This window comes from Drosophila subobscura, chromosome A, assembly GCF_008121235.1.
Source record: "Drosophila subobscura isolate 14011-0131.10 chromosome A, UCBerk_Dsub_1.0, whole genome shotgun sequence".
Taxonomy (NCBI): Eukaryota; Metazoa; Arthropoda; class Insecta; order Diptera; family Drosophilidae; genus Drosophila; species Drosophila subobscura.
The window spans coordinates 12363470-12495962 of record NC_048530.1 but is presented as its reverse complement, the minus strand read 5'-3'; the positions used below and the strand labels follow the sequence as shown (position 1 = coordinate 12495962).

Sequence of the window (132493 nt, the reverse complement as noted above, 5' to 3'; positions counted from 1 at the left end):
TCTCTTGCTTGTCTTCGCTCGCTCGCTGTCTTTCTCCCGGTGTGGATTATCTTTAATAAAATGTTTGCAATTTCCCTTGCTCCTGCCCTTGTCCACACATAAAAATTGTGCTCGTAATTGCATTTAAGGCCACTCTAACGAAAAGTAGTTATATCTTTAGAGATTTTTCCGCCCAAATGCAAGTTTGAATTTCATTTCCGAGAAGGAGGCTGCATGTTTATGGCATTTTTAGGCCACTCTGCTGCTCTCTCCTAACCCTTTTACCTATGTTTGTATGTATGTATGACTTTTGGCCTGGTCAAAAGTGCACCCGTGGCCATTGGATTGGAGTGGTCCTTGCATGGAGTGCAACCCACAGCTTGCATTGTTGTGCTTCGTGTTTGTGGTGCTCTCTGGCATCGACATATACTTTATGACAACACACACACACACACATTCGGGGCATGCGGTTGCTTCTATGATCAAAGGGACTCCCTCTCTCCTTCTCCTTCTCCTTCTCTCTCTCTCACACCATAGGACAAATTAAGACGGAATACCCAACAATATTCTGCAAAAATGTACAAACAAAAGGTAAACCAAACCGAATTTAATCAGCTCAAAACTTTTCGCAGGCGAAAGTTCTCTGCAGAGCAACTACTGATTAAATCCGATTCAATTTAGCTGTGAATTTCGTTTCGCAGGAACGCGGCATGCGGAATACTTGCATTAATTGCCATTTTCCATTAAAATTCCTGCAACTCCCACCCAATTAAGAGCCCTAGTTTATATTTCCTGAGAATCCGAATCAGCATTCGTTTATTGGTTGTATTCATAACAATATAATTGGGAAATTTTCTGGCCAATATAGAGGCAGAGGCTTACGCCGATTGATGGGAATGATTGTGGCACAGGAAGCCCCCTGTATGTAGGTCCAGATCCCTTAAACGTTTCAGGGAAAGGCAAACACTGACAAACAGAACATACGTTCAAATACAAAGTAAGAGCAAAGAGAAAAGAGGACAGCACAGGGGATACTGGCTGAAACAACATTGACAAATGCATATGGAAATAGTCCAAAGTCGCATATATGCAAAGGAAAATTTGCATTTTCATTGAATTTGCATTTAATGAAGCCACTGGAAATGTCTACTCGATGGGATCTATGGGGATACATTGATAAATGGCTTAAGTGAGTGCCATTGTGGCATTATGCTGTGAGTTTTGCAATTTCTTAATTAAATCGAAAGATGACCACAATTGGGATTTAATCGGAACAAAAGGTGTGCCAATAACTAAGTTAAATTTGTGTTCTTTTGTGTGCAGGCGGCAGATGATCAACTGGCAATGAATGGCATTTTAATCCTTTTATTATATTTTCATTTGTGTATTAAATACAAAACTAAGAAGAAGCTTCATGAATTTACTGAGGGAAAAGGTTTACAGTCAGAACCCCCACACTTCGGCAAAGCCCAAGGGCACATCTAATTGGCAACTGAATATCCTTCTTAGCCATTACGCGGTGCGGTACGCAAACTATCGAATTGCACTCATTAGTGCATTGAATGCAACCGCAAAACAACTGATTATTTAGCAAATTGCCATCTCAAATTAAACGAAAAATCCTCAAAGCTCATCCGAGCTGCAACAAATGCAGGCACACATGTTGCAGCGTATTGACTAACGCGTTTTTCCCTAATGGGCAAATGGGAAATGGGAAGATGCTGCATGCTGGTGGCGCGTGTGCGGCATTAACTTTTTGTGCCCCACGTGTACACTAAAAGTGCAGCATAACGCTTTCGTTTACATGATTAAGGACTTTGCAGTTGTCTTCTATGGGTTTTTTTTTCTTGCAGACAGTGGGTGGCATTTTGTAGAATTGTAAACCGAATAAAATACACGCGTAGCGAGAGAGCCCGAGCCAGCTCTTCTCATTCGTTGGATTTTGCCATGGAAAGTTTTCCCCACCAATCAAGGTTTTGCTTGCATTTTTTTTTTTTTTTTTGGTGCAAAAGTTGTTCCTTATTTGCGAGTTCTCTTTACTTTTCTCTGTACTCTCTTTTTTTGCTGTGTGTTATTTCATTTGCCTTTGGCGTTAGTCAAGCATGCTTGAGCCACAAGTTCGTCCTCAGTTTTCTTTTCATTCATTCAGCGTTTAAGGATCCCTTAGTTGGTGGCATGACACCCGCAAATCAGCGGCCAGCTGGGAAAACCACCAAACCACCGCCAAGTGTGGGGGCACAAACTTTTACGGAATTCAGGCAAAAATATGTTAATAGTTGAAGAAAGACTGGGCCATGCGTCGGGCCTGAAGCTGATGAAATATATATCCAAATATAACAACTTCTTGGGCTGAGCAACGGTTTTAACAAAAGTAATAATAATAACCAATCAATCAGTTCTGAAACGCATTTTAAGCGCTTCTCTTGTGCACCTCTTGTGCTTCGCTCTTTTATGACTGCCTTCCCTGGAGCCTCACTATTGGGAAATTAAATGCATTTTCTTTATTTGATATTAAAGGGGGAAAGGACTTTGCCCATTCGCGGGTGACTCGGGTCTTTTGCCGCTGCTAAGCTGCTTAGTGGCGACACAGAAGTCACCAGACCAGACCAGACCAGACCAGAGCATGTGGAGCGGCATGGTGGGCACAACAAAAGAAAAGTTGGACACAGGACACAGGACATGGAACGGCAGAGCGACGGCTCAGCATCCGTTTCCGTTTTCCCTCCATTCTCGTCTATCTCTGCAGAACTCTCTGAGCTTCAGTGTGCCGTCTGTCTGTTTGTCGTTGGATGCCGTCATCTTTCTTAAATATCATCAATTTTCAACACTTTTAGCAAATGCAGCAGAACAAGAGCCACTCGAAGGAGTCCCTTTTTAGCCCTATTTGCCGACCGGTTGACTTAAGCAATTGATTTATTTTCTAGGCTTGCTTCTACAATCAGAATGCAGGCAAGGAATTGATGTATGGATGGGCAGATATGCTATTGATAGGCCTGAAAGCCTGTTCATTGTCAGCAGCAGAGCCATGGCAGAGAGCTGCATGGCTTCAATGGTGCTCCAAGTGCCACTCCATCGCGCCAGTAACTCACTTAACGCTGGATTTTATGCAATGAAAATGACGAAGGACCTGCAGAAAAGAGAGAGAGAGAGGGAGTAAGGCAGAACAAGAGGCTGCCAAAGCCAACGCCTGCAGCAGTAGGGATTCCTCCATCACTTTCATGGCACAATAAAAGAGGAAGGAATGCTCTAACTCGCCAAAGAGGAGGATTTATTGACTGACTGACTGACCGGCTGTCGCTTGTGTTGTTTCGACAATTATATTTACATTTAAAAACAACTAGCTAGAATTTTCTTAGTCGATTCACATTTACTAGGAGAAAGGGTACACAGCGTTCGCCCTACATCGCCCATAGCCCCATTCTTTCTGTTTTTTTTCATGAGAGTTTTCAGTTTTTTTGTTTTCCGCATTTTTAAAAAGCCAAGTCTCCTGCGTTAACAGTTTAGACAAGCTTTGCGAAAGAGCAACAAAGGGGCACAGGAGCACAGAGGACAGGGACAAGCAAAAAAAACCCTACCTGCCCCCACTTTTGCCCCTCTCCTCGCTCTTCCACTGTGGATGCGCTGTTGCCTATTGCACTTTTAAATGATTGTCCATAAAAAAGGGAAGCGGCACATACTCGTACACGCAGGAAAAAGAAATAAAAAGAAATGCTTGTGCAATGGCCCCAGAGGTTGAGTGATTTGCATGTCAAATTGATGATAGTTTGTCCGAGATTTTCTGCTGTCTCTGACACTCTCGAGGGTTTTTTTTCCCCTCCATTAAGCTGATTTGCTTAAAAACGGGAGGGACAACTGTTCGAGAGAACATAATCGATTTACTGGTTAAATATGAAAAGGCTTTTAACTCTATTGAAATTCAAAAAGTAATTGAATAAATGCCCCAACGATTACAAAAGATTACGGGCTGTTGTTTAATTGAAAAAATAAAATAATAATGTGTTTTCTTTGGCAAAAACGGCACGCAGGAGATAGGAAACAGTGAGAATAGCCTCTGCGCACTTTTCATGGCCAATCGGGATATTTGCTTGTGCCCCCGATAACCAAATCCAATCAAGAGTTGATTGTTAATGCACACGATAGCCGATGAAAAGCAGCTACGATTCTCTCTCAAGTTTCACTTGAACTGCCAGGATAAATTTAGTTCCTCTTGCGCGTAATTAAATCCCTAATTGCCCGTTAAACTACGAGTGGAGGAGTAGTGTTCCAAAACTATGCGCTTCATAAAATGTTAAATTTCTTGTCCCAAAAAAAGCTTTTTTTCTAGCTTGCATTTTACTTTTCAGTTTTAAAAAAAAATCCCATTAGAAAGGGCACAGGACGAGCGGTGGAGGCAAGGACAAAGTTTCACAAGTTTTTGGGAGCAGACGACAACGATGCCTATCATTTACAGAGTGGAAGATTGAGAGATTGCAGGGGGGCGGTGGGTGGTGGGTGTAGGGCTGCCCAAAAAGTTGTAACAAAGTTTTAAATATTTGAATAACGATTCCCCAAGGGACAACCGCACAACGAGCCTGTACTCGCAGCGAAAAAACACGACTAAAATCCTGGCTAATTGATAGCGCAAAATGGTCAGATGTTTTTGGGGAAAGTGCACTTTGGTTTTTCCGATCCAGCCATTAATTAAATGCCAATCATCTAATGCATTCTGCGAGTACTCTTCGCTCTCAGTTGGCTGTTGGCTGTTGGCGGTTGAAGGAGGAGGCCCCAAAGGTCAGACCTTGACTTTCGTTCAGAAATCAATTAAATGTTTGCTAATCAACTGATAATGAAAACAGTTTTGACTCTGTCTCGACATTTGGTATTTGGAAATGTGTGATGTGCGGACATTGAAATGCTTTTTAAGGACATTTCAAGCAGATGGACAGTAGTGGCTCTAATTCAATAAGCCTGTCCTGTGGTTTATTCTCAGAGGAATACTCGTCCCACACACACAATACGAGTATGCTGGAATTTGAATGACAGTTTTTGGTCAAGCTTCTGGTCGTACAATTTCCCCCCTTTCCCCATGCTGATGCCAGACAACACAGTCCAAGTGCGATAAGAACCTGTCATGATAGTTATATGATGATTAATGGGATGCTTATACACATTGTAAATAATTTACGACATTTACTTGTAATGGGGCTGCACAGAACTCCCAGCGGGATATGTGAAACTACAAATAAGTATCTACTGTTTTAGGGGAATAAGCGGGGACTCGACTTTGGGAAGTGAACAACAATTTCTACTAATAATAACTCAAAATGTTTGCATTCTTTACCCCAACTGCAGCTCTGGTTCTTTATATATTCTATTATTTGAAATTATATTTATTGTTTGTTTTTTCTAGATTGAAGATTTGAAGATTTTTGCTTAGTAGCCAAGCCATTCATCTCATTCATCATTAATGTCTTGTTCGAATTTGTGAATACATAAACTCGGAGGCTTATTTGTGGCTCTGTGGATTATTTTGTCAACTGCCAGCCATTGCGTATTTTTGTATCAATATTTATTGAGAGCAAACAAACTGAACAAATTGATTATATAGCTTCCAGATACAAGTCTCACCCTGTCAGGCCCGCGTTGCCATTCTTCCCTTTACAATAAATGTTGATACATTTATTCCCCCCTTGGGCTGATAAAAAAGGACCGTTCAAAAAATTGTCCAAGCATGAAAAAAAAACCAAGAAAACTGAATGGCAAATGGGTTTGCACTGGGTTTCTGGGACTCTTTCCACTTGAGTCCATTGCTGAAATGCTGAGGAAATGCTAAATACGAGTATTTATGTAGATTTGTGTACCACAAGTGTCTGGCTCTCTGGCTCATTCATTATTAAAATTCAGATATTTATGCTGCCCATTGTTTTCCAAGGCATTATTTCATTTATTTATTGAATTTCTCATTTGACGTCAGCCTCTGCATTTTTCTCTTCCTTGTTGCCAGCTCCACCCGCCCTCACTTGTTGTCTTCGTGTTGGGTTCCTCTTTTTATTGATTACGCACATTTGAAAATCAATCAGCGGAGGAAATCGCTGGGGCACATTGACTGAAGTTTTGTTTATTTGTTCATTTTCCAGTCACTTTTTTGTTGCTGTTGCTGTTGCTGTTGCTGGTTCTTTAATGTTCCCCAATGGCGGGGCAGCAGCACTTTGGGGCCTAAATCGCCACATAATTTGCGCCATAGAGTGGTGTGTATGGGGCATGTGGCATGTCAAATGGCATGTTTTCTGGATAACAATCACTCAGATCAATGGGAAAGAACTCAAACAGCAAGCTCAATGGAACCAAAAGACTCAAGAGCTCTAGCTACTTTTCCTTTACCACATTTTCACTTTGGTAATCTTTGACCTCTCACTCTATTGAACATTTACATTTGCCTGCCACAAAAATCTTAATGTTTGCACAAATTTTGGATCATACATATATGAGTTTTGCTCCCTCTTTTGCCACTCGATTCACTAAAAAGGGCAACGCATCCTTCGAGGACCCTCTGTAGCATACATTCCCTTATGTTTGCATTTGCGGAATGCTCCAGAGAGCGAGGGAGACCGAAAGTATCCACCAAGGCACCCACCGAACCAAGCCCACACGGACCCAAGTTCGTCTCGTCTTCTAACTGCAGGCAATTTTTCTATTTTCCACATCATTAGTTTTCAATGAATATTTCTGTTTTTGTTGCTGCTGCTGTCGTTGTAGTTCTTTGTTGGGTTAAGTGTCCTGCTGGACCTGCCCTGGGCTCCCACTGCTCTGTCCCACCGGTCTCCTGACATTAAGCAAATAAACTTATAAATTGGCCAAAGAACAAAACCAAATCAAAAGAAAATCTGCCAAAACGAAAAGGAAAAGTCTGCCCTAGAAGTCGAGCTTTGTGATACCATAAAAGATCCTCAAGTGTAAGGTGTAAAAAAAGAAACATTTTCAGCCCAAAAGCTATTTTCCGAAACTTTTCTTCTCGACGCAATCTGGTACCACGAGTTAATTTAAGCCAGCAAATATATTCTGTATAATCAATAATGGTGTGATCTTCTACCATCGATTTATCATCATTCATTAGTAATAGAAAGAGACTGAGGCGACTCTCTCTCTCTCTTTCGTTGAAAGGGTATCTGAAAGAAAAGAAAAAGCAGCAGAAAAAGCAAGCCATAAATCAAAAACACTGCCCTCAAGGGGTGCCCTTGCCAAAGAAAGCTCTGGAGAGCTCTGAAGAGAGTGGGGAGTGAAGAGTGAAGTGGGGTCGCTGTCGCTCCTGCTCTTGGGAGGTGTCCTTTAGGTACCTCCGAAATGTCCCCGTGTGTGTGTGTGTGTGCCTTAGCGCCCGGAGGGGCACACTGCTAATAGAATTAGTTTGTTTTCTTATTTGACTTTCTTGTGCTGCACATTACAAAAGTCGAATATTTATCCCCCTCTTTCTGTTTCCCCTGCCACTGGAACTTCATGCACGAGCGGCGAGAAGAGGCATTGGGATCAGAGTCACTCGAAGTCACAGAATCGCATGCCCTGCGGTCACTATTTTCCCATCCATCAACAGCATCGTCAAGCAGCAGCCATAACATCGTTATTATTCTGTGTTTCTCAGCAACTTAACAGCGTTATTATTCTGTGCTCTTTAGCAGCCAAACATCATCATTATTCTGTGTGTTTTTAACACTTATTTTTGTATATATGTATGTACATCATATTGATTCTGCTCAATTATCAATATCATCATCATGAACAGAATTATCTTTAGAATCAGAATGGGCATCAGAATGGGCATCAGAGAAAATCCATCGCAAAAACGGGGCCAACAATTACGTGCAAACAGAGAAAGCAAAAAGCAATAAGTATATACATATGTATGTACATATGTACATATATATGTACGTATGTACATATGTATGTATTTGCCAAATCAAGCAAATCAAAATCAAAGAAAAATACACAGAACAGACTACAATTGGCAGTCGGGAAATGTGGCAGAGTGTCTCGCACAAACAGATACCCTCTAACAGAGAAAATGAAGAAGGTACATTGACTCGATGTATGTTCATATGTACATGCTTATGTATAATGTGTATACATATCTACAAAAAAAATGTAGGCTCCATTATAAAAATGTATAATTATTGAAAAATAGCTGGTGCGAAGGCAGATATTTTTGCTTGAGAATATTTTCTAGCTGTAGCTTGTAGCTCCTCTCGGTGCAACGAACTTACCCCAAAACGCAACAGGGTACTGGGTACACCAAACAGACATCAACAAGAGGGGGTCCGCCATCAATGCCTTTGGCTTTTTAGTGGACAAACACGATTGGAAGCGAGGTGGAGATGGAGGCGGTGGAGGCAGTGGAGGAGATAAAATGTCATGACCATTAGGTAGAGTCCGCGGAAGGACCCTGAAGGGCCCTGGAAGATTGAACTCAATGAGAAATCAGAAATGGTCGCCCCTGCAGTTGAATGAACATTTTATGTAAGAGTATTTCCGAAATGTATTTTATGCACAAATATTTTGATAAAATTTAACGACATATACTAAAAAGAAAAGGGAAAGCATTTCAAGAACATTTCCATTGCAGGGAATGGCGAGTTTTCCTTTGAAAAGCCACACACTTTCATTTGTTTCTGTTGGGTTTTTTGTGTGGCTCTGTCATCTACAGAAATCTACACGATAATCTGGGCCAATCGGGAGGGAGGAAAGCCAGCATTCGCAAAAACCACAAACACACACTTTGCAGAATTCTGATGAGGAAGGAACCATTTCTGCAAAGAGGAGATGAGAAATAAAGGCTGGGAAATGTAATTAACCGATTTACATTTGAATGCAAATAAAATGGCAGCAGAGAACGACCGCACAGGCGTAAATAACCGCACAATTGGCTCTGGCAGCTCCTTTTTACAGCATACTCGAAGTCCCATTTCCTTGACTTTGGCAAACCGCAATCTTTTCCAAAATGCCCTGCTACTACGGCCAACGAAATGAAAGCCCAATGAAGAGGAAAACCCAAACAGGAAGCAAAATGAATGAGGAAACGTAAGCGGCATGCACCTCGATACATTTCGCATTGCATTTGGCAAATTGGAAAATGTTTGACAGGCCAAAAAAAGCTGTCAACAAGCAAAAGTCCAGTTAGCTGTCGTTTCATTTACCTTCCACTCGAAGGTTATGCCAAAAGTCCTTTTCTATAGATTTATGAGATGCGTTTGCTGCCTGTCGCAATCCTTGAATCCTAGACGATGGCCACGACAGCCACTTAACAAGTTTCTACAACATTTTAGACTCAAAGCCCCCTTTGATGCCTTTTGCACCATTTAACTAATGAAATTTTCTGTAGTACAAGAAAAGGCGCTGGAAAATCGACACGAAAATACTCTTTTTTCGGAAGAGAGCAGAGTAACAGAGAAAAACAAACTCTTTAAAGATGAATTTCAGTATGCATAAACATTTTTATCCAGTCTAAAATTGTAAAAAAAGAAAAATGTCTGTTTCTCAATCCAAAAAAGAAAATTTTCACACAAAATTCAAGAGTTTCCATCTAGAAAAAAGTGAATTCTGGCGACACAAATATCCCACATTCGCTAGCGAGTTTAAGCTACTAGTTTGTTTACTCAAATAATGGTAGTGAGACAGGAGAGCGTGTTCCAGCGAATACGAATGTCCATGCAAAAACCTCTCTAAAATGTTTCACAAAAGTTGTGTGTGCCTTGTAATATTTTATTTATATTTCATTAAATAAAAAATGAGATCCGAGTTTCAGCTGCTGTTCCAACCCTCAACCCATTTGGGCCAACAAGTTGCACGAGAGTAAAGTTTGTTTTTGGGCTAAAAAGCCCCTACCACATTTCATGCTCTATTTTTCGTCTGGGACTACAAAGGAAAAAGGGTCGAGCGGCCACAGCCACAACGGCAATTATAAAATAACAAAAATGAATGAAGGCATGAAGGAGTAAAGTGAGGGGGCTTTGTGGCCAAGAGGCCATTGACACTGTCTTTGATTCGACATTCAGTTTGGAGTTCATTTGGTTAACACAGCGTTGCTCGGTTTCGATTCAGTTCTCCAAGGAACAAAAAAATCGATCAACCGCACGGCCCGGAAATCGTTAGGAGTGGAGTCCAGTTCAACGACACGCCACCGCCACCGCCAACGCCAACGCCAGCGCCAACCATTCCAAATGTGCTAAGTGAGTAAATGGTTTGAGGGTTTGATGTTTGATGTGTAAGTAAGGTTGTAAGGATGTGGTTCAAAAGTAGGTGTTCGCTTCGTTCGTAACTCGATTGCGTGCCATTTCTTGAGCACCATTTGACACCATTTGGCACTGAACCGATAAGTTGGAGCAATTTAAGCTTCAATTTGTCATCGCAACTGATAGAATGATGGCCCGATGGAATGATAGAAGTTTTGGGAAGCATCATTCATGCCAAAACACCCACACCCACACCCACACCCCGCCACGTAGAACCCCTAATTGATGGCAGCAGTGGGTGACCTCTTTAATTGTTTTCATCACCCCAAACATTTTAATGGAAATTAATTATGAACATTTTTTATGCAATTATGTAGGAGCATTGATGATTAATTTATTGTTGAAAGAATTTAATTTTCAAGACCAGTATTAGTAATCAAAGTTTGTATACTCCAGCGACTAGTTTTTCGATTGTAACATTCATTAATTTACCCCTAGATCGTACGCCCCCGAAAACTATCCAACGTTTCAAATGAAAACATCAATAGGAATGTTTTATTTGTGGTGGGAAGAAATTCAATTTGTGGGCCCTGACTCTGCCGTGCACTAGGGCTGTGTTTTCCTTTCAATGTTGTCATTAATTATTGGCTCACGTCAGCGTATTTATATTGTTACAAGGCGTTGAAATTAATTATCCAGTTTGACAACAGTACACCCCCACCCACCGTAGGCCGTATTTTTATTTCTCTATTCCCCTATCTGCCAGAGGGTGTTTTCTCTTTCTTCCTATCACCTCTGCCTTTCGCCTTTTTCTTTGGCCATTTAGCCACGACAAGTGTTCGTGTTTGCGTTTCGGTTTACGCCTTTGACCACAGTAAACTTTTATTTTTGATTAATTTATTGGTTCGTTTTCTCTGCTCTGCTCGAACCCATGCATACAGAATTTGTTTAATGATTTATGAACGCTTGGTTTACACAATCCAATATCGACTGGTTATTCCAGCAACACTTGAAGTTCTTTCTGTCGCAGGTCTGGAAATTCTAAGATTTTAAGAGGGAGTTGCAGTCAAGGAGTTCTCTTTGGTTACAATTTTCTTCTTTCCCACAATTTAAGTGCAAATTTCAAAAGGCAAAGGCCATTTGGTATTTATCTGGCAGGTGATGCGCTTCCTTCACCTAGAATGCGTATTGGATGGTTCATTAGCTATTTGTAGGTGAGGAAATGTTATCAAATTGCATGCAGAAAGCAGGCAGCAGGCAGCAGCCAGCCAGCCACTATTAGCATTTTCAGCGACTGCAATGGGACTGCAATTATTGATTTGATCAACGTGTGCGCCGTTTGCCGTCCGCATGCATTGCCATCGCAAGTGCAGCGATGCGTGTGGCTGGGTGCCTCTGAGGCGATGTGACAGCCAGACGGTGAAGACGGGATTAATTATAGACCCCCACGCGATGCAAGGCGAGTGGATGGGATGTCTTATGTTTTGCTCCTTCAAAGGATATGCAACACAAGGGGGAGAGTCTCTAGAAGTTCAAGTTGTGGTAGAATTTAATTGCAATTTATGGCCATGAAAAGTCAGAACAAACCTAGGAGAAATCGAGCAAAAGTCCAATAAAATTTGAAAATAATCTGTAAAATTCAAATCCTCTTTAAATTTGTTTCACTGATTTATGTTCATTCAGGAAACTGAAAGTTTCTCATTTTCCAGCTTCATTTCCATCCTGTAGTTTAATAGTTTTGCAATATGGTTCAACTCCCATATTTTAAACGAAAAGCAGTGCCTTTTTTTGCAAATCTGCATATTTCAATGGCAACTATTACCCCCACAAGTTGCTAATTGGCTGATGGCTTTGAATCGTTGCAAGTGCTCCAGTGGCCCAGTGCCATCAAACCATCCCATCCAGGCATCCCTACCCATTGGCTCTGGCCGTGGATGGCAACATAAAAGCCAATCACCAGCATTAATGAACGATTTCATGGGGCAGATTCCTTTTGCTGGCAATTAAAACAAAGCATCGTCATCATCGCCATCGCCAGACTTTGCATATTACAAAAACACACAAAACAAAAAATCGAAAGAAAAAAAAAGAAAAAAGGAAAAAGCTGACCGAGCTCTCTCTTCTGGTAATAAATTAAATTGAGTAGCGAAACCAATACAAAAGCATCATTTCATTTATGATACGCTAGAAGCCATTACCCACCCAATGAACCACCCACTGAACCAGCTCCACCCCACACTCAAGGCTGTTGGGGCAGCTGCTGCCTGGCTGCCTGCCTGGCTGCCTGCCTGCCATTCGCTTTGTTGGTTTTTGAGGCTTCGCTTCGTTATGTTTGGGTTCGAGATACCTCTTCAAACTGTCGATCCTTAAACTGAGATGTTATCCTTAGGCCAAAGTAGGGACTGATAGATAGAGACCGAGAGCAGTGTTTTTTAGAAAAAAACGTCTTTGCACCACACAACATTGTCAAAAAAGGAAATTTTATCAGATCATATGAAAAGCAGAGAAAAAATTGATGGAAAACCATTTTTTTTAAATAAAATGTTACAGTTAAAAAGGAATCAGGAATGAATGCACCGCAGGGTATTCCCATATTCGTTCCTTTAATTATTTCTGTTTGCTTTCCTCTCTCTCTCTCTCTCTCTCCTTCTACCCTCTGATAATTCTGTTTTTACTCCTGGTCTGCCTTCCCTTTTTCGTGGCAAGAGTGTATATGCCTTGACAGCAATTAATTCATTTAAATGCTTCACAAAGTGATATATACACGACTCCTTGCCACTTTCTCCCTCTCGCTCACACTCTCTCAGTGCTGGTTGCTCTGCGGTTTGCTTCTGCTCATTAACCGAAAAGCAGGGAATATCAGAGTGTAGGTAGGAAATGGTCTGGTAAAAGATACCTCTCATCCACGACGGGACATACGAGAGAAGCTCGTTCCCTTTTTTTTGTTTCCATTGCTAATTAGCCAACGAATGCATCATTTTTAATCGCCACTAAAAGCGTATCTCTCACACGTGTGTTCCCCCTTTTTTGCTATTCGTTCCGTTTGCTATACAAATGTCCTTGTGGAATAAATCCTTCTTCGAAAATCTTTTGAAGCTAGATTGGCATCTGCGCCAATTGACATATTATAATCGGCTTTTGCGACCCCATAAAGAACTACATTTTGCAGTCTAAAGAAAAGGATTCATCCATTTCATTGGCAGTAATCTCTGGTCAAAAGAGGGTCAAACTCTTCTCAACATTTTGTCAAACGCTAATCCATTTGTTGGCCAATTATGTGGCATTAAGTGCCTGAGTTATACTATTTTCCATTTGCCAATTATTTTACCCTTCCACGTGTTTGCATCATCTCTTAAGCACCGCATTTTTACATTTATTTCAGATGCTTTGAAAAAATTGTGCATATAAATGCTGCACGTAAGCTGATCAAATGGGGCAATTAGCGTTAAAGTGAAGATACATTCACTATTATGATTTGCATTGGCATTTGCTGGCTGCCCCCCAGTGTGCGCTGGCATTTTCCGACTTTGAGATACATTTTTATGCCAGAAATGTGTAAGCTCTTTAGAGGTTTTCTGGGTCGGCTTCACGTTTTGCCAATATGGCATACAATTTTAAATTTGTCTCAAATATCTAGTTAAATTCTGAACTTCTTTAGTGAGATACATCAAATTTTATAGCCTTTATCCATGCAAGTAACTTTTACCGTCATTTTAAAACAAGCAAATCCTCGGCTGATTCAGCAAAAACCCCAATCGATACTTTGATATTTGAAAATATTATTTTTATTGCAAAAATAAAATATTTATGGGTTTCAGATGTACATCTCTTTTTTTGATGGCACTTTTAAGGCAGTAAAAAGTCCGAAAAAAGCATGAGAAAAAGTCAACCGAAAGAAATGCTAATGGTTTTCCCCCAACACGACTCAAAGGTAGGTCCCTTTTCTGGGGGGGTCTAATTTATTAATTAACCCCTGTGTCAGAGCAATGCAGTGAAGGATACCTTCCCCTCGATGATGGATGATGGATGATGGATGCTGGGAGCAAGAGCCAAAAAATCAAGTTAAAAGTTAACCGACCGCAACAGGTGCACACCAAACGTACCGCTCAAGGGGCAAACCCCGAAAATGTGGAAGGGCTGTTGCCATAATGGACAAATTAGTGGGACTTTCCTCCTGCTACTTTTTTCGTGGGCAGAATTTTCCGCCCAGAACACGAGGAATGAGCAAAAGTCAACAATAATACAAAAAAAAAAAAAAGGAAAACTGAAATTCCACAAAAGCTTTCACGACGCGCACGGCAAAGGACCTTAAAAATAAAACGCCATGACTTTGAGAGCCTTTTCCTTTTGTTATGTTTTGTTTTTTCATTTTTGTTTGCTCATGTGATATGCGAAAATGCTCTCTTTTGTGGGAAAACAGCGGAAAATTTGCACTTGCACGAAAGCGAAATCAATTTGTATGTGCATTTTCTACACTACACTTTTCTTTTGGCTTGAAATTGAATATTTCTCATACATGTTCACAGTTAAACAATAATTAGCCATAATGGAACATATTACTAACAATTATAAACGCTAATAACATCCAATTTAATAACCATTTTCCATTGTCATCACATTTTTAATGATAGTTTTAGCGCCAAAGGGACAATACATTTTAAGCCCTTTAACCCTTTCAATTTACATTCAGATGGCATTATTGTTATACTTAGTAGTATTATGGAGTAAAATCTCATTATTTGACATGCTAAACAATGAGCATTAAAAGTGGACTTCTGTAGTTACAAAGCAGTTTTTTATATCCAACTGAATGCATCATTTATGTGAATGAAAACATGTGCAAATGTGACACAATGTGAGGTAAGGTAAATGTATTACTTATTCCACTTGTAGGGGAAGAAAGCTGCAGATTATAGCTATTGAACTATTAAAAGATAAGAAAAGACTCGAAAGCATTTTAATGGGTTACATGTACATTGGAGTTTGGCAATGCTTAAACCCACCAAAAAGCCAGAAGAGCATTCCGAATTCGAGGCTTGACATCCGCTCAAAAAATCCCCGTCCGTCGCATCTTTGTTTGTATTTCTTTTGTGGGCGGAATTCTTGTGGCATTTTTAGTTGTTTGTTTAGTTTTTTTTTTGTTTGCTGTTTTTTTATTTACAGTTAATTTTTATGTTGCCTGTTTCTCGTTTTTATACCCGGTACTCGAAGAGTAAATAGGGTATATTGTATTTGTGCACATAACGGTTGTATGTAACGCACAGAAGGAAACGTCTCCGACCCCATAAAGTATATATATTCTTGATCAGCATCAATAGCCGAGTCGATTGAGCCATGTCTGTCTGTCCGTCCGTCTGTCCGTCTGTCCGTCCGTCTTGTTGAGCGCCTGGATCTCAGAGACCATAAAAGCTAGAGCCACCAAATTTTGCATCCAGACTTCTGTATGCTCACACTGTTACAAGTGTATTTCAAAAATCAGCCACGCCCTCTTCCGCCCCCGCAAAAGGGCGAAAACCTCCCAAAGCTACAATTTTAAAGATAAAAGAAAACTAAAAACGCCATTCCGTAGGGAATGACCATATCTATCTGATCACCAAATTGGGATCCGATTGGATCATTATTATGGCCACAATGAAGAAATTAAGTTGCAGTGGCTAAACCCACCCTGTCTAGCAGCTTTTGTTGCTTTTACACATTCTCTCATTCACACTCTGCTTCGCGCAGTGGCAGAGGCCTCTTCCCCTGACACGTCTCTGACTCATCCTCTGCCACGACTCTGCCGCTGCCTCTGCCCTGACTCTGCAGTGTGTGTCTCTAGGGGAGGGTGGCGAGCTAAAGGAGCGTGTTGGCGTGAGTAGTGTTGTTGATGTAGATGACAGATGAAGAGAAAATGTAAAATTTGACAAATAACCGCTAAGGTGCAGATGTAGTACTGAGTACCGGGTATAAGAGTTGTGACGCGGCTTAAGACGCGTCTCACAACGTTCCTCCTCGTTGTGACTGTTTTCTCAGTTTTTCGCAGTTTTTTCTGAACTTTTCTTTCATTTTTTGTTCCGCTTTTGATGTTTGTATTTTCCGGCGTAGCACCTTTTTCGTTTTTGTAATTAAAAAAAACTTTTGCCTGCCGCTTGTTGCGTTTGTCGTCGCTCTTCGACTTTTGGCATGCCACACAGCTTTAAGCAGCAGCAAAAAGAAACCACAAAAAACCAAAGAAGAGATCTTTAAGAACTGGGAAAATATTTGCACTGACAGATGGAGAGAGAGAGACAGAGAGAGTGCTCTTCTGGCAAAAAGTTGGCAATGCGAAAATTTTCATTTTCATTCCGAAAAAGAAAAGCAGAAACCTCTGCGAAACTTGCGCTACACTCACACACACACACACACACATGCACGCCCGCATACTCAGGGAATTTTCAATGCAATTCTCCTTGGCATACCCTGAGGCGCCATCGCCATCCCACCCACATGCGTGTGTAGTCGAGTTACGCGCGTCAGACAAAAGTTATTAAAAAGTCTGACTGTTGAGGAGCGTGGAAAAAAGTGGCAGACAAGGAAGGCAGGAGAGGGCAGCAAAAACGAAAAAGAAAAACCCAGAAGTAAGATTCTGCCGTCGAGGGTAGCGAGGAGTAATACCAAAGCGTTCCGTGTACATATTTCCCCAAGGAAATTGTACTCCAAACAAACTTTTACAGCACCATAACGCTTTGGGATGACACGAAAATTAGCATAACTGTATATTGCGGTGTTGCCAACTTGTTGCCAAATCAATGGCAGCACTGTCCAGAATTTTTCAGTGTTTCATTTCAAGAAAATAAGTTGGAAAAATAGCAGAAGCTGCTATTTGCCCACTTGCCTGGACTCACAACTTACCAGCTAGTTTAGTATAGGAAATTCCCGAATGATTCTATATCCTGTGTTCAAGGTACAAAAACATTTAATTAATCCAATAAAGACGCTGCCAAGTTAATTGAAACTTTACCAAGAGAAACTCTGCCGCTGCTTTGCTGCCAACTTGTTTTCAGCATCTGAAACAAGCTCCTATCAAAATCTCATTCTCTTTAGAAAAAAAGCTAAACTTTCTTTACACAAAAAACAAACTAGATTTACGCAATTAAGAGACTGCCATTACAATAAAGAAGTTGTCGTCTGCACCACGCACGAGGCAGGCCCTCGGAGTGCACACCACGAGTGTATAACCGAGTGTATTAAATATAATTAAAATGGTCAGTGGCAAAGTGGCAGGACTCGGACTCGTACTCAGACTAGAGTCAGGAGAACATGTCTAAAGTGAGAGAGTAGCATTAATTATTTGTCGAGTTTCTCACTTGCCCTGCCATCCCACCCATCCCGCACAAGAATTAAATGTAATTTAATGAAAACTCGCTCTCTGTCTTGCTCACGGATGGTGCTGCCAACTGGCTCTTAATATCGCCCATGGCCCATGGACACAAAAACTTGTCGTGCGGCTAATTTTATTTGTGAAAGCATCACAGTGCCACTGGAGCTGGGCTGTGTGCTTTGTGGTAGCAGGGAAATTACTGGATTGGCAGGCTGTCAGGGCTGTCAGTATACAAAAATGTCAATGCTGTAATTCTGTGGTGCAAATCTGTCAAACAAACTGCCATCTTCGCTCAAAACTAATAAAAAGGAACTGCAGTAAGTCCTCCGCGTCGTAGGTTCTTTTTTCCTTTACTTTTTTTTGGTGAAATCTCTGACAGGAAAGCTGCCAACTTGTTGCACAAAACGGCTAGAGCAACGGGGAGCTTGTTAAACTTGCAGCATAATACACAGAAGGAGAGCAAACTTTGGCAGCCACATAAATCACAATAATCGCATACGAAACTTGGGTGAAAAAATTGATAGAATTTTAAATTTCATTGTGCACAATTTTTTGAGATTGAAACTTATTTGTAGTCCTGCCCGTCCGCGTTCACATCATGGTCTATTTTTGTGCACAATTGTTCGGGGGCCCCAGCATTTTCTAGCAGATGCGAGCATCTGAATGAAAAATGAAAAGCGAGAGAAGGAAGAACGGATGCCGGAAAATCAGGCTAGCGGCACTTTTCGCTTTGATATGGAAATTGTGGAAAATCTAGGAGCTACTAGCTGTCTGGCCACGACACTGAAGGATTTTGCTGGAAGGGGCCAAACTTTGTTTTGTAGCAACAGCAGCAGCAGCAGATCCACCTCCATGGAAAGAGAGAGAGAGAGAGAGAGATACCAAGGAAAAGGCAAACAAGAGACCAGAAATAAAAGGAGTCAAAGCGAATTTCGATGGCGGCGGACAGATGTTTGCCAACAAAATACATATCAAAATATCGTCGCACCACAACGGACACACATTGATGCTGTTGGATCTAAATAAGCGCTTACCACTGCCTGGTCTCCTGGCTGTAGTGTTGGAGGAGTTCCTCCTCCAAGCCTTTGTTTCGTTTGCTTTTGGTCAACCAACAGCTGAATGGAACAGAGCATGGATTTCTTTTATAGGATTTACATTCCCACGACTAGAATACGTTTTCAGGCATTGAATACTCGCACATACATACATATATACATAAGACACAGAAATGCATTTTTTGATGTTCTGGCAATCATCCATTAGTTAATTTCCATTTCATGACCTGTAAGTCGTTGCACACTTGGAGTCTTTCCGTTAAGAATGCTACAATTGGTGCCAACACAAGAGACAGCCATGTGTGCTGGAATGGAGACAGCTGATGGCAGAAGAAATTAAAGTACAAATCCCTTTGGTGGCAGCAGACACAACAGACAGGCAATCAAAAACATCACAAGAAAGAAATTCTGATGTAGTTGGAAAGATGGAAGTTCACCGACTGCCACTCTCGGTCAAAATTCTACTCAAATTAAAAGACAATAAACTACTAGACGAACGAAGCAGCATCTTTTGGATGTGTCCCATATGTACATAAACGGGGATAAATGTTTCTGGCATTGATTGCCCCCTGAACGAAGTTCATTGCTCATTTGATTTGCTATTTGTGGGAATTTTGTCGGGGGATCTATCTGTGGAGAGCCAAAAGCATAAGAGTAGGGCTGTGGCGATAGCTTAGAACAAAAGTTTTGCGGTCGAAAAGCCGAAGTGAATGACTTATAAATGGCAAAAAAAAAATATACAAAGAGAAATTATGCGAAAGTGTCGGCTATTTCATGCACCCGCCAGAATTCTCTGCTAAGTCTCGTATCTCTAAGCAAAAACTATTCAATATTCCCTTTGCATTGGAAATGCCATCCATTTTCCTACTTAAATGCCTGCACGAACAGCAAATAAACAAAGAGGAAAAATGGGGGAGCAATACCAGGAACCGAGACACATGGACAAGAAGCAACAAATGAAACTAAAACTTTAAACTGTCTGTCAGAGACAGAGGAGAGAGGGAGAGAGAGAGAGAGAGCGCCATCGTATCGAGAAGGTATCGATGAATGAATGGAAGGATCGAAGGATAGATGGCTGCATTGCCGGACGATTCGGTGGGTGATTCGATGTGGCTGAAACACTAGACAAAAGCGCTTTAGGGCGATACTCTGGAGAGTATCCTTTTCGTAGGAGCGGCATGCATTCTTGTTGTGTGTGGGAGCGACGTGTCTGCCACTTGTGTGCTGGGGTCAAAACGAGACAAGTGGCAGGTCCTTTGGGTGCATGACATGCAACTGTAGCACTTGACCCTCTTTTTGTGGCCCCAAATGAACTTTTACTGAAGCAATTGCTTGGACCATCGATTGGGTGGGGCTCCCAAAAGGGTTTTATCCAGTCAAAAGGTATTTTCCAAACCTAGCAATCCATAAAATGCTCTACAAAAGGCATTCATAACGGAATGAGAATCGCTCAAGCATGACCGATTCATTCATCACCAGCGACAGCCAAGTCTCCACGCGAAAACTAATATAAATGATCAATTTTCCTGTGTTTTATGTGTTTTCGCGCGCGCATTTAATGCAAGAAGGAGAACTATTTCAAGGCTTTCCCCGAGATTTCCGTGTCACGGGTGAATGCGCTTTTTGACCTACTGCTGCCACCAGAAAACAAGGGAGAGGAATGGAGGCATGTGGCAAGTGTGTGGTGGCAAAGGCAACCAGTACGAGTGCGAGTACGAGTACAAGTGCCGGCTTAGGCACTTGACACGTGTGTTCCGAATAGAGTGAAATGAAAATGGCAGAAGGAATGGCAAATGGAAGAAACGGGACGGGGCGGGACGGGATGGGATGGGACAAAAGAGGCCATAATCAAAAACGTGCCCGAGATTTAGCTCCATTCGCTTTTGCCATCTCTTTATACGCGTTGAGAGTTCCATTCTCAATCATTGATGATTAATCAGACATCAGCTGGTGGTAAGCGTTTTGCTGTTATCCCATGCCACATGCCACCTGCCACCTGCCACATGCCACCTGCCATTCTCCCTCTCTCATCCTTTCTCTGGCACTTTGCTATGACTTCTTCTGTTGCTGTTGTTTCTCGACGGATGATGAGAATGGAGTCGGCTGTATCCAGAAGGATGCTTTGCTCCGCCGCTGCCTTGGTAGTAAATCTGTTTTGGTTGCTTCATTAAAAATTAAACAGTGCGGCAATTTGTGGAAAGAACGAAGGGGAATGTGTGCGGGGGGTAGCCCATTTGCATTAACATCAAATCAAAGCCAGAAGCAGAGCCAGAGACAGAACACGGGAGGCAAAGAGTGCGAGTGCGAGAGTGAGGGCAGACTTTAGGGCTTTTAATAAACTCAACTTTTGGGTGGGAAGAACGCGGGAAGGATGGATGCGGATTGAGCGGCAGACAAGCGACTACCCTGAAAATTTTAATAAAGTCTTTCCAGCACACACACATCGAATCTTACTACCGCCCGCCTTTGCCTTGCGGCTGTCTGGCCCCTGAATTGTATTTCATTTGCAGTGCCCGCTGCATAGTTTAGGGCGTCTTTTCAACACAGCCAAAAGACTGCGAAAAGCAAAGACACAGCCATAAAAATACTCATAAGAATACTCATCTAAAGGAACAAGTGGAAGTCGCGTGGAAGTGGCAGCTATGAATACACTCCAAGATCTAACAGAAATATGTGGTGTCGTTTACAGGATAACTCATACATTTTGTACTATTTATACCCGGTACGCGAAGAGGTAATTGGTTGAAATACATAACTGCCAGTCTGTCCATCCGCCCGTCTTGATGAACGCCTAGCTATCAGAGACTATAAGAGATGGAGCACCCAAAGTTGAAATATATTTCTGGAATCCGATTCGAACGATTCGCTCATCCATCACAGCATATTTGTAGTACCTTTCGATTGGAGGACATGCGGAGAAAAATGCTCACACAGAATTCATTGGAGCACAAGAAAAAAAAAAACACAAAAGAAAATAACAGAAAAGGAAAGCAAAGGAAATGTTCGGTAAAATGTATATGTATGTGCACAAGACACACAGAAATAGAAAATTATATATGCACATTACAGCGCAGATTTTTGGCACTTGACACACACACACAGCAGGAGGGCAGCAGCAGCATAAGGAGTGAGAGAGCATTTTCATTTTCATTTTCATTTGAGTTCTCTTTTGTTTCTTGCTGCGTAGAATCTTTATACTCATCTTCATCTACATTTCCATGTCCCATAAATAATTCCACAAGTCAAGCAGAAAGTGACAGGACGGAAAAAACTTTGGACTTGGACTTTAGGGTCATAGTTTTTTGCCCTAGCCCTCCACCGAATGACATTGCCAAAAGCAGGAAAAACCAAACCATCGCAACGGAGGCCGCTCATGAGTTGTTAACATATTGGGAAGATTTCACTTGAGTACAAACATCCAAACAGCCAAAAGGTTAATGATGCTCGAGGAGAAACCCCAAATAAGCAGGTAACACCACACATTTTTCTATGCTGTTTTGCCTTTGTTTTTTTGTTTGGGGCTGCAATGGAAATGTGCTTCAAATTGCCCCTAAAAGCAGGGGCTGTACATGGAGAGAGCTCTCTAGAACCTCCACCGTATTTGGGGGTTAGAATATTTAATGGATGCCAATATTTTAATACTCTTTTTTTTGTGTGTTTGTAAAATTTTTCTGGATATCACGAAGGGGATTTATGAGTGGGAAGCTGGGTTTACAACAGTCCTATAAAAAGCGGCTAAGTTTAATGAAACAAAAACCAGTTAGTCTGGGCACTTGAAAATAAATAAGGGCAGGTTCAACGCTACAAGAAAGTAGCACTGAAAATTTAAAGAAAAACATCTATAATTACATGTAGATTATTTCTTTATTTCCATTTATGTGGGAAACACATCTCAAATCCAAGACAAACTGGATTTGAGTCGCTTTACAATTTGGCTTTTCCAATGTGAAGCTTCAGGTAAAAGAAAGTATAAGTACATGACATAAAACAGACCATAAACCACAATTAAAAGTAGGTACAAGCCCATGAACTATGCACTGCACAAGGAGAATGAGGAAGAGCTCTCCAAATTCCGAATGATTCAAGGACATTCGAGAACTAATCATTCACAGTTTTGTTGTACAACCGAAACCTGACACTTTCGCCTTTGTTCTCTGTGTCTCAATGTCCCTCTGCTTCTCAGTTTCTCAGTTTATGTGTTCAGAGTGTGTGTGTTTGGCATGAGGCAAGCGCAAATTGCTGGAGCATGTGTCTGCGAAATTTGCGTTCACTTGAAGCATAAGAGTGCGTGCCACTTGGGGCGTGGCTGTCAAAACGGAAACAGTGAAAAGGATGAGATTGAGGGATGGAGGGGTATCCCACACGCACACCCACACACACACACACACACACACACACGGATTGCCAACTGAGTGGGCATATTTTTGGCATGATTTAACACTTAATTAGCAACATTTTTGACTTGAGTGTCGCCTCATCACGAGACTCAGTGGAAACACCAGGTCGTATGAGTAATCGTCATAAACGACACACACCCACACAGGGAATATAAGTACACTCACACCCGTCCAATTCGTACCTTCATTCGCCCACTCCCTCCGCTTTTGGTACCGTTTGCTACCGTTGTGTGGCAGATGTGTGAATTATTAAATAAATAAGCAACATGGCGGCGGACAGAAGCAGCCGACCAAATAATGAAAAAATAAAACCCAAATGTTGCATCCTCAAACCCCTTTTATTGCGAGGGTGAGTCAGGACTTTTGCTTAACTTTCGGTTAACTCTTTCGTTTGGAACCTAATCGCTTGTTGATGGTCGGTCTCATTCGTGGGCAGAGATTTGCTTTTCGGGAGGGGAGGTCTTTAATTTATGCGCCATGTTTTAGCACAAGAAGCAAGGCGCCATTGAAAAGTTTTCGAAAATGAAAGGATTCGGAAAGCGGCAACGAATAAGTGCAATTAAAAATATTTAAAATTAATTTTAAACTCATAAAACAAGGTAATAAAACTATTTGTATTCTCTGCTTTTGTTTGTAAGGTGTTCGAATCTTAAAACAACTTTTCATTCTCACCTCAAGCAACCACCAATTAGCATACAAAATAGTAAACTCCTTCAAGTTCCTGTGCCAAGATCGTTCAATTAGTAAAAAAAAAAGATGTATAATTCCACTTGCGTTTGCAAGTTTGCAATCTTCAATATATTTATGTAGTTTTCTTAAGTGATGAAGCAATCAGAATGAAATGTAAAGCTTGAGATATTGTTCATTCGGCGGCACACTTCATCCGCATTAGCATTTTGCTTGAAATTTCCATAGCAATCAGAGGCATCAGAGGATGCGCTTCTCTTCCTCCACATAGAAAATAAAAGATAAAAAGATAAATAAATGTCTGACTGTCTGTCTGTCTGGACACTTGGTCACTTTTCCGTCGTGTAATTAAATGAAGAGGAAAATGGAGACAGAAACGGAAATGGAAATGGAAAAAACATCCTAAGGAAATGCCAAAGCCATCATCACAGACGCAAACACACTCACGAGCAACAGGATGGTAAATGCAACAAAATGTGCATTTCCTTTTGGGGAGAAAACTCTCTATCTTGCACACACATGCTCTCTCTACTTTTCTACTAATTAGCCAGGAATTTCCATTTGAATTTTTGCATTTTTCCTCTTTGGGGGTAAGTCTCTTTCTATCTTTCTGAATCCCTGTCCTTCTGAATCTCTTAGAAGTTGTCTGCATATAAAAGTACATGTCTGAATTTGACTTATTTATAATAAATGTATGTATGTATGTATTCCTACTCCACTATTCTTTTGTTCTGTCTGCCTGTCTGTCTGTCTGTCTATCTGTCTGTCTGTAGCATCATCGTCATCTTTAAACCCCAGAGTGAGAGCCAGAGCTGCTGCTCGTACTGCTCCTGTTCTTGCTCCTCCTCCTACGCTTAACATACAAAATAAATAATTTCATTTGACTTGCAAATGTTGGTCTCATGCCACACGCAATGCTCAGGCAATGGCAATGGCAGGAGGAGGCTACTCACAGCCACATCCACAGCTGAGACTCTGTGTACCACTCGTTGGTCGCACCCCTCATAATGCCAGGGCTATGAAGGGCTATATCCTATAGCCTCACTACAGGAACAATAACACCAGCGATGGCAGGCAGGCAGGCAACAAGCGAAGGAAAAGGAAAACAATGCCAAGAACATTGCAAACAACAAAATGGTAGGCAACAAAACGCATATGAATGGAAAGGGATTGGGGACACAAAAGCCTTTAAAAAAAAAGGGCAGAAAATGCTGGAAAATTGAATGCTCTTCTGCGGAAAAAGCACTTCGAGGGAGCTAATTCTATGGAAAGTTCCAAGATACCTTCTGCATCTCATTCAATGTACCTTCGTTCAGGAGAAAGCTTAAGCCTTAACCGCGACTCATGAAACATAATTCGATGAAATTCTCACAAGGACTTGTAAAATAACATTTTGAAGATACCGTAGATATAGGATCACGATTCTGTCCCTTCTTTTCACGCAAGCATTGCCCTAATTTCACTATAAAACGCAAACGAATGCAAATGGAATCAAGAGGGAGAGAAAGTAAAATCAAACTAAAGCCCTGCACAAAAAAAAAACACCGCAACAAAATAATTAACAAAACAAAAAGCCACAAAAGCCATGCAAACCCAACAACAAAATGGAACGGTGCGTGGCTTAGCGGGTCTGGGCTCTTAATGCATTTTCAATACATATTCATTAAATATTAATCAACGCCCGCCACTAACCAGGGAACATGCCTCAGGTAATGTCATTTTAATTTGATATTTACATCTGTTTGTGTTTTCATTCCATAAAGATATATTTATTTTTAATGTAATTAACATACGCGACAACATTTTGCTTTACAAAGAACGAAAGTTAGAGAGAGAGAGAGAGAGAGAGAGACACGTGGAACGGATGGACTGGAAGCGGGTAGAGGGGGTAGAGAGGGTGGAAAATCGCAACAAAAATGCACTCAAGCCGCAGAGCTTTTAATTAGTTGGTGGCTACCACTGTTGCATCCTTGCAACATTCACATTTCATACAAAGCCCCGAAGGAAACGCCAGTCAGCAAGGTTTTTAATGATGTGGCACTGTCACGGTGGACGGAGTAGAAATGCAACTAAATGCTGACCACGAGATATCTTGGCCAAGGCCAGGAGAAAACACAACTGCATACTTGGATACTTGGGCAAATAATTTGCTCAAGTTGACATTTTTGCAGAGACTTCAACTATAAATTGGTGGATGGGTGCAAACGAAGATCTGTGTGCGCGAAGGATAAGGCGCTAAGAAGCAACAGCAAAGGATACTTAGATGGACAACATCCTACTAGGGTGTTTGGGAGCAATCTGGTAACTATGTATAAAGCAAAATGGCAAAGATCTACATTTTTTCCTGTGAAAGTCTCCTTAGCTGGAATCTACAGTATTTGTGCTACACTCTTGGCAAATTTCCTTCCAGGTTAGAGTTTTTTCTGTTCCTTTTTGCATTTGTCAGCGTCAACTTAGAGACATTTTCCACGCAGCTCCCTCGCTGACCCAAGTGCTGTTTGCGTTTTTCTTGGGAAATTCTTGGCTTTATCCTTCAGCTGCTGCTCATGCTGTTGCAGCGTTCCGCTGTAGCTGCGGCCACTGTTATCCCTGACTGTCATATTTGTGGCTCAAGTGCAGCACTTTGTTATTTTTAGTCATCGTCAACACCCCACCCTGTCCTGTCCTGTCCTGTCCTGTCCTGCCCGTTCCGTTCGCTTGTTTCCTCAGCCACTTTTACCAGCTGTTTATCATTCTACTTATTTGGCTTAGCACTGCTGCTGCTTGATGTTTTGCTTGATGATTTTGCACCTACTGCTTAATGTCTTTGTACTTCTTGCGAATATACTTTTATGGTTTGAGCTTTTGCAACTGATTTTTAATTTCTTCTAGCATTTCTAAGATTTTGTTGTAAGATTTATTAATTTCTTATTTTTCCATCACTTGTTCCCGTGTGTCCTGCTTCTGTATCGCCCTGCTGGCTGATGATCAAGCTTTTTCCAACACTTTTGCTTTTTTATATATTCCTTCCTTGACATTCCTGTTGCACAACTGCATATCATACTCTTTCGTAGTCTTCTTGCTTTTCAGATACTTTTGACAACTCATTTTTATCATGCAGTTTGTGGTCTAACTTTTCCCGCTCCTGTTTTCTGCCCACACTGTTTTCTTCACTGCCATCCTCATGCATTTTCGATGACTTCAATGTGGCGTTTGTGTTTATTGACAGCGAAACAAAATAAATGGTGCAGACATTTATAACAAGCAGGAACGTTCTACCTGCCCCAAACCCCAACAGCAGGAACCACAAGAACCCCATTACTAGTTCTGTCATCCACTGGCATCCATTTGCAGTTATTGCACATTCTGGCTGTCTGTCCGTTTGTCCGTTTGTCCATTTGTCTGTCTGTTTGGCTTTGGGTGTTGTGATTAACAAGTAAGCTGGTGGCACTCCAATGCCTTCTCTCCACTTGCACAGGACTGTCCTGTCGCCTCGCTGTCGTCTGTCGCCTGTCGCCTGTCGTCTAGTGTCTGTTGCAGACAATGCAGACAGGCAGCAACTTGGTTGCACAGTGTAAGTAAGCCTTGTCTTGTTATCGCTTAATTCTGTTTGCCACTGGCAATGCCAGTGCATTTGAGAGCTTGCCAAATGGCAACTTTGTTATTTGCAACCAACACAGAAACGCACAAAAAACGAATGATGCAGAGGAAGAGAGTGAAATGCGAACTGAAGGCAAAGTTTAAACAATAAACACTCTAAAAGATTGTTAACGATTTAAACTACATATTCAGGCATTGCCAGAAGTCACTTGGAAGGAGTGAGACATTGTAACTGAAGAAAGAACAGCATTGCCAGACGTACATAAATCTACAAATTCTACTCAACTATCCATCGATTTCTCACTGCATTTCCGTACCAGAGGTGCATGACCGTTTGACCTTTCGTTCATTCATTTTGATCAATCCATTCGAACATCCATCCATCCATCCATCCGTCCATCTGCCAGCCTTTCAGTTCTCTAATCGTTTTGCCAGCAGCCAAATTGCACTCACATTCCCATTCACATTCACTTGGTTTGAAAAGTTTTAATGACGCCTGCCTCGAGCTCTATTAAATTGCCCCAAAAACAGCTTTCGTGTTAAAATTCACATTAATTATCGTGTTCGGTGCAGTGCACTCTAGAGATTTGCTACTGAGAATTGGCACAAGAAACGATCATCGTCTCGTTACGTTTCGTTTCTCATTTTGTTTTTCTTTCGCGTGTGGAAATGCTGCAATGAATCGCTTGAGTGACGAATCTAATTAAACATTAGAGCAAACACTAGAGAAGAAATTTGTAATCAAGTAATTTTTTGAACATTTACTCTTAGAAAATACTGGAATAGAACTGTAAATCGTTTGGCCACAATGTTAGCCAGGTGTTTAAATGTTGTGACGCGATTAGCGTATATTTTTATATATTACACACGATCTTGCGATCCCCGAGAGAGCCACAAACTCTTGAAAGCATACTCACATAGTCGACAGATGGAGGGCGGTAGTGAAACATCTTTATTTTTAGGCAAAACAATGCAGACAGATCGCTCCGATTGCGCCTTTGAGATGATGGATGATTGATAGATGGATAGATAGATGGATGGAGGGGGCAGCAATTGGGAAATAATGAGGAAGATCGTGATGATGTGATTGGGGGTGGCCCGCCGCAAAAATGTGTCTGCACACACACGTGACGTGACGGATCAATAACAAGAAATACCAGAGCGAATGCGGCGAACGCTGTTGTTATAGCCAAAACAATATACAAAATCCATATATTATTGCTTTGCTTTCATTTGTTTTCATTGCTTTGAAATGGAATTCTAGGTACCCATAACCCAATTTGATGGAACCATAGTCAAATGGCAATGCCTTGGGGTAAAGTAAGTGCTGGGCATGTCCTGGAGTCGGAAAACTCCCAATAGAGTATCATTTCTATGTATAGTTCAACGCTTAAACGAGTTTCACAGTTTGGTCTGAAAAGAGGGTATCAATTCATATATAAAAAGAGCTTCTAGTGAAAGTTATTTCTCAACAAGAACAAGTTGGTGATGATGTGATGTCCCCGTAGTTTGGGAGTACAGTTTCTGTTGTATAACAAGTGCGCGACATTCAATCGCAGATACAGTTGTGCAACGCAAATAAACAAGAAAAAGAATCATACACGTGAGTATCCACATAACACACAAATGAATGTAGGAAGAAGCAGTCAAATGACAACTGTGGCTAAACAAAAAATACAAATTTAAGGAGGTACTCTCATATTCGATAGACTAAAAGTTCAGCAAACACACAAATATGGCCCTGCCCTGCAATTTCGTCAACTTTCAAGCGTATTTTAATTACGAAAAGTTCGAAGATAAACAATCGAAGAGTGGATAAAAGTTGTTAGGTAGGGAGACAGCATAAATCAATGCTAAAATATCCATGGATACAATTTATACTTTCTTATAATCATTAATTTGCATAGCTTTCTGCTGCAACATGTCGCATGGGTGATGCGAAGCGGTCATTGAACGATGTTCATCATTATCATCATCATCATCATCATTGTAGAGTGTGCCCCACAGCGCCCCGAAAAATGTTACACACATTATAATAAAAAACACATTTGTCATTACTTTTTCTCTTCTATTTCTTTTGGCATTGACAATGGCCATGGCCATGGCCCCCGCCGACACTCTGTTTTTCTTTCTTTCTGTCATTTTTTTTGTTTTTGTTTGCGAAGCCAAAAGTTCAGAGCAGAGCAGAACTATTTACCCCAAAAGTTGGGGCATTATTCGTGGGGCAACAGCCGCACCGCAGCAGAAGCCCCAGACAGCAGAGAAGGGCACGGGCAGCGAGCAATTCCTCTGCCCTTGCCCTTTTTCTCTCACTTTTTCTTACATTTATAATGTTTCAAAAATGCTTTTATACATTTTACCTATTTCTGTGGTCGCGCTCGATTTTTGTGGTCAAATGCGAAAAAGAGTTTTCATTTGAGAATGATTTCTCGTAGTTTTGAGTGGTTTCAAAAACAGAAAAGAAACTCTTCAAATTATAAACTTTAAAATAAAATTGTACATCCAATTACACAAAGAAATATTAATATTGAAAAACAGTTTTAATTATTATTTAATTCCTATTATTTTTATTTTAAAATAAATGGTTAAACGTTAAAACGTTTACTATTGTTGAAGATTGAAGTTGAAGTTGAAGAATAAAGAATCGTACGGATATGCTACCCATTAAAAGCGAAAAGAAAAACATTTTCTGAACCCACACAGACTAAGATTCTCGGGTAAACGGAGGAGGGAAATCCACAGAGTGCCTACAGAGTGAAGGAAAGTTCAATGTCTGGTAAATCTTTTTCGTTTTATGTGCGAGTACCAGCCCCTTTCCAGTGCTCTCTTTTGGGTGGCAAATCCCCTAAATAGTGGCTGAAGGAACGAACAGAAGAAGAAGAAGCAGTGGCAGCGGCAGTCACAGCTGTCGCACAGTTAGCGCCCATTGATAGATGGCTCCCCCCTTTCCGCACAAAGAGAGAAAAGAGAAAATGAAGGGAGAGAACAGAAACAGAAACAAATTTGTGATGACAGTAAATGGAGGATGGAGGACAGTGTTTTTGGGAGAATGGAGGATGTGGCGTTTGGTTCGGACGTGGCTGATGGGACTTCAAGTGTAAATAAGCTTTGGCTTATTTATCGGAGGAGAGTATTATGAAGAAGGAGACCGACCGACTGCCCTACAGATTTTTGAAACTCTTTGCCTCTGTCGCACTGCCAGTTTCTGCTTTTGTATTGCAGCGACGATTCGAAGTTCGGAATTCAATTTTCCAAACAGTCCTTGAAGGCTGAGTGCTGCTGCTGCAATTTGAATGGAAACTCTTGGGGTGTTGCCCAACAAATTTTATAAACAGCTCAAGACCCATCAAAGTTTAAGTGCCTCCAAAAAATGTGAGAAACAAAAAAGGGCTGAAGACGGGCTGCACAAAAAAGTAAAGCAGGGTAAACCTTGGACGGGATGGGGGTTTTCTCTTTTACGTAAAACTTGAACCAAGTTGAGTGTGAACATGCTGCAGCATCGATATGAATATTCATGTCCCCAAACAGCTTTACACTGCATTTATGCCAATTATTTTAATTATTTTCTAAAAAATCAATCATGTCATTTTCTTTCAGGGTTTCACTGGGATTCTCTGTGTGTAAAGCCCTACCTTATATCGGTGACAAGTGGCTTGTTTTTCCAGTGAAAGCCCCAGCAATTCTAATCACATATTTCCAGGAATATTTTAATTGAATGTAACTCAAACGAAACCATTTGCAAGATTCACTCTACATATGAAATGACAGTTGGAAAAAATAGCTTTTCCAAAGCTTTTCTAGAATTTCCATGGAAGACAAAGTGACTTTTACTGACATTTTTATTTCAAATTAGTTCTTAGAATATTTTGTTTCTAGATCAACCCCTTTCGAATGCAATTTTTATAAATTTACCTATTATTAGTTTTAAGATATTTTTGTAAAATTAATTTCTAAAACTTTTCTGTTATTCCCTTTTTTTTGTGGAAATTAAAATAGATTCAGTCTGCAAGAACTCCTAGAATAAAGGATTACCTAATGCAAATAGATGTGTGGTGAATGTAAATATGAATATACTCTTCCATTTCCTATTTTTAATTGTATTTAAATGACCTGCCTTACGCCAATTACATTTGAAACATTTTTAATTGAACTCTTAGTGTTATTTTAAAATATTTTGTTGCAGTTGCAGCTTAGTTTTTGAGTTTCCATCACGATTTGTACGAGTAATTGCGTGAACAAACGGAGTGCATTCAAGTTGCTGGATAATTCTCGACTAATTAGCACAGTTGCAGCCTGCCAGGAAAGCAGAGGCGTGGTCAAGGCCAGAAGATGGGGAGATGCGAAAAATGTCAGCAACAGCAAAGGCCAACTACTCTGTCTTATACTGGGCTAAGCAGTTTATATGCAAATTTTATGAGCTGTCAACGTGGCCAAGTGTCTTGTCGTATGCTTGGTGTGCTTAAGGCCCAAGAAGGGAGCTACGGACTCGGACATGAACCAACACTTTTACTTCAATTATTCATGCCATCCATCCAGCCAGCCAGCCAGCCATCCATCCCATCCAAAAGGTCAAGTGTCAGCCTTGCAATTAAGACCCCCAAATGCATGGATAACAAAGACACATGTGCATATAAATTGCTTTGAGTTAAAATCATGCAAAAATATTTCTAGACTCCAAAAGATTTTGAAAAGGAAAACAAATCTACAGATGATGCTCCATTTACCTTCTAATCCGCCACCGCTCTTTCCTCCGCTCATTTTTCGGGGGCCATCCATCATTCTTTTATGCCATTTTCATGTGGATTTTCATGCATGATAAAAATCTGTTGCTGATGGCAACAACAACGCAAAACAGAAAACACAATTTAAGGCATTTTTTCGCAGATGGAAATGTGGCTACACTTTAAAGATACTTTTCCTAAAGTTTCTGCATAAATGGATGAAGGAATGCCTCCCAAAAAATAGTGGAGACCGGTGGGCTATCATTCTTTTTGTGTATATTCCTTGTCTTAGGTCAAAAACCCAAACAAAAGAGCTGGCGAAAAGGCGAAAAGCGATAGTTCTGTCGCAGAGGTTGCGCGTGTCAATGACTCCAAAGCAAATAACAATACGAATAGTCGTTGAATGTGAAGGAACCCACCGCCAGAAGTGGTTACTGAATGGGTTTAATGTGTGGTTTTGGGGTTTGGGTATTTGTATATTGCTTTTAGCTTTCAGCAATTCTAGTTTGTTAAAATTTATTTCATTGGTTATAAGCTTTGCAGCGAAGGATATAACGACTTGAAGGAATGTTCGCAAAAGCAGAAACAATGGGAATATTCTTTTCTTTTCTATATTTCAACAACTACTTCTGGACCTTTTGCTAACTTATAATAAACATGTAAAACTTTATCGTTCAGATGGAAAGACTTTTGAGAAGATATCGATAGCTCCATTTTATTGGTTGCTTTTTCAGCCATCCCTTTCAGCAGACTTTCCAGAGGGCCCTCTCTCTATAGTTCGCAATTTGTGATCAAATAAATGTCTGTATTTGTACATTGTTTGTCAATCGTTTGTGGCGACTGGCGCGAATTGCTGGATTCACACTCTCAATAAGCAGCAGATTGCAGCCTAGAATTCCCAGTACACGCACACACGTAACAAATGCGTTATTCCCTTCGTAGGGTGAGCTCCCCTACTACCGCTATCCTGTCTCTACTTTTAGAGACTTCTTCTATGGATGTCTTTCCACCTATTTGCATTTATCATTGGCAGCCAGCAGCAGAAGCAGCAACAATGACAACACTTTTGCATGCAAATATATCAGAAACGTCTGGGCCCCCGTGGTTGGCAGTTAAGCACATGTGCCACATCGCCCTCTGTGCCTCCAACAGATATTGTCCCGTCGGTGGGGTTGGGGGTGGGGGTGCTGCCACTACCCTTGTGTGAAGCTTGCTACCTGTTTGACACAGTGGGTTGTAGTTATATGAAAATACAATCACTAATGTTATCAAAATGTTGTACAAGAAAAAACTCTACTGAATTGGCATTGATTGGCTTTTTAAGAGTCAAGTGTAAACTCGTTATGATGTAAGACAGAAACTCAAGATGAAGCAGCTCAAGATGAAGTATCTTTCAATGTAAATCTTTAGTTCTGTACCACTGTGCCGTAGGTCGTTGGTCATGCAGGGATGGGCTTCGTCGCATAAGGCGCACAAGTGCCAAATTGCTTAGGCAAACTACGTTAGTTATTACAGATGGCAGGAGCGAAGGCGCGAAGGCGCACGGGGCGCATCGTAGCAACGGAGTCAACTTTCGGTTACTTTGCCCCAAATTCGAGCTGCCTGCCCCCCGGAAGGCTCTGTGTCGGTGGGTTTTACCATGTTGTTGCCTGTTAAAGGCTCATAACTGGCGTTGCCAACAGGAAAGGAACTTCTGTTTCCTGCTTTAATGTTTGTTTCTGTGTCTGTATGTGTGTGTGGCATGACAAGAACATAAATAGACCCAAAATTAGGCCCACATTTTCGGGGGCTCCAAGCCGATTTTTGCATGTGTATGGCCGTGTGTGCATAGGTATTCCTATTCGTATTCCTATTCCTATTCCAACTGTCTACAACTGTCAGTTTTTTGTATCCTGTCCATCTGTTTGGATATCGCCCGTCAGTCGCCCCTCACTCATCCTCCTGCCAATTCTCTCCTGCTGCTGCTACTGAAAATTCTATAACATCCAGCAATCACTTAACTCTTTGCATTCCTTTATACTCTACTCGCCTTGCCATCTGCACTGACAAACACTACATCTCTTCTTCTCATTGTGTTTTTCGGGGGAAAATGAAAGAAAAGCAAGACAAAATTGTATGCCAGAGTGTTTGCAGAGGACTTCGAGTGGGTGGCTTTCGAGGATATTCATATGAAGAGCATTCACTTAATCATATTCGAAGCTCCATTTTCAGGTGGAAATACATCTTTGATTTCCAGCAAAAACGGAAAACTCTGAAGAAGGGTCTTAGGAAAATGATGGGACTATATCGAATTTTGATATGTTTTTGCTGCAGGACATCATGAAAATATGAATATTTCCTTATAAGTATTTTTCTGAATTTTCTGCCAAGTAAATGACATCACATTTTCCCCATCTCTCATTTGAATGAGAAAAAATTAACAGAATAAATAGGATGTCCCCTTTTTACGTGCAATTTATGAAATGTTTTAATTGAATCATTTTCAATTAAAAATATCTGTGTATTCAATTTTAATGCTACTTTTGGCTTTGTTTTGTATTATTTTTTTTGTTTGAACTCTTGAAACTTTTTGCGGTCACCTTTGTGTGGAGGAGCACCCCTAGCACTCGGGTAAAACTCGGTGGGAAAAATGATTTTTGTTGTTTCGGGAATTTGATGTTTCACATTTTTCGGTTTTTCCGGTTCTGCCTTTTGTTTTTGTTTGACTCCCACATGAAATATTCAATTTTCATTTCTTTTATGACGTTTTTTTATCCTCATGGTTCTTTTTGTTCGGCTTTTTCATATAAAATCCAATAAAAAAACGCATACAAATTCAACGCATACAAAAAATCAAAGAGTGGAAGGATTTGATACCGTGGGAGATGTATTTGGGATATGGTCAATCGACTGTGATAAAGCATTGGGGATTCATGTGGAAATGCATTTAAATACTCTACTGAAACTCTTCTTCATATTTCTGTGGAAACAAGTAAGTGATAGGCTTTCCAGTATATCATATCTACAATATATTTTCTTATTAAACTATATTGTGGCTTTTTTGTGAAAGTTCGGTTCGGATATCTTTAGAAATAGCAAGTTTTTGAAGCTTATTCTATGGGCATTTACCATTTTAGCTTAGCAGATTCGATGATTGTTCTTTCTTAAGCACAAATTTCGGAAATTGAAGAATAAATCTTCAGAATACCCTTTGCCAATTGTTTTCTCAAACATGCAAACAAATGTTACTTGCTAATTTTATTTTTGTAGAACTTGGCGCTGGTAGTTAAAAATGACAGCAATCGTTTTTTTAATCTGTTATTTACTTGGGGCCCCGCGTAGCGACATTGCGCGCAATCAATCATCCGACTCATAGTTGGCTTTTTTGTGAAAGGTGAGAAGGGCCTCCACATTGATAAGAGATGGCTTTGCTGGGGCCTTTGGCTAAATAAATATTATGCGTATGATGGAAAATATATCAGAGTTACAGACCAAATACCAAAATACCTGATGGCATTTTAAGTGGAAAACAATGTTGATACGCGATAGCGCTGGCGATTGATATCATCATCGATGGATATGAATTCTCTTTGGATACAATTCCTCTCAAATATATACAGTGGCTTCATTTGCACTGACAACTCGAACGAGGGTAGACCAGTTCTTCCAATTGAATTAACCGCACAAATCTTTTTAAAATCCACACTAGTTTGATCTTATCCCAAATACAACAAAATTACAATTAACTTTAAATTTTTCCCAATTTTGATTGGGCCTTAAAATTCGTATGCATTTGCTTCAAGGCTGGCCTTGAAACAACAACAAAAATCTAGAAAGGAAAACAGAAACAGGAATAACACGTATACGCCACCGCTATTGCGTTTTTCCTGTTGCTGCGTCTGAGGAAAAATCAAAGAATCAAAAGATCCGGTCACGCGCCAAAACTAGCGCTGCAGCTCGTGGAACGGAGGGAGAGCTTCCGCCGCCATTCTGCAGTTCCTTAAACGCAGCGATTAGCAAAAGGACACGTACGGAACGGAGGAGGATGCTGTTGCCCCCTCATATGTGTGTGTGAATGTGGCAACTAGTTTGGTTAACGAGGCAGGCCACGACACGCCATAAAAGGAGATCCTAAACCATAGAAAGAGTGGCTCTTGTTGCATGCATTTTTCCCCTCATTCATTCGAGGGCAGAAAATGTTAGAAACTGGAATACAAATGCTTTCAACAGCGATGGATCTTCTTCTTTTTAAATATTCTAAAATTTACTCCGCAGACTATTTATTTTCGTAAAGAAAAATGTTACTGAAACGAAATTCTTTCAAGCTCAAGCGAAAACCGTTAAAAAAAAAGTGGAAGGGTCTCCATAAATTGTATAATAATTAACAATTTAAAGCAAAAAACATGTTTGTTATACTTACGGATATTTGGTTTTTCATTTGGAAATTGATAAAAAAAATTGACAAATTGAATACTCTCAACTTTTGAAAAAACTATTTCAACATTTGCAAGAAGTTTAAAGCAAGTCACAAAATTGTTTTCTTACACAAAATCACATTATCTAATATATTTAATTAAGTCTTTCAGCAATCCTGGAACAATTGTTTGAATTGACTTTATTATCAGATGCCTAACATCACACACCACGCTCACGAAATTGGTCAACAGTTTCGATAACAGATTTTTTTTATGAAAATGCTCAAAGAGAGATCTAAATATTTACCTGTTTTTGAATCCGATCGTTTTAACGGACGCAACGCACTTTCTAGTCGTTTGAATCCAGCGAGAAAGTTGTGCACATTTTTGTACGTGAAAGAATCGAATTAGTTTTCACAGGAAACACAAAACAAAAACAACAGAAACGCAAGCGTAAAACCAAGAAAACCCAAACTTAAGCTTAAAAATAGTTCAGTACTTTTAGTTCGTTTTTGAAAATACTTTTTTTTTTGTTTTTTCCTTGGATTCGTGGATTTTATATGAGTTTGAATTTTTTTAGGCCAATTAGGAAGTTAAGTTTCAATTTTGAAAGATTTTTGAAGCACAAACACTCACAAAAAAAAAATGTTTGAAAATTTGTTGTGTGAAAAACTTTTGTATTAAGGTTTTGGAAATTTTGATGTTGAGTTGTTCAGAGTGTTTCGATGTCTGTCAAGGAGGACTGTCGGGAATGAAGTTATATGCGCAATCGAGGATGCAATCGTGTGTGTTGGATGGTGAAGCGAGAGAGAGAGAGTTCGGTTCCGTGTCGGTTCTGTTGAGTTTTTCGGTTTTGGTTTGAGTTGAGTTTTGGAGTTGAGTCTCAGTGTTTGCTTTTGTTCGCTGCTAGGGGCACAACGCGCCTTGTCCACTGTTCAAATGAAACTGAGGCCAAAGCGCAGCGATGCCAGGAATATAACGGCGCCCACACACACACACTCGTTCACGCCGGCGAGAGACGAGCGATTTACAGACCCGAAAACCGACAGCAGAGAGAAGGCCGCCTGCCGCCTCTTCGGGCTTAGGAGCCGAGGCGCGCACGCACGAGGGCCACACGATAAACACCTGTAAGCAGGCGGCCTGCCGGCCGGGCACTGTGAGCGAGAGAGCGCCATAAGCGGCGTGGGTGGGCGCGACAGAAAGGGAGATAGACTATGGCTAAAAGGCCATATCAGGCAGGCTCCTCTCTGTCTCTCTCTCTCTCTGGGTCCGACTCATCCACTCGCCCACGCGCCCTCTCTCCTCTAGCCATCTCATTTTCTCTGAGCACTCTCTGCATGCAGCTGTCCCACTCTCTGCCAGGTCTCTTTCGTCGTCGTCTGTCGGAAGCGGAAGGAAACTCAACAGTTGGCACATTATGGAAAAGGCGGCGCACGCCGGCGGTGTGGGAGAACGGCAAGCGCTACTGGTTGTTGGCGTCGTTTCTGGTTGCAAGCAAATCATTTGCTGATTGCCCAATGCCTCGGATTGCACTAAAGTACAGTTGCCAAAAGAGCATAGCGGCTAATCGATATTTATCGATACCGTGGAGCATGCGAAAAGCTATGTTTATGGCTTGGGCTATATTACTGGACTCTAACATTCATATACAAATCATTTGTTGCAAGGTGATGCTTCGGTTTGCAGCGTAGTTGTCAAAAGAAGTTGCCATAGAATGTCGAAAAATATCATTACCATGATACACGTGATTCTTATATCAAAATTTGTATGCAGAAATAGCCCGCGTACTAAAGAACTCTGGATGCCCTTCGACGACACGGATTTGTGAACACTTTATCGCCCATAATTGTTGGCTTTAGACAGATCAAAAGTTGTAATCGAAACTATTATAATCGACACGAATTATTCTAAAATTTTGTTTTGTCTTGGGATATTTATCCGTTATGTCCAGAAAATAAGTTTATGTAATAACAAAGCAACACATAAATGTAGGGTCCACAGACTAATCATTAACCTGAACAAAAACCATTAAAATCAATCAACGCGGGTGATTAAACCCTTGAGAAACATCTCAATTAATTGCAGGCCACTAATCGACAAAGCGAAACTCACTTGCTGATTAGTCACTAATCTAATCAAATATGAAGCCGTTCTTGTGGGGTGACCCACAAACATGTCTTCCTTTAGGGCAATTACCGTGTGCCACAGAGTAGGGCAAATAGAAGAGAACCTGGGAACGGACTTTACTGAATAACAAATTATTCATTCCATACGTGCACATATCCATGCACTCCAATACAAGTACATACATACATACATATGTACATATGTACATGTGACTGTGCCGTCTTTCTGTCGCGTCGCGTCACGTCGGGTAAATGCTCCCAATTGATAGGACAATAGCAATAATCTCTCCGACACGGACAAAGTGGCACACTTTTAGGCGAAACGAATCACACAAAAAGTTCTGCCCCCACCATCATTGGATGTCCTTTTGCCAGTCCCAAGGGAAACGATTCTTCATTTTCTGCCACACGAACAAAACAGAGAAAAGTGCACATAATTAGGGGCTTGTGCAGGGGAATTTGATGGTGGGCCGGAGAGGGGACTTAAAATTGGGAACATGGGAAAATAATTGTAATATATTGGAGAGTCCCACCAGCTGACAATCAAGTTTTTACCTCCAATTGGACACCGATTAAAGGTGCTTCTACTTCCGGGGAAAAACGGCCAACGAAATTATATCTAATTTCTTTGCAGCTATGTATTTCTGAAATTTTCTTGATATGCATCGGTACCATCTAATCAATATTGTCCATTTTTCGTTATACTTGAACATATTCCAGTGGGAATTGATAGGTAATTAAAGACTCATAAGATGATAGGAATTATACCGAAATGTGGTAAATATATTCCACTATTTGATATAGTCTTACTATTTTGGAATTGTATTAAAACCTATCTATAAATTATAGAAAAACTATTAAATAATCTATCGTTATGTCGTTATGTTTTAAAAACAACATTTCTTGACAATTACCCGAGCAACAAGCTTACCTAATGACCGAAAAATCACCTATTTATTCTGCCTTTGCCAGGCATCTGTGTGGCTGTTTTTAGTCTGTGTCTACTGTCCATCAATTCGCAATCAATGCCCCTAGTGTGTGGTCTATAAGATTGGCTTGTCGTTATGTCTGCAGACAAAGGCATTTTGTTCGTTTCGTTCTGTCGAATGTCAGCAGTTGGAGAGCATTTTAAAAGGCAAAAACCCAGAAGACAATAAAAATGACAACTTCAGGACAATAACAATGGGTGGTGGTTGAGGTGCTAGTAACAAAATGTTTTCACATTATTCAAATGAAATGGTTTTTATTGTGCTGCCATTTTACCAGCAGAGCAGAAACAAAGCAGGAGAGCAACAAAAACAATTGTAACAAATCAAAACTAATACATACATATACATATATGTACATATCTGACTAAAGAATACGCTCTGCTTGGGGTTTTAATGAGTGCTGAATGGTATCACCTTTGGAATTGAATATCCTTTAAGTGCTCTACTTTTACAGAGTATTGGTAAGCCCAGAAACAGCAAAAACAAACAAACATCGAAGGCACAACATTAACTGCATTCATGGCATACAATGAATCATTTGAATAAAGAGGGAAAAGTACCGGAAAAAGTGCAGTATAACACAGACAGAGATAACCAGAATGAAAGGGCTTCAGAAAATGCCGAAATGAAGGGCTTTTGCAAAAAGAGCAGATGGCATCCTTTAAAGCGCTGCCAGACTATTGAAAGGCACAGCACACAAAGACTGGCAGAGAGCAGGCCCTGAAATTTTGCTAACAAATCAAATGTTTCACATCACTCCATAAAGGAAACAATATCAGAAAAGTTGCTCCAGCAATAGTGAATTTATCTCTTGGAATTTTTGCTTTAAAATAGTTTTAATAGTTATCCCAAATTTAGCAAAGCGCTTTCACTTACATCAAGGTGATAGACACATTAAGCGTAAAGGTAAGACCCTCACACCAAATAAAGAAGAAAAAACGATTTATTGGTAAATACATCGTAGACATAATGGCCGACCCATGCTTCTATTATGACAAAGATGGATCAATGTTCTTGTTTGTGTGGCTTGCCGCCTGCACTATCGCAATGGTGCCCTTGTCCTATTTTGGATGGCCGAAAGCGATTCAAAAGAATAATGCTAATACCGGGAACGGCAAGAAGAAGAACAAATGCCGTTGTGGGGAATGCATCAAGAAGAACACGCGACTGGCCAAGGTCCATCCGTTGCGACCCATTCTGATGTGGCTCCTTCGCACAGGCCTAGTGATCGCATGGATCCTGTTGGGTGCCCTGGCCGTGCGAGGGCCGCTAAACAAGATCGAGCCAGAGGTGAAGAACATCTTCAACCCTTTTAGTATACTAAATTTGGAACCAGATGCATCGAAGGAGGAGATCCGTCAGTCCTACCACCAGCTCTCGATGATTCTCCATCCCGACAAGGTGACCGGCGACCATGAAGCATTCATTCTGCTGACTAAAGCTTACGCAGCTCTCACCACCGACACTGGGTTGAAGAACTACCAGCTGTATGGGCATCCCGATGGCCCAGAGGTGGCCACCTTTGCTATAGCCCTGCCCGCATGGCTTGTGGCTGTGGAGTATCGGCTGTGGGTTCTGGGTCTCTACGCTTTGGTCCTTATCGTTGCCTTGCCCCTGGGTGTGTCGTATTGGTGGAAGAGTGCCATGCGCTACTGGGGAAACGTGCTAGTGGCCACCATCGAGCAGCAATTTCTGTTACTATCCCAAGCCAATCAATTGCGAGTGAGGAGCGCCCTGATGCTGCTGTCTTGCAGCTATGAATTCAATCACGAATACAATACGGAGATGATGATACGCGAATCGGACAACTTGGAGCTACGTGCTCTGTTTCGACATCTGAAGAATTTCGATCCCACGACCAAGGAGTATCCCTTCTGCCTGAAGTACGTGATCAAGGCCAGGACCATTCTCCACGCGCATCTCTCGCGGCTGAACCTCAAGCCGGCTACGCTGGAACGCGATCGCCAGCTAATTGTGCGCCTATGTCCGCACCTCATCCAGGCATTGCTCCAGTGCCTGAGTCAAGTGGCGCGGCTACGGCATTGCCTGCATTTCCCGCTCCAGACGAGCGTTGAGCACTTTGAGGTCGTCATGAAGCTGCTGCCGATGATCGTCCAGGCGGTGTGGGAGGACAAGTCGCCGCTGTTGCAACTGCCGCATATCACCGAACAGCATCTCAATACGATGATCCGAAACGGCAAGAACATGGCCATCGCCATCAACAGCATGGAGCATTTCGCTAGGCTGCCCTCTCGCGAGCGTCGCTCTCTGCTGCGCCCCCTCAATGACTTTGAGTATGCAAATGCCATGAAGGTGCTCGGCGGCATGCCCCTGATTGACTTGTCCGTCCACTGTGAGGTGCTGGACGATTGGAAGTGCCATGTGGTGACTGCTGGTGCCACTGTCACCGCCACCATTACCATCAGTCGTCAGGATATGCGGACATTGATCGATAGCAACGTGGAAGCATTCGCCGGGGATATGCAGCGCCACAACCGACGCAATGGAAAGGGCAAGAAGAAAAGGCATACAAAAGCCAGGAAACAACTGAATGCCGTTGGAGATCATTGCCAGGATCATGCTGAAAAACAGGATAACGATGATGACAAGGAATGGGAGCGCGTCCAGTCAAAGTTTAAGCAGAAACTCCCCGTTCTATTTCCATCCAAGGAATCGCACGCGGTCCACTGTCCCATGTTTCCCGATTCGAAGCAGGAGTACTGGTGGATCTACATCTGTGACCGACTCGAGCACTTGATTATCACACGAATCACACACATAATGGATCTCGTCAATTCCAAAGAGATTAAGCTGCAGTTCAAGGCTCCCCTGCTGCCCGGTGTCTATACGTTTATGGTTTGCATGCGTTCCGACTCGTATCTGGGTGTCGATAATTATCACGAATTTAAGCTGCGAGTCGAGGAGCCGGCACCCATGCAGCTCAATCATACCCAGTATCGTGGCTTGAACGAAGACTCCTCCGATGCCGATGGCGATTCAGGGAAAACAACTGATACTGAAAATATTTCAGACGATAACCAGTCATACCACAGTGCTGCCTCTTCCACCGATGCTAACGATGATGAAGATAATGATCAGGATGCTCAGGAGGAAGAGCAGCAGGACACCCCTGTGGAGGGAGCTTTATAGCCTGACCCTGCCCCTGTCCTTGGCCCCTCCTGATAAATGTTTATTTGTTCCGTTCAATAAAAAAAAAATTAAGGTTAATCTCTAAGCGATTTTAAAAGGCTGCGCTGTTCTTCTTTAAGGTCTCTTCCCGGATATAAAAATGATGAACAGAGAGCCAGGGAATTTGAGGATGAAAGCCAATTTAATCACGTTAATTAAAAACTGCCTTTGCGCGCACCCACACTCGAGAGGTGCAAGTGTGAGGAGAATTGTTTTTGGTTAATTTCAAGAGTGTAAAGGGTACGAGAGGGTACGGTAATAAACAAAACAAAATAAGTAAAGGAAAAAAATGATCGTCACTGAGAAAAATATACGAGCATTTGCGAAAAAAAGTATAAACTGTAAAGCAAACATAAAACATCAATTTTCACTTGCCTTTTACATTCTTCTTTTCCTCATTGCGCTTCTTTTTTTCGCATGTGTCGTGAAGCACTTATTGTTCTCTTCACACACATGCATACGTAACCCGCGATACGAAACGAAGAAACGAACGAAACGAAACAAATGTAACGGGATCGAGCGAGAGATTCTAATAAGAGCACACATTTTGGGCACATTAATTTAGGGTGAGGCGTTGGGACGGAAGTTCGTACGCACACACTCAACGAGAGAGAGTCAGACTATCACGAATTGGGTTGCCTCACCCTATTAGGGGACACTTGAAATGAGAGCGCTGACACTCGCTCTTCTCTTTGCTTTTTGCGCCCTTTCTCTTTTCTTGCGCTTTTACATGATTGCATGGTAAAGGGAGGGGACATCTTCGCGTCTTTTTTGGCAAATTTTCACACACACACACACACATTGCAAGCCCTTGGTGCAAATTTAGAACATTTTTTCTCCATGTATATATGTATGTACATACGTACATAGTAATGCAACATTTAGTGGCTCTAGCTTTTATGGTCTCTGAGATCCAGGCAAGACGGCGCTCAACAAGACGGACGGACAGACAGACATGGCTCAATCGACTCGGCTATTGATGCTGATCAAGAATATACATATGTATGTACATATGTACATACTTTATGGGATCGGAAACGTTGCCTTCGTTACATATGTACATATGTACATCTACTTTGTGCGCAAATACAATATACCCTATTTCCTCTTCGAATACCGGGTATAAAAATTATGCTAGGAGAGCCAGGGAATGGGAGGATGAAAGCGAATTTAATCACGTTAATTAAAAACTGCCTTTGCGCGCACCCACACCCACTTATCGAGAGGTGCAAGTGTAAGAAGAATTGTTTTTGGTTAATTTCGAGAGTGTAAAGGGTCCGAGAGGGTACGGTAATAAACAAAATAAGTAAAGGAAAAAAATGATCGTCACTGAGAAAAATATACGAGCATTTGCGAAAAAAAGTATAAACTGTAAAGCAAACATAAAACATCAATTTTCACTTGCCTTTTACATTCTTCTTTTCCTCATTGCGCTTCTTTTTTTCGCATGTGTCGTGAAGCACTTATTGTCCTCTTCACACACATGCATACGTAACCCGCGCGACGATACGACGAAACGAACGAAACGAAATAAATGTAACGGGATCGAGCGAGAGATTCTAATAAGAGCACAGATTTTGGGCACATTAATTTAGGGTGAGGCGTTGGGACGGAAGTTCGTACGCACACACTCAACGAGAGAGAGTCAGACTATCACGAATTGGGTTGCCTCACCCTATTAGGGGACACTTGAAATGAGAGCGCTGACACTCGCTCTTTGCTTTTTGCGCCTCTTCTTTTTTCTTACGCTTATGTATGATTGCTTGGTAAAGGGAGGGGACAACTTCGCGCCTTTTTTGGCACATTTTCACACACACACCTTGCAAGCCCTTGGTGCAAATTTAGAACATTATTGCTCTATCTACGTACATACATTTGTACGAAAAAAAAAAAAAACACTTTTAACACTTCACTTTCACATATTGCCGCATATTTCCAACGCCGATCTGCTTTTTGCCTTGTTGTGCTCCTCCGCAATTGATCTCGCATTTTTTGCCCATTAAATGCTCAACCATTTCACCATATTTCACTAACACACACTTCACTTTCACATATTTCACAATTGATCTCGCATTTTTTGTCCACAAAATGTTCAACCATTTCACCATATTTCACTGCACTTCACTAACACACACTTCACTTTCACATATTGTCGTATATTTCGCATATGATCTCGCATTTTTTGTCCACAAAATGTTCAACCATTGCACCACATTTTATTTCACTTCACTAACACACACTTCACTTTCACATATTGCCGCATATTTCCATCGACGATCTGCTTCTAGCCTCGCTGCTGTGCTCCTCCGCAAATGATCTTGATTTTTTATTGATTTCACTAACACACACTTGTTGTTGTACACTGCACATACTGCACGATACTTTTTTCCCGTTTAGTTTCCCGAATTTTCCCGTATTTTCCCGATTTTACCCGATTTGTTCGATTTTTCGCGGACCGAATCCGTACCGGACCGAACGCGCTGACAAATTTTTAACTACTGAGTGGGGATGAGGAAGCTGCAAAAGAAGTAAACTGCGTAGGTGTTGGTGGCTTAGGCCGCGCTCCCCTACTCTCAAATCTAATGCACATATGTTGTGACGTGCACTTGGGCCTACTGCTCTCTGGGATTTTGTGCCAGCCGACCAGATCAGTGTAGAGTAGGGTGTAGGATTTGCGCTGCAGAATGTTCGAATGTTCGCTCTCTTTACATTTAGCTAATGAGGAAGTGAAGAGGAGAAAGAATAAGAAAATATTGAGCTGCTGGAGTGCTGGCATGAATACAAATCGAAGTAACGGCGAATCAATGCGAGACTGAGCTGTCGTTCTTTTTGCCTTGTATGAGTGAATAGGAGAGACAATTGGATTCTTTGTATTGGTGGCTTACATATGTCTCGCTCTCCTACTTGCAAATCGTATGCACATTTATTATTTCGAGCACTTTGACTATCCGTCTCTGGAATTTAGTGCAAGCCGACTAAATCAGTGTAAGGTGAATTCAAATTAAAGAAATTATCCGGGAAAAGTTTTCGGTCACGAGATCTCGATCGGAAAATGCTTAGAAAAAAGGGGAAAATTGTAAAGGGAGTTAAAATTAAGAATTATGCCAGAACCAACATGTTTTCATGTTGGTCTTTTCTTCTTTTTGGTTCTCTCTGCGTTTCTAGTGACAGCGTTGAAGCTGTGAGAGCGAGAGAGCAAAGTAACTGTAAAAACAACACAAGACTGGGCTCTATCGTTCTTCTTTCCTTGTATGAGTGAATAGGAAAGGCAATTGGATTCTTGGTGTTGGTGGATTATGACTCGCTCTCCTACTTGCAAATCGGATGCACATTTATAGTGTCAAGCACTTTGACTTTCCGTTTGTGGAATTCGGAGCAAGCCGACTAAATTAGTGTATGGTGATTTCACATTTTTGGAACTCTCTTTGCATATGACTGTGTAATTGTCAGTAAAAAGGGGAGAGAAGAAGAAGATGCGCTGCTGGAGTGCTGGCTGAATCAAAATGAAATAAATCGTCTCGGAAAAGATTTCCTTCACTTGATCTCGATCGTAAATTGTAAAGGAATTGTAAAGGAAAATACATTTAATATTTATTTTCCAGAAACCATCATAATGCGCCGTTTCTTTTTTTTGGTTATATCTGGTTTTCGTTTGAGAGTGAGAGAGCAAAGTAACTGTAAAAACAACACAAGACTGGGCTCTCTCGTTCTTCTTTCCTTGTATGAGTGAATAGGAAAGGCAATTGGATTCTTGGTGTTGGTTGTTAAGACTCTCCATGCGCTTTGAAATCTATAGATCTAAAATGTTCGCTTCAATTACATACATTTGACTAATTGTTAGTAAAAAGGGGGGAGATGAAGAAGATGCGTTGGCTGGAGTGCTGGCTTGAATTATAATTAAAGCAATTGTCCCGGAAATATTTCTGTCACGAGATCTCGATCCGGAAATGCTTAAATAAATGTGGAAGTTGTAAAGGGAGTAAAGGGAGAAGGGACGTGTGAGACGCTTCTTACGCGTCACAACTTGTATACGTGGTACTTAGTGCTACACCTGTACCTTAGCGGTTTTTGTCAAATTTAACATTTTTTCTTCATTTGTCATCTACATCTACAACACTTCTCACGCCAACACGATCCTTTAGCTCGCCCCCCTTCCCTAGAGCCGCACACTGCAGATTGACGGCAGAGGCAGAGGCCGCACACTGCAGAAGCAGAGTGTGAATGAGAGAATGTCAAAAAACAAAAGTTGCTGGACGGGGTGGGTTTAGCTACTGCAAATAAATTTCTTCATTCTGGATATAATAATGGTCCAATTGGATCCCAATCTGATAGATCTGATAGACAGGGTCATTCTCTACGGAATGGCGTTTCTAGTTTTCTTTTATCTTCAAAATTGTAGCTTTGGGAGGTTTTCGCCCTTTTGCGGGGGCGGAAGGACACGGGGCTCATTTTTGAAATACACTTGTAACAGTGTGAGCACACAGAAGTCTGGATGCAAAATTTGGTGGCTCTAGCTTTTATAGTCTCTGAGATCCAGGCGCTCAACAAGACGGACGAACGGACGGACGGACGGACAGACGGACGGACAGACAGACATGGCTCAATCGACTCGGCTATTGATGCTGATTAAGAATATATGTATATACTTTATGGGATCGGAAACGTTTCCTTATGTGCGTTTCATACATCCACTTTGTGCACAAATACAATATACCCTATTTACTCTTCGAGTGCTGGGTATAAAAACATCCTGACTGCAGGCCTCACTGCGACAGCCAGTCAATGGCCCATAGGCTTCATGCCCCATGCCCCCCACAGAAACACGCAAAGACACACAGTGGCACACACACACGCAGACACATAAGGTTGCGCCTCAAAGTGGCAAGTCGAGCAGAGCGAAGAGGCAAGGACGACGCTGCGACAACTGTGTGATATGTTAATTTGGCAAACGAAAAAAAAAAAAAAAAACGAAGACGAAAGCATCCTTTGGCCGCCAAATCCCAGAAGCAAAATGTGTCATGCATTCGCAAAAACACTTTCGCTTGAAGGCAGGTCTTAAGTTTTTCAGTGAAAAATGGTTTGAAAATGGAAAGCCACTTTAAATGTGCAATAATATATTCTGTTCTGTAAAAGGTCAAGCCAAAAATATCAAGTGGTCCTGTATCGTTTCTGGTTCGCTTATGCAAAAGTTGAACTCAATTTTGAATCGGCTACGCAGAATCAGCCTTTAATCGGTTATGCAGCTCAAAAGATAAGAGTGCTTTGAGCGATTCGTGCAACCGCTCAACACAGGGTTATCTTTGTGCTGCGACTATAATGAAAGTATCTTTATTGTAGCGCCACTACTCTACATCGCCCGTCCCCATATACATACGTACATATGTATGTATGTATGTATGTGTTCCCATACATACGAGTAAGTATCCATTCAGCCATCCATACATCCATTCATCCCACACCTCAGTGTCAAATTTAATGCGGTTCGCTGTTTATTAGATTTGCACAAATGCCATTTTCGGGGAGTAGGTTTTTTTGTGTCAACATCACACCGCCCCTCCCTTACCAGGGAGGTCCTGTGTAAGTATGCGGAAGTGGGAAGACGAGGGTCCTTTTTGCTAGGCGTTAAGTGCTTGTTGGTGTTGTTGGCATGCAACAACAACTCTATTCGGTGGCGTACCCCAACCCAAAACACCCCCGGAAAAGCCAACAACGAAATTATTGAAAATTCATTTAAATGTCAGAGCTATGTGGAGAAGCTTCAAATAAAAAAGAGGAAAGGCGCAACATGTCATATGCGTAATATTAAATATTAAAACGTTTACAATATTAATGCCAACACACAGACAGAAAAGACAGACAGGCGGAAGGACAGACAGCAAGCGAGTGGAGTAGAGTGGAGATTTACAGGCCCCAGAAGGACATTTACGGAGCTCAAGCCCAATTTTCATTTCATTTCGAAAGCACAGCGCATCAGCATATTTATGAACACAACATTCATCCCATTCCCACTGCACGCCATACCCATCCCCATCCCCGACCACCGTAAATTAGGACAAAAAAACCAAAAAGTGGGAAAAGAAAACAACGGTGCAGGCCAAAGAGCAAATGAAATCAGCGATTCAATTGACGGGCACACACCAAAAACTGTCAACACACACGGAAGCTGCAATATGCAACAGCAGCACCGGCAGCAGCGAAACGCCCCCACAGAAGCCCTGAGAATGAATTTTGATTGCCTTTTGGCAGGGTTCGCAATAGGCAGTCCGAGGTACGATCGTCCATGGGGAACCCAGATAGACAGCCCAGAACTCTGATTGACCACTGAACGGTGCTGTAAAAAAAAAGGTGAAGCTGCTTGGATACCCTGTAAAATGTTGGCTGTCCACTGCAATGTAATAATTAATTACCATCACCATCATCAAAAAATTGCATCGATCCATCGGCGACATTCTAAGACTATCGATATTTTCAATAGTGACAGCTATAGTTTTGTAGCCCTGCCTTTTACATCACCATATCCGTGCTGGCAACAAAACAAATTTTTTGGGAAAGCCGTAAACAGAAAAGCAACATCGCAAAACTGGATGATGAATACAAAGTTGAGCGCGTTGATGACAAACGATTTGTGGACGGCCGCTTGGAATACTTTTTGAAGTGGGAGGGCTATCCCAGCAATGAAAATACTTGGAAGCCTTTGGAAAATCTTAATTGCTCTGTCGCTGAAAATTAGGAAGGAGCCGCACGATCCGGCAGAGCCGCAGGAGCCACAATTGGCGCTGGAAAAGCGCGTAGAACAAGTCCCTACACCAGAAAGCCAGCCCCGAAAGTTTTTCGGATTTGAGCGCGGCCTGGTGCCGGTAAAGATACTCGGCGCCACCGAAGTGCGGCAAAAGTACATGTTCCTGATGAGGTGGGAGGGCTCCGATCGAGCCTATCTGGTGCTTGCAAGTGAAGCCAACGAACGATGCCCACAGGTTGTGATTAATTTCTACGTGGAGCGCATCGTGTATGGCGACCCCATGGGCGCCTGCGGCTCGGGAACTCGCACGAGGGAGACACCATGGAAGTGGATGAAATCGGAGAAGCAGACGACTAAGCAATTTCTGAGAAATCGATCACTTTCATACAATAAGTAGTGTTCCAATTAAGGAAAATCTAAAAGGCATATAAAAGCTCTAGGACAAACTGCGAGCCAACATGATAATAATATTTGATCCAGTCTTAAACGAAACATGTACATAGCTAAAAAATAACAAAATGTTCCATAGTCGAATAAAATCCAATACGCAAAATGTACGCCTCTCTCTCTCTATTATTGTTTCTCTCGTCTTTTATTCTATCTTCCGTTGCTTGTTCTTTATTCGTTGTCTTCGCATGGTATATTCGAGGAAAGGTACGGCACACATTTTTGCAACTGCCGATAGCTACTCGATAGCATCTGGCGGCTATAATTCACCTTTAGACACGCAAGATAAATACTAATAAATTGTATAATAATGGTTTGTTTGCTTATTGCTATGAATGCAATTGTTTATATAAGTTGGATGGAGCTTGTGAACTGGACTGGCCCTCGATAAAAGGTACGCACCTTTTCCTCAATATACCTTGGCCAGTGCCATATCGATAGCAGGCGCCAATAAAATTTGATCGATAGAAACGAAACGCCGGCAAAGTATAAACAATTGGCACAAAATTGCCATTGATGCAATTTTGTGAATGATCAGCATTGGATTTGGATTGAAAAGCAGCAAAAATAGCTTCATAAAGCTGCTCGGTGCGCGCCTCGTTATCTGCAGTGTGGAGCACATGTAGCGGAATAATAAAATGGATCTGATCTAATTGCCTACGGCAGGGAAAGGCTAAGTTTGGATTGGTCGTAGACGCACTGCTTTTCGCTTGGACTTAAGCACGCTTTACCATATAAACCAGTCAATTGGGTCATCCAGTGGCTGAAGTGGCCAAGACTTTCGAGTGCGTTCCCTACTGGCAAATAGACGAAACACTGCTGGCCGTGGGCTAGGGCAAATGGAAACTGGCTATGCTGGATCCCGAGAGCGAGACAATCATCTCTGAACTGATCTACGATGACGACGACATCAAAGAAGGTGCATAAAGCAGCGGAGCTACACCTGCAACGCCAAGTAATGTATTTAAATTTATTGCAAACATAAAATGTAGTCGATCAACTACTCTACTACATAATTTATTTTATAGCTCTTTAAAGGCCCAATCGACCATCGATACCCATTAGTACACGGATGCACAGCTTTTGCTATGAGCAAACAAATACTCGTAAAAACGGAAGAGTGGATCTGAGCCACACACACTGGGGGAAAAAAAAAGGGAGGACAGAATTGCCTCGCAGCGGAAATCCTTGCCTTTCGCATTCCGCTCCACTCCACACTTGCACGTGGATTGCGCATTTCGGATTGCGGATTGCGGATTCATCCACCGCATCCACAACTCCTCACTTGTTTTTTTGTTGGCTGTCATAAAAATCTGCGTATGCATTCGTCCTCGCAGTTAATTTCAGTGTCATGTTTAAGGCTCGTAAAATCAACTGCTCTTATGGATCCGATTCAATACGCTTGGATTGGATTCATTTTGTGGGTGTGTGTGTGCCTGCTTGGAGACGACAGCCACATTCTATAATAACCATATCACATTTCATTTTACTTATGTATATGTACATACATATGTATTTCCATTCTTCCTTGGTTGCCCTTTTACTTTTTTGTAACCCAAAACAGAACAATCTGTGAGAAATTCCCCAAACCAAATTTAGCCTTCGTAAAAGATACGTAACGCTCCACAAAAGGACTCGTGGGGGCAGACTCCTAGAAAAACGTGCAGCAAAACCTGATTGTTGTACAAGCCAATGAGCAGTGGAATGGGTGTGGACAGGGTGGTGCTCAGAGATATCTGTAATTATGGATGGGAACAGGGAACAAGCGCTCCCCTTTGGAGGGTATCACAGGCCTCATTTGTCTCCTTTTTTCCCAAAATGTAACATGTCCCTCGTTGTTGCTGTTGCATGAGAATAATGAGCAGCACCAGCAAGAGTAGGAGTATGAGTAAGAGATTCTGGGAATAGGTAAAAGCAATGAATTATTTTCGCAGTGACATGGGAAGTGTTTAACGAATTATAATATTGGAAATCTGCTTAATTTAACTTAACAAAAGGAAAAAGATATAATTATTATTGTTTGTGTTCTCTTTGTATGTGTAAATATACTTACATATATTATCAATAGAAAGCCACAGGTGGCATTTTGAAACCCGAAAATTCAAAATAGAATTCATGCGCATTGGAAACATAAATTAGACAATTTTAAATGAATCAATAGATAACTATCGCCCATCAATATTGTCATAAACCAAATACTTTCAATTAATACTAAATAAATGCATAAACACTTATGTTTAATGTTTTAATTATACAGATTTATGCCTTAAACTATAATATATAAATATATAATATACAAACCATTATTTTCAAACAATTTTGTATATCTTTGTAACACATTTTCTGCTTCATTTTTGCCACATTCTCCATTGAGTTGTCCAAATATTATTATTTAATAATATGTTTTGTAATGTTACCGCACAAATCAACCAAGAAACTGCACTCAGATGACATTGAAAGGGAGGTAATGAAAATACCTGATGGAATGTGAATTTACCCGCCCTGCCCTTTATTTTGCGATCCCTTTGTACGCGTGCCACAGTCTGTGGCAGCATCTCGCAGCTTCTTTTGTTTCTTGGGGGTTTCATAAAAATTGGGGGCTTTACTCACGTATCGCTGAAACGAGAACAGAGAAAAGAAGAAAGGAAAAATGAAAGAAAATTCGTTTAAATGAAACAGAAGAGCAAACTGAAGAAAATCAATATTAAAGTAGACAGGAAATGGAAGGGTCTTTGGGGCTTACGATGCGTTTCAACAGGAGAATGTTCCCTGCATACAATTTAGGAAATAAATACCAAAAATATTCAGAGATCGAATAAATACCTCCAAAGAAAATTAATACAAGTCACACATGGAATTTCTTTGTTGTCTTGTTTGTCTTTATTTTTGAAGAAATATTTACTTTTTTCCTGACGGTAAACATCATGTTTAAAGAGGATTTCATGTTTCCAGCAGAGTCTTAAGAGCAAAAAAAAGAAGTACCAACAGAAATCGATGGAATTCCTTACTTAAAGGCTAAAGAAATGCACAAAAGTGAAACGCACTGCAGAAACCAAAACCGAAAACGAAACCGAATCGGCGTCCAAGCAAATCGAATAGACAACCGCATATGCATCAAAAGCATCAACAGCAGCAGGCGGCGCCTGGAGCACGGGACATGTGGCATAATAGAATTTGTGGATCCACTTTCTGGTAGCAGGACACACGCCCCATCCTGCTACGCTCTCCCATAGCCTCTCCTCATACACGGCGCAGTGTCCAGCCCGAAGGCAACTCTCAAAACGCAATGCAGCCGCCCCCCGACCATTGGCAGAGGCATCCATCCTGTGGGTGCGATCCTATGGCGCAGCAAAAACATGGGGCTACACACGCCACATAGAACACGCGAAATATGAATACCCTCGGCATCGCAAAAAGCAATGGAAGTTGGGCATACAGGAATAGGCAATGAATACGACAACTTCTTATGATGATAGCATTCGGGAAACCTTAAACCATTATTCATGAAATTTAATTATAGTAATTATAGTGCTCTGATTGAAGGACCCTGAACCGCAGTCGATTACAGGGTATTACAGTACTTCTGTTACCATAAAAATCATATGTATATTTTTTGTATTTTACTGTTTTCCCTGCTTTTGGGCAATTGCTTTTAAAACATTGCTCCTCCTCCAACTCCTCGTTGTCGCTCGGTTGTGCAGAAGTTTTTATGCCCGTTACTCGAAGAGCTTAGCGCTATATTGGATTTGTGGTCGAAGTATGAACATTTGAACACACAGAATGAACATTTTGCGACCTTATATTAAAGTAGTGACGCGTCCAAACGCGTCTTGAAATGTTCTTTAAATCGTTCTTCATGGAGTTGTATTGGAGGGCAGGCCAGGTCTCTGAATGAGGATGGAAATGGCCATGCGGCTGGCTTCGGGGATGGAGGATGGGGGATGCTATGGCAATGGCCATACGAGAGCGTGTATAATAAGCATAACAGCTTTGCAACAACCTTTTGCAACATCGTTGAGATGCGGCTAAAGCGATGCGCTGCAGGCATCAAATATTTTTGCAAGCCCCCACCGCCCGTAACATTCCCGTAAAATGTGCGATGTGTGGCAACCGGCACTGGCAGTGGCAGTGGCAGTGGCAGGACTCTGCATGACTGTATGCCTCAAAGCAACGAAAACTACGAACAACCGTGAGGCTGAAAGCGAATGGCAGGCAGCAATAAAAGTACGCTTCCACACCCCCACAGGATGCAGAGGATACAGGATACCCTTGAGAGATGCACGCGCAATGGGGCGGGGACAACAACAAAAAAAAACTATGAAAATACTCTCCACGCATCCGAGATACTTTTTCCCATTTATGAAGTATTTTTTAAGAATATCCTGCAACACTTCTTAAAGATAATTTATGCTTGTCCTCCTCCAACCCAGAAGTGCACACTGCTGGGGCATGGTGGCATCATCTTTTGCAATTTTTTAAAACATTTTCAAAGCGCAAATTTCTGCGCAGCATCGCAGAAATTTCTTTAGTGTTTACTGTCGCTGTCCTGCTGCTTTTGTGGCACATTTTTCGGCAGCTGCCACATGCCCGAAATCCCGTTGAGCTGCATCCACAGATGCATTAAAGCTGCTGGTTTTCTGTGTTGTTCCATGTGGCACGCAAAGGCAGGCAGGAGTGGGTGTGTGTGTGTGTACCATCAGTGGTTTCTCCTTCATTTTGTGCTTTGTAGACTTCTGCATAAATGTTTATTCATATTTCATTTGTTATCACAAACTTTTGGGCTACATTTCATTTGCATTGGCACAAGTCCCAAATGATTAATAGCTTTCAATTGCTAATTGAGACACCGACAAAAGGGTTCTAGGAGGCTGTGAGTACATGTGGGGCTGCTGTTTCTGGTCAATCTTCATTAGAGGAGGCTGGCTCCGCGCCTGATTTTCTGCGCAATTAACTCGCTTGAAATGTAGCCCGAAATTTGTAAATATTTGCAGGCCCTGCAGGGCCACGCCACTCCGCCACTGATCCAGGTAATGGCCGACACCTCCATCAGCCAAGGATACAGAGCCCGGTGTACTCGCATGTGCGAGTACTTCATTAATTTTAATTAAGCTGCGAAACAGCAACGACAAAAACCGCGGTGAAACCGAAAAAGAGCCAAGGCCACGCCTGACAGACGCATGATGGTAGAGAGGAACGAAATGGGAGCTGCAAAGTCTACACCATAAAATATGGAGCTACTATCCTGATGCTCTATCGGAGGACTACAGTCGTTGCTCAATGCAATCTTCCATTCGGGCCACCGCACCACCGCTGTTCCAGTGGATGGGATGATGTGCGGTTGAGAGCTTGACTATCTTCTTAGACATCAAATCATCTTTGATTCATTGAAATTTCCATCTCATTCTGATTGATAGTACTCCAAATGATAGTCAAATAAAAACGAACAGCAAAGGAACAAAATTGAAGCCAATTTTAGATTTAATGTGAGTCCCCCTGCAGCAGGCAATCGTTTTGCAATTATTAGCCCAAATGTAAATAGTTTTCAGGGCGGCCAGGTGGTACCAGGAAGGAATAATGTACTTACTAATCGAGCAACTCGATTTCGCCATCATCCAGTTCATCGTCATCGTTCTCTGGATCATGATCTTCAAAGATAGCTTCCTCGCTATCATCGCGAAATCGATCCAGGCTCCGTTCCTTGTGATTACCATTGGGGACTTTGCCAATAACTCGACCATCACGTGATGTGGCCATTGGGGAGTGACGGCGATGCCGTGTGGATTGTACGGAGAGACCGACGCCCTGCTCAAGATTCTCCTCCTCCTCATCGCTCTCGATCTCAATCTCATCGACATCACGCTGACTGACTCTTCGCTCTGGCATTTTTTTCGCTTCCTGGCACTCCTTCAAAACGATTTTGTTTTCTTCTTTAGACCGATTCACACGATATCACGCCACAACAACAAAAACGCACTTTTGACACAATAATAGAATATGTAGCAATGTTTTGAATAAAGTAATTATATCTCGGACTTGTGTTTCGGACTTTCGACTTCCACAGAGACTTGCAACGAACGCACTGAAAAATTGCAATTGGCGGATGAAACGGAAAGCGGAGAATGGCCACCGTGGTGGCGACTTTCAGGGGCTTCACATCGCGAGACCTTAGTCCCCAAACGGGCTGGGGCTCTGTGTGGGCTAATTCAATTAGAGAGCATAGAACAATGGCAACAGCGAGACAGCGAAACAGGTACAGGTAGGAGATACACAGATAGATAAATCGAAAGCGTATCCGACCGAAAGGTACCCCGCCCATAAGGTGTATTCAGTTTATTTTGCTGTTAGATCATTATTAACATTATTCCACAGAGAATAAATACTCTCTAGCGTGTCTCGCGCATACTATCTGTCCATCAATCGCTCATTTTCACAGTGTGGCTTAGTAGTACATACAAAATGTGTCTTTCAGAGAGAGTCCTAGATACCATATTATCTTATGTTCAAAATTTAAGAGGGTATACAAGAAGAAGCGCAAGATCTGCACTGAACGACGAACGCGACGGCCACTCAAAGACTCATTCGGTCTGTCTGTTCCGCAGTGTCGGTCCCTCTCTTCCATGCTGTCTACTTTGTTTCTCTTTTGTTGTCCGTAAGACGACTACAACCCCGCACCCCTACCGTAAAATGGGTCAGCGATTTTCGGGGGCGACATTGTGGCGATAGGAAGGAAGCCCTTCGCACGTGCTGCGTCCCCAACTTTCTGCCGATGAGCGAAGGAAGGGAATGAAATCCACCAGAAACGAGAAAGAAATCAAGGAATGAACAAACATTTCAAACAATTTCAATGATTCGACTTTACAATTTCAGTTGCTATTTGCATTCTATTGATATTAGATATATATTTTTGGAATCTTTTTGTTTTGGGATACTCGCGTGATATTCAACAACAAAATAATTAACAATTATTATCTGTTGCTGCTTTGGCGGTGCTTCCGGCTACTCTCCACTTCCCCCTTCGTGGCACAGTCGAACCATACAAAATTCAAATGAGCTAAGACCGCAATGAGTAAGATTTAATGAGCCATTTCAATGCCGCTGAGGCTCTGCAATTGCTTCCCCCTTGTTGCTGATGATGATGAAACCTGGCCACAAAAATACATCATTCAATGGATTATAGGCTGAATATTTGCAACAGCATCGCCATAACACTCTAAACTCTAAGACTCAAAGAGTTTTGAATTGGAACGATTGCATTCTGAAATCTCAGACATCAAGGAGTTGGCTGCTGAATCAGGTTGTAACTCTGCGACAAAGTTTACCCAAAATGGATCCATCACAGGAGCCTCACTATTCAGGATGAGGTCTCTTTGGTTTCTTGTATCTTGTACACTTGTATCCCTAGCCTTTGGAGCTTGTGCATGCCTCCATAATCAACTTCAAGCATCGACCGGAAGTCCTAAGCAAGTGCACCATCTCGGGCAAGGCTTTGGTTAATGGGTTGGAGCGCAATCCGGCAGTTATTACCAAAAATGATGCCACTAATGCCAATATAAATATAATATAAATATATATGGTAGGTACAACACCATGCACCCCGACAAGTAGCCGACAATGAATAGCCGAAGATGCATTAATATCTTTCAGTCAGAGTGAAGATACAACAGACAATTTTTCAACTGACTTCAACAACTCACTTTGAACTACCATCTTCTTCCTCTCTTCGTGTTGTTTTTGTTACGAAACCCTCTGCAGACTTTAAATAAATTACAGACTTGATTTAAGCGTTTAATTGGGGTGATGGCAAAAATATAATTACTCCTCTGAGCTGAGGAGCATTGCAGCGTCGTCGCTCGGTATTGCTGTGTCGAATGGCCGAAGAATCATGTCGGGGGTCACGCTGCCAATTATGGTGTTGCACATTAATTGAAGTCGTTGCACTGGTGACGGACAATGGACAGCGGAATTGTGGCTTTAATTATGCGACAGACGAGCGAATGAGCCACCGACCAGACGAACAGCCGGCGTACCGGTCAATGCCAAGGGCAACACATAACTTTTGCCGGCAATGAGGACGGTGAGGCAATAAAGCGAGGCACCGCTGCCACGTGCAGACAGAAGACAAGAAGCGAAGCGGAGCTAAACGAAACGAATTTAATAATCAAAGCTCCGTTCAAGCAAAACCCAAAAAAGATGTCCAACCTTCAACACAAAAATTCACAACAACTCAAACAGAAATACATAAGCAAACTCTGCGGAAGAAGCTAGAGAAAAACACAAGAAATTTCCATAAAATCGACATGGTGGACGCTCTGCAATGATTGCAGCTGGGAGTTGAAATAAAGATGAATAGAAACCAATTCCTCATGAGGCATGGTGCCAAAATCTAAAATTAGCCCAAAGACAGAGCGATACACTCGTGAATTGCAATAATTTGAATAGAGGTAAAGCAAAGTCAATAAACACGCAAAAGCAACCATTTTTGATAAGCACTTGGCACAATCCGAGCTGGTGACAATGCGTTCCATGAGCAAAAGGCCAGTAGTCGAAAGCGGTAATCGCTGAGAACTTTTCTTTGCTTTTCTTTTATGATAATGATAATGTTTCATCACACTGGTGGGGGCGCCTTTGTTCTTATCTTAGCGTAGGAGAGTGTTCCTTCCCCCATTTATCAGAGCCATGAAAAGCAAACATCTCTGGAGTACGAGCGTAAAACAAGACAAATTATAACCAGGCCAGAAACAGGTGAGCTGACGCACAGTGGTGCCCAACAGAAAGTGGAAATTAGCATGTGAAATATCATAAAAAATAAACCATTTAATAGGATATATCGCACTGCTTGCATGTCAGTGTTTACGTGCATGCAGTAAGGAAGCAGTTTCAAGCAGTTCATTTATCCGAAAAGCAGCTAATTTATATAAGATTCAGTGTGAATAGTCTTAGAAATCAATCAAGCGTGTAAACAAATCATGTTTTTAAATCCCTGCGCAGTTTTAAATGAAATTTAAACCACAGAATTCATAATTCAACAGTTTGTAGTCCAAGTTTGTCCGTAAATAAGGTAGCGCTTGCTTTTTCCCTCGTTGCTCATCAACGCGTGCAATCCATGTATAGGCACCAACATCGAAGCAAATGAATCACAACGCGAGAGAACCTCGTGCGATTACGGGCGGGGGAGCAAACCTGAAATCCGAAAGCCAAGGCTCTCCTCCGGCTGAGGTGGTTCTAACGGGTTTGACTGATCGAAACAAGTTCAAGGTTAAACTGCACACGGCACTTTGACTCACCTGTTGGCAGCATCAGCATAAATGTTGTGGGGCGGCTTCTCGGACGACTCGCTGGCTAGCAGAACGCCGCCGCCGCTACCGCCACCGCTGTCGAATGTCTCTGACGTCACGGGCCTGTAGATCAACGGCTTGACGTTGCGCTCAAAGTCATCGAGAAAGACGACATCGTGGACGGGTATCAGGCGATGGTCGCCGCTCACATTGAAGTGCAGATCGCGAAAGGGTCCATTGAAGAGGCAGCGCAGTGGAGAAGTCACCAGAGCCGTGTCCTCCGAAGGCAGCTACAAGACAAGGGGCAAGGCTTTACTACTATGAACATTAAATGATCGACACACGGAACGATTAGCAACATATGTAAATCTACATATTTCGGAAAAGTCTACATATACGGGATGCATGGGTCTCCAAACCACACCTTTGAGTAGTTTTTGTGGCTTTAATAGTAATCCTATCTAGGTGAGTTTTAGGTAAACTTTAAACTTTAATATCTAGGCAAATAATAGGGAAGTCGATTCTCTGTTTTGAAAACAGTACACAATGTCCATGAGATATCCAATCGTATTGATTTTTATCTTCAAGATTGACAATACCTAAATCTGTAACTATAAACCGGCTGAGTAGTGTATCTTCAAGATTGTGGGTAACACAATTTTCGGAAATATGATATTGGGGGGGTCTTGCACACCTTGATTTTCCCATTGGCTGCAGAGAACATCGGGACACTCACAGCACAAACACACACACACACACACTTTTAAGCCACACAAAAATCACGCATTACAAAAAAAAAACACGAAAAACAATACAAATATACACAGATCTACACATTGGTGTGTGTGTTTTGTAGGGGAGGGAGGCGACGAATACGTTTTAGGGATTCGATCAACCGTAGAATCCGCTACAGAGCGCCAATGCAAATTACAGTCAACGAAGAAAAAGAGACAGCCAGAGAGAGATAGAGAGAATGAGAGCGGGCGGCATAAAACTTTCGACACGCGTGCATGAAGAGTGGATCAGGGCAACGCGACTCTCTTTTCAATTAACAGTTAACAAAAAAAAATCACAAAACACAACACTTGCACAATTGGACGACACTCTCTGCGACTACGACGGCGGCGGCTGCGTCTGCGCCTTTACTGTGCACCAAACATTTCACGTGTTGCAACACCAACAACAAAGAGAGCGACAAAAACGCCGATCGCGCTTACTGAAAATATACGTAAATCACGGAATTTCGATGTTATTTAGCCGATCGTGTCGTTGGTCTGATCGGCGGTCTTCCAATTGGTCCAGTACGATCAAAAAAAATAAAAATAAAAAAACAGCTGGAGTTTTGGCGATCTGGTAGCGCGAGAACGCACCATGGAGTTGCCAGTCTAAAAGAAAAAAGTGTAATTTTATTAGAAATAATAGTTCACCAATTCTCCAGCTTTCGATACTTCTCTAAGCAACATAACACTTGCAAACTTCCAAGATTCATAGAAATCGTGTAATAAATCGTTTCTCTTTTTTCATTTTATTTCAAAATAAGAGAACATAGACGCCATGACGTTGAAACTGATTTCAAGGTTTATTTACGGTATATGGGTATAAAATGGTTTAATTTAATCAATTGCATCAATCTATTAAATTCTATTTGTACATGGCCGCCACATTCTTTTCATTATCGCAGAAAAATATCGTAGATGTTCGTGGCTAATTTTATCACTAGTTGTTGGTACATATGTTGCTATATTCATCCAAAATCTCGAAGTAATTTCATTCGCAAAATGAAATATCGAATGCTATTAAAGAAAAACCAACTTCTATGATACAAAATAATACTTTGCTCTTAACTTTAGTATTCACATGCGCTACAATTTCTGTCGACCGAATCGGGGATGATTTTCGTATGAAAATGGAATTTTAATATAAATTAATGCAAATAGGGTACACAAGTACCCATACTACCATACCATCGGTTGGCCAGCAACAAATTGTCAAATGACGTCACATTCCATTCCCACTCACGTACTTTTAATGCTAGTTTTTTGGTGACCTTTTTAGTTTTAGCCTTATTTGGCTATCACAATAAATATAAGTCATTAAAGCTAGTCAATCCTATAAAGAATTGATTGGTTAATTGTATAAAATTACAGTTTTAAAACTGAGAGTCCTAATTAGCTGGTAATATTAAGCAGAAGATCAAAGTCATGGGAAATGATTTTAGAGTTATGGTATATTTATAGTATATTTTGAAAATGAAGGGTACATTTCGGTATATTTCCGAGGGTCTGTCGGAAAATTTTATAGATTATTCCGCGGTCACACTGAGCGTGAGCCGAAACGCAAAATTTACGTCAAAAAGCCGGCATAAATCATTTTTTGTTCTGCCCCCAAACAAACTCAGGTAAGCAATGCATAAAATAAAAGTAAACTGTAAATAAAACAAGAAATATGGAAGCAAAAACAAACTATTAGGCGCTGTGCGGGCCCTCTGCCTGTGTGTGCGTAGCATGGGTGCATGTGTGTGCGTTTGCTTGTGAAGCGGCAAAAACAATTACTAAATTCCTTAAAAAAATGCATTCAGCTTAAACAAATGCCCAGCATTTTGTGGATTACATGCACAATTCGGTGAGGCAGATATTTTTTTCAAGTGAAAATTGTGAAATTTTCTTGAAAAAAAATGCCGCTAAAAGCAAAACACTTCCGCGCACATGTATTGCATACATGCAAGCGTTTGTGCGTGTGTGTGTGAGTGAGATGGAGGAACCAAAAGATTTTTTTAGGAGGAATTTCAGGTGCACAGGGTATGCCGGCTGAAGACACTGCCACAAGAAGAAATTGCCATAAAATAAATGTATTTCTTATTCGGAACCAAGGGGAAAAACTAGCTTAAAATGTTAAAAAAAAGTTGGTAATTGCGACAAAATGTTGGCCCATTGCCATGCAATGTGTGTCTTCAGGGGTATCATAAGCTTTGGCACCCGCTGTGGAAACTTGATTCATTAATAATGAATAAATTTTGGGTTAAAATATTGCAGCATCGGGCAGAAGACTCATTTGTTGGTGGGTCAACGTAACAGCAGCAAGCCGTAGGCGTGTGGGCAAAGTCTCGGAATAAGTTAAACAATAGGGAGAAATAAGAAAGAAAAAAAGGTAAGTGGGAGTACCGCGCCCCAGATGTATGTTAATTCTAATTGAAATCTTTCCTTCTCAACAGACTTCAACCATGTCTCACACCATTCTGCTGGTGCAGCCGGGAGCACGCCCGGAGACCCGTACCTACTGCGACTATGAGAGCGTCAACGAGTGCATGGAGGGTGTGTGCAAGATCTACGAGGAGCATCTGAAGCGCCGCAATCCGAACACACCGACCATCACCTACGACATTAGCCAGCTGTTCGACTTCATCGACACACTGATGGACATTAGCTGCATGGTGTACCAGAAGAGCACCAACACCTATGCCCCCTACAACAAGGAGTGGATCAAGGAGAAGATCTACGTGCTGCTCCGCCAGGCGGCATTCAGTCCGAATGCCTAAAACCCATCCACGGTAGGGGCTTTGTATGGGAAACGACGGGGGTAATAAACCAACCAAAAAAATCAACACTAAACAACAACACGAGGGAAACAATAGCTCCAACAACAAAACAAAATAAATACAGATACGGCCAATCGACCAGCCAAATATGAGGTACAGATACAAAAATGCGTACACCGTTAAACGCAATTCGACAAAAGGAAATCACTCAAATTAAACGCAATTAGACTACAACAAATGCAATTTCTGTGGGAAGATGCCATGAAAATGCGACAACACGACTCCTGACACAAGCAGAAGAATCGTGTTGTGATCCTTTAATTATAATACACACAAAAAATATATTATAGATATATATTTTTGTTTCCTTCTTTCTAAGATTTACAACACGCATAAAAAATACGAGAAAAAAAAAAGAACAACACACTCAGCAAAAACAACCAATTGTGCTCCCGCATCCGCAAACGCGGGTCAACTAGAGAGAATTGTAAAACTTAGAAATGGAATCCTTACTTTACAACAACTAATATAATGTATATACACGTAACTGAACGATCTGGTGTACTCATTTAATGGCCAATCAAAGTTGTTGATGGTTTTTAATAGGGGTCTTTAAAATGTTTTAGCGAAGAGGGTTTCCCACTCGATTGATGAAGGAATTCTAGGGGGGGTTTTCCTATAGATTTTAACGGATTATAGCATGTGGAAATGCTCATAACAGCAATTTCTATGTGTGATCCTTAGATAAGTGATTAATACATATAAAAATAAAGAGTTTCCACCTAAATCAATTGGTTTTAGTTCAGAAATCTTTCTGGAAAATAAGTAAAATATATTTTCCTGTAAAACCAATGGCTACTTGAGCTTTGTTTAAGAATATTCTTCTTTGTCAGCATTCAGTTGATGGTTTCTTGCGCTTAATTTCCTATAGTTATTTCCTTTTTCTGTAAATTAGTTGAAAATCATTTGTGGACGCTATTCATAATTTTAATGTGAATCTCGGTTTCGGCTTCCCTTAAAAGCAATAGATAATAATGTTCATGGAATATCTCAAGCAGACATCTAAAGCCACTCCTAACACGCCCTTTTTTTTCCGCATATAATTTTCCTCACGATTTCTCATGGCTTTATAAAGTTATAACCTTTCAACTTGCAAGTTTTATGAGAGGGGGAAACGCTCGATCGATTGCGACCAAACAGAACCTTTGGCCATTTCATTGTGCGATGCCCATACACGACCTTGGCGTCTGAGTCTGTGTCTGGCTGTCTCTCCGGCTATGGGATTGGCTCTGCGGCTATGACTGTGCTCAGCTGCATTGAACTTGGCATGCGATATTTAATTAGCCAACAAGCCAGCACTTCAGCATTTTGTTTAATACAAATGTAATAACAACAAGCCAGAAGCGAGCCATAAAATAGTGTAAAAGTCTCGACGACGGAGATTACTTCTAATTAGAGAGTATAAAATTCAATTGCTTTGGCATTTTGTTAACAAATATTATTTTATGGTCAATTGTAACATTTGGGATGGATTGCTTTACTTATAAATAAATAATTTATGCAATTTCTAAAAATTTCAAAGGTTTTGCGGCCATCTAAAATATATTTCAGGGATTAACAAGAACTTTTATAACACACAAAAACCAAACATGTATGCAATTTATTTTAATGGGAATTTTGTTGATCCTTTTAACCACTCTTCAAAGCAATAATCCACGGGATTTTTACTATTATTTAAAGCCCTTTCCAGATTATTTTTAATTTCCTCTTACATTTTTAAATCCACACAAATTTTAATGCTTTTCCAGCTGAACTTCTCTAGCATCAAATATTCTCTCAAAACAATTTAAAAAGCAATCAAAATTCATGGTATGGTTTCCAGAAGGAAAGAATTAAGGGATCTCTAGATTCTTTCTTATATGTGCTCCCATTTTGGTCTACATTATCTATGGATACGAAGACGAATCTACCCACAATCTAACCATCGACAGGGTATTGGGTCGGGGAGGGGTATGACAAAAACTAAAACTCTAGCAAAAATAGTTTCATACGTTTTTTTAAGATTATTTATAAAAACTGGTTCCCGCGCGCGCTCTCTCCCCTCCACCAACTCTCTCACTGTCATCTCATTCCACTCTGTCTTGCGTTCACTCACAATTCAATGTCATTTTTGGATGAGAGCGAGATGCGACATGTATGACCCTCCCGCTCTTATTCAGAGGCGACACAAATGTTGGATGCATTTTTATGTTTTGCACTTCTTTAAATACTATTCTTAAGCGGCATTACAGTTTCTTTTTTAATTAGCAATAAACTTTAAGCTTAAAATCCTAATGGTGGGTAGGGGGGACTGTAGGTATGTGGGCGTGTTCTGTGGGCTGTGAACTCTTCCAGTACCTGGCTAATAGCGCACTTTCTCCCTCTCCGCCCCAGTCTCAACCTCATACTCGTACTCCAGCTCCAATTTGGGTTTGGCGCGTCGGCGTTTCGTCGTTGATGGAGCAGCACCAGCAGCATCCGTTGATTTCTTCGCTTTTGTTTTGGTGGATTTCTTGCCTGGCACTTTAATATCCTGTGATTGGAAATATTAGCAACAAATTCGCTTGGGAGGTTTATGGTTTGGTCTTCTATTTGTTTCCGGCAATTCGTTTGGCAACGTACAGAGCGCGCACTCGCGCCATTCGCCAACGAATGGAAAAAACATTCTAAACAGAAGCAACGTTCTACGGCACCGGCACCCGACTCCGACCCAGAGCCAGAGACAGACGAATGCAGTCGACAGTCGTTGCACTGAGCTTGTCTCGGCCGGAACTCGTTTCTCATTTCTCATTCTCTAATTATGGTAATTTCTGTGTGTTTTGTGTGTGCAAATAAAGCCACAAATAAAACCAATTGTTACGCTCAAAATGGAAGCCAAATTGCCGAAAACAAACGCCCAACAATACTCTACCTCAATATCATCAGCATCTGCATTATCGTCGTCATCGTCATCATCGTCGGAGTGGCCAAAGTCGCTGTCCATTTCGACTTCTTCACGCTGGCCCGATTCGCTCTGGGTGTCGTCGTCGTCGTCGTCTTCATCGTCTGTTTCGGCCTCCACAAACTCCTCGCTGAGCAGATCCCTATGCAGCTCGGCAGCCTCCTGGTCCACCTCCATTTCCCGCTCCACCTCCAGCTCTTCCTCTTCGTCCTCCTCCTCGTCTTCTTCGTCCTCGATACGCTCCGCCTCGAGGGCCTTGTTGAAGGCCGTCTGTGAGAAATTGTAAATGTCGCGGTAGGTGCCATGCTTGAGACGATCGAGCAGCGCCTTCTCGATATGATTGTCGATCTTGGCCGCCACCAGGGCCTTCTCCTCGCGACGTGTCTCACGGCGCTCGATCTTGGTGGAGAGCGGCACGATGAGCTTCTGGCGGCGCAACTTCAGCTGTCGCATACGCATCAGGTACTGGGTGATCTTCAGGAATCGCTGCTTGTTCTTGGATATGATGTACTTGGGCCAGAAGACGAGGTTCTCGTTGATCTGTTCGATGGCCTTGTTGAAGTTGCGAGACAGCTTGATGCGCTCCCACAGCTTAGCGGGCATATGCGACCGCTCCGCCGTCTTCATGAACAGATAGATGATGCCGTTCTCCTCGCGGACGGTGGCATACTGCGAGTTGGCCAGCGGACAGGTGCGACGCGTGCACAGACCCGTCAGATTGTATTCATGGCGACAGAAGGTGCGTGTGTCGGTTCTGCGTGGACAGAGAAATTTATAAATTGATTTCCGATCTGGGTGCGTGTTCCACTTACTTGACTTTGTGCGAGCAGAAGGACTTGTTGATAATGCTCCAAACAACCTTTAATATAAGCGTTATAATTATTATCTGCCGTAAGTATACCATATCTGTACTCACATCGTCGTGCTGCATGGTGAGGTCAGTTCTTTGGGCTTTACTTTGGGCTAAAACGCGGTTATAATTGCAATTTCAACTTGAAACACGTGCAATGCGCCGATTCAAAAGAAAACACATAGTGATGGCCTGCTACCGATATGCGCGTGCCTACTATCGATATTCATTTGAAATATTTTATCAACAGATGGTTTTTTATTTTGAATTTTTATTTTTGGTTGCAAGAATTAATTGTATGATTGCGCATCCCAGGCAAAACAGAAGGGGTAAGGCAACTTGTTATCGCCTGACTTCCAATGTGACCATCTGACGTCATCCGATAGACAGAATGGCCCACACCTGGCCACCTGGTGTCAACTATCGATTACCGCATTACTTAAAAGTGGGGTTATGGTACGCGGCGCGCGAAAAGACATTTTGGCATCTATAGGTAATATATAGATAAATTAGCTAATTACTAGCAACTAGTCAAGAGTAAGTAAAGACAAATCACCGGTGTGGAGCTGTACATCGCATAGTTGGCCAAAAAGATGCTCAAGCTTGCCCTCCCCGTTCTTGCAATTTTACTGGTAATCGGCATTAGTCTGAAAAGAGTATACGACAATATACGGTAAGTAGAGTTCATGGTGCAATTATTAATGATAACTATATTCGTGTATATACCATATATATTTGTAGCTCCCGCTACAATGCGACTGTAAATTGCTGGTTTTGCAATCAAAATTCACGCGTCCCGTATGTCCAGCGAAATAGTTGGACCTGTCCGCAGTGCGAACAGTACAATGGCTTCACCAAGGACGGCGACTACAATCGGGATATGTTGTCGCAGCGCGACACCAGTGCCAGCTCGTCGCAGAAGCACAGCTCATCGCGCGAGACCAGCAATATCTGTGCGAATTCCTACTATCCGGATGCCGTGGCCGGCTCCGCCTTCGCCATGCAGCAGACGCCAGGCAATGGCCTCTGCGACCAGTGCAACGAGGCACAGCGTCTGAAGATCGAGAAACTCTCGCAGTTTGAGCCCAAGCACGAGTCGCGCTTCGAGCGGGAGCTCAAGGTCTACAAGTGAGTGTTCTTCTGGCAGCCAATAAACAACACAGAAATCAGTTTCTATCCCTAACACAGAGAGCAGCTGGAGCAGCAGTTCCGTTTGTGCAGCAGCTGTGAGCGGCATGCCAAGAAGGTGCTGCACGAGAAGAACAAAATGGTGATCAGCTCGAAGATCCTGAATTTCCTGATCAAGGGCGCCGCCGTGCTCAAGCAGCCGCACTTCAACCGCCTGGCCAGTGCCCAGCGCCAGCAGAAACTGCATCGCTATCAGCAGTGCATGGCCCTCCTCACTGTGGGCAATATTTTGTGCCTGGTCTGCAGTCTGCCCCCGGCCACACGCCAACAGTTTCACACGGTATTGGGCGAACACATAGGCTCGGCGCTGTTCTACCTGTACTCCCATGTGTGGGCGCTGCTTCGCGTCACAGCGGACGCTGTGGACGGCATGCTGGAACAGCGGGCGACCGTTGCGTCTGCGAAGCTGCTGCTGTATGCTCGCACCTTTGGCAAGCTGCTGCTGTACTCGGGCGGGCTCAGCCAGCAGCAGCTGCAGCAGGCAACATTCAGCTCCTGCTTCATCGGCCTCTATCCGTATGCGATGCTTGCCCTCAGCTTCTGCCACAAGCTGACCAATGGCCTACGGCTGACGCGCTTCACCCTCATACTGCTGCTTTGGAGCGTCTATGCCATGGACATGGCCATGCCGCTGCCCTACATCGATGGCATCACCTTTATTGTGAGTAAACTTAACGACAGCGGGGGCTACAAGGGCTCTGATCTGATCCCCAATTCTGTTCTCTCCTCTTAGCTGCTGGGCAGTGTGATGACTCTCGTTCTGCTGGCCACAAACCGCGCCAATCTGCTGAGCCAGAGGCACCAGGAGGACTCGGCCAGCGAGAGCTTTCATCGCCTGTGCGCGGACGAGTGCATCACCGATGAGGACACCATGAGCATGATCACCGAGCAGCTGAGCACCTGCAGCGGCCAGAATATGACCGGCCAGAGCGTCGGCTCACCCTCGAGCGGCATCAGCACCCTGCGGCACCAGCGCAACTTCCTGCCCAATGGCAGCGTCCGGAACCTGTCACATGTCTCACCCTCGAGCGACATCAGCACACTACGGCCGCGCGGCTTGGCCGAGCGCAGCAGAAAATTACCAAATGGTCTGTCCATGGAGTCGCTGCATTTGTCCAGCCGACCCAGCCCCTCGACTGTTTACTCAACTGGCAACTGGCGGCAGGGCCCTACGCCTGCCGCATTGAACAATGACTCCTTGCTGTCGCCTAGCTCACAGTGGTACAGGCACAACAATCTAAGCGGACAAACAATGCAACAGATGAACAGCCGCTCCACGCAGAATCTGCTGACGCCCTCGCGGCTGCCTGTGCCACAGAGTGAGCGCGATGTGGGCGCCTGGGTGGTCACGCACAGCCTCAACCCGAGTGTCTACGAGCAGTGTGCCAAACCGTCGCAGCAAAAGGAGCATCAGCAGCAGCAGCAGCAGCTCTCACGCACCTCCTCGCAATCCTCGGGCTTTGAGTCGCAGCAGCATAGACCGGAATCTCTATGGCAGCCCACACGTGCTCCGTCCGCCTACTACGCTCCCTTGGGTGCACCCTCGCCAGGACTCTCGCATGCAGCAGCCAGCTCCAACTGGGACTATCCTGGACAGCAGCATGCCGCCCGCGATGGCATCACACTGCAGCCGGGCGACTTGCTGCGCAACTGGGTCGAGGGCAATGCCAGGCCGCAGCTGCACTGATTTTTTTTATTCTCGACCATAATTTTTATCTTTTTTTTTGCTCTTTTCGTTGCTGTTTCCTCTCACTGCCCCACAAACACACGCATACGCTTACAGTATAAATTGTAGACTTACTTTATTTATACCTCTTAGACGCATTTTGAAGAAACGGATATTGTAAATTATTTAGCATTTAGAGCTTAAGGGAACCAGATGTTAGGATATAGAAGCCTTGTGTTCATTTACCCAAAACGGAAGCATTAAAGACGGCAGAGTATTTACATGCATTTACCATGATAAATTGCACAATTAATATCATTTGTGCTGGGCTACAGCTCGTCATGACGGAGCAGGGCATGGCCAAACTCGGTGGCCGGGGAGTTCATAAAGGCATTGATCTTCTTCAGCACTTCCTTCTTGGTCAGCTTTGCGTCCCCATTGGCATCGGCCTCCAGCAACAGATGCTGCGCCTCGCTATCCGTCAGGCCCAGGCCATGGGGTGCAATCCACTGGCGCACTTCCACCTCATTCAGCGACCCGTCGCCGTCCTGATCGAGAAACTTGAGGAACACATCGCGCTCGTTGGCCACCCACTCTGGCGGCTCCATGTCCGGTGACCGCGGCTGGTACATGTCGAACATATACTCCGGCAACGAGATCTTGCCATCGCGGTCCCGGTCCAGGTCATCGAACATCTCCTGGAGCACAACTTCGCGCATGGCGGGGTGGTCCTCGGAGTGCAGGAAGGCAGTGAATTCATCACGGTTTAGGCTATCGTCCCGACCAGTATCAGCCGCTTTCCAGCGGCGTCGATCGCGATTTATTAGGCCCTTGTGGTAGAACTGAACATCTGTGGCAAAAGACGAAAATGAGACGCAACTCTGCTCCTTCATTCTCTCTTCGCACTTACCATTTAAGGCGCCATGGCCGTAGATGGTCTCTTGGTACACGTCCCAGTGGATGGTGTCATTGTTCTCTGGATTCAGACTCTTCCAGAGGCGCGACACATCGTTCTCTATATAGCGTCGCGATGTCCGGCCAATCCATTCCTTCAGCTCGGACATCGTCAGCAGCCCATCGCTGTCCTCGTCCGCGCGATCGACCAGCTGGCCCAAGCGACGCATCATATCATCCAACGAATTGGGCTCTGCGCCCTGGAGTTGCAGAGCTTAGATTAGGAAAAGGAACAGAACTCTCAGGACTTACCTCTGCAGCAGCCGCCATTTTGGCGGTAATTGCGGCAATCAGCAGCAGCCACAAAAATCCAGTCGTCGGCCACATCTCTGTCTTTTTTCGTTCAATTTGACTTTTTAATTTTATCAAGTTATTTTGTTGCTCTGTTTGTCAGTTAAAACGATAGTTTTCATCAAAAGTCTACTTACCAATGCAAACGAATACTTTAACATGTATTACATGGACTACTTTAACATGTTACTAGGCCTGCCTACCAGTGGGTAGCTATGGCATAGATAAGCTAGAAACTGGCTGGGTGGCAACGCCAGATAAGCCGGCTTTTTCTCAGTGCTGCCACAAAATTAAACTTACAGTATCCACATATACCCTTACAAGCAACGAATTACATACATTTAATCAAAAAGTACAATTTAGTCAATAATTGTTCACCCTCTCTAGGTCCGAAAATTTGAATTTTCTTGGATATGGCAAATTTGTACATATATGTGCATTGTGTATACATTCGTTTGCATTGGTAAATCTTTTTTAAATAATGTATTTGCATTTAATTTACTTTAAATTTACATGGAATAAGCCGCTGTATACATATAAATATCGCTGCTGCATCGATAGTTGATTTAACAGCATGGCAGCGCCACGCAGACCATCGAAACCAGCTAGGCTGGCATCCCCGCCACAGTGATAAGAATGTGCGAAAGAGGGATAGGGAGAGAGGTGACAAAAGTGCAAGTGCAATTTAAGCAGCAGGCGGCGGCAGGCTAAAAGTAAATCCAAATATTTTCGGTCACTGCCGCCAGCAGACAGCCAATAGCCGAAAAAACAGCCGCAGCACACACACACAGTGGAGCGGGAGCAGCGGGGCAGTAACACTCGGCAGCGATAAATCATTTGAACGAGGCCGGCGCCGAGCGATCCGTCGAGTGTCCGTCGGTCCAATAAATCTGATCGAACGACGAGTCCAACATCGACGGGACGGCCCCAAACAGAAATACAAACACAAACAGGCACCATGACGAGCCGCCAGCGGACGGTGATTATTTTCAAATCCGAATCGGACAGCACCGATGTGTACGCGGAGACGCTGCTGGGACACAACTTCAACCCGGTGTTCGTGCCGACGCTGTGCTTCGGCTTCAAGAACCTGCAGGAGCTGGGCGGCAAGCTGCAGACGCCGGACAAATACGCGGGCATCATCTTCACCAGTCCGCGGTGCGTGGAGGCCGTCAATGAGGCGCTGCAGCTGGGCGAGCTGCCAGGTGGTTGGAAGCTGTTGCATAACTATGCCGTCGGTGAGGTGACCCACAACCTGGCCCTCAGCACGCTGCAGCAGCTCTTCACGCACGGCAAACAGACGGGGAATGCCCGCAACCTGGGCGAGTACATTGTGGACACGTTCGATGGGTCGCGCGATCTGCCGCTGCTGCTGCCGTGCGGCAACCTGGCCACCGACACCCTCCTCTCGAAGCTGGCGGAGAACGGCTTCTGTGTGGACGCGTGCGAGGTCTACGAAACGAAGTGCAGTCCCCAGCTGGGCGAGTGCGTGGAGCGGGCACTGAAGGAGGCCGGCGACAGCGTCGAGTTTCTGGCGTTCTTCTCGCCCTCGGGCGTTGCCTGTGCCATGGAGTACTTCCGGGCGCACAACATCTCGCTGGAGCCCTGGAAGCTGGTGGCCATCGGGCCGAGCACACGGCGAGCCCTGGAGTCGCAGGGCCAGAAGGTCTACTGCACCGCGGAGCGGCCGACGGTGGAGCATCTCGTGAAGGTGCTGCTTAATCCGCAGGACAGCAGGGAGCGGCTGGTGCGAGAGCGGGAGCAGATGCAGGAGCTCGAACGGGCCGCGGCCGCTGCCGCCTCCGCCCTGGACAACAATTAGGATCTGATTCATTTTAATATTTATAGCAGTGACTGTCCGTCGACAAAATGTACAAAAAAGAAATGGCCCGGGCACGGCATTGAATGCTGTGCACGGTTTTGTTTGTTTCTTAATCGAATTTCATTCACCTCCCTCAGAAATAAATTGTTTTTCTTTTGTTTTTCATCCAAATCTAAAATTAGGATTCGCTTTTCTGGATTGTGGGTCAAATTCAAACTGGCAGGGCATTCGCGCAAACGAAGTAGTAAGTGTTTATCGATTCATCGATTGTTGAGAATCGTTTTACGCTGTCAATCGTTTCCATTCCCCATGGAGGGTTTTTTTCCCGTTTCCGTGGGGAATTTTTAAATCGTATTGGGATTTGAATTCTTTCGCAGCATCCCACTTACGTTATCTGTGTGCTTAGGCAGGAACTTGGAAATGTTACATGTCGACGAGACTATCTCTGAATTTTCCATCTTAATCTGTTCTTATAATAATTTTGAATAAATAATTGAATTATTGCCATAAGGTATAGTTGAGATTTTAATGGCAAACGGCCAGGAATTCGATGCTGATCACGAATTAGGATTCGATGTGGTGCATTTGTGACGCATACCGCGTGCCTAAAAATACTGGAAACAAGAAAATTGGCAAAAATACTAGTATGATTATTTAAAAATACGAGGTGTGTGACCTGAGCAAGGTTGTTTTAAAAGAGATGTCTCTGAACCGCGTGATCGGAAATTTAGTTCCGAGTTGTTGAATTTTCTTTTTGGTATCACTAACAAACAACAAGCTCAGCCCACAGAAAAATGATTCATCAATCGGATAAAATTATACCTCCAGGGCTGAGAGTCTTAGCGTGCTAGTAATATTGAGGCGAATGTCAAAACCAAGGAATATGATTTTCATCGGTATATTTACAGTATATTTTGAGAATTTAAATGTACATATCGGTATATTTGTGAGTGCCAGACAGTATATTTAATCGATAAGTCCGCGCTCCCTTGCGTTTTTGTTTCGTTCGTTTCGCTCCTTTTTTTTGCGTTTTTTGATTTGATTTGATTTGTGCGCCCAACTGGGAAAAAATCAAGAAGCCGAGAAACTGAATGTGCAGCATCCGTTTACGTTTACATGCACCCAGAGTTTCCCCAGCGAAGAAATTGTAAGTTGAAAAATTCCGACGCATTGTAGAAAAAAAGCGCAACAAGCAAGCCGCTTCACGCACACAGAGCCATTCTCACTCATGGACACACGCACACACACAATAGCCACCCGGCAAAAGCAGCGCCGCTGTAGTTTTTTGTATATTTTTTATTCGTGTTTCGTGTTGCTCAGCGACGACAACGAAGTCAATTTTTTTCTGTGTGCCGCCAACAACAATCAAATTACTATATATCTCGAAATATTTGTGACGATTCATACATAGAGCCGGCAGCAGTAGCAAAAGCAACAAAAGAGCCGTCGACTCTTTGGCCTTCTCGTGTGCATACGTTCGGCAGTGTGTGTGTGCATGTGTGTGTGAAGTGAGTTGGTTATTATTTACATACATCTCTCTCTTTCTTTTGTTTATTGTCAGGTGAGTGTGGTTGTGGCGGTAGGCGGATGGTGGTGCGTTAATTAGATGTTCTTTTTGCCAATTTCGAACAATTAATTTGCTATGTAAACGATCATGCAGCCATAAAAAAAGAATTTGAAGAGGCGAGAAGGAGAATAATGGAGTGTCCGAGCGTGTGTGTGTGTGTGTGTGTGTAGCGCAATGCTGAAATACCGGTATAGGTCGGTGTTTGAGTGTGAGTGAGACTTTGACTCGGGAGGCGAGTGTATGTGTAAGACTTTAACTGGAGATTGTGGAGTGTGTGTGTGTGTGCGAGCGAGACTTCAGAGTGTGAGTCATTAACCGGCCTGCATAGAGCGGCAACATTGGCGGGCGTCAGCCATTTGTTGCTTCAAAAATCGCTTAACAATATTTAAGGGAGAAACAATAAAATATTGCTCTTTCTTGCGGTCATTCTTTGCACGCACACAGACACGGACCCATACTCAACTTTGCATTGAAATATCAGTTAGAGACGCTGGACTGCAGAGCGAGACAACGTGATAATTTTCGACTGCAGCTGCTCATAAATCACACAAACGTTTTTGTGTTTCTTGGTGTGCTTGTGCCGGGTCCCTCTCGCACAGCCCTTCAAAGCGTGTGAAAATTACGTACTGCACTCGCACTCCAACCACCGTTTTTCCAGTCAAAAGTTTTTCCTTTCACAAAATCATACACACTCTTGAACACACACACACACATGAAAAAAGCATTGTGTTACTGTCTTCTTTTCTTTGTGTCTCGCAAGTCGCTCACTTCCGTCGTTGTCCGTGTGGTGGCAATAGGGTGGCGGAGCCAACACACCAGTCAGGCCAGCCCCATTTCGATTTTAGTGGTTTTCATCCCATTAGCATGTGAATCCGCTTCTAGCTGGAGCCGCTGCTCTTCCAGTCGTCCGGCTCATCCATCCAGCGATGCGTGCATGAGAGCCGAATTACTGTATATTGATCCAATGAGACCCTTCATATTGGAAAATAACTTGCCAAATCTGATCAGCGATCACTCTTGGAGGGACTTCCATGTCCATGTCTTTGCCTTCCAGTTAGAACTCCAACGGATCGGATCGATCATAAAACGGGTTCGCCGAAGATCTGTTATTTTGCAAGCGACTTCTGCTGTTGCCATCCTGCTCTCTGGCTGATGATCTCTTCGTATTTCTTCCTATTATTTTTTTTTGTTCTCCACATTTGCCACATTTCCAAGTCAATTTGTAACGGTTTTGTGTGGCACTCTTGTGAAAGCAGCGGCGACAAAGTTTTAGCTTCTCCCTCCCCTCAACCTCACCCTCAGCCACCATCTCGTTTTCATTTCTTACCTTTTTTCTCTCTCTCTCTCTCTCTAATAAATGCTGTTTAATAAGCCAGAAACAAGTTATTGATCAGGTCTCGCCATGGAATGGAATGGAATTCGACCTGTGACTTACCCTGGAAATTAAATGCCTTTTGTTAAATGGAATATATATGATTTTTCGTTAGTTACCTTCAAATGTCACATATTAGGTGCATGCGGTCAGATACACCCTTTAGTACCTCTTTCGTAGCTGGGATAACTGGGCTAACATCGGTCTCTCTCTCGCTTACTCCTACCATCGTCCGGTGTTCTTCTCTGTTCTGTTCTTCTCTCTCTCTGCTCTGCCGACGGCGATGATTGCATTGCCAGAGCGGATGCTGCTTTTGTTTACACTTTTCTCTTCGCCGCTCTCGCTTCATCGCTCTCCTTATCTCTTGCCCTCTCTCGATTCATTCATTATTTGATTTATGGATGGAAATTCGACTTCTCACTCTGCATCTTCTCCTCACTCCGGTCACCTTCTCAATTAACACATCTACGATTTTTCTTGTTGGACTTTGCATATTTTTGATGCGGCTCCCAAAAAAAAAGTAAAGGAAACCGGTTTTAACCGCCAGTGTTGCCATTTGCGCGAAATTTGCGTAGCTGTTCCCCTTGCCGTTTATGTTTGGTTGGGGTTTGGAGCGGAAGAAGAGCAAAGGCTGAAGCAGCAAAAAAAAAATGGCAGGTAGGCAGGCAGCACCTCAACGCTGACGCTGAGACCGCCGTTGCGTGGAGAGATGAGAGCGTGAGAGGCGCGCTTGACAATATCATTGGGGAAATTATGACAACTATTATGTAGCTTAGGTGCATCAAAAAAAACAGACTCTGAACAAATTCCGAACCGATAGTAATATATGCTTATACCCGTTTCAGAGTCAATTTAAATTGATTTCCATTGATGCACTTTTTCCCACTGTCATCGTGATTGGGTGTCCCATCTCTGAGCGCACCTACAACCGAGCGCCGCAATTGTCTGTCGTATGTACGGATTTTTTTTTTTTTGAGGGGGTCGGGGTGTGTGACAGCTTCTGGCATGGCCTCCCGTGTGTTGTGTTGGCGGATTCCGGCATTGAATACACAAAATTTGCACAGCCAAAAGCCGAATCGAACCAAAATGCGCTCTTGGCATGCCACTGACGTCATCGTCTGCCGTTTGCCGCCAATCGTTTCTCCTGGTACTCGTGCTGCGTGTTTATTTATTTAAACGAGAAGAAAAAGCACAGCTGAATAACTTTACGCAAATGTGTTTGCATTCGACTTGCTGCAACCTTTTAATCGTTTTTTGTTTCCTTCGTGAACTTGAATTTTACGCGCAATTGCAGGAGGCAGAGGGTGCGAATTTACAAATGTACAAATGTCTAAAATTTATGAGATTTTCACGAAATTTTGGCACTGTTCAAGATATGTAAAGATTCACATTTTAAAGGATGTTGGCCAAATAGTAAAAAAAACTTGATGCTAATTTTAATAACTATGAAAAAAAAATATCAAAACATTAACGACAACCCTCCTATTACGGTAAACTGATGCCCTACCATCCCTCTCTCTCTCTCTCTTTCCACTCTCTCCCATTCTCCCATCCTTGGGTGAATTTTGAATGTGCAACAAGTGTGCGGCGTCGTTTTGTTGTACCGTTTTTTATGTTAATTAACCAAAAAAAAAAAAAGAAAAAACTAGTTATCTTTTGTAATTTTTGTTGTTTGTTTCATGCTTGACTAGTTAAGCGGGCGGGCAGAGGCAGTAGGCAGCGGGGCGTACAAAGGGGAGGGGGAGAAACTGAAAAAAGAGAGTAACTCGAACGTTACGTAATAAGAAAAACGTTAAAATGCAGCGATGCTTTCAAATTTCCAAGCGGCCGGCGTTGCCACCTGATGCGAAGCTCCAGCCCTCCTCCATTAAAACACTTGTTACGCTCTCTGGATCTCTCTCTCTCTCTCTCTCTTACACCCCCACACTGCCATCTCTTTCAAGCCGCGTGACTTGCTTTTTGGGGCTGCTGATGCTGCTACTGCAAAGGTTTTCTCTCTCTCTGTCTCACTGCTTTTCGTTTGTTTGTTTGCCGATCATCCTCACTGCCTCTCCCGTGCTGTGGGCATCATATCCATCGCTGCATTCGGATCCAAGCCGCAGCTTCGACTCCACTCATTTCGCATCCAACTTTTGCTACGTGCAGTTCGCAGCAGCCGCTGGGAGAACGAGAGAGAGAGAAAAAGAGAGCAGCCGCGAATCGCCAACGCCGTAGTCGTCGTGAGTGAGAGAGTGGGAAGGCAGAGTAAAGAAGAATCAACAAAAACGGTTATTTTTTGTTGTCGTAAGAGCATCAGCGCCCACACCGCGTGCATCAGCTGGGAGAGAGGCAGAGAGCAGCTGCCAGGCACCTGAACAAAATCCTATTTTTGTTTTATTGTTTCCGAATTTCCCACGTAAGTAATTTTTGTTGTTGCTTTGCAGCCTGGCTCTGCCGCTGCCGCCCTTCACCCAGTTCCAGCAGCAGCAGAAACAGCGACGTCGTCAGCGCCAGCGTTAGCGGCGACGCTTGAGAAATTAATCAGCTTCGTGACTCACAAAACTGCATTCTGGTATCCGGGGGGCCGGCTGTTGCTGCTGCTCACTTAGTGGGTCAAACCGCAGGGGCAGCCGCTCGACCTCCATCCGCTCCCCTCAACGATCCATCATTCTCTCGCTCTCTCAACCATTTGGTATCTAATCTTTTTCTCTCTTTTGCACTTGCACAACACTCGGCTATGGATGGGCTTTTACTTTTTGTGCTTCTGTGGCGACCGTTTTCTGGAAAGTGAAAGAGAGAGAGCGAGAGAGAGTACTCTGTGAGAGAGCTTGACCCTCGAGGGGCGGTGGGCCATCCCTCGTGAACCATTCGACCGATAGATCATATACTCAATCATAGAAACAAGCGTTTTTCATGCGATTTCTGAAAAGAAAAATGTAAGAATTGGTACATATCTGGGAGAAAACTCCTTGATATGAATGTTTCAATGGTTAAAAGATGGGACTTTGATTGGACTTTTGAGTGGCTCTTAGATGAAGTTTCGAGTCGGTAGGATGGGCGTCGTAAAAGATTGATCTGAATGGAATTGCGTACAATTCGGTTGGGTTTATTTTGTATTTTTGCTGCTTCACACTGTCAGCAAGATAACAGCAAAATGTTGTTTATTTTTTTATCATTTTTCAAATTGATAAACCATTTTTTTGTTAAATTTTTTATTGTATTTCTCTTGAGCAGAGCAGCATATTTCGCGCTTCTGTGGCGGGACGAGTACGTAATGTTCTAATTTTGGGTTTGCTATCTTCAATTTGGGAGAAGCACACAGAGTCGTTGCCAGGATTTTGCAAAAGGGGTTAGAGGAGGGTAAAAGCAGGGGCTTGGCAATGATCCCCCCTTCGCTGGTTGCGCCACTGATCTCTTACGCAAAAAGTATGTACATATAAGCATTAGGGCAGGGGGTAGCTGAGAGAGAAATGGAGTGGGGAAAATGTGACTCAGAAGAGCTAGTCACTTGGGCTCAGCCCTCGAGTGCGTGCGTGTGTCCGTCTGCCGTTGTAGTTGTTTCTTAGAGATAGGCGACCGATATCAAAAATGTAGGAATGTACGATCCAAGGCCTTATAATCGCGACACTCCTCACTCGGGTCATATCGGTTATGGAATACCCTGTATTATAGCGGCTCTCTCTCACTCCCGCTGCACTGCTTGAATGAAACTGTATCGGAATTGCATAACACTCGATATCTTATCGCAAAATGTCGATTGATTTAATGACACAATTCCATGCAGAGAACTCCTCGATCCGATTACTGACCCAATGACATAATAGACGGTAATGGGTATACCCCGCAATGGCCCGATAATATGACTTTCCTATGCTGACTCTCAGAGGGTATCGAATCGCCCATTGAGCCGCATGGTTTACACACACATATACACAAACGGCCAAAAAGGAACATAGTTGTACGTGTATGTGTGTGTGTGTCTGTGAGAGAGATCTTATTTCCTGCACTATCTTTAAACACCCACCCGACAACAACGGCAACAGCAACCGTCTTTGCTCCTCTCCACTCGAATCATACGTTCTCAGCCTCTATTTTGCTTACGCGTTCCCTGTTCCGCCGCTGGTGGAGCGGAAGAGAGTATAACGTCAAAAAAGCACTCCACCACACCCCACCCTTCGCACACAACTCTACGGTTTGCAAGAACCACACTCTACACTCCCCTGTGCTAAGCTCTCTGTAATCGACACTCACTCGACAATCTACTGTACTCTCCACTCCACTTCATTCCACTCAGTCTTGCAGTTTACTCTCCACTTCACTCAGCACTTCACTATCCAAGCCACTCACTCTACATGCCGTTTACGCTCTTCCTCCCATCCCAAGCAGCAGCGCTCTCTCGCAAGCAGCGTCGCCAAAAGCTGAAGCAGAAACAGCGGCGCATCGACTGGCACAGGCAGGCAGCCCCCAAAAGCCCCAAAGTTGAGACAGTCGCGACGGCGCGCTCGTTTCAAGCAGACGCGAAGTTTTTTTGTTCTCTCACTCTCACTCTTCCCCCACCCCCGAGTGTTTTTTGCGTATATACGTGTGTGTGTGAGTGTAAAACCATACGACCCGATCGACCGAACAAACAACTCTTTCTGACTCCCGCTCTCACTAAAGGCGCCAGTTAACAAATTAAAAAATATATATATATATCTTAACGTTATTTTTTTCACAGTGTTTGTGTCTGTGTGTTTCTGTGTCCCTCTCTTTCTGTGAGTGTGTGTTTGTAGGTGTATGCTGCACATGTCCATCGAAGAAAACAGAAATTGCGGTTCGTACTTTATTCTAAAATTCCAAATCAACACTAAAACCTGGTCACACTTGAATAGTATGCAAAATGCGCTTTTCTCCATCTGTCCTACTCCCCGTGTGCATTTTTGTGTGTGAGTGTGGTGGACAGTCAATGGCTTTTCTAAATTGACATACTTTCTAAAACGCCAGCCACAAATCTCTGACCAAGACACACACAAAGAGAGACAGAGCGGGAGCAGGTCCCCTAGGTAGCTGTCTTCCATCCTCCGCCTGCTCCTATCTGCCTGCTTCCCCCTACCCACAAAACACACAAACAAGTCGTCCCAAAGCCGCAGAGATGGTTGACTGGTGATGGCAGGCAGCAACAAGTCCCACGTCTCGTTTTGACCAAAAACTAACTGTAAAAAATGCCGTCAATCTGCAGCTATCTTGCAGAAAAGACAGGAAAAAAGTCACAAAAATGGTTAAGCGGGTAGGAAAATGGGAAACCGGCAAGGAAATGGGATAAAAATGCGGGAAATCGGCAGGAAAAATACCCCCAAGTGTTGCAAATAGGGTATCAGACAGGAAAAGGAAATGCCAATACAAACAAAACCTGAAGAAAAAAAACCAAATAAATGTAATTTACTTCATACAACCATACTTTTAAGGGAAAAACTGAATTTAGCGGGATACGGTGACCACTTCCATTCCGGGAATCCTATTTGCCGTGAAATTTAATCGATAAGAGTCGCAAGTTAAATATAAAACAAACAAAACGAGGAGGAAGTTCGAAAACGCGCTGCTAAAACCCTAAACTCTTCCAATACCGAGTATAATAAGGCGAAAGAAAAATGATCCTACTACTTCCTGTTAATGTTTAAATAAACAGCAAGCCTCCACTCATTTATCTTTTAACGGAAAAATCATTACATTGAGTCGATGATATCCTCTGATAAATTGACAGATTCTATGTAAATATTTTCCTTTCGCACAGATTTGTTCTCTACAATAAAAGTTATTAAAGTTTTCCAAGGTCCCGTAGTCTCAACCAAATGGTAATCTTTGACCTTTTATTCAATTAATACATTTAAATTGATTAAATCAACACTGAATATTAGGTATTTAGATGCAACATGAAGTTCATAAGGAATTTATTGGTCACTTGTTAAAATTCCCTCATAAAAACCTTTAAAAATAAAGGTATTTTTGGTCATTTTGTTATCTTTTTTAATAAATATAAAGTCTATTCGATGGCAAAGATCATCTTTAACATCTTGAATAGAAAGAGGAGGAGAAGGAGAGGTTTCTGCAAAAACGCGACGCTGTCTGTCGCTCTACCTCTGCCTCAGAGTTTGCCTCTACTGATGTTTCGCGCGTGCTCAATGCATTTAAATTTGCTTTTCATTTAACTTTTTTTAATGCATATTTAACATTAATTTGCAACAATTTTAATGGACCTTTTATTTCTCGTGTTTTATCAGGTGCACATGCGCTGCCCATTCTCCCACTCTCTCCCACTCCTAAAAAAAGAGAGCGAGTGAGAGAGAGTACGTGGAGACTTGTCTAGTGATAGAGGGGGGGAGTATAAACTGGGCAGCGCTGGCTGGTGGCCGCATTGCTAAAATTCCATCGCCAGCTTTCTTTTGTAGCCGCGGCCTGCCTTTTGCCCTGCCCCTCTGTTGCTTCAGCCTCCAAAAAGTTGAAGCTGCTGCTGCGCGGCCGCACCCAACAGTAGAGTTCTCTACGCTACGATCTCTGAAGGTCAACGTAACTGTGATGATGGGCAAGGCAGATAGAAATAGAGAGAGAGAGAGGGCAAAAGAGAGGACAAAAAATAATGATGCAGGGGTATGGAGGGTAGGGTTGCGGTGTTCTAAAAACACAGCGATGACGCTTCACTGATTCTAAATAACTGTTAACTCATTTGCATAGATTCCTCCACTCCGCTCCTCTGGCACTCTTTCAACTCTTTGTTGTTGTTTGCGATACCCTTTCACAGAGGGATAGAGAGAGAGAGAGACATGCATTCAGTTCTCTTGGTGTCACATAATTCATATTTGTGGGGAAAAACTTGTAGTATTTCCAAAGATAAGCCCGCAACAAATTCCAGTATTCATACATATGTATACTTATCGCAAGAAGCAGAACCCACTTCCCATTCCCCCCCCCTCCACAGTTTCGTCTGTTTTTATTAATATTGTCATTAGCACGAAATCAATGCCGAAAAAATGTATGAATAAAAAAAACCCAACAAGAATGAGAGACGACAAATTGGACAGCAAAATAACAGGTTGAGTGAATGCCCATTAGCCATAAATGATGAATATTATTTGGGGTATATTAGTTTGGTTGCGAATTAGAGCCGACGAACAGAGACAATTATATTTACAACAATCTTTATGTGAGAATAAACCATTACTGTGGTATTTGAGAAATTCTAGGGTATCCCACATATCGTACTCTGCAAATTTAACACTTTTCACCTTGTTCTTTGCGTTGTTCTTTTATGCTGCTGAATTTTGCAGACGAGTGCTGTCGCTCTCTCGCTCTGTCGCTCTTTGGGACAAGCTTATTCAGTAGCATCTACACGTACATGAGTAGACGCTGTCTCTTGTTTCAGTGTATTTCCGTGATGTTCTCTTGTTTTACTGTTGACCACAATTACATATGGATAGCTAAGGTACAGTGCTTATAGATATCAAGGTATTGGCACGTTTTCACGTATGTACATTTATACATATGTGTGTATGTGAATGAGAGGAGGCGTGGCTCTGGCGGGAAGGCTGTAAAAGGTAGATCTCGCCCCCCGCTACGGGCTCATATTGCACTTTACACTCATTTTGTTATTTTAGTCTCATGTGATTTGGATATGTACAGCTACAGCTTCTTCCACTTTAACTCTATGCTCTCGCCATCATTTCGACTCAAAACAAGACTCCGGAGAGACAAGACAGAGCTCACGAGCTTTAGACGAGAGAGCGAGACGCGACGCGACGCTGCTTTCGTGTTGCGTCAAAGTTCAAGGTGTAAAAAATACGATAAATCTTTCCAAAGTACGAAACGTGTGTGTGACGTTAACAGCGTCGTTGATGCCTTTTTAGAAATTGCTCAAAACCTGAGCTCATCATCATCATGATCTTCACCGTCATCATCGTAGCCTTAGCCTTAGCCTCATATTATCATTGCAGTCGTCGTATCGCACACATTTAAAAATAGTCAATTATTAATTGAAGAAATGACTAATTGTACAATTGATTGTTTGAGATTTGTCCGAAGGTAAAGTGGAAGTCGCTTCGAAAATTAATTTTAACTGCGAATTGAAAATGGAATCTTGTGTGAGTGTGTGTAGGGAATGAGTCAGGTGTCAGGTGGTTTTTTCCCGTGAAATTCATTTAAATTAAAGCGAAAAATACAAAGATTGAAAGTTAAGATTCTCAAATGCTTGAACAAATTCAACTAATGCGAGAAGATCTAAGATCGCGAGATCTGTAAGAATCGCAAGCGCTGGCATTTACAATCTGATAAATAGGATAATCTTTTGACCATCCAAGGACCTTATGGAAATTATCGAAAGGATATAATTTTTATATGTTTTTAAATGAAAGATTCCCAGCTGTATCCTATGATTCTTATCCGCTTTCCCAGTGAGATCTACCGATATACATACATATGTATGAATGATCATCTGGCAAAACGGCGGATGTGCCATGCAATTAATCAACACTTCCGCTGCTTTTACAACACTGCATTGTCATCCCTCTCTCTGTCTCTCTGATTTACCTTGTGTCTGCGGTCTCCCTCCTCTCACCTTTTTTTTGTAATTTTTTTTATCGGAATGTAATCATCTTTCAGCAGCAGAAAATTTAGTTGCCATTGGCTCTTGTGTTTTACTATTTTTAATGTGGTTTTAATGGAAACAATTTTTGTTCGTTTCGTTTTCGTTTTTTGTTTTGTTCTTTTTGCTGCCTGTGTGCACATTTTCATTAACGCTTATTTTGTTAATGGCTTTTTTTTCCGAGATCTAGAGGTCTCGGCCTCCGCCTATCTCTGCATACATTTATGTACTCGTAAATCAATCAATCAAAACAGAATATTGGTCAAATGGAGATGTGTGTAGGTCTGGTCTGATGGCGATTGATAGGTAAATAGTATTTCAATTGTGATTACTTTTGCTTTTCTTTTTTGCAGTAGAATAGAATATTTAATTGAAGGCCAGAAAAATTAGATTTTGAATTAAGTTGACTGCATGTTAGTTATGGGAAAAACACTGGGCACAGCAATTTAACTAAACTTTATCTAACTAGGTTACAAAAATATGATCAAAAGAGTATCGATAAGTTGATGGCAAAATTAAGGATCGTAATTAAGGGGGAAAAAAAACGTAAAAGAATGGCATTCTTAAAATAAGAACAACTATTGAGTTAATTCTGCTTTATTGCTTTAAAACATTCATCAAATTGTTTTGTAAATTATAACTTATAATGCAAATATTTGCTTTACAAAAAAGATGCCATTCATTGATTTAATGAGCAAAATCTCGTATGAATCATGAATCGACAACAAGGCTATTTTTATTCGTTTGATGGGATTCCTTAACTTAACTTTGACATGATCTAATGTGCTCTGTGTGTGCTCTATGACTCGAATGACTCTAATTTTTAATAAAGTTTATAAGTCAAGACAACAATTGGTTGGTTGGGGGGGGGGGAACGCGATGCAGAGAGGTGAACGATGAGTGCACATTAACGTATGCATAACCTCAAAAGCTCAATGTCACGCATATTATTTACTCTTCTACCTTCAGGCGGAGTAGAGTCGTCGCAGCCTTAGTCGATTCGCAGTCGTATCTCTATGCCCGTCCCCCACTCGTCATCGCATATCTATTGTCTCTATTTTAAATGTGGAATGAATGGGGGCCCCTCCGTCGCCGTCGTTTAGTGCTGCTAATAATATTTGCACGAGTGTTTTGTGGAAGGTAAAAATGAAATGAAATTAGCTAACAAGCAAAGGCTGTCTATACCTCTCTGCTCTACCGGTCTCTCTCTCTCTCTCTCTCTCTCTCTCTCTCTCTCTCTCTCTCTCTCTCTCTCTCTCTCTCTGTCTGTCATAAATAGGTTGCAAATAATACACGAACGAGGGACATACCACTCTGAGTGTCTCTATGTGTGTTTATTTCGCTTTCGTATCTCTGTTGCATCATAAAACATGCCTCGACGCACACACAGTGCATGCAAATTGTCTATGTTTCATAACACACCATGGATCGGATCGGATTGGGTTATTGTCTTTCCGTCTTTTCGTCATTTGTCTTTCCATTCCCATTCCATTGCGAATCGCTATAATAATTGTCAAAAATTGAAAACGAAAGCATTTACCCAACAAGTGGGCGACGTTTTTTTTGTGGCCCAATAAATCAAGAGCTCGCGGATGAGTAATTTACATGCCTTCGGCGGTGGCGACTGTACCTCTCCCATACGGAGGGAGTACTCATGCAAAGAATACAATCTCTGGGGGCCGCTGGATAACTGGTTTTTTTTTGTTTGCTGTTTATTTCTTACTGATACGACAAGTTGTAGTTTTGTTTTTGTTTATTTGTTTTTTGAATGTTTTTAGCGATGATTAATACCCGTTAGTATTTTGCAAACCTGTAGAATGTGTGCCGCAGCTGGTGTTGAGCAATGGTTGTGGCATTTAAGATGGGAATTTCCTTTTGGTATTCATTAATTGCATGTAGTTGGGGAATAAATCCAACAAAATTGAGTGGCTAATGCACTTTGGCAGACAAAAATGGTTTTAGTTTTGCATTGGCAATTGCCGAAATTTCTTTACACTTACAAATCCCTTCGATAAAGATCTTTTGAGGCAAAATATTAGAATTATTATAAACCTACAAAACGCTTTGCTAAAATGCTTGCAAAAACAAAGTGTTGGTATATGCAATAAATACAGATTTTTCTACCAATACTTGTTGGAAAAAAATAATTATGGCCTGTACTTAAGCATTCATAACATTTACCTCAATGCACTAAAGAATAAAATCTGATTAAATTTCCGGCATGTGCGGCCATCGACTATTTATCGATTCGATGACGATGTCTTCGATGACACAACATGCGACCCAATTGTCGTTTCCCTGACGCTCGCAATGTACCCAATTCGTGTTTTATTTGTACTGAGTTTTCTGTAGTGTTTGTTCTGTTTTGTAGTACAAGATATCCGACCGCCCTATCACTGGAGCAGCAAAAGCTGAAAGAGGAGGAGGTGGCTCTGTTTCATTCCATGCTTTTGGTTGGTGCCTATTTGCCAATTTCTAATTGTTTTCAAGTCTGAGAGTGTGTGGGTTCGCTCGTACGTTCTTCTGATTATTCTAGGTATGAGGAATATAAAATATTTTTAGGCCGATTGCCACATGCGAGACCCAAGCGACACACGCATGTGTGTTTCCAGATAAGATATGCACATGATATTCACCCGCAGTGTGTGTAAACGGCAGGCCCAGAGCCTAGGGGCCGGGGAACGGAAGTGGCTTTGACACAACATTAACTTGAATTTTACTACAATTGTTGTGCGTCTGTCGACGAGCCACACACAAATCGTGCACTCTCATTTTGATTGCCACAGCAAAATCAGACGGCAGGCGGCAATCGGCAGTCGGTAACCGATTTACAATCAAACACACACAGCAGTTGCGTTGCGGTCAATCAAGTAGGAATGCAATTATATTGGCTTATCAATCGTTTCGAAATTGCTTGATATAAAATGGTTTCAATTGGTTGCAAATGATGGTAAAGAAGGAATCCTCCTTGGCAATGTTCATAAGATTCGCTACACAAATTGTACCTAAAAGCAGCGTTATCGTTGAAAGTCCAAAGAGAATGTGGCATACGACTGCCACTGAAACTTTTGTTTAATTTGTAATCTAATTAAGATTATCAATTCAATAACAATAAACAATTCTGGGTTAAGTACTCATATTATTTTTTGTCCATACCAAAATTATGATGCTTAGTTTTCCCTAAAACTTTCCATTGATTGAGTCCAACCAACCAACCGATCCACCATTCAACTCAACGTTCATTTTGTCAAATGCCCTTCACCACTAACCAGATGATGATAAACCAACAAACAGTTTTCTCTGTCAGTCTGTCTCTTGTGTTTTGTTTTTGTATTTGGATTTCGGGGTGTGCGTGTGTTTTGCATAACAATTGACAAAAACAATTAGCGGCAATCTGCGGGATGTATCGTGTATCGATACGATAGTGAGCTTACATAATACGAGTATCAGCCAGCCACGAATATTATTGTCAGGGGATGGCATGGAATGGGATAGGATGATCGAGCCAACAATCAGAAGTACTCTGAAAGCCACGTTAACCCATTCCTAAGGCAAGTTATCTCTTCTAGTCGCATAAACTTTGAAAGACACGAAAAAATGTAGAAATTATGTAGATTTGTGATTGTGTACTCTGATTAATTGATAAACCGATTTGGCTCTGAAGTTGCCCAAATTTGCAGTGTTAAAAACCAACTCAAGTGTTGGGCAAGTAATGGAAACCTCGACTTTCGTTCGAAAAGCAACCGTTCATTCGCTAAGAACATTTATGTCTATGACTTGGCGAAATAATATCATGAGAAAGAAGGCAAAGAAATGTCATGACAGGCAGCAGGAACAAAAAAAACGAACCAACGATATCCCGTGAATAAACATACGTGTAGAGATCTGAGGCGGGAAATGCTTAATGTATTTGCGTGCTGTGTTAATTGTGGCAGCGCTGGGCAACGATGTCTGATGTCTTCCTATTAGATTCCCCCGCTCAATGGGAGCGGTGTCTCCTCAACATACTAAATTCTCACCCTCTTCGCCTCTCGCTCGGCTGTCTTTCTGTCGGTGTTTCTGTCACACATATTATATTTTCTTTACGTGCGCGATTCCCTTTGTCGACGGTATCTGGAACATTTAAGGCTAATTTGCTTCATTAAATTGTCACATTTGTTGTTATGCCTTTTCTCGACGTCAAGCTGATGAATGATTCTGCTGCGGCCCCAAAAGGGTATGCTCGACCAAACGAAATAGTGGATGAGCGGCAAGCTCTCCCAGGAATGTTCCATTCTACTCCAAGGGGTATTTTCCATTCCAAAATTGTATTTTGACTTCTGTTGAAGGTGCCACCAGTTGATAAATGGCTCTGTAGCTTGTGTATGTCTTTCGGTTTTAATTAGATAAGCAGGGAAATATCCTCTGAATATATTCCATTCTAGTGTCCCTGCTGTTTGTGTTTCCATTTCCATGGCCTCTGATTTTCATTCATAAAAGTATATGCATCTTCTATGTACACAAAATATAGTTTACTTGGTCAGGCATATATTTTTTTAGCTTTTTCTTTGCTGTGGATACCGCCGCTTGATTGCCTTCGTGGCAGCGCATTTAATTATTGAAAATGTGGAGGGGGAAATCAACGTGCCATGAAAACAGCATAAATACCATGAAACCAGAAAGAAGCGAGTGTTTAGGGGGAGCGAAGTTGGGGATACACTTGAAAATTTATAGATTTTAAATGTTTTCTCTGTTTTTTGGAATGGCTATATCCTATGGTCCATATATCAAAAAGGGATCATGTTGCTAAAACACTTTTCCTTCACATTGGATTATTTGGTTAAAATGTGCATTTGATTTGGATAATTGTGACAAACATTTGTCTGCCTTGACAAACACCAGTGCATAGTCGACGTAACCCTCTTTGAGGCTGGATAAATAATTGTTTGAAAATTAAAAGTCAAACAGAAAATGAACGCCAAAGTGGAAGAAGAAATAATTTTATTTGCTGCTCATTTAATATGATGGGGCTTTCTGGTCGAAAGAGAAACCGAGAAACCCCAAAGGAAAGTAAAAGCAGAAAGAGATATGGCTACGATGGTACGGCTGTATGATGGCTGTGTGTTTGGACTTTACTTGCAAGTAATTTTGATGGAATGGATTTTAAAATGCGTTGCGTTGTGCGCATAGCATACGCAATAGCCAACCAGCCAGCCAGCCAGCCAGCCAGCCAGTCCAGTTGTCGAGTTGTTGTCCAGTCGCGTCAGGTCTTTGTCGTTTATTTCGTGTGCGTGTGTCATCCATCGAAGCGATGGCTGTGTTCCGGTGGTCAAACAATAAACGTGATTTCTGTTGGCTCTCTGCGTTTTCCATTTCTGTTTAAAGCTGAACTCATTAATGTAGTTAATGGATATTAAACACAAACCGGCCGCACAAAACAATGCTCTTAAGCGGTGGGGGGGAATCAGCAGGAATCTCGCTGTTTGGAGACACAAAACAGACAAGAGAGACAGAGAAGAGAGAGAGAAAAGCTAAACAATTATTATGTAAACGTTTGTGTTTTACTGACTGAATTATTTGTGTGGCAGAAGGAGGTGGAGGAGGGGCAACAGAGGGCAGGAAAATAATGGTCTGTAAAGCCATTCATTAACCAAAAATTATAATAACGCTAGAGTTGGGCAGTTGCAGCAGCGCATTGGCCGCATTGTTACAGTTCAATTGCATTTTCTAACAGTGTTGTAAAGTTCGAAAGAAGTGTTATTGTCTTACAAAGCAGAAAATAAATTGACAGTTAGCTAAGAGCTCTAGCTTCAAAAGTTATGATTCAAGAACCAAACAAAGCTCACAAACGCAACATTTTCTCTACTGTTAAGTGCATTTTTAATACAATTCTCAGTGTTGTCAAGTGCCAAAAGGAGAAGAACGCATGCGTGCGTTTTCGTACAATGATTGTACATTTTACACGACATTCAAATGGAAATGGAAACTAAAAGATACAAGTTGAATTTGCCAAATCATTTCCGCCCAAGCGGCAAGATAAAAGATATCACAGAGAGGAGGAGGAGGAAACGAAGGAAGGGAGAGTAAATTCTAAATTAAATTTAAAAAACCAAATAAAATTGCAATTAAGTTACGAGGAAATGTACATATGTACATAGATATGTGCGGCATAACACCAGCGATATAGAGAGTACAGGATGCACTTAATCACAAGTTTCATGGCTTCAGTTTTGCTTTGTTGTGATTCATTCTCCACTCGATTGAGCGCGGCAACAGTAACCGTCATTTTTGGCTGGGAGACACGTTTCCCCGTGGCATTCTCTCGCGAATCAGTCGAAAGGAATTTCTGTGGCTTGTTGATTAGCGCAAAGCGAACGCTAACAGCAAAACCATTCAGAAGCAGGCATGAGCTCATTTAGTTTACGTTTTGTATTTTTATTTTTTATTTGGATACATGTGGAGTGCCACGAGGAGGGGAGTGGAGTGGAGGTGAGTGGAGTGCTGTGTGCTGTGTGCTGCGCTGCGAAAGCCCTCTTCAAGTTCACGCGCTGGCGATAATAAATGCCGCATGATGTCATAATTTTTGTGCGCCCGAAAACCCAACAGAAATCATCATCTTATAATATGATTTATTTGCATTTCATAGGAAGTAACAGAAGAAGAATAAAGGGTACAACTACTTAGGTACTTGCTACATTCTGTGAATGGATTCAATGAGAGAAATATACGATTCGTTGCAACTAACATTGACGTCATGTGGCTTGTGCCCCCAATCGTATCTGATCTCTGGTGCCACCACAAGTTTAAATGTCAAATTGTAAACGAGATTTAATTGGATTTTCGCACATGTGTATATTATTTGGGAGGCCATATTCCATATTCCTCCATTCCCAAAAATAGCATTTTTGCGCCGCAAGTGCAAACAAACACTTTGAAAAATCAAATGAATAAACACTTGAAAGATTGCGTCAAAATGTTGAAAAGAACATTTACCTTTTATAGGAGAAGCTTTTTATGGGGCTTCAAATGATGTAGAGTTGCAAATATCACTCGTAGTGTTGAACAACGCATTTGGAAATGTATTTTATAGCATAAAATGCTGAATTAAGACTTTTGGCAGCTATGTTTAAACACAAGGAAGGAAGTTTTAGGAAGAAGTCTCTGAACACGCTTTGGTTTAGCTGCAAATCGAATGCTCACGAAATTTAAGAATGCTCAAAGCCACTTTGCAAATTTGCACTCTAACTATAATTCCCCATAAATAAATGACATACATAAATATACATACAGACAGATGTATATATATTTATCACGTGCTCGCCTTGTGGTTATATCTAGGGCCTACATACATATGTACAAATAAGGTCTATAATGATATTTATGATTTCAACTGGCACTTTGACAACAAAATGCACCCAGAAACCCCCCACACAAATGTCCGAACTCGTGTGACAGATGGATTGGTGGAATGATGGATATATGTATACACGTACACTATATTTTGTGTAGCGTTCAAAGTCTCTCCTCCGTCAAACATTTATTTTGTCGTTGGGTTCTTAAATTGATAAAAGCGAGCACCATTTCCTAATGGGCGGAAATGGTCGAGGGGTTTTTGGGCGATTCAAAATTCACTCAAAAATCACGAAAAGTATCGCAACTTTCATGCCACACAGATAAAACGTTTGCCAACCCAAAATAAATTAAAGAGTGAATTTGCATTTCAAATTCACAAAACTAAAGTTAATTTTTTGATGCATTTTACAACCTGTCTCTCAGCAAGCAACATTGTCTTTCTATCAATTGGATGGTACTTTTGAGCACTTTATCACTGATTCATCGCCTGAGTATCTTCTTTTGTTTCGGAGAGCTCTGAGTAATAATTGCTCTACAAATCATATAAAAAGCTTGACTGTGATTCTCTTATGGAACAGTTGGTGGCAGTCCCTTCGACTCTTTGGTGCTTTTCGTTTACTGAAACTAATGAAATTTATTTTATTTTATTGTTTTGTTTGCAGTTTGAGACTCACCTTCAAGCACTAAACGAAGCAACGAAGAAGCCAAACACGAAAGAACCTCCAAGAGGACTCCCCTAACAACAGCATTTCGCTTTCCCCCCAACAGTAAAGGAAAAGAAGCCGGAAAATGTCTCCAAAAGCGGTAAGTGTCTCAAAAAGAAATAAGAAACAAAATATGAAACTTATTACCATAAGTGACATAATTTGAAAAGTAAATCCCACACGTTTGGGGCCTTAAAATAGAATTTAAAAAAAAACCAAGGAGGACGACCATTGGCAGGCGCGTTAAGACGCGTCACTACCTTTATACCCAGTAATCGATCAGGCATGGATCGACTCTAAAATTTGTCTAGAATAAATATACTTTAAGGGGTCGAAAAATGTTCCTCTTGTGCGTTATTCCTATCACTTGGATCACAACTCTTCGAATTCCGGGACATTCCATGTTGTCCCCCCTAAGTCTTAAATAATCAACCAAAACTAAACCATAAATCAGAAGACAGAAGAGCAACACACTGATTCCCAAGGCGGAAAACCTGATAGAGACGAAAATAGGTATTTAGTGGTAAATTAACTATAGATTATGGGTGCTATTATGTCTGCCATCAGGTGTGCGGTTCTGGTTATCAAAACACTCTTCCAAACGAGCGTACTGCCGGCTGTCTGCAATTGTCGTCCAAACGAGATCCATCTCCTAATTTAGTTTCAGCAAATCGATTGAAAGTGTGGAATAGGGACGTCATTGCACCGGACTGACGTCTTGATAATTTAATTTATTGGCAATATTTTTTATCAATTGTATTATTTTTTGTGGGGTGAAAGATAGCCCCTCGAAGACGTCATTTCATGTGACGGCATAAAAATACACACACACACAAGGCACGTAAACATTGTGAAAAAACTTGACCATGGCCCTGCGACGACGACTCCTTCCCATGATTCGTTCCTTTCTGTTTGATTGACGGCAGCGAGAGATATCTAGATCTGGTGAGCGAGAGATTCAGTAGATGGGAATGGCGCAGGAGTGGCTCCATGGGTAGTCGGTGCTTATCGGTAGACGATGACAACTTTTAAATGCCTTTTTTGATTACTTTTTTGTATCGCTCGCTGATTGATGGATGGCATGGAGCGATGGATTTTTGGGGTCACTAATGCGATCCTCATTGGCCGATCATGTGAATGAAGGAAAATGGCAAAACAAACAATAAAGAGACAATTTCATCGAGTCACGCGACACCCGATATCTCCTTAAGTATCTTTGTATCTTATGCAAAATATATGTAGAAGGAAAAGGGTCCCATCCAAATAAATGCTTCCACTCGTAGGGGCACTCACTGTTACGATAATCCCCATCTACATTTTTGTACTGGGTTAATCCCCATCATCTTCAATATAATCCCTTAACTTCTGGGCAATTCCCCTATCTGTATAGTTGATTTATTCTTATCGCTTCGAAAGAAAACGCTTTCCCCGAGACTAAAGTATGCACCCAAGTGGCAGTGGAATCATAACTTTCCCTTTTTCCACTGCCCAGTCTATATAGTTTTTCACATTCATCGTTTTGCCATCACTTCACTCTCTATAACGAGTATACGATTATATACACACATACACTCGCTGTGTGTTGGGGTTGGTTGTGCGGTGTGTGGTGTGGGGCGGGGGGTGGTTCAGTGGGTTAATTGCTGGCTTCAATAAAAAATCGAACTGACAGGTAACGCGGCGCATGATTGACGCTGATTTGTTTGCCTTACTTCGGGGCTGGCTCTATCTATCTATCTTTATGTTGACCTCTACGGTCACCATCTGACAGACAGACAGACGGATAGACACTTAACTGCCAGTCAGAATGCTGAATGTTGAGGCAGTGTCAGGTTTTCCCTTTTTCTGTTTTGTTTTGTGTTGTCTAATTTTAGATGCATAATTAACATGCAATTTGACAAACGGAACAACGGCGATGACGATGCCCCCAGGGCAGCCCCCCTCTCCCGTTGGGCGAACGCAAATTTAGTTCAATTTTTATTTTGCTTTGTTTTTCCAGCATTTTCTTTTGCCCCCACAACGGCTTTCTTTACTTCTGTCTTTTCTATCTGCTTCGGTTTGCTGTTGGGCTTACAAAACATGCCTCGAATTTTCCATTTTCCTCAGTTGCCGCTGGACAACAGAACCGTATCGAACATTGTTGCGTCCGTCGCTGCTGCTGCTGCTGCTGCTGCTGTTGCATTCGCGCTTTGTTTGTGTTCCCCTTTTTCCACGACACGCGCAACACATTATTTTTTGCCGAAAAAAAGCGCTATCAAAATTCAAAAGCTACTGAGAAACCCTTTCGCGCCCAGAATGGTCGTCGTCTCCGACAGCCGTGTCCGTATGCCCCGCTACGGCGGAGTCAGCGTTAAGCGGAAAACGGTTCGTGTTTTCTTTTGTCTTTTCTTTTTTTTGTTGAGTGTAATCTTGTGCTGCTTTTGCATTTTTAGGGTTTCCGTTTTAAGAAACAACGCAAGAACCGAATCTGTAAACACTCTTTACAAATGAACGAAAAATATCGATTGGGGAGTTGCTTTTTTCCGAATGATTTTGTTTCCTCATGAGATTTATGATATAGTAAGAGACAAGTTGTGATTGCAACATAAAAGGAGGCGAAGAGGGAAGAGCTAAAGAGCAATTTACACTAAAATATATTTTAATAGTAAAATATTGCAAAAAAGTATAACATAAAAATTAAAATATGTGTTAAAAATAAAATATAAAATAATTCAACAATATAAATAAAATAAAAAAAATAACCCATGGATAATAAATAATAATACAAAAGAAAATAAACAAAATGATTGAATTATTTATTTAACAAAAAAAAAACCATAAAGTTCAAATGAAAATACATAAAAATTGAACAATTGCATAGATAAAAAGGTTCTATACTTTCCTAGAGACTTTCCTGACGACTTTCCACAGAATCAGAATGATGTACAGGGTGCATTCCGCTGAGTCATGTGCTGATTTGTTTACCTACTGCTTAAATTAAAATACCCTACTTTAAAGGGTATGTGGGAAAAATCAAGTCATGTTTTTTTTTTAACTCGAACAGAACTGGTTATGCTCCCAACTTCCGTTTCGGTGGATGGCGGGTTTCTGCTGGTATTATGTGCTTCCATTCGGTGGACAGACCCGACCAGACCAGATCAGACCGCCCATTGGACATGGGGAAATGGACGGGGGAGAGGGTGCGGCGTGACTGACTCTCTGCTGAACAGAAGGAAACAACGCAACAAAACGGCACAGCAACGTTGTTGCATTAACCCAAAAACGTTAATTGGATTGAAATGAAAAACGTTTTCAATTTCCTAGCATTGTGTCACGTTTGATTTGCATTCACCGACTGGAAAACAAAGGCAAAAAGTAAACACAAAACAAAAATAACAAATGGGACAAACGATGACAAACAAAACAATCACAAAATGGGGGGATCCATGGGTGCTCCTCCATTATGTGATGAAATTTGAGTAGAATTTTTGCATATAATTCTATGATATATCCCCGTTTAAAAGTAAACCCAAAAGTCGCTGCAGATCGAGCTTGCCGCTCGTTTTCTTCCACCAGTCTTTGACAGACAGAAATTTGTGAAATCTTCTAGGATGAAATCATTTAAGACACTTCTCAGTGATCCCAACGATTGAAAACCAATTTGTATATCAGTTAAAGGCAAATAAAAGACTAGAGAGAAACGAAGCGTAAAATCCATTAAGAAAACGAGTAAAACAAGTGTCCTCTTTCATCTTAGTTCTTGGAATCTTGAGAAGCAGTAAAAACTTGCTTAGAAATCTCGAGTTCTTGAGTGTTCTTCTGCTCTGAAATATTTCACCTGTACTCACCGCCCACGAGGAATAAAGAGAGTGAGAGAGGGAGCATGGCCCATTTTCCAATCCTATTCTGCAAACAAGTTCTTGGCTTTGAATCGAATTGAGAATTAACTCTGTTGCCATTTATCGATAATCGTGCCATGTTCTGCTCTGCTTGCGTAGATTAACTGGACACGGCGTCATACAGCATGTGGCATGTGGCGTTGTGGGGGGGGGCACGTGTCATTCTGATCGGCTGGTGTTTCTGTTTCTGGATTGGTTTCGGTTTGGTTTGCATAAGGCTGCATCGCCAGCTTTCGACTCGGAACGCACGTTTTTGCAAGGCGCGCAAAAGGAAAGCTGGCGGAAAAATCACGCTCTAGCGAGGGAAAAGCAACAGCAACAACAGAAATCAAAAAGAAAATCAATCAGGCATGACACCCAAAGCTAGCAACAGAACGTACGAGAAAGAGTGTGACGCAGCCGACCGACTGTCCGGCTGGACAGCGCTGCGGGTTATACAAGTTGACAAAACACACATACAGAAAGAATGAACAGAGAGAGAGCGTAATGTGTATCTGTATCGGTGTATCTGTGTGTATTTTGTCACTTGACCAATTTTCCCACTGGGTGAATGAGGGGGGAATAGATCATAGGTGACTGAGTTGACTATGGACGGGAGCCAGCCCCTCCGCACGGTCAATGCGCATAAAGCTAAAAAACTGTGTGGCAACTGTACTTCACACTACTATAATGCAAATGCGCAATGTTACCCTCACAGAAAGGGTAAAAGTTTAGAGGGAGCACAGAGTTCCTTTCGCTTATGGGAAATTTTAATTGAGATTTATGTATGTTTTTTTGTTGCAAAACAATTCTAAGTAAAAATATTTGTCTTCTTTTGCAGCTGAATGTGCGCGTCACGACAATGGACGCCGAACTGGAGTTTGCCATCCAGTCGACGACGACGGGCAAACAACTGTTCGATCAGGTAGTCAAGACGATCGGCCTGCGTGAGGTTTGGTTCTTTGGTCTTCAGTATACCGACTCCAAAGGCGACTCCACATGGATTAAGCTGTACAAAAAGGTAAATTCAACTATGCAAAAATCAATGACAAGGATACAATTAAAAGAGTAAAGTGCAATTCAGAAGATTTACAATTTTACTAGGAATACATTTTGATCAATCATCGTATCCATTTTCATTTGGAAATAAAATAGAATCTTCCAAAAGAGAACCACTGACAAAATGTCGGGAAAACGTCAGAAAAATAATGTAAACTATTTATAATATAATATAATTATTATATAGCCAGAATCGCCGGCCATAAAGACCATAAAATATTTGAAACGCGTAAAGAAGTATGTGGACAAGCGGACAACAAGCGACAGCAATGGAGTGAATCATTCCGAGACAAGCGAAGAGGATGACGATGCCGATGATATGGTGGGCAGAAGATAGTTCGAATCTAATGACTACCCCCCAAGCGAGAATCCCCTAGAGTATTTTGCTAGATAGATAAATTTCTGTAGAGAGTATTGCTTCAGGAAGTATTTTGCTCAGATGCAGATTTGAGGCTGTTACTTTCCTGTGTTTACTAATAAGATCTTTTGTCTGTGTATAATTATTTATGCTGCCTAAAAAGACTGGATCAATGCCGTTCTCCACATGGGTAATGAGAAGAGAGTCAAGCTTGTCCATTCTACTCATCTCCAGCCGTTCTAGTCCGTTTTTGATTAATGATACAATTGTTGTTGCTTATTTTTGTAGGTCATGAATCAGGATGTGAAGAAGGAGAATCCATTGCAGTTCAGATTCCGTGCCAAATTCTATCCGGAAGATGTTGCCGAGGAGCTCATACAGGACATCACATTGCGGCTGTTCTATCTGCAGGTGAAGAATGCCATATTGACCGACGAGATCTATTGTCCGCCCGAGACGTCCGTACTGCTGGCCTCGTATGCGGTTCAGGCGCGGCACGGTGATCACAACAAGACCACCCACACAGCCGGTTTCTTGGCGAACGATCGTTTGCTGCCGCAGCGGGTGATCGATCAGCACAAGATGTCCAAGGACGAGTGGGAGCAATCGATAATGACCTGGTGGCAGGAGCATCGCAGCATGCTGCGCGAGGACGCCATGATGGAGTATCTGAAGATTGCCCAAGACCTGGAGATGTATGGCGTCAACTACTTCGAGATCAGGAATAAGAAGGGAACTGACCTCTGGCTGGGCGTCGATGCCCTCGGCCTGAACATCTATGAGCAGGACGATCGACTAACGCCAAAGATTGGCTTCCCCTGGTCCGAGATCCGGAACATCTCCTTCTCCGAAAAGAAGTTCATCATCAAGCCGATCGACAAGAAGGCCCCCGACTTTATGTTCTTTGCCCCACGCGTTCGCATCAATAAGCGAATCTTGGCCCTCTGCATGGGCAACCATGAGCTGTACATGCGTCGTCGCAAGCCCGACACGATCGATGTGCAGCAAATGAAGGCGCAGGCGCGCGAAGAGAAAAATGCCAAACAGCAGGAGCGGTAAGCGTTGAACTCTATTTAACTCGAATCGTAATCCTAATCCTAATCGATTCCTTTAACTCTCTATTTCAACAGCGAAAAGCTTCAACTGGCGCTGGCCGCTCGCGAACGTGCCGAAAAGAAGCAGCAGGAGTATGAGGATCGCTTGAAGCAAATGCAGGAGGAGATGGAGCGCTCGCAGCGCGATCTGCTCGAGGCACAGGAGATGATCCGACGGCTGGAGGAGCAGCTGAAGCAGCTGCAGGCCGCCAAGGATGAGCTCGAGCTGCGCCAAAAGGAACTGCAGGCGATGCTGCAGCGCCTCGAGGAGGCCAAGAACATGGAGGCCGTCGAGAAGATCAAACTCGAAGAGGAGATCATGGCCAAGCAAATGGAGGTGCAGCGCATCCAGGACGAGGTCAACGCCAAGGACGAGGAGACCAAGCGTCTGCAAGACGAAGTCGAAGAAGCTCGACGCAAGCAGGTCAGCAGCAAATCCTCTGCAATTATATCTATATCTACGTATATCTCTCTGCCTGACCCAATTTGATAAGCACTTTAATCAGAGGTTCCAAAAGGCAGGGCCATATTTTTGATAATAGAAATTATTTGGGTAATGCGATTGTTAAACGTGATTAAATTGAGAGTGGCAGCAGTCCATAAACGGAGTGGAGTCCATTCGATAAAAGAAGGCAGATTCAAGAAGCTTCCATGCGCTATATACACAATTATTATTCCATGATTTAACTTGAAGCTCCCTGAAAAACTCCTGAGAAACTTGCATTCTCATTTCATTGATTTTCGAATTCTATGTTCAAAATTGAAATAAATAATTTGTTTTTGCAGGCTGAAGCTGCTGCCGCATTGCTGGCTGCATCGACAACGCCGCAGCATCATCATGTGGCCGAGGATGAGAACGAGAATGAGGAGGAGCTGACGAATGGCGATGCCGGTGGCGATGTATCACGCGACCTGGACACTGACGAGCATATCAAGGATCCCATCGAGGATAGACGCACGCTGGCCGAGCGCAATGAGCGCCTTCATGATCAGCTTAAGGTCTGTTATTGAATCAAAATCTCATTAAATTTGTATCTCTATTGAATATTTTATTGTTTTCTTTGTCCAGGCCCTGAAACAAGATCTGGCGCAGTCGCGGGATGAGACGAAAGAGACGGCAAACGATAAGATTCATCGGGAGAATGTGCGTCAGGGACGTGACAAGTACAAGACGCTCCGCGAGATCCGTAAGGGCAACACAAAGCGTCGCGTTGACCAATTCGAGAACATGTAAAGAAGCAGCTGCATGCACGCACCGCAAGCCCCGACTCTCGGACTCTCTTTAAAAGAAGAGGGAGATGGACAGTGAAGAGGAGTCTCCAAAAAGAAAGAGAAAGATATAGAAAGCAGAAAGAAGAACAGAAGAAGCAGAAGAAAAAGAAACAACAAATATAATTCCGGTCGTTGCGACGATGACCCCCTAAAAACTACAACATATATCCGCAAAAATTCTATTCAATCCTGAAAATTGCGTATAAATTTCAGATATTCCTTGTTTTCTGAGAAACTTTGTATAGAACAGAAATCCACAGCATAGAAGAACGATAAAACACAGCACACAGATCACAGATAAAGATAAAGATACCCTTTAGACAGAAACACGCCCTCGACAATGACACATCTTTGTGAAAGGACAATCAATCAATAGATTACAGTCGAACACACACCAACAATCACTTCAATCAATCAACCAATCAATCATGAATATTTCTCATTTTGAAATACGAGAAAACACACAGAATATAACATACAGAAATTAAACCACAACTACAACTACAACAAAACTACAATTATTTGCATTTTTTCCCCCGTTATAATTATTATTTTTATTATTATATAATTACTATTTTTTTTTAAATTTGTATAATTAAATAAGAACTTGATTTATTGTTTCTTACAAATAACTTGAGAAGAGAGCAAACAAAACAAAAACAAACAACAGAGAAACAAAAAATATATTAAATAAAATATTTTTTCTTCTTTAATACTATTTTTGTTTTGAAAGAAAAAAGAAAAAAAAACAACAACAAACAAACGAAACGCAAGAAAACCATCAAAAACTATTGTGAAAAAAACCAAACAAAAAGTTTTTAAATTATATAATAAAAATGTAAAAACAACAAGCAATTATTTCAAAACATGTCGGAATGAAAACTTTTCGTTTGTTAGAAAATGTTTTTTAGGAGCTGTGGACGCAGCTCGATCGTTCCTCAATGATAGCAAGCAGTCGAACGAAGATAGCTCCTAGAACAGCAATGTTTTTTATACCCGGTACTCAAAGAGTTAAAGGATATATTAGATTGTGTTTGAAACAAAACAAAATTGGGGCGATGACAGTTTAAATTTTAAGCATGTCAATCGAGCATATTCGATTCAACAGAGTGCCACGTTCCACTAAGGAAGGTTCACTAATTCGTTTGGTTATGCTACAAATTAAACCAAATTGCTACAACTAAAATCTTAATCGAGAAGTTCGAGTCTATGATTTTTAAAAATCTGGAAGACGATACGAAATAATGCCGATTGTAATGATTCCAAAGTTCCTCTACAAACGAAGTTTGTGCGTTTGAGAATTGTGCTCTAATAAGATGTTCTTGGTACATTTTTGTGGGTGGTCTTGGTGATATTGTATCGGTACCAAAGCTGCACCATTCCTCTAAATAGTCTCAGGTAACCAAAATGAATACCGATTCCATGGTAAGGCGCCATCATTTTCTTGGGCCCTGCCTGTAGTACCGGAAAGGCCTCGAGCTGAAGCTGTCCAACACAAAGGCACAGCATACACAGCACAATTGAAAGAAGATAAAAAGAGGAGGAACGTTGTGGAACGCAAAATTTTACAGATACGGGAACACCAAAAACATAACCATAATGCCGAATTAGGATCAGATCTGATCATTCAATAAAAGCCAGAACTCTTCAATTAATTTGCGGGTCTTGCACCACCTTTCTAGATTTCTTACCCTCGCTCCCATCTATTACTCTTATTGTTTTCGGGCGAGTGAAAGTGACCCTGCCTCAAAGCGTGGCAGAAACTTTAATACTCGCATACGCCTGGCCATCAAGCACGTTGCCGATCATAACTGGTCATCGCCAGGCTGCCAATAAATAAAAAACGCAAGGGTGTCTGATAAATGTAGAAACGATTGGCACTGGCCCAGAGAGCTCTCTCTGATATTTTAATAACTATTTTTATACCCGGTACTCAAAGAGTAAATGGGTAAATATTATTGTATTTGTGGTAAAGAAATGTAACAGTTGTGACGCGTAAAAAACGTCTCTCGCGTTCCTACTAGTTTTTTTTAAATTACATTTTACATTTTTTGTTCATGTTTCTCCAACCGGAGGTTCAGCCATTCCACGAAGTTTAAGAAGTGCCCCCGCAAAATATTTTCTTGCAAACTCCAAACATTTGCAATATTTACCAAATCGTTTGAAGGTCCAAAATCAACTTTTATGCTGTTTTTCTAGCGCTTTATTAATGCAAATATCAGAAGTTGATAACAATAGATACATAAACTATGCATGTACATACACGTATACATATGTATGAATGCATTTATGTATGTATAAATGTATATATATATATCTATTTAATGCACACGGGTATCAGATATCAAATGTATAAAAAAAAATGTAAAGGGGTGTGGGAAGTACCAATCAACCGCGCAACTTAAGATAGCAAAAAAAAAAAAACAAAAAAAAATCCAGAAGCGAGAACGATCCGATCGATTTCTTATTTGTTCTGTTCGCTATTTGATAACATACAATATACAATACGATAATCGTAGGCTAAATCAGTATTATGCATATAATAAAAACACATTTTATCTCTGAAGGCACATAATTACAGGGGCTGGCGGCCGTATTCGAGGCGCATTTTGTGTGGTCCACTCCGTTTGTGGTCCATCGCCGAACTCCTAAAAGGGGTCTGGGGACCATTAATTGAGTATATTAGTTTCAATATCTAAATATACATTTATATTTATATACGTTGCAGTGTCAGTATGTGTGGAGGGAGGGAAATTGGTCCCCAAATGGATTCGTCTCTTAAAATACAAGTGGATATATATATTTCTTTATATCTTTATATATTTATATTCTTTATTCCAATTCGATTAGTATGGACTTCGTTGCACGGTTCTTGCTTCTACGCGAATCTCCTAGTAGGGATTGACGGCAGCCAGACCAACGCGTCCGCCGGAACGGGCAAACACTGGCTCCGCATAGCTGTGACGATAGCCCTTGGGCATGCTGGCCAGGGGCTTTCCCGAGGCGGATGATGAGACTCCACCTACTCCTCCTCCTCCACCTCCACCTTCCGCGGATCTGCCGTTGCTGCTGCTCGGCGTCGGTGCGGGCGAGGGATAGCGCTCGATGTGGTGGCCCCGGGCCGAGCCTGAGCTCGATTTGGTCTCCGACGGCTGCAAGTATTCGCGGGAATGGGCCCGCACCGGATGGCGACCCTGGTGCGGATCCCTCGCCCTTTCCTGCTCCCGCTCGCGGTCTCTGTCATGGCGATAGGGGTCCCGCGACTGCTCTCGGGGCAAAGGAATCTCCTCGCCTCGGCGATTGTAGTCACGATCCCGCTCCCGCTCCCGTTCCCTCTCTCTCTCACGTCGCTCGGGTGCGTGCCGTGACTGCGGCTGAGGCTCCGGCTCCCAGTCGCTGCGGGAACGGGCTCGGGATCGACTCAATTGATTGCGATCGAGATGTGGATTGGGATGTGGCACCTCTTCCTCCTCGCTCCACTGCTCATACGTGGCTGGTGGCTCCACAGAGCCGCGTCTGCGTCGCGAGGAGGATCTATAGGGATCGGGAACGGACGGGGAGACAGTCGTGGGCATATCGCGCTCATCGAGGTCGTAGCGACTGCCCGGGCGCTGCTCCATGGCCCGGAACTTGTCCTTGGCATCATGGAAGCGATCCCGTTGCGATGCCTGGCTGGGTGGTGGCGCCACAAAGTCCCCCCTATCCCTGTCCCTGTCACGTTCTCGCTCCCGCTCGGAGCGTGGCTTGCGTGGATCTGGATTCGGGGGCTCGCCGTATCGCATGCCCGTCGACTTCATCATCTTCTCCATGCTCTGGATATAGGGCAGGCTCTCCGCCTCGCGATATGGATTACGATCCCGCGAATGATCTCGGTCTCGGTCTCGTTCGCGCTCCCTCTCCCTCTCCCTGTCTCTGTCACGCTCTCGATCATGCCTTCTTTCTGTGGTTCGCTGACCCAGATCCGAGCCCCGATGCACTGCAGCATATTTGTTGTGACCAACCCCCGGCGGACCACCACCACTGCCCTGTGCCGGCTGTGCCAACTGCTCGAACGGCAGCTCCGATGGCTCTACATAGCGATGACGACTGCCGCCATACCGCTGTGACTCCTCAGCCGCATAGGACTTGTGCATCTGATGGTGGCTGTGCTGCAGCTGCAGCTGCTGCTTCTTTGATGTGTACTCCATGAACTTCTGTTTGTCCGTCAGGTTCTCCTTGCGGTGATGGTGCTGCTGCTGCTGCGGCTGCGGCAGCTTCTCGTGCCCCGGATCCACATCCGAATCGTCAAAGTCATCGAGATTCTCATCGAGGCGGGACGAGCGTCCCTTGCGCTCCCGTTCTCTGTCATGGCTGGATAGCTTCTTGTTGAGCAATCGATTGATCTCATTGTACTTGTCCGTGTCCCGCAGCTTGGCCGGCTGCAGCTGCTGCTGCTGGCCCGTCTGTGGGGGCTGCTCCTGCTGCATGACACGATTGAATTTTGCATCGTAGTCGGCTGGTCGCAATATGATCGGCTTAATGTCATCCTCACGATTCCAGGGCTTGTTTGAGACTGACGCTGGAGTCTTGGTGCGTTCCCGCTCCCGTTCCCTCTCCTTTTCACGTTCCCGTTCCCGTTCGCGCTCCCTTTCTCTCTCCCTTTCCAATTCCCGATCGCTTGGCCTGGGCTGATACGGCTTGGCCGGCAGATCCCTCAGATAACTATCCTCGGGCGGCTGCACGGCGCTCTTCCGCTTCAACTGCACATGATGCGGGATTGCAATTTGTGACGGTTTGAGTGCTATCACCGAGTTGTCCGCCTCATTTGACCAGTGCTCGTCATCTGTGACAAGGAACAGGGTTTGGAATAAGCAAAATAATGTGCAATAAGAAGCCAAAACTTACCGCTGGAGCTATTGAGCTCCTGCCTTTCTGGGCTGGGCGCCAGATCTGAGCCAATGCCCGAGGATCCCCTCGACGACACCTGCTTGCCAATGGCATTGGCTGTGGCCAGTGGCTGGGGCGTGCCGCCTGCCGCTGGACCCTTCGGCGAGCCACCCACAATCAATGCGTTGCGACAGCGTCGCAGCTCGATGGCCGTTAGGTTGCCCTTGGAGCGGTGCACTGTGTCGTAGTCGCGGGGCGGCAGCAGCAGCGGCGGTCCGTTGCCATTGAGCTTGGCCCGCAGTTCGGCGGCCAGCGAGTCGAACAGCTCGCTGTTCTGCTGCGGCGTCAGTGGCGGATGGTGCAGCGGATGTGGATGGGGCTGGGGCGGATGGTGCTTTCCGTGGGGCGGCGACCGAGAGACTGGTGAGCCTGCCACTCCATGCTCCTCGCTGCACTCGGACTCGCGAGTGCTGTTTCCGGTGTCGCTGCCCAAAGAGCTGCTGAAGCGCTTCGGCGATGATGTCTCGTGGCGGCGACTCTGGTGGGGCGCATAGCCAGCGGAGGGCGCCGATTGTTGTGACTGATGATGCTGGTGATGCTGGGAGGACTTTGTGTTCGACTCGTGTCGCTTGTCGTTGCTGTTGCTGCCAATGTGATGGTTGTTGTTGTTGCTGCTGATTGGAATGGGCGGCAGGATTCCCAATCTGCAAGGAATAAAACGGGTTTCAAATATTTCCAAGACAATATTCAAAATAACAATAGCTCGGTGCATCGATAGATGTATCGTTTTGTTTTTTAGTATTTTTTCGGTATCTAAAAACTACAAGAAAATGTGTGGCCATGTTTGTACAAAATACCGAAAAATCAAAGAAAAATACTATACTTATGCTGTGCTGCCAGATCGGTTACAAAACCATCGAAATTGTTTTAAGTTCATAATATAAATAATGGCTTTCATTCTAATTCTAGTGTTCGTTCGGCAAACAACTCTTTTTTGAGTACAAAATTCTCAGTAACTTTTTATAATATTCAACACAAAACTGAAGTACCTGGTCAATGCGGACTCATCTCTGCGACCAACCAATTTCGCTGTAGCGATTAAATATAAAAAAAAAAAAAAAAATAATGGCTTTATATTTTGGCTGCTTCTTAAAAACTGAAATGATTTGAGACTTTACTTCTTTTTTTCTTTCAATGAAGAAATATATATGCACGTACATCGATACTCATCGATGGCGACCGCCAACAGGCTGGCAACTCTGTATTGAATAAATGCGCAATTTCTACGCCGCGTTTAAAATAAGATTCGTGGACAAGGCTCATGGCGCACCATTATGAATTATAAAAATTGATAATGGAAATTGGTGATAATGGTAATGGTGTGCCATTTAGCCACGGTGTGGGCGCATGCGTTTTAAACTTTTTTTAATTGCGTGAAATTTGTATTTCTTTACCCGCCGCTATATTGGCTCAAAAGATATCCACATGTGCATTTATGTATGTATGTTAAAAATATGTTAAAAATTAATATTTTTAATGATTTTGAGTTCGTTTTTGCCTCATTCAATTTTCGTCAACATTTAAATGGAATTTATGTCCCAAATATCAGCGTGCCTGGCTTCAAAGATGGCGACAGCCAACGCGCTGCAACTTAATGGGCAAACGGTAAATGGCACAGTTACGTGCAAGCAGCAAGCTATAAAGTGTGCACACACCAGACAGTTTTTCCTGGCCAATGTAAAGTGTGCGGCTTACCTCGATGTGGATATGGGTGCGCTAACATTTGGCGGCACTGTGGGCGCACATACAGAACTATTTCTGCATGGGACTGTGGGCACGTCTGGTGTGTTCGTGGGAATGCATCATCAGTGGCAGTGGCATTTTGGCTACCACACATAATCTCTCTCTCTCTCTCTCTCTCTCTATCTCACACACTGCACATCGAGTGCTGAACTATTGATTGCTTAATGAAAACTTACCTTGTTTCCAGCTCCTCGAATCGTTTTTGATTGTCGGGACGATTGATGAGGACCTGCAGCTGCAGGTGCAGTGCCTCCGCCGTTGTCTCCGAGTCGCAGCGGTAGGCGTGGACATGGAGCGGACACTTGGTGGCCGGATTGTACAGCAGAAGGACGCAGGCCACGATGTCGTCGGTCTGCACGGAGCTGGTTATGGCACTGTGGGGTATCAAATGCTTTGATGCCCCCTGAAACCAAAGACCCAAGAACGTGGGGGTAAGTTCAAGATCTAGACTTTGTACGCCTTCTGTGTCTGTGCGTGGGGACGCTGCTTACCTGCACGATTTTGATGCCCTTGTGGGAGACCTGAAGCGTCACCTTCAGCGGCTCCTGGCCACGCGATCTGTCCACCAGATACGGCAGCACCGAATTGATGACGCGTGGGCCGCGCAATCCCTTGGCCTCCTCGGCGCCCAGGAACCACACATAGTACGAGGCCTTCTGCACGTCTCGACGCAAGCGCAGCGCCATATTTTCAATGTCTGCAAAACGATCTGCGTCTCAAAAGAGAGTGTAACTTGCTGTGCAGCTTATCGTCTATGATTTTTGGGTTTTAAGTGCAGTTTGTGTTTGAAAACATCTGTAAGAAAAGTCGGAAAATTAAAGAATGCAGCTGCAAAATAGCTATAATATTTATGCTCTTTGTTCGTTAAGGAATGCCATTAGTTTGAGTGTGTGCTTGAACATTATTACACAGTAAGCTCCAGCAAAGGACAACTGCATAGCCGTGAATCCAATGAGAATGTGAGATTCTGTGCCTCGACAATGGGAAATCGCTCCACAAGTGAGCTTCGAACCATGCCAAGATCTTAATGTCAAAGAGGAAACGTTACCAAATGGAGGATTTAAGCGCAAAACTGGAATTTGATGACGAGCAACTGTTTCGAGTGCTATCTAACGGGCAAACCAGACAGATTTCAGATACAGACCACCGCCACAGCTCGTCATGTGTCATAATTTTGTGTGAAGCACAACACAGCACCGCACTGAGGAGGAATATCAGAAACTGGTGCCGAAATCCCACCAAAATCGAAGCAGAGAAACCAGCGAGAAACGGTATTAACCCGTCATACAGGTGTCGTTGTCTGTCGTTTCTGTGTGTGAATGTGTATCCGATTCTCTCCTCTAATAACGTTTATAATCGATGATCTTGTATGACTTGTTGTTCGTCGTTCGGTGCGGCGGTGTCTCTCCAAAAGAATCTTGTTTTTTCAGTTATGCATTCAACTCAAAAGCAAACAAAATCCGCAACCACAGAGACGCAACGGAGGGCAAGACGCAGCCAGATATTTATCAATATATGTAGGTACATATGCTTAAAAAATTTACATATGACACACACACAGCCACAGGCAGAGGCACAGCCACAGCACAACAAAAATGGCTGCTAAACAAACGATATTATTATTAGCCTCAAAACGGATTTGAATTTAAGAAACGAGAAACGAGAAATGCATAATCAGAAGACGATCAAAACACGAAGAAAAGTCACCGAGTGGTTCCATGACAGAGCTCTATAAATATCTTCGAATACGTGACTCTGGCTAAGTGATGGAATAATTGTTGAATCAATCAGAACAATTGAGACTTTGGGCACAAAAGGTCCTTAGTGCAAGTGCTTCTAGGGCATGTGTTCAATGGGAGTAATGCATTATAAGGTATTCTAAGATACTCTTATTTCTCCCATGCACAGTTCACAGCCGTATCTGAAACTTTTCAAACCCAAATGCAAACAAAAGAAATAACACAAAGAGTTCCGTTGGCTTCTACTCGAAGTCAAACCATTATCAATACTTTGAGGAAGTCTGTTGATGTTTGTATCGTCAATTATCTTTGCGGATTTCCTGTGTGGCCAAAAACTTGTTGTACTAAATGTGAGAGAATTTTGTGTGATTGATGGTTTAATAATGAAATCAATGGACAATTACATTTTGAAATATTCCAACTATTTGGTTAGTGCTGAAACGCTGCATTCAATACTAAAGAAATGGAAGGCATCAACAGATTATAAGGAACTTTCTTGGGCGTTCCAAATGAAAACCTACGAAAAGGTAGGCGAGTTGGTTTTTCTTTTTGCCATTCAAATATTAAGAATACTTTTGATATTCGTTTTGCATATTTTTTGAAGTCCAAAGCGCTCTTTCCTTCAATTAGTATGCACAAATTCCTCATATATGTACATATGTACACAGTGGAATCGTGTGGAAGCCCAAAAGAAGTGCCAAACAGAGGTATCCGTTGGATTGCTTGTGATGAAAGACTCGTGTCGTTCGCCTGGCCGTTGTGCAGATGATATTTGCATAAAACAATCCGTTTGCTGATCAGCCAAGCAGCAAATAAACAATTTGCAAAACAGATCTTTTGTTATGCGATGAGATTGTTGTTTCTGTGGATCTGTAGAATCATCTGTCCATAATTCCCCCATGCCCGCTAGTGAAGAAGTTTTATTTCCTAATCTTTTTCGAATGTTTAGGTACAAACCAGACTGGGGTTTTGTATGCAAATTGAAAGGGTGCGCGAAGTATCTGCAAGATAAACAGATTTAACTCTTGCCACCAATTGGTGTTCTCGTTTCCCTCTTGGGTTTCAGACATTTATTGGATTTGCTTTTTGCTGTCGTTTTGTTGCCTAAAAAATGGGTTAAGCGCCTCTTCCGCAACACACTGCCACATGATGATGTGATGATAATGATGGTGATTATGATGTTTGGGCGGTGTTCGGTCTTCACTAAGAATCGTATCGGAATTGTTAACACACTTTGGCTGGCATTTGGCACTTGCACTACTATTTCGTTTCGTTGTTGCTTCTTGGGTTTCGGCTCCAATTTGTTCAGAGTCTGAGCTCTCGATCAATGAACCGTTTACACACCAACACAGTTACAGATGTACAGATACAGATACACACTCGCACAGAAGTGGAGCGTTTAAATTTCTAAAAAACTTATTTGATTAACGGTAATGGCTCTCCGCCAAAGAGAGTCACAGTCAGAGTCAGAGTCAGAGTCTCGCCTCGAACTCGCACTACACCACTCTCTCTCGCTTCATCTTTTCTTTCATAGAGAAGAAAATGCACAACACACACACACATAACACACAACACACCTTAGCACAGCAGCAGCAGATATATCTATATATATATATATATATCGTTTATCGCATATACCGTGTGGAGAGCAACAAAAAAAAGTTAACAAAAAGAGCAGCTCCTCCTCTAGTTCTATTCCGTGAGAGAGCTTCAACGCGCGCTTTGTGTGATAGACAACGTCCCAACGCTTTGACCGCCTGCCATCGACTGACTTGGCTCACTGTCTGCCAGCGAACATTGTGGTAGCTGGCTGTTGGCAGCTTAGCTCAGCTCTCGAACGAACGAACGAACATACGAACGAACGAACGAACTCCCCAGCCTAGCTCTTGGCCTGGTCGACGGTCTCGGCTTGGTCTCTGCCCCGCAGACCCGGTTTCTGCCAGAGTTTGTGCGCCGAGCCGAGCCCGAACTTGTTTTGCTGTTTGCTCTGTGGCTGTTGTTGTTGTCTGTAAGCCGCCGCAAAGAAAGTCAAGTCGCGATACTCCGCACAGTGTCAAAAAGTGAACCAAGAATGCACAAACTTGAGTTTGAGTGCATGGAAATGGATCAATCAATGACTTTAGAGCTACAATCCTTATATTCGTTTATTTATAGCTTATAGCTGATTGCTTCATTTACCTAGTTTTAGGTAATGCAAGTTAAATCCAAAACTTGTTGACTAAATATGTACATAAGTATCCAAGAATAAATAAACAAATTGCTGGCGAACATCATACGCTGTCATTCTCTTCGATAGAGTTTGCCCTTTCAATGTTGAATTTCGCATGGAATGCATCTGAAAATGTATTTTTGAACGCGCCACTGCAACAGATCTGTCTTCTGTACCACTGTGCTTCTATCTGTGTGTGGATTGCAATGGAGTGGAGTGCGGAGTGTCTTGTGCTGGAATGTGTTGAAATTAAAAGTTGTTGGGTTTTTGGGCGCAGTCGCGGCCCTGGCGAAGCACAGGCCAATGTGTGGTTGTTGTACGACTTCTTTTATTTTGTTTTCTTCTGTTATTTGCTTTTTGTTTTGGTTTTTGTTGTTGTTTTTTTTTTGTTTTTTTGGCTTAGACAGGTGTACGCAGACGCTATTGTTGTTGGGTGCCGTGCCGCCACCGCCACCGCCACTGCCACTGCGGTTGTTGGTGGTGCTATCGATACGAGCATAGCATTGAGCACTCTTTTTCTTTTGTTTCTTCTTATTTTTCTTATTTTGAAAAGCCGTCCGTGCATTCTACAAGTTTTCCATCCATCCACCGAAGACTTGTGCACACACAGCCGATTGAAAATCTTGGCATTTAACTTGTTTTGGTTTTCGTCTTGGCCATCGAGTGAAATCTACAGGCAATTCTCCTCGTGGACCCATGAGAGCGACCGAATGTGGCCGGCCACAACGGAAATGCTCATGATTTGGTCAAGGTGTCGATATTTCCACAATTCTTTTGCGTTTTTGGCACAGTTTTCAGACTCGACTCTTGTTTGTCGTCCATTAATTCCCGTGCCCAATGTTTAATGAATAATTATTGATTGATGGATTGATGAAAAGTGTGTGCAAAGGGCGTACAGATTGTGCCCACAAAAGTATTTGCCGCTTTCTGTGCATTTTTATTGTGCAAATATACAAACTCAATTTGTATGTCTGTAGGTTCTAAAACATTTTTCCAGACCTTGTTTTTCTCTCCACCAATAGGCAATCGGAACAGGTTTTTTTGTTTCTTTTCAAAAATGATCGCCTTGGCCCCTGCCTGAGTCTGACGCCTCTGCAAAAATCAAATGGAAACGTGAAAAGCACTGAACACATTTTCAAGATAAATCGTTCTAATTTTTTGCCAGTCGCTGTTAAGCGATCGAGCCCCTCAAACATTCAAAAATGATCCAAAAAGACGAATAGAAAGCTGTTTAAAATATCAAAACAAAATTGTTAAGCGGATATCCGTACTACTTTTGGGCTTCAATTGATATCTGAATGTTTTGATCTAGCTAAGGGCCTTCAATTGATTTGCAAATCTCAACAAAACAAGAAAAAAACAGATATTTGTCTGTAATATTTCATAGATTTGATTGGATTTGCTTGAGGAAAACATTTTATTGTGTCCGAATTTTCTGTTTCTATCTTCATCAGAGATTCGTTCATTATCATTATATTTCACCTAAGCGAACACATAATAGCTCGTAAATAGACAACCTTTTCTTCTTGGATTTGGATCTGTGGACCGTGGACCATCTACCATCATCAGGCAGCAAGCATTTCCTCAATTACATTACAGATCTGTATGTGCTCTGCAGTAGAAATGTTTGTAATGCATTTTAGTGGAACTCATTTTGAAGAGAATTAATGGAATGATGGGGCATTATTTATGGGGTCATTGTTGGCTCCTTAGTAGCAATCATATTTGTGATGATTAAAGAGGAATGTCGGCATAGAAATGATCGAAATAAATGCGTGACAAAAGTCGAGAAACGTTCGTAGAAATACGATACGTAAATACACATGTCAGGTGGTTGAACATATTGTAAATACCTCAAAGTAATATCAATTTAATGACCTTGCGCCCCCCGCTCTCCGCTCTCCGCTCCACCCATCCCTTGCCATAAATGCAATTTCGGCACGTTTTTGCGGGGCAGCAACAACGAAATGCTGCCAGAGATTTCACCAGCCGCTGTTTTACAGGTTGTTGTTGTTGCTGTATTTTGTTGTTTTTTTTGGACAGAAATCCCTGCTAACCTGATGACATGAAAAGGAGAAAAGCCAAAAGGAGAGTCAGATGCAGCGAAGGGGCTGCAAGGTGGAGACAAGAGAGAGAGGGAGATTCCGATCCAAAGCCAAAACAATTGCCAAATGGAATTTCACTTTTCTTTCGTCTATGGAAAACCGAAAAAAAAGAGATGGAGAAGCGCTGCAGCACATGATTTGTGCGATTTTTGCAATTAAATTACAGCGTCTGGGAAAACTGGTTGCTTAAATATTTATATACTGTATCATGGATTTTTTATTTGTCGTTTATTTTGGTGAAATCCAAAAAGATAAATATGGCCAAGGCCAAAAGGAAGAAGACGATGCCATGGCTGCAGCCTCGGGGCGGAGGCCATCTCCATCTGCAACTCCAGTAACTGATTTGTGGATGGAAACAAGTGGCTGGCCGGCTGGCTTTCTTTTGGGTGCGACAACAAGTTGTGGCCTCTCGCGCTAAGCGTTTTTAATTGAATCGAGCAATGGAGCGCTCTGTGGTGTGGTGTGGTGTGGTGTGGTGTGGTCTGGTCTGGCATACACAGAAGAGCCACAAGAAGAAGTCAAGTTGTCGAGAAACGCGTTAAACCGCTTTTGATTTTTATATAGTATATGTGGTGCTTGGGGTAAAAGTGGGTAATCATCATTAGCAGAGGCAAAACCAATCACTATGCCACACATTCCCGTCCCCCCACACACACAGACACACACAGAAATGTATTGCCATTGCCATTGCCATTGGCATCAGAAGATAGTCAATTCCCCATCCACAATCCCCGATCCACCATCCACCATTCCCCATTCCCCATCCACCTGTGGCACTGTCTACCGCGATCTGTGTCTGATTAGGAGGCCGCGCCTCTGGTGAGAGTGCGATACAAAGTCAATGAAAATGGAAAAGATACAAATTAAAACATTTCCAATGCTACCGCAAGCGTGTGGGATACACATGTGAAATTAAAGTGAAATTCACTTGATTTTGATGGCTTCTAAGCCCACAGCTCCAACGAATATGTCACCCAAAAAAAACAAAAAATTAACTTTCAATTTGCAAACAGAAAGTGAATTTCTCCCGCGAGAGGCACTTTGAATCTCACTTTCGAGTGGTAATCTTTTTAAGTGTATTTTCGAATGGAAGGATCTCTGAAAAAAAAGATTTGTTTTCCCATAGAACTTCCATGGAACGAGGCTGCTCTGTGCCGAATTGCTTTTGGCAGCATCAGCAGTTCCTCTCCTGCTGTCATCTCGTCGGTGGGATTGCTTTGCCTCGGTGCTCGGTGATTGCCACTCCCCGATGAGACGTTCGCCCCAGTCTGCCACAGAGAGCCGACAAAAGAAATTTGATCTATTTCACGTGATTAGCGGCAATATAAATTGCTTTCGAGGCGGCTGGAGTGAGGAAAAGAGAGTCGGCAGCAAGCAGCAAGCAGCAGCAGCCACTGGAGTCTGAGTAGCTGGCTGCCTGTCGGCATTCATTGATTGAAAATTGAGGATTGGGTGAAAACGTACGAGCAGCTCATTTGGGTGTGTCATAGGAGCATCATCGAGACGCGCATGGGTATCGGATCGGACAGCTGAAGCCACAACATGCTGATCGAAGGCGTGCCAAGAGCAGCTCCTTGATGTATTTTTATTCATCATTTTTAATGTGAATTTATGGGGAGGCAAAGATGATGCTGATTTCCACAAAGATTACTATAATCCTATTGCTTTGAGCACTTTTCTGTTTCTATTTTTCAAGTACTTTGGCTTTTGATTATTGATTCAGTCATTCTTGTGGTTGTTTGCTCACTTTAATGATTGCTTTCTGGTACTTCCACTTCTCCTTCTACTGCTTCTACTCCTATAATTCATGTTCGCAAAGTGTGCCGTTCCTGTGGTGTTTGCGAGGGTTTTCTTTTTGTTTTGTTTTTCGTGGAAAGCGCAGAGTTCAACCAAGCCAAAAGTAATGGTTGTCTCAAAAAAAAGAGAAAGAATACAGAACTGTAGACACGCGCCCGAAAAAGTTCTTGAAGCAAGACAATAAACATTTGGAGCTAGCGGTCCGTCCGTCTGTCGGTCGCTCGGTCGCTCGGTCGCTGATGGAGTGATGGAACAGTACGGTGTAATTATATCATTTAATTTCGGTTATGCGAAGACTGTGGACCCCCAATGTCTGGGCATATAATTGCAAACTTACGAAGCGTTAACACCGCGTAAAGATTGTCCAAATTTGATTGTGTGGAGTGTTTGGATCGGAACTGGAACTCTTTTTGGTTTTTTAGGTTTTTTTTAGAGCTTATGTAAAGCGGTTCGCTTGGAAGAAATGAAATGGAGCCAGAGCTCCGGGTTAATGGCTAAACGATGCTCTTGATTGATGTTTCTTTCTGGGGATTTAAATCGATATATTTATCCAGTATTCCCTGCCCCGGGGCCTTGGGCGTGCCACCGCTCAAACATAAAAGATCTGCCTGCATTCAGGCAAATGAATACATCTACTCATTAAATAGTTTTCGAAACTTTCTGCCAGGTTGCCCAAACAATTTGTCCAAAGGGTGTGCTGTTGGATTTTTGCGGGGGTTTTCCCTCTCCACTATGCATGACTCATCCGAGGGAGAGAGAGAGAGAGGGCGAGATCTATGGGGGAAAGATTTCTATTTGCTTAAAAAATGATAAAGTGAAAGTGCAGCCAGCGGTCGGTCACTCACTTGATCGAAACGCAAAACGAAAATCAATTATTTACGCGATAAGTAAATGTGCTCACATTTATTTGTTTATTATTTCTCCCCTTCTTAATTATTGATTCATTCATTTGCATTGTATTGGTTGTACTGCACTCTGGGACGAATTGAACCGTTGGACAGCCATATAATAATCATAATTTTCCCCTAATGACGGTGCAAATGAACACGATATGAGATGAGAGTTGACATGCGCAAATTATATTAAGTATTGCCTTGAATACGTACCAAAAGAGGAGGAACGTTGTGGGACGCTGCCAAAGCAGTACCGCTATACCTGGTACTAAGTCAAGTTTTGATTGTTTTCTATAAAAATTAAATTATTAAAATGAATTAAAGTGTTTCATTTAATTACTATCTAATATTAATGTCTTTTTTTATAGATTCAAAATTCATTCCAACATTTTTCAGGAGGGAGAAATATCGAATAAAAATGTTCAAGATGTAAAAGCTCCACCAATGCGTATGGCAAATTATTTCCAAACTGTTTAAAGTACCTCCCCAACCACATAGAAACTAATCGATTTATTCGAGCTATTCCCCCATCGATTGCCTCCTCCAACATAAGGAGAGAGGGAGGTAGGGAGTACCCCCATGAAATATATTACATCATAATAAATTATGCGCAAGACCATAACGAAAGAAGGAGAAAAAAGCGAAGCGAAACCTAATCAACATATGAACATTGAGAGACCCAGAGGAGGGCCACAACGCCGGTCCCAGTCCTTAGTCTGGCTGAGACTCTGTCTGAGAGTCTGGCTGTGGCTGTGGCTGTGGCTTTGCTTCCTGATTGCTTTCCAACCCATGACAGGTGCTGATTAACTCAACAACTTTGTGGCGGCTACGATGCTAAGTTTCAGTTGCAGTTGCAGTTGTAGCCGCAGCATTTGCCGCAATTTAAATGCCAAAAGTTTGCTTGCGTTTTTATTTTTTTTTTGTCATTCTCTCCGGGTGCGTGTGTGCCATAAATAACTTTGGGGCTTGGCTCTCAGACGCCATCCCAAGTCTCCATCTCCATCTCAGTCTTTGTCTCCGTCTCCGACTCCCCTCTGAGGCTTATGTAAGGTTTCGGTGTTCGAAGCAAAAACAAACAACATAAAATAGTACAAAAAACTTGCTTTCCTCGTTTCTTTTTCTGATTTCGTGTTGAAGTTTTTTGCGTTTATTCAAAGAGAACTGCGATATGGCCATCAGGAATCAATAGCGAACCTTTGGGGTTAGTTTTAGGCAGGATCAGTATAAGTATCATATCGGCGTGGCATGTGCAACGATTGATGCTGAAAAGGGTACCATAATGCGATTCCCCCTGCTTGTTTCTGGGTCTTCTTTCTTGTAACTGTTATTTTCGGTGCGCCATGCTGCTTGCTGCTTCTTCTCATTTCCTATTAATTTATGTTAATTATTTTGAAAAAAAGAAAGAGCCACATGCAAGCCACTGCTGCTCTCCGCTCTGCGCTGTCCGAACTCCAATCTCCGCTCCACTCCGGCTTTTAGGTTGCTGGGTCTTCTCCGTCTCCGTGTGGCTCTGGTGTGTGCTGGGGCATACACAAGTTCACTGACTTGTTGACAATGAATTGACAAAAGCCTCAAGCCAGCAATAGCCCCATACCCATCTCCAACTTCAGCTCCAGCAGAAGATAGCGGTTGAAAATACCTAGCTTGAGTGTGGAAGAGACAATGGAGATGATACCACACAAAATGCCAGACATAAGTACATTACACACATGTGAACACCACAACACCAGAACACTTTAGAAGAGTGCTAAAAGAAATGCCAACGAGGGTCGACTGATAACAAGAAATATGGAGCTTTCGAGACTTTGCAAATAGTTTAAAAAATAGAAAGACAATGAGAATCAATCATGAAACTGTATCGCCTCCTGGGAGGTCGCTTTGCCTGCTGGCATTGCAGAGTAAATCAGTTGAAAAATTGTCTCCCAATAGGATTGTGTAGAGTGCCAAATGTTAGTTTGACGGTTTTCCAGGTGGGTTTAAGCCGGTCGGTCACAGTGAAATTGCACAAACTTGAACATGTCAACTTGAATTATTCGCACAACCCTCGCATTGTTGTGCTGCCCCTTTTGGGCCTCGTCAGACTTACTGAAACTTACTGGCTGGCAGACGAATCGAAAGATTCTTTTGGCAACCGCAAAACATTGCCTGCGGCAGCCAGAAATGTATTTAATTTGAATTTTTATACACTTTTGTGTTCTTTTAGCGGCTTTGCTTAGAAAATTGATTGTAGCTGCTGCTGCTGCTGCTGATGATGATGATGATCCGATGGCTGATGTCATGTCAGGATCTGAAGCCGGTTTTGTATTTCATTTTGCTTCTTGCGGGCTAATTAAAAGTTGATGTACCAAGCAAATAAGCTTTGAATTGAGGTCAGAGTTCTATAAATAAACAGCGAACTTTATATATAGAATCGAAATGTTTTATTTTATATGGAAAGTTTTCAAAGCATTTGCTTATTCAGCAGCAAGACAAAACACACCCACTGGAGGTAAATATTTATACAAATAATTACGAATAAGAATTCCATGAGACTATTAGTAAATCTTTCAAATTAACCATTGAATATCTATGTGCATATGTACATATGTAAGAATGAAATAATTTGTGTATTTGTTAAACGTTTTCCTTATTATCAGATGTAGACGTTAAATTTGTTAAATAATAAATTATATCAATATACTACAAAGACAGAACACAGGCGATAAGTTTCTCTGTCTACATTTGATTTTGTGTCTCTTTCATTTCCGCTGAAGAGACCGAAAGAACGAAAGAGAACTTTAACCCATGGCACCTGCTCACAGAATGGCCAATGGAGAGGGGCACGATGCGGCACGGCACTCATGCTTTGGCTCTGGAGTAGTTGTACCCGTACCCGTACCCGTACCCGCAGCTGTGCCCGAGCACCACCTCGTTTCTGTGAAGCCCTCATTTGCCCTCAATTGAAAGGCGAGTACGAGTACCTCGAAATGACTTCATTTGCACGACTCAACTCGACTCTTGTTGTTCGTTACTTGTTGTGTGTGTGTGTGTGTGTGTTTGTCTTGTGGGTTTTTCTTCCCCCTTTTAGCCGCGTTTGCTTATTGGCTTACCCGCACACAAATCAAGGTTAATAGTGGATGGATGGATGGATAGTTGTCTGTCCCTCCCTACCGTTAGAGGTGGTGTGTGAGCATGCGCACACCTTTCCAATCAATCAGTTAACAAAAATTTGCATAAACACCAGCGATAGCCAACGGTCACGAATGGCTCGACGGGTCCGAACAACTTCTAATATTGGGAAACTCTGGCGGCAGCCCCATGGGTAGTGCTCCGAACATTAAATGAGAAACTGAGTACACTAAAAACACTAATTAAAGTACATTAACCTCATAGAAGATCCAACTGGGAATCCATTTTTGGGAAAGTTTATGCTGACAGGAGCAGGACTGCAGGACAGCAGGACTGCAAATACAATGCACCTCCAGCCTCATTCGTTGACAAGACAATGAAAAGTGAAATTGTCTCGATAGATATTTGGGTTTTCTTGTATTTCTGCACTCTTGTAGTTTTTGCTGTGGGTAGGGATTGGGGGGGTTAGGGATGTTTGAATGGGAATCAAAGAAAGTCACAGCCAGGGTGCAGAGGGAGCCAGTCGATGCTCGTTCGCATGTTCGCATAATCATGCCAAAAACGGCAACAAAAGACCAACGAAAAACTGGCAAAATAACGATACAAAAAAACCAAAAATGAAAAAAAAAACCAGCCGAAAAGGAGAAAGGCAGAGAGACTCTCAACATCGGAGGCCTTAAGACACACTGCCGCACAGCCGAGGAGCAGAGGAGCTGAGGAGCTGAGGAGCCATAAGCCAGTCAAAGTCACAAAATCCCATCACCTGCCTGTGGTGGCACAGATCTGAAGGACGTTTGCCCAAAAGGTCAGTGAAGCTCAAGTTTGAAATACAATTAACAATTAAACATTCAAATGTTATTTCAGGCAGACAACTTTCACCATTGCCAGCCAGCCAGCCATCCATCCATCCATCCATTCATTCAGATAGATGCTCGTACTCGTACTCGTACTCGTACCCGATGTCAATCAGAAATGCCATCCACATCCACATCCACAGAGCCAGCAAGCGACAGACAGGTCTACTTGTACGGGTATTTCTTTTTGCACAATGTGCGATTTCATTGAGAAATGCTGAAGGTTAAAACGCAATTGAAAGAAATGAAATGAAAATACAAATAATTGGGCAGACATGAGAGGAAAGTTAAGAGACGCCTCTTAACTTGACATCAACTTGAAGCGGCTCTTTGGCTCTTGTCACAGATTTGCCTATCAAATTAGCCTCAAATTACGGCGAGCAAGAGCCAGCCAAGTGGAAAGTGGTGGCAAAAGTGACAGAAAATAAGTCGAAATAGTAATCCCATTGGATGGGAAATCTTTAAGGTAGTTTTGTGGCCTTTTCTAATGCCAAAACAAGTGCAAATATTAAGTATTTTGAGTGAACAATTAAGTAGTTTGGCAATACATTAATTATCTTCTTATATAAAACCACCAACACCAACTGATTGGATTGATTGAGGTTGAAGTGCAGCAGCGACAAAAACCGGTTTGCACTCTCATTTTCTTCTCCGCTCACCACCTTCTACACTTGTCTACAAAACTGTGCTCCAATTGGAGGCTAAGTGGAGTGCATTTTGCAAGTAAGTGCAGCACTTGGTGTCCACTTAAGGTTGCAATCAAGAGTGCTCCGGTTGCCCCCAATCTCTTCAGATGCAAAGTGCATCTGTGGGCCCAGGCAGGTGGCATATTTTGCCGCCTTTTAATATTCACTTAGCGGACATTGTGGCTTTGTGGTTCATTAACATTTGGCTTTCTACTCGTGGGCCAATTAACGTTCCAAATATTTGTACGTGATACCGAAGGCAGTGGCCTTTTGTTGCATTTTGTCCTATGCAGTTTTTTCTTTCTTGTGGGAAAGTCAACAGTCGAACGAAAAGCCAAGAAAAAGAAACCATTCGAACGAACGACAATGCCACAATTTATGCAAAATGCATTCATAAATACATACGAGTATTTGTATATTTCATTTCTTGTGTTGCGTTGTTGTTTTTTGTTTTTATTGTTTCGATGACATTTAAAATATTTGCTGCGCTTTGGAGTTATTTTTCATGTTGAAGGAAACGCTCTGGCATTGCGCAATACTCACACAAAAGAAGTCCAACAACAATTTGTTGTCATTTGTTATTAAACAAGACCAAAGCACACACAAAATGTCAAAGACAATCGCTCAAATGGCACCGAAAAAATGTCATAACAAGCCCCCCCAACAGATGCCAAAACAAATAAAATAAAATTGCAATTGAAATGCCAAACGCTAAATGGCAATGCGACACCAACACAAAAATATACAAAATTCGTCTGTGCAACAACAATTAAATTCTACAAAAACCACCAAGATAGAGAGAGAGACAGAGAGAGAGAGAGAGAGACTGAGCGGAGCTGAGACCACGGCTGCTGTGACCCACAAAAGGAAAACCCCAAAGCCAACAAAAATGTTTCTTTCGGTTTTTCGGTGGTGCTTTTTGAAGTCTGATTTTTGGAGTATACCCTGCCAAGGGGTAAGGAAGCAGCTTTAAAGTGTTCAACTTCACAGATTTTAAGTCTGAAACTCTGTGAGTCCCAAAAGGAATCAAATGAGAAGGCACTGAAAGTTTAAAGAACATAATGAACAAGCCTCATGTAAGCTGTGCCCTAAGCTCTTTCACAATGGCACTACTTGCCGTAGATCCCATAGATCACATCTTTCAAAGGGTATCCAAATGTCTGGTGCACGGAAAAGCGCAAATTCCTTTTCTGGTTTTTGGCTTCTTCTTCTGGTTTTGCTGGATAATTGCGGCATTTGAAAAGCGCTGGCTTGTGCATTGTTTTCCAAGCTAGTGGCGGGGATTATGCAATGGCAGGCTAAGGCCTGGCCTCCCCCCGAGCCCCTCATCCCCTCTCGGGCTGCACTCTCTGGGGCCAGCACTCTGGTCACATGGAAAAACAGTTATCTGTGAAATTGCATCGACAAACGTGATGAACGTTACCCCAATACACACATTCGAGGCGACGTTTTTGGAGAGTCGCGAGCAAAGTGCCCCACCGAGAGACTGGCTGTGTCTTGGCTGGGCTTGGATCTGGGCTCGGTCTCCCCATTCAGCTGCATCCAAGATTTTGCGCCTCTTCCGACTCTTGAGTGCGCTTTTGCGCGCCTAATTCTCATGTCATGCCAACAGATAGAGAGACAATGCCACAGCCTCGGCATCGGCATGGCTCCATTTGCAGCCTCATTGTCGGTTGTTCTTCTTCTCTGCCTCTGCCCCTGCCTCTGCCTCTGGGGGCCTTTTGGTTGGGTCGTGAGACGCAAGACGGGAAGATGAGCCTCTGCACTTTTACCCGCACATGTGGCCCCTCCGCTCTCCTGAAAGCACACCCACTCTGCCGGGTTGACACAGTCTCTCACACTGAGGTCTCTATGTGATCACGTCATGTGCAAAAAGGGTTACACGTAAAGTTGTGGCCCACTGCACGACCGAAGGGCGCTGCCGCATGACGTGCAGCATCACTGACTTTAGCTGGTAATCGAAGCTGATTTAATGGTAGCCCTGCCTTTTAGCACTCTAGCAACTGTCTTTGGTTTTAGAGAGCGAAATTCAAAGGGGCCTAAGGCTAGAGGAAAACACTGCCAGAGATTGTTCTTCCTTCTGAGAGAACTTCCAGGGCAACACTCGTGTGTGTGTGTGTGTGTGTGTGTTTGTGTGTGCACGGTGGAGAGTATGTGGAATTTGTGTTAACATTAAAGTTAAAGCCCCTTCTCAGGTAATTACATCTCCAGCAGCAGCAGCAACATCAACAGCAACTAACAAATACACATACAAAATTCACAGTTGCAGTTTAATGGGCCTAATGAGCGGTTTGTTCTGTAACAACACCAGAAACAACGACAACGACAGGCCGCAATCTTTCTTGGCAACAAAAATCCAGACAACAGCAGCAGCCACAAATGCGAGCAACTAATTCGCCCAGTTGCTCATGCCCTAACCGCATCACAAGGTATCATGAGTTGCTTGAGCAACAGGAAGATATAAAGATAAGATACTTGAATAGATAAGATATTTGTATATATGTATATTCTGTACGACTTTAAACGGTTCTCTCTGTGTGAACTCTGTGAAAATTGCAAGCGAATGCAAAAGGAATTTGAAATTGGGAAATATTTCATTGGAAAGTAATGGACCCCATGGCTACCCTCTCTTTTCGTGTGCCACATTTTGTGTGTGCGCTCTGTGTCTCTGCCACTGCCTCCGCTCCAGTCTTTGCAACACTTGTGTCTTGGGGGCAAGTTCGTTTCCTAAGTCTTTTGTTTTCTGTGGCGTGGGTAAAAAGAAAAAAAGAGAGAAAAAACCAAAAAATGCCATAGACCATGCGCTGATTTCTATAGCCGGTGGTACCACGCCCCCCTATCAAATGAAACAACGCCTCGAAATGTGTGTCAGAGTCCGATGGAAAACATACAACAAATTATTCGATTATGACATTGATTATGAAATATCGAAGCGAAGCGCGGGGGAGATGCAAAGAGACTTCCCCCGGACCCGACTCTTTCTGCTTCACGCTTTCCTTTGGGGTTTTGTTTGGTGTCTGATGTTTGATTTTTGACCATGGGCTTGGTTGTTCGGGTTTGAGTTTCTTTTTGCAGTAATTAAAAGTCAAGTGTTAATTAAATTCAAACAGAAATTTGTCAAGGGTAGCCAACGACAAGCGCGAGACACTAATTTCGGATTGGGCAAGACCCCAGAGAGATGGGGAGGAGACTGCTGACACCAGCAACACTCAAAGCAAACACCCATTAGTCAAATGGTGCCACTCACCTATGCAGCACTTCACACAGATATTAATTTCAGACCGACTTTTGAACAATTCGCTGACCAAGAAGTGGACAAATTTCTTATTTTCGATGCCTGTTCTTTCGGGGGAACTTGTTGGATGCTAATTCATATTGACACTCTTTATTTAACGACCATTAGCAATGGAAGTTGTATCAAAATAAGTAGAAAACACCTAAAAGAATTGTAATTTGTTGAAAGTGGTTGCCATTCGATGGCTTTCAAATGCTTTCAGTCCGAACATTCGAGAAAAAAGCCAAATGGTTTCCTGTTATTGTAGATTTTAATCATATATGTATGGGTCCATTAATGATTGTGCGCTTAAGCTATCGCTGAGTAAAATCATGGCATAAACGGCTGAGCCGAGCAAAACCTTACCGAAAAATCGTTGGGAGTCGTGCGTTTGGGTTGGCGATTATTTACCAATTATTGACCACACGAATCACATTTGTGGCGCTGGATTCATCAGGAAACGAAAAGCGAAAAGCGAAAAGTGTGACATAATAACCAGCCATTGAATACGAGTCCCTGGGCTTCGGATCGGATCGGATCGGATCGCTTTGGTTCGTATCGAAACAAATGTGTCTGCGGTTGAATGCAGCGACTAATGCTAGACAATTATGGCATGGGAGAGTGCCTGGCCTGGACTGCCTGCCTGCGTCGATACCTGCTACTCGGGCTATCGATTACAAGTACTTCCCCCTTTTTTTCGTTTTCGTTGCATATGTATGTACATGGGGATGGTATGGGGATTGATATGCCGAGCAGTGAAGCGAGTCAAGCCGAGTTGAGTCGAGGCGGCAGCAAAACCTTAATTGCAATCTCAGCCAACAGAAATCGGTGGTAGAGGCAGATATGAAGTCAAGCAAAACCCCAGACCCAGTCATCACTTTAATCCACTCAATCCCCCCACTCGTCGCTTGTTCACTAACTCACTCAGTCAGTCAGTCAGTCATCGGGGAGGCAGTTCCAGTTGCAAGCTCATGGGCTATCACATGACTTCGTTTCCATTTCCATTCAAGCGTTTCCATTCGTGCAACCCTCTGCAGCAAGAGGTGTCGAGGGAGACCAAACCGACCCTATAGACAGTGCCCATTGTCTTTTGTGGGTCTTCGATTATAATGACGATGATGCAACTGTTGCCACTGCCACGTAACCATCCCATCCCAGACATCAGGGCAGCGGCACAGCGCTTCCTTTTGATTTTTTCGCTCAATTTTATGTCATGCCATCAAGCGCGCTGCTTAACAATAAAAAAAATAACACCCCAACCCCCATGACTAACGAATGTTAGTCGCATGTACTAGCCAAATCAATTTGTGAGAGATCATAAACAAAATACAGCCACTGAAAGTCTTTCCGTGAAGTTTTGCACAAAATTTGCAAGTCTTTCTGTACCGTACTGCTTCCGTACTGCTTCCTCCATTTCTCTCAGCGTAGAACCTTTTGTGGGTTTGTCAGGGGTATCTCTGCTCCTGCCTTTTGATGGAGACGGAGCATGCGGCTAACTATTCAAATTTGTGTACGCTGAAAGCCAAATAAGCGTATCAAAAGTAATGGGAACCAACCAAATGATTGATAATAATTATTATTATAATTTCTGCTGCATTTATTTCTGTCGTATCATGGGGCCCACACTCATTCGGTTCGAGTACGAGTATATCTCCACTTATTCCAATTATTTATCACGCTTTATTTTCATTTTGTTGTATTATTTTTTGTGGACTTCAACGATGCTTCGACGCGGCTGCTGCATGACCTTCATGCAGTCTCTTTTTCGTTGGCTTGTGGTGATTGTTGATACTGATTTCTTGACAAAGTCTCATACATTTTGCGTGTGTGTGTGTGTGTGTTTTTTTGTTGTTGTTGGGGGCACAGGCTCAGAGCACATGCACACCCTTCAGAAGCCATTGAAAGGTTTCATTCAGCCTTGGGAGTGCATTCGAAACGGGGAAATGATTTTACGAGTAATGTTTTTTTTTTTTTTTTTGGGTTTCTCTGGGAACTTTTTCGATTACGACGATCGTCTGTGGCTGGGGCCAAGGTCGCAAGCAGCAGCAAATAAAAAAAAGACAAACCAGTGAAAACAAGTTCTATAAATCATCATTATTAGCATTTTTTTGCTTTAATAATTACATTTTTATTGTGATGCAAAAGCAAAAGTCAAAGTTGAATCTTGGCGGCTGTCATTTAAAGCAACAATTTTATTCGATTTTAAGACTGACTCTCGTCAGCGAATATTTTAACATTTCAATTTAAATTAAATTTTCTGTGTAAACAATCACAATGTGTTTCATTTATTTGCTCATTGTGTCTTAATCGTTGTGCTTCTTGTTTGCCACACAATTAGTGGCACTTGTTGTGGCAGCCAAAAACGCTAATCACGTTTATTAAACATGATGTACATATGTACATACATATGTATGTATGTATGTATGTATTTATATATGTGGCTGAAAACACTACATGAATCATGACTCTCTGGCTTTTTTTTGGCCATAGATATTTCGAATGGCGGAAGTAGGAAATCATTTCATGAAAAGCGGCTGCCAAAAACACACACAAATAAACAAACAAATTATTAATGGCTCTGGCTCCGGGCCCTCTTATGGATGTATTTGTATATGTTTGTATCTACAACCAATATATGGAGCATGCAAAATGCAAAATCGAGTTCCATTCGCTGCTCCAACAAGTCAGTGGGTCATTGAAGCCTCAGTCATAACTCAGACAATTTTGCAGACAAATACGAATGCCCGACGACGATCGACACGACTCATATGCTGATTCGAATTCAAAGCCCAAGACCGAATCGATCTTCGGCTTGATTCCGAGGGTCATTTTAATGAAAAGAATAATTGCACCTGCCCATCACTGCTTGCTGCTGTAAACCGAATAAAAACTGGAGTTTTCTGCGCTGGCTGCAAGGTCGTTGCGGTTTCCCACGTTGGGCATTTGGAAAAATGAAAACTTCTGAGCGACCTCTTTACGAATTGGCAACCAACCCAAATGCATTTTGGATTGTGGGATATTCTCGGCATGGAAAATGTGTGTGAAAATGAAAATTGTGCACTCAATGGAAAAGCAGTGATATTGTTTGCAAAATGAGGCATATTGTAAGAGTTTGAGGAAAAGTTATTTAAATGTGAAAAGCACACAATTCGAAGCATGTATTTTCCGGAGAGAGACTCACATAGGAAAGTCAACAAAGTTCACGGAAAAGTAGTACAAGTTGCACGGGCATATCTGCTTGCTAGAGCCATTAATATCAACATCATACACCACACAAAACCGGACATATTAGTGTTACAAATATCCATTTTAATTCTGTGAACCATTGTGGCTTTATTAATTTTGAATGCCGTACAGCGGTGGAAGGTCTGCCCTGTTTTGATGCCCTAAACCAAATGTGTACTCATTTGGAGAATAATTTTGAATGAGGAAGGACTCTTGTCAATATGGTATGAGTAAAGGCATTATTTTGGAAGTAGTGTAGAGTAATTTTGTTGTATTAATGAAAGGTATTACTAGTGAAAGGGTATCTATTGTTTCGACCCTTTAGCGGGCCTCCAGCTTGCTTTCTTGTATTCCACTTTTGATTTCATTAAGTAGCTGCAATTTCATTTGGGGAGCGACATGCGACAATTGAAAGTGTTGTCAATTTTTGCGCGACTTTTGCGACCAGCCGACGACTTTTCACTTTTCATGAAAACGAAAATGTTGTCCACTCCGCGGGTCTCAGATTTCCGTCATGATTGTCATGCGACATTAATCTCTGCCTCGTTTGGTGTGCTTTTTTTGTTGCTTTTTTTTTGGAGCAGGTCTCTCTGGTATCATTACGAGTATTATGATTATTATTTCGCCAGTGCCTTTTGTTTTGTTTAACGATACTCGTAGACATATACTCGTAGTACTTCATTTTGGCGGTCAGTCGAGTTGTTTTTGCCTTTTTTGTTGGGCTGTGGTCGCATGGGGTGTGGCATGGAGTCCGTCCGTTCGCATAACCAGTGTTCAGGTTGCGCCCAAGATCTCCCTGCAAACAACAGACCCAACAGCACCCCAGATATCTTTTGATTGCATTTTCGCGGTAGTTGTCGTTGTCGTTTTCATTTTCATTTCAACTTTTTTGTTTTGCTCTGCTTTTTCCCTTCCACCAGCAAATGTGAAACGGGTTTCAATTTCAGCAACAACCAAAAATACTCCGCGAACCTTTTGGATCGTTTAAATGGAATAAACAATGTCCGGCTGTCTGCGAGGTGTGCTTCATTTAATTCATTTAATTTAAAATCAATTAATTGTTATCGTTCATATTTCCTTCGAAATATTTTACTTGTGGAAATTGTCTTCTTCTTGCAACACTTATGCAATAATTTATGGCAAATGAAAAACTTATATTTTATTTCTGTATTTTTCGGGTTTTGTATTTTTTTTTTGAACGTTCATCATTAGAAAGTAAAGCGTCTGGCTGTTGCATACCCTGTTCAAAAGAAGCTTTTATTATTTTGATGAGATGCTTAAAAGTTTGAAATTATTAATTATTAATTCCTGTTATGAGTAGGACCTTTCCCTTCCTCTATTCCCTCCCTCCCATGCGTGTGTATTTATGGTCCGAAAGAGTATCTACAGCTTCGTGTAGCCTTTCACTCTCTTTACTTCGCATCTTCGATACTGGTTCAGCAGCCATCGCCTTTCTCTCAACGAGAGAGCAAGCGACTTCGAGCAATGGTTAACAAAATCGCAGCTCAAATCAATTTGGTGCGGTGTGGCTGCCACAAGTTGAGAGGGAGAGATGGAGAGAGGAAAAGGAGAGAGACGATGCCCAGAGGCAACGGTAGCAATGGACAATTTATGAGGGGCACCTGAGCCACGGACACGGGTAGGGGAACGTGCATGGGGACCTGCCTGCCTGCCTCCAACTTTGAGGCATTTTTATGGTCAATATTTCTTGTTGTTTTCTTTCCGCGACTCCGCAAGCAAAATTAAATGCAAATTAACAAACGATTTTCAACGCAAAAACATAAATAAAAGCGAAAGGGTGCCTGTGTGGGGGAGGGGGAGCTCCTGGGGTAAAAGCTGTTCAGGAAAGGTCAATCTGAAAGGAGTTGGGAGAGAAAAAACACTAAAAAACCCCGACAAAAGGAATGTGCATAGCCCCAACGCCTCTGCTGTTCTTTGGAATGTGAAAATCAAAGAAAACAATAAGAAATCAATTCCAAAAGTACAGCAGTTATTTCCACCCATGATTGGCATGATTGATACAAAAACTACCCAAGGAGAAAACTGGTTGAGAAGTTGGTTTTTTTTTTTTTCTTGCCGTATCATTTGGATGAGTTATAGGTGAAAATTGTCGCGAAAGTTGTGAGTTATGTATGAATCGGTTGTTGTTGTTGTTGTTTTAGCTGTTGCCGCCGCGTCACACACCAAAGAAAATCCATGCCCCTTGTGAAGGTCAAGAAACTGGTAACGATAGCCCCCCCCAATGTTGCCACTACCAGTACGGCTGTGTCTGCGTCTGCGTCTGCGTCTGGTATTTAATTAATTAAAGTAAATCGCCTTTTTTGGAGGGGGGCCTGCACAGCGGGCCGTATATGTACAGTACATCCATTAATCATTCAAAAATTAGCGCACATTTCCGTTCACCTTCAATAAATTAGAGACGGCAAACAGATCTGGATCTGCATGTGGATCTGCGGGCGTGAAGCTCAAGAGTTTAACTCTTGAACGGGGGGATGGTAGGTCAGGCTCCATGAGTTTTCCGACTGCACATGGGGTAATACTCGTATTTACCTCTTTTCGAAGTGTAAAGAATGAGGTAAATAATTATTCTTGCAAATCATTTTCTCAAAAATCTTAAAATAATCATCCACTTTTGTCTCACCCTCTATGGGTTTCCCCTTACATTGTTCGCCCGATGTTTGCATCAACAACTTAAACCGAAATATCATTTAATTAGCAAACAACTTCCGCTCAGGCCATAAACCATAATTTTTGGAAATTAGTTGTCGCCTCAGCCGACGTTCTCCGCCCCGCCCAAGCATGCCGATCGTGTTGCCTTTTCTTTTCTGGGTGCAAACTTTCTATATACCCTGTTTCGAATGGTATTTTCATTTCGAAAGTATGTTTGTATGGCTGTGAAAAGTTGAATTGTATTCCTTGCACATCCTGACAGAGACTGAGCGACATACTGACAGAATCCGAATACGAGCCTAATGATGGATCGTTTTGATAAAGGGTTGCCTTTGTCTACTCGTACAATATTACATCATGCGAGTATAGGGTATTCAATGCATCGACTTCTAGTTCGTCTAGCCTTCGTTTCGAGTGTGTGCAAAATATATTTCCATATAGAAAGTAAATGGAATTTCGCATCCCGAAAGGGAGGGGTAGTGGGGAGTGCTCTGCCAAGACCCACATAGCTGCGCCATCTCTCTCACTCTCAGTCTCTCTCTCTCTCTCTCTCTCTCCATCTGTCTGTGTGTTTATGTGTGCGACCTACACCTTGCAACGAATGAACGAGCAACAGAGTGTCTGGCCGCCCCATCGCATTGTCAACGGGCAATCAGTGAAAGTTAAATCGAACAATGGATGTTCCCTCCTCTCTGCACTCTCCACCCATGGAGCTGTCTGTCACTCGCACCTGGTGGAGCCTCCGGGGCACTCGGAACTCGGCTGGCTGCTGCGTGCTGCACAGGTGCTGTGCCATTGTTGTGATTTCACACTCGAACACGGCGGAGAGAAAAAGTGAAAAGAATCTCCGACATCTCCATCTCCATCTCCGACATGAGAAATACTTAAAAACTTACGCTCACGCACAAGCGTCCGAAAAAGATCCAAGATCCAAGCAGGCGGCAGTACGAGTGCCTCCAGGTGGTCCGCAGCTCGGAGATATTCAAATTTAATTAACGCGCGTGTGAAGCGTGTGGAGCGCCAGAAGCAACAGCAACACCACCACCAAAAGCCACACACTAACAGCATCCACTGAAGAACCGACATGCCACACCAGAAGTAAGTCTGTATGGTGGCAATACCCGTATGATTTTCCTTTCCCTTAAATATCAGTTGCAGAGCGAAACAAAAATTATTCAAAAGACTGTAGAGATCAAGCAAGTTGGAAGATCAGATAGAAATCAGTTGACCGAATGATTTACCAGACATATCCATCCCATCCATGCACCGTGCACCGTGCACCATGCACCATGTTTCGAGTATGCAAATCATAATGGAAATGGCAGCAGAAGCAGCAGCAGCAACAAAAGCAATCTGTGAAGAGACTGCAGTGTTTTGCAAAGTGGCATTAAATTCCAAGTGGCTGCAACGAAGCGCAAAGATGAAATGGGGTGGGAATGGCGGGATGGGATGGGATGGGATGGGATGGGATGGTGAGCAGAGATGGGGGCCACGAAACTCTCAAAATGTTGGAAAACTCGTTTCGTATCGGGCTAAAAGAAAATTGTAGATACAAATAAGTAACGAAAACGAAAACTAAACAAGAAATGATTTGATTGAAGGAGCCACATCGAATGGGATGTACCCTAAAAGGACAACGAATATTCTTGAACTTACTTTCCATTAAGCAAATGCCAGAATAATACCCTGTATCAAGGATACCAAAAAATGTACCAGCTATCTATGCATACAGGCATACAGGGTATACATTCTTGCCGTTGAGAAGCTCATGAGGAAAGAAGTTTTCTGAGGATGAGAAGTGCAAAGAATTTTCCTAGCCAACATCTTGATTGTGTGCTCCCCCCTGTGGCTGCACCATCCATATCCACCAGATGGAGGATACCGCTTGTATACTTGATTTCAGTGTTGTTTATAAATTTGCTGGGCCATCAGGCAGTAGCGTTGCCATAGACACAGCATCATTTTAGAGAGGTCTGCAAGTGGACGGACGTGCACCTGGAGCTCGAACTAAAGTTGAAGCGTAAGTTGGGCTCTGGGCCCCAGGTGAACGGTCAAGTCATAAATAAAAGATATTCTCTTGCAACATTTCGCAGATGTTGTAGCTTTAATTACCCTTGTGGCTGGCACATCACAAAGAACCTGTGAGATGTGTAATGGCTCATGCGCACGCTTAATGGGTGCCGTGCCTGACGACTCTGACGACTCTTTGGCAAGATTTTCCTGCATCTTTGCTCTGCATCTACTCTTATAATCTCTTCTTGAATTCTTATTGTAGAGCTTAATAAACATTTAAGCCCGAATTTAGGCCAAATCCCCTAGCTGTTGTTGGTCTCTCCGAACAATCTGCAGAGTGCTTTCCAATTCTGATTTCATTTAACTCAAGGTACATAAATATGTTCCACTCTGTAGCTGTGGTATAAGATATATTCTTAGATATTTTAGGCAGAAAATAGTTCTACAAAGAAAATTATGTTTCATTTGTTTGGACTTTTATGTTAACTTACACACTATGGATCTTCCGTAGATTTTTAATAAAAACACACACCACAAAAAAAATCTTTAAAATAACAGGAAAAGAAACGAACTTAAGAATCGAATGCGTTTGGTTGTTTTGGGAGTGTTGCGGGTTAAGTTACGATGGCTTTGAGCGGCGCGTACAAACTAACAAAAGAAATGCAAAAACAAAAACAAACGGCGCAGAACGCAAAATAAACGTGCGAAAAGTTGGTAAAGAGTGGCTGATACAAGAGAAAGAGACGAGAAAGAAAAGAAACCGGTCTCTCATCTGACTAAAGGTTGGTGTCTTCACTAAACGCTACCCGAGAAAAAATTCGGCGAGCCAGACGATGCAGCAACCATTTAAGTTACATATGTATGTATGTACATACACATGTATGTATACTAGCCAATACATAAGCCCAGCTAAGACAATAACCAATCGTTAAAAAGCATCAGATACTAAAATGTCCTAAAAGCCGATATCTGAACCAACGAATCGGTACAACCAAAAATAGTGAGTTCCACAACAAAAATTGATATAATTAGGAAATGATTTAAGTACGGATTTACATTGTGAAGAATATTAGCTAAAGACGGCTGCTTTCCTCCAATTAGATCGTTTCCCCTTGGTGTGCAAAATATATGTAAGAGGACTTCTTAAGTTGATGTCGACTTACGTCATATTGTTTATGAAATTATCATCAAAAACGATCGGTTTCCTATACAATTCTCATATGCCATGCCCAGAAATTAAATCTAATAAATATTCGCTATACTCGTTCGTCTATTCTCGTATATGTACATAGATATGTACATACATATACATATGTACATATGTATGTATGCATTTTGATTATATTCGTATATTCGAAATAAGTAGAGTTCCAGTTTTTGTTATATTTTTGAAATGAAATTATGATTTCATTTCGAGTTTTTCGCCATGTTCTCGTTGGAAAAACATTTTCATAGCTACGCACTGAACACAATTTTTAAACTTTTGCCATGAAAATAATAAAAGTTTTAGTCAATTTTTGTGTGGCGCTCGCGATTGCAGCAGGGATTGGATGCCCCTAGGATAATGGTGGTGGCAGGGGTGGTGGGGCACGCACAAAAGTTTCGTCTGAGAGAGAAGTAGAGAAAGCGAGGGAGGGAGAAACAGAAA

At 42.5% G+C, this 132493-nt stretch overlaps 9 protein-coding genes and 1 long non-coding RNA gene across 15 annotated transcripts; 7 read left to right on the top strand and 3 right to left on the bottom strand.

The window, feature by feature from the left end:
• The first annotated feature begins 40239 nt into the window (after nt 1-40239).
• On the top strand, nt 40240-42635 carry LOC117903644 (translocation protein SEC63 homolog). Its single transcript, XM_034815946.1, has 2 exons — nt 40240-40371; nt 40430-42635. Exon 2 carries the CDS (start codon nt 40435-40437, stop codon nt 42613-42615), a length of 2181 nt encoding a protein of 726 aa, XP_034671837.1. The 5' UTR covers nt 40240-40371; nt 40430-40434; the 3' UTR covers nt 42616-42635.
• A 6583-nt stretch (nt 42636-49218) lies between these two features.
• LOC117903648 (chromobox protein homolog 1-like) lies at nt 49219-49885 on the top strand. Its single transcript, XM_034815949.1, has one exon. It carries the CDS (start codon nt 49329-49331, stop codon nt 49788-49790), a length of 462 nt encoding a protein of 153 aa, XP_034671840.1. The 5' UTR covers nt 49219-49328; the 3' UTR covers nt 49791-49885.
• Nucleotides 49886-50585: 700 nt separating this feature from the next.
• LOC117903649 lies at nt 50586-50987 on the top strand. The gene is made up of 2 exons (XR_004649521.1): nt 50586-50795; nt 50869-50987. It is a non-coding gene; the product is annotated as an uncharacterized LOC117903649 (long non-coding RNA).
• A 10408-nt stretch (nt 50988-61395) lies between these two features.
• Nucleotides 61396-63202, top strand: LOC117903167 (protein enhancer of rudimentary). The gene is made up of 3 exons (XM_034815012.1): nt 61396-61513; nt 62148-62262; nt 62327-63202. The coding sequence occupies exon 3, from the start codon at nt 62336-62338 to the stop codon at nt 62648-62650; it is 315 nt and encodes a 104-aa protein (XP_034670903.1). The 5' UTR covers nt 61396-61513; nt 62148-62262; nt 62327-62335; the 3' UTR covers nt 62651-63202.
• A 1677-nt stretch (nt 63203-64879) lies between these two features.
• On the bottom strand, nt 64880-66683 carry LOC117903164 (protein MAK16 homolog A). Its single transcript, XM_034815009.1, has 4 exons — nt 66547-66683; nt 66443-66489; nt 65601-66384; nt 64880-65222 (listed from the first exon to the last, which is right to left on the bottom strand). Exons 1-4 carry the CDS (start codon nt 66559-66561, stop codon nt 65052-65054), a joined length of 1017 nt encoding a protein of 338 aa, XP_034670900.1. The 5' UTR covers nt 66562-66683; the 3' UTR covers nt 64880-65051.
• Nucleotides 66684-66934: 251 nt separating this feature from the next.
• On the top strand, nt 66935-69380 carry LOC117903163. The gene is made up of 4 exons (XM_034815007.1): nt 66935-67153; nt 67222-67608; nt 67669-68329; nt 68402-69380. The coding sequence occupies exons 1-4, from the start codon at nt 67074-67076 to the stop codon at nt 69353-69355; spliced, it is 2082 nt and encodes a 693-aa protein (XP_034670898.1). The 5' UTR covers nt 66935-67073; the 3' UTR covers nt 69356-69380.
• Nucleotides 69381-69390: 10 nt separating this feature from the next.
• LOC117903166 (calumenin-A-like) lies at nt 69391-70573 on the bottom strand. Its single transcript, XM_034815011.1, has 3 exons — nt 70541-70573; nt 70245-70488; nt 69391-70184 (listed from the first exon to the last, which is right to left on the bottom strand). The coding sequence occupies exons 1-3, from the start codon at nt 70556-70558 to the stop codon at nt 69664-69666; spliced, it is 783 nt and encodes a 260-aa protein (XP_034670902.1). The 5' UTR covers nt 70559-70573; the 3' UTR covers nt 69391-69663.
• A 647-nt stretch (nt 70574-71220) lies between these two features.
• On the top strand, nt 71221-72572 carry LOC117903165 (uroporphyrinogen-III synthase). Its single transcript, XM_034815010.1, has one exon. The coding sequence runs from the start codon at nt 71538-71540 to the stop codon at nt 72399-72401; it is 864 nt and encodes a 287-aa protein (XP_034670901.1). The 5' UTR covers nt 71221-71537; the 3' UTR covers nt 72402-72572.
• An 815-nt stretch (nt 72573-73387) lies between these two features.
• On the top strand, nt 73388-99895 carry LOC117903162 (moesin/ezrin/radixin homolog 1). 6 transcript variants are annotated; one of them, XM_034815003.1, is made up of 9 exons: nt 73388-73548; nt 91925-92066; nt 96662-96841; nt 97067-97201; nt 97401-97427; nt 97526-98292; nt 98368-98755; nt 99118-99330; nt 99401-99895. In XM_034815003.1, the coding sequence occupies exons 2-9, from the start codon at nt 92052-92054 to the stop codon at nt 99563-99565; spliced, it is 1890 nt and encodes a 629-aa protein (XP_034670894.1). In that variant the 5' UTR covers nt 73388-73548; nt 91925-92051; the 3' UTR covers nt 99566-99895. The 6 variants fall into 6 exon arrangements, with proteins under 6 accessions (XP_034670894.1, XP_034670897.1, XP_034670896.1 ...); XM_034815005.1 differs by lacking the exon at nt 73388-73548 and adding an exon at nt 77537-77735; XM_034815004.1 differs by lacking the exon at nt 73388-73548 and adding an exon at nt 80037-80132.
• Nucleotides 99896-101804: 1909 nt separating this feature from the next.
• On the bottom strand, nt 101805-109808 carry LOC117903161 (zinc finger CCCH domain-containing protein 13). Its single transcript, XM_034815000.1, has 5 exons — nt 109589-109808; nt 106764-107067; nt 106449-106675; nt 104488-105173; nt 101805-104425 (listed from the first exon to the last, which is right to left on the bottom strand). Exons 2-5 carry the CDS (start codon nt 106956-106958, stop codon nt 102495-102497), a joined length of 3039 nt encoding a protein of 1012 aa, XP_034670891.1. The 5' UTR covers nt 106959-107067; nt 109589-109808; the 3' UTR covers nt 101805-102494.
• Between the last annotated feature and the right edge of the window lie 22685 nt (nt 109809-132493).

Excerpts from the sequence above, each read along its gene's own strand:
- LOC117903644 (XM_034815946.1), top strand. The coding sequence starts at position 40,435 with ATGGCCGACCCATGCTTCTATTATGACAAAGATGGATCAATGTTCTTG.
- LOC117903648 (XM_034815949.1), top strand. The coding sequence starts at position 49,329 with ATGAAAATACTTGGAAGCCTTTGGAAAATCTTAATTGCTCTGTCGCTG.
- LOC117903167 (XM_034815012.1), top strand. The coding sequence starts at position 62,336 with ATGTCTCACACCATTCTGCTGGTGCAGCCGGGAGCACGCCCGGAGACC.
- LOC117903164 (XM_034815009.1), bottom strand. Across the intron at positions 66,385-66,442 it reads TTCTGCTCGCACAAAGTCAA|AACCGACACACGCACCTTCT; the intron begins GTAAGTGGAACA and ends CTGTCCACGCAG. Across the intron at positions 65,223-65,600 it reads CAGATGCTGATGATATTGAG|GATATTAAAGTGCCAGGCAA; the intron begins GTAGAGTATTGT and ends TTCCAATCACAG.
- LOC117903163 (XM_034815007.1), top strand. The coding sequence starts at position 67,074 with ATGCTCAAGCTTGCCCTCCCCGTTCTTGCAATTTTACTGGTAATCGGC. Across the intron at positions 67,609-67,668 it reads CGGGAGCTCAAGGTCTACAA|AGAGCAGCTGGAGCAGCAGT; the intron begins GTGAGTGTTCTT and ends TCCCTAACACAG. Across the intron at positions 68,330-68,401 it reads TCGATGGCATCACCTTTATT|CTGCTGGGCAGTGTGATGAC; the intron begins GTGAGTAAACTT and ends CTCTCCTCTTAG.
- LOC117903166 (XM_034815011.1), bottom strand. Across the intron at positions 70,185-70,244 it reads CGGCCATGGCGCCTTAAATG|ATGTTCAGTTCTACCACAAG; the intron begins GTAAGTGCGAAG and ends CTTTTGCCACAG.
- LOC117903165 (XM_034815010.1), top strand. The coding sequence starts at position 71,538 with ATGACGAGCCGCCAGCGGACGGTGATTATTTTCAAATCCGAATCGGAC.
- LOC117903162 (XM_034815001.1), top strand. The coding sequence starts at position 94,259 with ATGGTCGTCGTCTCCGACAGCCGTGTCCGTATGCCCCGCTACGGCGGA. Across the intron at positions 98,756-99,117 it reads AAGAAGCTCGACGCAAGCAG|GCTGAAGCTGCTGCCGCATT; the intron begins GTCAGCAGCAAA and ends TTGTTTTTGCAG. Across the intron at positions 99,331-99,400 it reads GCCTTCATGATCAGCTTAAG|GCCCTGAAACAAGATCTGGC; the intron begins GTCTGTTATTGA and ends TTCTTTGTCCAG.
- LOC117903161 (XM_034815000.1), bottom strand. The coding sequence starts at position 106,958 with ATGGCGCTGCGCTTGCGTCGAGACGTGCAGAAGGCCTCGTACTATGTG. Across the intron at positions 105,174-106,448 it reads TTCGAGGAGCTGGAAACAAG|ATTGGGAATCCTGCCGCCCA; the intron begins GTAAGTTTTCAT and ends TATTCCTTGCAG. Across the intron at positions 104,426-104,487 it reads GGAGCTCAATAGCTCCAGCG|ATGACGAGCACTGGTCAAAT; the intron begins GTAAGTTTTGGC and ends TCCTTGTCACAG.